This window comes from Perognathus longimembris, chromosome 16 (assembly GCF_023159225.1).
Source record: "Perognathus longimembris pacificus isolate PPM17 chromosome 16, ASM2315922v1, whole genome shotgun sequence".
Classification (NCBI taxonomy): domain Eukaryota; kingdom Metazoa; phylum Chordata; class Mammalia; order Rodentia; family Heteromyidae; genus Perognathus; species Perognathus longimembris.
This window is the reverse complement of record NC_063176.1, coordinates 45,496,410-45,612,001: the sequence shown is the minus strand read 5'-3', so window position 1 is coordinate 45,612,001 and position 115,592 is coordinate 45,496,410. Positions and strand designations below refer to the sequence as shown.

Sequence of the window (115,592 nt, the reverse complement as noted above, 5' to 3'; positions counted from 1 at the left end):
AACACTGTATATGTGCTTGATACATTGTATACTGCATATGGGTCTACCTGACCTAGACAAGGGATGGGAAAACAGGTTGTAAGATATCACAAGAAATGTACACAATGCCCTACTATGTAACTGCACCCTCTTTGCACAGCACCTTGTAAAAAAAAAATTTATGTTCAATTGATAATAAAAAAAAATTAAAAAAAAAATAAAAAATAAAATACAAAAAAAAAAAAAAAAAAAGAAAAGGAGAAGGTGCTGTGAAAGCCAGAGTCTAGCTAGAGTGATTCAGTCACAGGCCAAAGGATGCCCGAGGCTCCCCTGGAGTTTCAAGGGTGAAGTGCTGATGTGTTACAGTGGCTCTAAGAAACTGATCCAAGTAATTGAATTGGAAATTGAGTCGAAATCAAGGAAAATTGTTTAATAAGATCACAAAGTTTCAAATTCAACCTACTAGGCTTTATATTTTGTATGCATATACCATTTGATTTTGTTTATTTGTTTTGTTTTTGGCCAGTCCTGGGGCATGGACTCAGGGCCTGAGCACTGTCCCTGGCTTCTTTTTGCTCAAGGCTAGCACTCTACCTCCTGAGCCACAACACCACTTCCAGCTGTTTTCTATATATGTGGTGCTGAGAAATGGAACCCAGGGCTTCATGTATATGAGGTGAGCACTTTACCACTAGGCCATATTCCCGGCCCCCCTGCATATACCATTTGAATATGAATGTTCATATTATTTGTGAGAAAAAGTATTCCAAAGACTTAGACTTTGATTTCCTCAAAGACAATACACCTTGTCTATTTTCTGAGATCACACTACTCCCATACATCATTCAGGAACAATAAGGTATTCAATTGTCCATGACAATTTTTCTAAGTGCAGTATTAGTAGCAAAGCAGAGATTACATAGAGATAAATGCCCATTACAGTCTTCCCTGAACAAGCCATTCTTGTCTTATTTATTATGACCTTGTATAGGCTATTGTTCAAGTACAGTCAGCAGACACTTATTGTGCATCAAGCAGGTGCCAGGAACTCTATTAGGTGCTGAGTGTGCAAAGAAGAATAGATGTAGTTCTTGCAATTTAGTTGAAACAAAGTTGACTGAGAGATACAAATAAGAATCAGGGGGGCTGGGAATATGGCCTAGTGGCAAGAGTGCTTGCCTCGTATACATGAGGCCCTGGGTTCGATTCCTCAGCACCACATATACAGAAAATGGCCAGAAGTGGCGCTGTGGCTCAAGTGGCAGATTGCTAGCCTTGAGCAAAAAAGGAAGCCAGGGACAGTGCTCAGGCCCTGAGTCCAAGGCCCAGGACTGGCAAAAAAAAAAAAAAAAAAAAAAGAATCAGGTGATGGAGGAGAAAGAACAGGGGTGGTAGAAGGTAGATGGGACTGAACATCAGGTCCCAAGATATCAAAAAGACGCACTTCCATGTTTATCGCTGCACAATTCACAATAGCCAAAATATGGAAACAACCCAGATGCCCCTCCACAGATGAATGGATCCAAAAAATATGGTACCTATACACAATGGAATACTACATAGCGATTAGGAATGGTGAAATATTGTTATTTGCAGGGAAATGGTCAGAACTTGAACAAATAATGTTGAGCGAGACAAGCCTAGAACCCAGAAAACAAAGGGGCATTATCTCCCTAATATATGACTGTTAAGATGGGGTGACAGGGAGACAGTAGAGACCAGGTCTGTGAAACCAAAAACCTCTTGTCAAATGGTATTTCCCATAGGTTTGGGTCAGTGACCCTACATTATGTAACTAAAACCAAACAACTACTCAACATATAAAGGTCAAAAATTGACCTCTCAGAAGCTATGTATGTACGTTCATATAAGACTATTGTCGACATACTGTCTATTGTAGACATTACATTTAAAGACCTAGGCGAATTTCCTTTGGCGTAGGCCACGTGGCTACTGTATATGTTCTTGGTACATTGTGTATTGTATATATGTCTACCTGACCTAGGGAAGGGAAAGAAAAACACGGTGTAAGATAACACAAGAAATGTACATACTGCCCTACTATGTAACTGTAACCCCTTTTGCACAACACCTTGTCCAAAAAAAATTGTTTAATAAATAAATAAATTTTTTAAAAAAGAAGGTAGATGGGAAGTCCGGTTGTTCACCTGAGGTTCAGTAGGAGGGGATAAGAGTGGGATCATGAAATTTCAATTAGCCAGCTTAGGAGCTGGGTGCCCTATAAGGTATTCAAACGGTAGGAATATAGAGGTCTAGGGACCAGCAAGAGAGCAAAGATGCTTGAATATGAGAACTGAATTCTGGGAAGGCTAGAGAAGCAAACAGGGCTGGTACCATTAAGAGCCTTGCTAGGGGAGGTTCAGTTTTCATCCTTATAGCAAAAGACGTGTGTGTGTGTGTGTGTGTGTGTGTGTGTGTGTGTGTGTGTGTTTGTACTGGGGCTTGAACTCTGGGCTTGAGTGCTGTCCCTTCGCTATTTTTTTGTTCAAGGCTGATATACTACCATTTGAGCTACAGCTCTCCTCCGACTTTTTGGTGGTTAATTGGAGATGACTCCAGGTAGGCTTTGAACCGAGATCCTCAGATCTCAGTCTCCTGAATTGCTAGGTGTGAGTCACCAGGTCCTGGCACAGAGTATTTTAAAAGAGCTTCACCTCAATTCCTGGGTGATAGATTTCCTTTGCTTTTGGGAAAGTGAAGCTGCTGGTATGTGATTCTGAATCAGAATTGGGTAAGAATGATAAAGAGTATGGCTCTGTGATATAGGGCTTGTCAGGTAAGGCTCAGGGTTCCATCCCCAGCACAGGAGGAAGAAGGAGCATGGGATAGGAGTGCTCAGGGAAACCAGAGAAGAGGTTTTCACAGCCATCCATCCAGACACTCTGAAAGAGGCATTGGCAACTCAGTGAAGAGGAGAAGGTCTGGAGAGGGCATTAAGGGGATAGATAGTTCTTAGGATGGATCTAGGAAATCAGGGGGCAGAAAAATAGAGCTCAAGAATTATTCCCACTCATATTGAACTCCTGAAAGATTAGGGAGTCTCTTTATTCATCTCTGTACCAGCCCAGCTACTTGTATAAAATAAGTCTTCAATTTATTAGGGATTGAATCAAATTTCCCAGGTTTCTATCAGCAACTGAGGTTCCAGTGCTTTCCACATGCTCCTGGAGTACCCTTCACTCTCAAGTATATAAAGCTGCTAAGGGATAATTTACAGCTCTCAGAAGGGCTTCCTGTTTTTGTTCGTCTGCCCATTTATAGTGGCTTCTTACTGGATTAATGGCCTGATACATGAATCACGGGCACTATTGGCACAGAACTGAGTGCTTACAGGAGGTTTCAGCTCTCTCCTGTCTCCATTACTGCTTTGAGCTCCAGGCCACGGTCAGCCATGACTCCGGCCCCTATCCATCCCACCCGCCCCACCCCCAGCTCTCTCCCAGGCATCGCTAACACACATATTTATATCCAATCTACAGAAAGGTCACTGCTCATTTCTCTCTCACTACAACCCCTAAAGAAATCCCGACAGCTCTACTGATTGAGGCCTTTTTAAATCATTTTTTGACTGAGTGGCTCAGCAAATGAAGCATTGTGCTCATAGAGAGCTGGGTACCCATGAAGACCTGTTTCCCTGAAGCCCAGAAGTGTCCCCCTCCATGTGCCTTGACAGGCAGGCTTACACCATGAGAACACTGAGCAGGGGGCACAGGAGTTTTGTCTACCAAGCTACAGTCAGTCCAAAGACAGGGATGACTTGGAGACAGGGCAGAGAAAGCAGCGTGGGGAAGTAAATTGAACAGAGTCTAGATATAGAGTATAGCTGACAATTTGGGTGCTTTTGGCATTTGGGCTGGATGATTTCATTCATCCCATGGGTCATGCATGGCACAATGCTTAGTATCCCTGAACCCTGCCTATCAAATACCAGTATATCCAAACTGCCATGTGCATATGCCCCCTAGAGGACTGTACTTCCCTAGGTGTGAATGGCTGAAGGACAGACAAGCAAAAAGTGAAGAGAGGTATGCAAGTGAAGAAGGCTCATGGCAGATCATTGATAGACACCACATGGAGCTGGATACTTTAGGAAAGGACCTTTCCAACAGCTAAAACTGAAGCTCAGCCTTAAGTGCTTCTCACAGTTTCCAAGGGCTCCAAAAGATTGTGTTAAATTCGTGTCAGGTCCAGCTAAGAAGTCGGAGGATGGGATGGGATCCTTGAGAATAGGCCTAATTTGGAACATAAGATTCACCACATAACAGTCATTTCCTTGGACAATTTACTCTTGTTCTTTTGGCCAGCTTTACCTTCAGAATGAAGACCCTACTGCTGCTGAGAGCTGGTGGGATGTGTACAGCCAAGTTCATGGTGGCTTCCAATGAGTTGTTATGAGTATTGATATTAATGTTAGTGGAGGGTCTTACACTATAATGAGAACATGAGAAAAAATGGGCAGAGGACTATTTTTAGAGCAAGAACCCATACAAATCTAAGTGGATCTTGATTAAACTATACTATGTATTCGATGGTATTGTCTTATGTAATTTACAGTTACCCTCTGAGTGAAGCAGTATCCACTCTACAGATATGCAAGACTCAAAGACTCAGATTAAACTTGTTGCCTGATATAGATAAAGACTAACCACTCTTGCCAGCTATGTAGGAAGATTGCCATCAAAAGCTGGTCAGGGCCCAAACAAAGAGATCCAACTTGAAAAATAATCAAAAGCAAAGAGCACTGAGAACATGGCTCAACTACTAAAGTGCCTGCCTCATAAGCTAAAGGCCCTAAATTTTTTTAAAAAGAACAATAAAACAGTATAATCCTTACCTTACACTATTACCAAACAGTAATTTGAGATGGATCATACACTCTAATGTGAAAACAGGGAGGAAGGAAGGAAGGAACTGTAGGTAGAATGGGGAATGTAGTTCAAGCACATTTGCCTCCTATTATGTATAGGCTTGAGTTTGATCCTCAGCATCAGTATGGGGAGGAGAAGGGAGGGGAGGGGAGAGAAGGGAAGGGAAGATGAATGATCAAAATGTGCAGATATTTTTACATGTTCATGGAATAACTGAATAACAAAATCTGTAACAATGCTGATGCTAAATACAAACATGTATTTCAATGTGGCATCATGTGTTTCTTTCTTTGCTACCTGTCATCAATCTAATGTTTAAAAATGTTTGAGTTTCCTGGCCATAAAGGAAATGCAAATCAAAACAACTTTGAGATTCCATCTTATCCCAGTTAGATTGGCCAACATCAACAATTCAAACAATAACAATTGCTAGTGGAAATGTGGGAAAAAGGAGCCCTGTTGCAGTGCTGATATGAACTAGTGCAGCTGCTTTGGAGAGTGGTTTAGAGATTTCTCAACATAGGACTACCCTACAATCCAGCCATACCATTGTTGGGCATCTACTGAAGAACCTGAGCAGCTATTGCACCTCCATATTGTAGCTTGGGCCTGACCGGGCCCTGAAGCTTTCTGAAATAACTGCAGAACATGTCAATGTGAAGAGCCTGAACAAAATGCAGTCTAAAATAATCAAGGTAGCCAGAGAGACTTCATTTGACCAGAGGTCAGTTAAAGTTAGAATGCTTTAGCCATTGTGACACAAAGGAAATGTATTGAAGTGTGGCCAGTGTGTTTTGTGTTCCTGAAAGATGGTTAATGTGTTGTGTCCCTCATAAATGAGAGTCGCCACTTCTGAGAAATAAGGCCCACTCCCAGCAGGTGTGTGCTTAAGACCGTAAACCTGCCCCTGTGACCAAGTACAGAAGTGCAGAGATTCCAGGAGAAGGGTCATTAACCTCTTTGGGCAGTGAAACTCTCATAATGACCAAGTAATCAAGAAATAACAGGAAATACCTGAAGTTCCAGATGTCCCCTCGGGCGACACCCTTGTGACCCAGATCATTTGTCTAAACCAATCATTTTGAACCCCATAAGCTAGCCAATCACCTTCACCAGGCCCGTTTCTGCCATTGATTAGGCCAATCATTCTTAAGAATTCTTTCATAACTTTCCTGTGATATGAAATGATTTGCTGAGAGTTGCTATGCTGTTTTATGATTTTCCCAGGGTGCGACATGATTTGCTGTGTGATGATGTGATGCATGGAATGTTCCCCCAAACCCCATAATAACCCTGCTGAATGGAGGGTGGGGGCTCTCGATTCAGACCCGCTGCATTGGTGACGATTGTGAGCCCAGGCTCCAGCCTGCAATAAAGACTCTCGTGTGATTACATCGGCTTTCGGCTCCTTGGTGGTCTTTGGGGACCCCGAAATCTTGGCATAACACTACCTACCTAAATCATTACAAGTCAGGATATGCATCCATGTTCATTCTTGCACTATTCACAATAGCCAAGTTATAGAAACAGCCCAGATACCCTACAATAGATGAGTGAATCAAGAAAATGTAATACCTATACACAATGGAATTTTACTCATCCATTAGAAAAAATAATATTATGTCATTTGCAGGGAAATGGATGACCTAGAACAAATCATGTTAAGTGAGGTAAGCCAGGCTCAAAGAGACAAATGGCTCATGCTTTCTCTCATATGTGGAAGCTAGATCTGCAATATAATAGGACACGATACATTATAGGGGGCTCTGTGCTTTTATACATAAACTAACTAAAGGCAGGTATATGTAAGGGTGTAACTTCTCTGAACATCTAAAGTTTTATTTATCAAAACAAATACCAGGAAATGCAAACATGTTTTTAAGTGGGGGGGGGGGGTGGGCGGAGCAGAGGCACAGGAATGGAAGAAGGATAGGCAAATGAGGTCATTATATTCTATATACAGCAAATAAGAAAATAACTATTTAACTTGTGGGTAGGGATGAGAGGGGGAAAATGCCAAAGAAGCATTTTCCTCATATCTTGACTTATGGAATTATAACCCTTCTGAACACTCCTTCATAATAATAATAATAATAATAATAAATATTTGAGTGTCTGATAGTCTCTATTCTCTAAACCAATGTAAGTATTGTATCATTGTATTGAACTTTAAGCAAATTCAGTTACATGTTAAAAATCACTTGGGGAAAATATTTCTTCTTTTTCGTTTATCAATGTCATATTTGTACAAAATATATTTTATATTTTGGTGGTTGTATCCAATCATTTAACCATCAACATAATCAGGGAAGAAAGCCATTCTTCTCCTAAAAGATTCCCTTAGGTCTGTTATGTTTGCTGTGCTATGGATCTGAAATGTCTGCCAAAGGCCCTGTGGTAAGTGTTTGGTTCCCAGGCCAGGGCACTGGAAGATGGTGGAACCTCTAAGAGGTGAAGGCTAGTGAAATGTTGTAGATCCTCAGGGGTGTGCTCTGAAAGGATTGTGAACACTGGTTATTTCTTCGTTTTCTCTCTCTTTCACATCTCATACCCAAAGTATGCTCTATCTTGAGCCCTGCTGCATTACCACAGGTACAGAGCAACAGAGCTGGTTGATCATGGATGGAAGCTTCCAAAGTAACCTTTTTTTCTCCATAAGTTGATTTGCTTCAGTTATTGGTTACAGCAACAGAAAGCTGACTAAGACATTGGTAAACCAGATCCCCCTCCTCCAAACAACTATTAATCTGTCTTCTTTCACACACATTTTACACATTATGGAATTTATATAAATACACTCATACAGTATGAAGTATAGTACGAGCTGCATACATCTATGCTAATATTGCCTTTCTTTTTATTGCTGAGTGTTTTCAATGATATGAATACACTATATTTTGTTTATCTATTCATTAGTAACAGACATTTGGGTTATTTCCAGTTGAGACTACCTCAAATAATTCTACAAACATTTATGTCAATGTTCTGTTTGGGCAAATATTTGGAGGTTGAATTTCTACATTGGATGGTAATGAATCTCTTGTGGTTTGGATAGGAGCCAAGAGGTTTGTGTGTTGGGAAATTGTCCTTAGCTGGTGGTGCTGTTTTGGGGGACTTTGGGAACTTTAAGAGGGAATAGATCCTTGTTCCTGGCCACTCCTGGTTTCACTCTCCACTTCCTGTCTGCTATGAGATGAACAGCTCTCCACTACTGTGACCTTCTACTGCTCAAGTGCATGGGGTCAAGCAATTATGGACCGGACCTTCTAAAACTACAAGTCAAAAGAAGTGCTTCCTTAGGGTAGAGATAGTGATAGAGGGCCAGTCTGGCAAACAAAAGGCTGAGTTAAAACCTCAATACCACTCCCTAAGAAAGAAAAAAGCCACTAAAAAATTGTACCAGGTTACTGGTAGCTTATCTCTGTAATCCTAGCTATTCAGGAGGCTGAGACCTGAAGATCCTGGTTTGGAACCATCCCAGGCAGGAAAGTCAACATGACTCTTATCTCCAATAAATTAGCAAAGGGGAAAAAAAAAAGCCAGAAGTGGGGCTACTGGAAGAGTGCTAGCCTTGAGCAAAGGAAGTTCAGGGACAGAACCCAGGCCCTGAGTTCAGGCCCCAGGACCAGCAAAAAAAAACAAACAAATAAACACAAGTCCTTCCTAACTTGTTATTTATGTCAAGGGGAGGAGATTACAGTAAAAACAAAAAACTCAATGTATGCCCTATGAAATCAAGAAAAGTGAAAGAAGGCTAAGTTGGGAGGGATAAGTGAAAATGTTGAACGGAAAAACATTGATCAAGATATATTCATAAACTGCTTCACTGACTGGCAACTCCTTTGTACAACTACTTAAAGATAATAAAAACCTATTAAGCATAAAAAAATAACTCCCCTCACAAAGAAGTGTAACTAACACACTAGCTTAACAAGGTAGCATTGTATAGTTGTTTGATCTGTACCATATCTTTGTCAACACTTAGTAGTGTCCGTCTGTATGACTTAGACCATATTAGTGTGTTTTTACAGCTTATTGTGCATTTTAATGGATATTTTTGATGAATAATAAAATTGAGCTCTTTTTCATATACTTGGGAAATTTTCAATCAAGTACTTTATCAAATGAAGTTACAGTATGTGTTTAATAGAAATGTAATTTGTAAACAGGGCAAGAGTACCTATGATATTTATCCTTTCCTGGGTACATGAGTACCGAACAAATTAAACAATGAGCCCTCAAATGGCATACAATATTAATGTGGCAATTCTATAATTACATTCTAGGATATCTCAACTTGCAGGATACATCATTTGCTGAAGCACCTATTTTTAATTGGATAAATTTATGTTCTGAAATGGAATGAAATGAAATTGAGGAGGCCTGTAATTATGGGAAATCATAAACAGAGACAACTTATTTGATGAGTTTTTGCTTATGAAATGTTTCTTGAAGAAAGGTGCTTTAATGAAGGCCAAAAAAAAAAAAAAAAGACAGCATTAGTTAAAAAAAGAAAAGAAATGTTTAGGCTGAAATGTACCTAGTTCAGCCTAAAACATTTGGTTTCAACCTAAATATAGTCTAAATGTTTGGTTCCATCTGAGGCCTTTCTCCTTAGTTTTTCAGACTCTCTCCTTCCTTTCTTTGCTTGCCCCCACCCCCATGTCCTTGGTTCTGCATGAGAGCATTCCTAGAGTACCCCTTAGCACTAGTCCAAGCTGGGCACCAGTGGCTCATGCCTCTAATCCTAGCTCCTCAGGAAGCTAAGATCTGAGAAGTGTGATTTGAAGCCAGCCCAGGCAGGAAAGTTTGTGAGACTCTTATCTCCAGTTAACCAGCAAAAAGCCACAAGTGAAGGAGTGGCTCAAGTGGCAGTGAAAAGCTCAGGAACAGTCCCTAGTTCTTGAGTTCAAAGCCCTGTTCCTGGGCCCAAAAGAAGAGGAGGAGGAGGAGGAGGAGGAGGATCAGTTTAGAAGAGTGGCCATGAAAATGGTCTCATCTCAAGCTGCACACTTCTTGAAAGGCCCTATGTCCAACTCAAGTCACATTCTGACCCTGACAATAGAGCTTCACCATATGCATTTGGAGGGCTCTATCCAGTCCCTAATAACCTTTCCCTCAGCATATCAGTTTCTGCCATTCATGAGGTCAAGCAGGGCAGGCAGTAAATACTCTCTGCTCTAGAATTCACAATCTATCTGGTGCCCATACATGTTTCCATCACCGATTTATTAGACACCAAATCTACTTGCTGAGACCCATTAAAATCTTCCTGATTTTCTCAGTGCAGTATTTAAAAAGTAACTTTGTCTCTTTTATTTATAAAATTAATTTATGCTCACTGCAGAAAGAAATGAAACACTAATAATATCTATTTTTAAACACGTCCACTCCAAAAACATACCTCTCAGTGAGTACTTGCATTGTTACTGCTCTGAATGTACATCAATCCAAATGTTTGCTTTATGCAGATACTTGTATTCTTTTACTCTAAACAATACAAATCACACTATATACTGCTTGCAGTTTTTTTCTCTTCATATTTAAGGTGTACAACATGATGTTTTGTTATACGTATCTATAGTGAAATGATTGCTATAGTTGAGCAAATTCATGTATCCATCTCCTAACACAGCTGTGACTTTCCTACTTAACATATTGTGGAGGTCTTTCCCTTTCCATATATAGGTCGACTTAATGTGCTTGATGGTGCTGTTACAAACTACCTGAGGCTGGATAATTTACAATGATAAGAAGTTTATTTCTCTCATTCTAGTTTATTTCTCTCCAGCATTTTCTTGGCTCTGGTGAGGGTCTTAAGGCAAATGGCATTTCATAGTAGGGGCACATTCAAGAAGAAGGGTTCACAGGAAGTTCCAGGCTAGCTTGTACCAATTCACTCTCTTAGTAAATAAATCTAGATCTACAAATCCAGAGCTGACTATTCCCCTGAAACCGCATTCTTCCCTTCATGAAGATGGAGCTCCCTAACTTATTTACTTTCCACCAGAACCCAGGAAGTTAGGATTTTACTACACTGCCACCCTGGGAAAGAACCTCCAGCCCAAGAGCCTTTGGGGACTAGCTATGCCCAGGACATTGCCTAGGTATATTATCACACTTTATGATTCAGGCTGGCCACCTCCATGCTCACCCTATGACTACTTAGATGTGTTGCAATGTGGGGGGAGGGAATTAAACCCAAAATACATAACTACCACTCAGTTCGAAGCAGAATCCATTAGCTCAATGTAGTTTCTAAACCTTTGCTTCATACATAGATTGCCAACTGGTATTGAGCCCCATGTTAGGGGAGATTTCCAATGACTGGAGAATAAACAACAGGGGCTCTGTCCTGAAGATCCATTTCTGTGGACCTGGGAGGCTGGCCTTTTGCAGGCGAGAGCTGTCTTTCACTGTATTGTTGACTTTTGTCCAGACTAAAACGAAGAACTTTGGTCTTTCCGATCATGATTCACTTCTCTCACTTAGTGCTTAGGAACACCTCTCGTTTGCAAGTTCTCAAGCAGAAATAGGGAAACTATTCTGCATAGCCTCCAACAAAGATGGACTAGTAAGAATTTGGTGTATAAAAAAACATCACTTCATCTTCTGAGAATTAGGCCCAGAGGTTGGAAAGAGACAGATGTTTGTCTGGTCTGTTCACTGTATCATCAAAGAAAGGAAAAAAAAATCAGAGGGCAAAAAAGGAGCCATCAACCAGCAACATCCTTTTAAATTAAATCTGAGTGTTCCTAATGGTGATTGTGTCATCATTTTTTCCTATTATACATATTTTAGGTTGTTTCTAAGTTTACTATATGACATTTCAATGAACTCTGTGTGTGTGTGTGTGTGTGTATGTGTGTGTGTGTGTGTGTTGTACCGTTCTTTGCCTTATATTTCATTAGAGAATGTGAGCTTAAAGTTATGGTAAATATTTTAATTTGAGCTCCAGAAATATTGTACCACTTCAGCTATCTTGGGTGCGTAATACTCCTAGGAGCAAAATAGATGATGCATTTGATAATTGTATGCTTAACCTGTGAAATAACTTTCCAAAGCAGCTGTACCATTTTATATCCTAACAACAGTGCTTGAGAGTTCTGATTTCTTCACATGTTAATCAACACTTGTTTATTATCTGCCTTTTAAAAATCATAACCATGCTAGTAGGTGTGGTGTTTCCCCTAACATTTCTCTGATGCCTAATGCTACGGAATATTTTTCCATGTGTTCATTAGCCATCAGCTTATTTTTTGGGGGAAAGTTATTTTCCTGAAAAAGTCATGTTAGTCTAGTTGGAGGGGCAGCCCTAGTGCAGCTGTCTATAGTCTCTGCTGTTCTTCTCTCGCAAACTTCTCCAGGTTGTGAGAAGCTTTTTCAACCCCTGATAACCACCCTGCCCTGCATGTGGGCAACCTAAGCAAATTTCTTTCCCTCCACATACCCAGCAAATGTTCCATAAAAATTCTCTGATCCTGAATATTCTGGGTAAAAGTTTAGCAACTGAGAAAAATTAGCCCTGCCAGGTGAGAGGCAGGGGCAACAAAATCATTTTCCCAGAACCCAACTGTAGCTAAACTACATTTAACAACAGCCTCCAAAGTGATTCTGACTTGACCAGGAACCACAAGCTCAGCATTCCTCAAACTATCCTCATTTTCTAGAATGTGCTAGAAAGACTCACAGAGTTCTATGAAAGCTTTTATAGCCATTGTACCCAATGACAGGAAAGAGCATAGATCCAAACCAGCTAAAGGCAGAGAAGTCTGGGTCATGACAGGAAAGAGCATAGATCAAAACCAGCTAAAGGCAGAGAAGTCTGGGTAGATTCTGAGAAAGTCCCAAATATGAAGCTGTTTTATCCTCAGTGCATATCCCTGTACACATATCATGGTTTGCCCAGAGCCCTGCTAGCCAAGACAGCTTACCTGAGCTTACATGTCCAGAGTTGTTACTGGGACTTATTTGAGAGACCTGCTTAGTGCATGATTACCCACAGGGTAGAATTGGCTCTCCATCTGGCCAGCAGCCCCTCCCCTCCCCTAAACTGCAGATAGACTTTCAGATGTGGCTGAAAAGCCTTTGTTTACCTAAGGCCAGATTCTCTACCACACAGCACATGTGCCAATATTCACAGGCTTTTAAAGCTCCCATTTCATTGACTAATGCAAGTCCCAGGCCAAAGCCTCACTTCAAAGGGCATGGGAAGGCACGTTGTTGCCATAGCTGATTCGGAATCTAGTCTAGCATATCATTCTCTTATAATAATTACATGTATCAATCCATTTATTCTCTGAATTCTCTTTCATTGTGTCCATTTGTTTTACATAGACATCAGCCAAGCACTGGTTAAGGAACACATCCAAAGTCACACAGCTTGTACAGGCAGCACTGAGATGCCTAGATTTAAGCTTAGTAGCTGTATATAGCTCTATGCTTCACAATCTTTTCTTTCCCCCTCCCCACCCAAACCCCAGTACTGGGGCTTAAACTCAGGGCTTCATACTTTTTTTTTTTTTTTTTTTTGCCAGTCCTGGGGCTTGAAATCAGGGCCTGAGCACTGTCCCTGGCTTCTTTTTGCTCAAGGCTAGCACTCTGCCACTTGAGCCACAGCAGCACTTCTGGCCATTTTCTATATATGTGGTGCTGGGGAATAGAACCTAGGGCTTCATGTATATGAGGCAAGCACTCTTGCCACTAGGCCAATTTCCCAGCCAGGGCTTCATACTCTTACTTGGCTTTTTTTTTTTTCCTCAAGGCAGGTGCTCTACCACTTGAGCTATGCTTCCATTTCCACCTTCTTGCTAGTTATTTAGAGATGAGTCTTGTAAATTTGTCTGCCTGGGCTATGTATGAACCACAGTCCTTAGATCTGAGTCTCCTGAGTAGCTAGGATTACAGATGTGACACATCCGCACCTAGCTAGCCTATGCTCTAAGAAAAATAAAGAAGAAACCCTCCACAGCTTCTTCAAACATCTTCTTTTCTACATTTACACAGTGTTTGATGAATACTTATGAGGGCTGTGCTAGGAGTGAGTGGTGAGAAAGACACCAGGTACTCGCCCTAAGGAAGCTGAAGTTTTCCTACTTTGCTGGACAAGGGGATTTTTCCAAGATGGATTAACTAGACACCCCCCCCCCACGCACACCCCAACAGGGTCACAGCCCATGCATTTCTGTCACCCTCTGCAATCTTGTCACCTAAATTATCCTCAGCCAGGACCGAAGTGCATCCACCCACTTCTCAAGACTTTGCAGAGACAAAGAAGAAAACGAAGAGGAAGAGGAATAAATGAATGATTTAAGAGGAACCTGTAGGAGATGAACACTGGTGGCTCATGCCCCCAATCCTAGCTACTCAGGAGGCTGGGATCTGAGGATCAAGGTTTGAAGCCATCCTGGGCAGGAAAGTCTTTGAAACGCCTATCTACAATTAACTAGCAAAGAGCTGGAAATAGAGCTATGGTTCAAGTAGTAGAGTGTCAACCTTGAGAGGGAAAAGCTAAGGGATTGTGCTCCAGCCCCCGAGTTTAAGCCCCAGTGCCAGAACACACACACACACACACACACACACACACACACACACACACACACACAAATTTAAGAACCAGTAGGGTAAATCATTTCCCAACAACAACAACAAACCCCACATGTTGGTTGGTTTAATAAAAAGACAACACATTAACATATATCCTTCTCTACTAGGGAATGGCCTGGAAATGAATCCACTGTAGAGGAAAGAGGCAAGACAAACACATACCACCCAGTCCTGTGACAATATCTGAGCTTCTGGATACAGCCATGCCTGAAGTCAGTATGACCTACACCTTTCAGTGTTGTGAGCCAATCACTTATCTTTTTATGCTTAAAAAGTTATCCCAAATTTCTGCTATTTTCTCAGAGTCCTATTCACAAATTCTTCCACTTTTGAAAGTTCCAGGCCAAAAAAGCCATCATGCTCCCTACACAGGAAAGAAAAAGAGATTTGTATTTAAGAAATGAGACTCACTTCCCAGGGAAGACAAAGGAAGCTCATGAGGGATGAGATCAATTCCCCAGTCCCCAGCTCTGAAAATGATCACCTTTCCTACCCAGACTCACAACCTGCAGTTGTTAGAAAAGCATGCACAGCCTCAGGCGGAGAACTTGGCCACTGGAACGCATGGAGAGACGCCAGCACACTAAGTCTCTTATCTCTCCACTAAAAAGATTTAGCACTAGAAAGCTGCAATGAAGTCTCGTCTTCCTAAAATTCATTACAGCCATAAAAAGCACCACCATATTTTCATGAGCTATTAAAACAAACAGTTAAAAATAAAGCCCATTTGGTATCCAATATCCTTCCCATGATCGTATTTTTTCATGTATTTGTGAAGCAATACAATTTGGCTAACTGCAATCCATCGCCCAGTAACGGATTCCGATTTCCACATTCGCTTTTGCATCCTGAAATAATAAACTACAATTTCTCTCGCCATATAATTTATAAATTATGTAGACTTGTATCACCACGTGAAATGCATTCCCTGTTTCATCTTTTTGCTTTGCTCATTTGGTCTTTCATTTAAAGGATTCTTGGTGAAATCTTCACAAGAGCTGAGTGCCCTGGGCATTAAAAACAATGTAAAGGAGGGACATCAGCTTTGTTGACACCTTTTTGTGTCCACTGCTCATGTGCTATTTTAGGTCATTAATAGCGATGATAATTTTTAAAGTAAGTGTCATCATCCCATTTTTCTGATGGGAAGGGCTTCATGAGAGTTAGTGATTTACCCAAGCTGTGACAGGCACTGCTGGATGCTTGTTTACAGCTATTTTCCTTCTTCTTTGCTGCCTGAACATGTTTTTCATGGGGAAGTTTTCAAACCCTAGATACTCTTTTTGTTTCAGACTTTGCTACCAGGACCTGAGTCTATCACCCAACCTTACCAAGGAGCTGGGGGTGTGGGAGGGGAACCTAAAGGGATTTTCCTGAAAGTTCCCTCTCTGATTGAACAACAAAGTAAGCCATAGGCATGCCATCAGAACTCTTTCCAACACCCATGTTGTTTTTTGATGAGGTCTTGTATTGATTTCCATCTGGACATAAGCCTAAAGTTCAAACATAGGGCTCCAAAGTACTGCAGACAGTAGCACAAAAGAAGCTATTTGTGTGTGTGTGTGTGTGTGTGTGTGTGTGTGTGTGTGTGTGAGAGGGAGAGAGAGAGAGAGAGAGAGAGAGAGAGAGAGAGAGAGAGAGAGAGAGAGACCTACATTGCAAGACAGGAAGCCAGAGAGATTCAGAACCAAAGTTTTCTCTTTTTATGACTCACCTTCAGCAACTCAAAGCAGAAAACGACCTTAATCTCTTGCTAGGGGCCTGCCCCCAATAACCTAAATACCTTCTACTAGGCTCCCCCTCTTTAAAGGATCCACTAACTCCCAGCACTACCACATTGGGATCAAGCTTCCAGCACATGAACCACAGCAATAACCTTAACCTTTAAAAGGCTGCTCTTCGGGGCTGGGAATATGGCCTAGTGGTAGAGTGCTTGCCTCGTATACATGAAGCCCTGGGTTTGATTCCTCAGCATCACATATATAGAAAAAGCCAGAAGTCACGCTGTGGCGCAAGTGGTAGAGTGCAAGCCTTGAGCAAAAAGAAGCCAGGGACAGTGTTCAAGCCCAGAGTTCAAGCCCCAGGACTGGCAAAAAAAAAAGGGGGGGCGGGGGCTTGTCTTCCTGCAAGATAAGGGAAATATCTACCAAAACTAAATATTCACCTACCCCCATGAGCTAATAGTCCCACTTATAGATATACTGCAAAAGAAATAAATGCTTTGAGTCCACTGAAGACATGCACAAAAAAGGCCATAATACCTACAAGACAGAAACAACTCAAAAATCTATCAATGTGTGCTCCTAGAGTACAGATTTCTCTATAGGAAATGACCGAAATACAACTATAAAGCTGTGTATGCAAAGATAATCATTGCAAATATAGAAAATCATGCCAGAATATTCATACATTGGAATAGGACACACTATAAAGGAACAAATTACTGGTACTCATGATAACAGAGAGGAATCCTGGAAACATAATTACTGAGCAAAAGGCACCATAAATGCAAGTATGCACACTGTTCTCTTCCTGTAAATCATACTACTTGATTCTTTCCAACGAATTTAAAATAGAAAAACTGAATCCAGTGTTGATAGAAGTCCAGGGATGGGAGTGACTATTGATAAGGAAAGGACATTAGGGAATCTTCTAGAGTGATGGAAATGCTCTTTCTCTTGGCCTCAATTGGGGCCACATGGGTTTATACACAGGTAAAAAAAAAACAACCATCCACCAGCATGCTTAAAATACATTTGCTTTCTGGGGTTGGGAATAGGGCTTAGCGGTAGAGTGCTTGCCTTGCATGCATGAAGCCCTGGGTTCCATTCCTCAGCACCATATAAACAGAAAAGACTGGAAGTGATGCTGTGGCTCAAGTGGTAGAATGCTAGCCTTCAGCAAAAATAAGTCAGGGACAGTGCTCAGGCCCTGAGTCCAAGCCCCAGGACTGGCAAAAAACAAACAAATGAACAAACACATGCTTTCTACATAAAAGTCACCCCTCAATTTCTTTATCGCTAAAAGCCCCTGATGGCAAGCATAAGGTCGTGAGTTTGAACTTCAGTATCATTTCTCCTTAAAATAATTGGGAGGAAATTTATAAAACATTAACAATAATGGTCTTTGGGTAATGGGATTTGGGAGGTTTTATTATTGCTACTTTTTGGAAGTACTGCGGTTTAAACTCGGGGCCTTGTGTTTGTTAGGAAAGCTCTCTACCACCTGAGCCACACACCAAATCCTTTTTGTTTTTATTTTTATTTATTTATTTATTTTGGTACTGGGATTGAACCCTGGACCTTATTTATTCTTGCGGGGCAAGCACTTTACCACTGAACTACATCCCAGCCTCTTTTTGCTCTTTGAGTTTGTTTTTCAGGTAGGCTTTTGTGCTTTTGGGGCATGCCTTGCTTCTTGCTCCGGATTTATAAGTATACACTACCATGCCTGGCATCATTATATTATTTTTAGACATAGGAGTTTTGCTATCTATATCATCTATTCTAGCCTCAAACTCCTCGGTTCAAGTGATCACCTCTCTCCCTTTCTTAGTCTCCCCAGTAGCTGGGATTATAGACACATACCATTGTAGTTGGCTTGGGAGATAATTTTGTTACCTTTCAGGTTTTCTATATTTCTTAGTATTCCTATGATGACGTACATGTGGCTTTGAATCTAACTTTTTTTAAGTTGCTGTATAATGGAGTTGCCACTTAGCAATGCAGTTTATGAATACAATATATCTTGGTCAATTTTAAGACTTATTTCAAGAACATGAAGGCATTCTACCCTCTGTGAAGCTCACAAAAACAAAAGCAATTTCATTACAAGAGTAAAACCCCCAGAAGGCTGGCAATGTGGTTCTACAGAGGGCGGTTCCACTCTGCACCTGCCAGGGTCCTGCATTTGAAAGAAGCCCCACCTTTCAGAAAGTGAGAGGGAGCCCTGATAAATCCCAGTCACACCCACCCCGCCATCCTTTCCTAACAAAATTGTACTGCTACCCGCAGGCCTTCTGGTCTTAGAGTAGAAGAGCATGGGGGAACGGGGGGCTGTGTCTCTCAGGCCTAGCTGGACAGAATCACCTGGGGATTTTTTATGCCTCATTCCTAGAGGCCTCCCAAAAGGCCCAAACCTGGGTATTTTTTAAATACTTCCCAGTGAATACCATTAAGCATGAAGGAAAGGAAGGCCTTCAGGTGGTGCCTAAGTCATCTAGTCCAGGTGCTCAGAAGAGCTCCCTGTGACTCTGGGAGGGTTTAACTCTAGCCAGAAAAACACAGCATTTTCCCCATTGCTTTGCTGAATTTTAAAAATAAAGAATCGAGGGCCAGTTGCTCACTCCTATAATCCTACATATTCAGGAGGCTGAAATCTGTGGATCATGGTATGAAGCCAGCCTGGGCAGGAAAGTCCATTGAGACTTTTATTTCCAATTAATCACCAAAAAGCCACAAGTAGAGCTGTGGCTCAAATGATAGAGCTCCAATCTTGAGGAGAAAATAGCTAAGGAACAGTGCCCAGGCCCTGAATGCAACCCCTGGTACTGGCACACATGTATGCACACACTCGCGCATATGCACGCGAGCACTCACACACACACACACATACGACTATAAAAAGTAATTTAACTCTGTGTTTACAGCTTATAAAAAGCCCTCATGAGACAGTGTTGTTTGATGATTGCATTAATGAAGGTAATGAATGTAAACTGCCAACAGGTGTGACTGCCTGGACAGTTAATAACACAGGAGCCATTACTGTCATGCACAGCATAATGATATTTTGGTCATGGGGGGCTGTATGTATGACAATCATCTTGTAAGATTGCAGTAGAGCTTAAATAAGACACGAGCAGTGATTGTAAAGTCATATACGATGCGTTACTTACATTTGTGATATGCTCTGTACACCAACCTAGCTGCCAGACTTGTATAGTACATAATGCCAAATAATGAAAACTAATAACTATGTTGTTATTTCATGTCTGTAAGGTATACAATGATATATATGTATGCATGTGTGTATTTTGGTCATTGCTGGAGTTTAAACTCAGAGACTCCCATTTGCTATACAGGTGCTTTGCTATTTGAGTCATGACCCCAGTCCTACTTTTCTTCTGCTAGTATTGAAGCTTGAACTCAGGATCTTGCTTTTCCACTCACCTTCACTTGAGCCATGCCACTACTTCTGGCCTTTTGCTGCTTAAGTAGAGTTAAGAATCTGGTGGATATACCTGCCCAGGCTGATTTCAAACTACGTTTCTCAGATCTCAGCCTCCTGAGGAGCTAGTCTTACAGGCATGAGCCATCAGCACCCAGTGTATCCCCATCCTTAGTGGACATGAGACTGCGTTTATGTTTTCCTCAGGAGAGAATTAGAAGTTCCCAAGACCAGATGATTGCCAACTTAAATACAAATTCTCCTTCCTCCAACTGCAACATTCCAGAAGTGGCCTAGATCTTTTGAGCCACCAATGATGTTATGGTGGCAGAAGAGTCTCTCTGGAAAGCCTTCCCTGCCTCTTTGTACAAGAACCCCCTAAGTAACAAGAGCTGTCTGTGTATGCAGCTGTATGGTCCAATAGCACTGCTTAAAATAAGGGTTGACATGAAAGTGCATGTTGAATGAGACATGAGTCACCATCTACTGGAGGCTGACATTATCTCCATTTTACAGAGTAGTAGTACTAAGACCTCTCAGCAGGGAACAAGATGCATCTGACATCTCAGAACTTGTGAGGGACAGAACTAGAGACACAGAGGATTCATGATGGCTGCTCTGCATTCTGACCTTCCAGCCTACACCACCAGCTGTAGTTTTTAAAGACCAAACTATGAGGTCAACAGCCTTGGAGAGAATTTATGTGGCATCTCCTCTCTTGAATATATACACACATTATATCATAGGAATATTGAATGGGAGTTGGCAATGGTGATTTGCTATTATAGTGTTTTTATTGGAAACAATTTATTCTACTAAGATTTACTTCCAAAATCCTTTGTCTGACTAATGACAATCTTCTGAAATGATTTTTTAAAAAAACTATTTTGCTTCCTGAAAAATTCATATAATGTGTGACATATCACTGTCATCATATATTTAGATCCACAATTACTAGACATAAATAAAAGATAACTGGAAGAGAAGATATCATACATGCTTTTAATCAGGAAAGAGAAAGACTCTCTCTAATCAATGTCTTGCAAAACCATTAACTGACATCCTAACGTGAAACTCAAATAATTGAAAAATGAAAGTGATTCATCCACTTGTGACAGGGAGATTGTGGTTTGATAGAAGAGTTGAGTGCACAGAGGAGTGAAAAGAATCTGCACAACCACTTGGTTATTGGCTAAACAACAGTTGTTGACACATGGAAGGAAGAACCAAGTGAGAGCAGAAGTCAAAATTGTCTCTCTTATTGTCAGAACTTTGATATTTAAACTATAATTCATTCAGACAGTCAGCCAACTTGCTAGCCAGCCATTCACTCACCTTTCCCTCTACTAGTAACCTACCAGAAGCTGCAAAAAGGCACTTCCATTTTGGTTAACATCAAATGTTCAGTTAATTGACTTATAGGATTGAAACAATTAATAAAGATTAATGACCTTGTGATATGGCTCACACCTGTAATCCTAGTTATTCAGGAGGTTGAGATCTGAGGATCATGGTTGGAAGCCAGCCCAGGGAGACAAATTCTCAAGACTCTTATCTCCAATTAACCAGCAAAGAGCCAAAAGTGGAGGTGTGGCTCAAATGGTAGAGCATCAACCATGACCAAAAAAGTGAAGTGAGAGCTATAGACCCTGAGTTCAAGCCCCAGTTCAAGCCCCAGTTTCAACACACACACACACACACACACACACACACACACACAGAGATTAAACAAGCACCATGCACAACATACCATGTGAGACTTAGAGAGTAAAAATGTAAAAAAAAAAAAAAAAAAAAAAGCTTCTCATTTCTGCAAACTCTTGATGAAAAAATACCCTCCAGCAATTTCCTATAAGAGCGTTGAACACACAGAGTGCTATAAGATTATATTGACATGCATAGTAAAAAAAAAAAAAGAAGAAGTCAGAGCATTTGCTAGCAAGGACACAGTTGGTAGGAGTTTATAAAATTATTTTTCCTTTTGCTCACCTGCATTTTTTAAACTTTCTATTTAATGAATGTGTATTATTTTGTGGTTAAAGGAGATTTATTTGAAAATGTACTAAGAAAGTTGCTGAATTGATGATTCTTAGTAGTTATGTATAAGAAAGGATTAAAAATGAAAACAGATGAAGCAACTTAGGTAAGAAAAAGAAGCGAGAGACTAAAAATACAGACAATGGCCAGACCACATAAAAAAATAGAACTCTAACCCATAACCAAGAGCTACCAGTCCATTATCTCAAGCAAACAGCCTACAATGCCAAACAATAACCCTTGTAGCAAAATAGCCAAGACTTGATTAAAAACTGACAGCTTCCCTAATTTTTGTCCCTGCTTCCAACTCAGGACCAATCAGAGAAAGCCAATTATGTTCTCTAAACCAATCACACAGGATGTCTTGTTTCTAGTCTGCCTCTTCCTGCTGCATCCGCAGGCAACAGCCTCCAGTCAGGGTACAAGCGGCAGCTTCTCTACCTTCATCACAAGGCTTCTCCTCCTGGGCTGCCTTGGAGTCTCTGCCAACCCTGAGTGGCAAGTGGCCCAGCTGTTCTGAGTAGGCAGCCTTTGCTTATGCTTTGCTTGGTCTTGTGTCCATTGAAGAGAAATAAGCTCAGAGGTGAGCCTGCCATATAAGATAAAAGTGACAAGAGCATCTACATTTGTGGGAAATGAGAATGACAGCAACTCTCCATATCCTACTATCCACAGAAATTGGTTGGGTTCTGATTAGTCCGCAGAAAGCCAGAAGTGGAATCGAGTATTTATACTTGTAGCTACTTAGGAGGTTGAGATCTAAAGATCAAGGTTCAAAGCAAATCCAAGAGACTCTTATCTCTTTCCTCTTATTAACCAGTAAATAGCTGAAAGTGGAGGTGTGGCTCAAGGAGTAGAGTGCTAGACCTGAGAGGAAAAAAGCTAAGTGACAGGATTTGAGATTTGAAGACCCAGTACTGCTACAGAAGAAAGAAGAGAAAAGAAAGAAAAAAGAGAGAGGGGGAGGAGAGGGAAATGGAGAGAAGAGAAGGAGGAAGGAGGAAGGAAGGAAGGGAGGGAGGGAGGGAGGGAGGGAGGGAGGGAGGGAGGGAGACAAGGAAGAAGGGAGGGAGGGAGGGAGGAAGGGATAACTTATTTTGTCTCTTTTTAGTTCCTTCTTCATACTTTCTTCTAGCATGCTTTGCTCTTAACCCCTTAACCTAAAAATGAAAGATCTAGAGCCACTACCCACCTTTGTTTTGGATTAATCTTTGACTCTCACTCAGAATCAGGAATGTGTAAGAACCAGATAATAGCATAAACTCCAAGAGAGAAAAAAACACTGCTATTCAGCTCCTCACCCCGGGTTCACCCCGGGTCCGTGGAGTTAATTGAAATGAACACATGGCTGCACCTAACTCATGAGCAGGATACAGTACTTTCAAGAAGATAACTCATGATTGGGTCCTATTCAAAACCTGTCTTCCTTCCCCAAGTCTCCAAGCCAACACATAGGGAGAGACAACCTATAGCCCAACCCACCAAATATAGCCTGATGGACTCACCATGCAGAATTGAAACACCCGGTCATCACTCCCTAATTTGTCCTGTGGTGCTTAGTTAGATACAGCTGCATTTCTCAACTCCATCTTTCTCCCGTGCTCACTGGATAGTAAACACGAATTGCTATTAATAATAATTTTCCACTGCACATCCAGAACAATCCATCCAGAGAAAATTGGAACTTCTTCTTTACTGAGGTCCAGTCCCATCAATTTGATGCTCATTTTATAGAAAAGCCATTGAGCAAAATTAATGTACCTAAACAAATAGAGTTTGTCCTTGTAACTGATTCAGAGTATGACAGGAAACAAAAGGGCTGCCTTAATGGCCTCCTTGGGGAAATTTATTTTCAGAACATTGAGTTATTTGCTTCTACTCCACCAGATTAGATTAAAATCTTTTTTTAAAGAGAAAGAAAGAAAAATGAAACTTAGTTGTCTGTTTTTATATAAATCATTTTGGAGGATCTAGCTTCATTTACATTCGCTTAAATCCAAGTCCAATTGTGCTATCATCTCAGGGTTATTTGACTTCTTGCCATTTTCTCCTCTTTCTGTTTCCACACCCCACCCCCAGCATGGTTTATGCTCAGATCCTTCACACGAAGAGGAAAATCAAGTCACTGTATGTCAGAAATCAGACACCTTGATCGTTTAAAAAAATATTATCGTTTTATGCCATAGCTTACTCCTGGGCACTATGCAGTGATTTGAATGTGTCCTTCAAAAATACATGTGTTAGAAACTTAATTTTTAAGTTCAGATTTTGAGGTTGAGCCTTTGAGAGGTAATTAGGATTAGATCATTTCATAGTGAGGCCATGCAGTGGGACTCCCATATTGGTATTAGTGGCTTTATAAGTAGATTAAGAGCTGGGTGCCAGTGGCTCACTCCTGTAATCCTAGCTTCTCAAAAGGCTGAGAGCTGAGGATCTTGGTTTGAAGCCAGCCTGGGCAGGAGAGTCTGTGAGACTTTATGTCCAATTAACCACCCAAAAGCTGGAAGTAGAGGTGTGGCTCAAGTGGTAGAGTGCCAAAGGAACAACTAAGGCTTCTCAGGGAAGAAATTATGCCTTAAGATGCAATGTCTACTACTCCTGCCTGAGTTTCCTGGCCTACAAAGTTTGAACTTGACCCACCCACAATTGTGTGTGAGCTAATATCTTAAAATAAATTGTGCATATCTTGTTCTATTTTCTTGGAGAACCTTAAGTGACACAGGTTAAATGTAGGCATACATGTAAGTCCTAAGATGAAGAGAAAGCCAGGGGACTGGTTTAGGTTAATGAAAGCCAAGTGTCCAGAGCCCAGAGGGATGTTTAGTTTCTCTCTGAAAGTCTATAAATTGATTCTGCTAAAATAACTCAATAATGGCCAACTAAGAGGAGAAAAGGCACACAGATTAATGTACAAATATACATGGAGGCATATAAGATAGCAAACTCAAACAAAAGAGCAAGATTGGAAGTGGAACTGTGACTCAAGTGGTACAACATCATACTTAAGTAAAAATGCTAAGGAACAATAATCAAATACTGCCCCATTCAACAGAGAGAGGGAGGTGGAAGGGGAGAGTGAGACAGACAGAGACAGAGACACACGGTAGAGGCTTAAATGCCTCTTTTCATAGATGATAGGGAAGTGGAGGAGAGTCTGTAGGCACTTTTTTTTTTTTGAGACAGGGTCTTTCTCTGTAGCCCTGGCCAGCCTTAGGGGCTGGGATTAAAGGAAAGCACCCCATGCTCAGAACCTATAGGCATTTTTTTTTAGGAGTTCTGTGATTTTTTTAAAAAGGGAAATATGTCTGGACTTTGGTGGTAATATTGGAAAGGAAGAAAAGTGACTGACTCAAGAACAATTTCAGAGGCAGCATCAATAGGATGAAAGGTGATGGAACAGAAAGATGGATAGACCATATCATTAGGAACATTCTGTATACGTTGACAAGTACTTAATGGCTTACCATGCCATTTGAAAATTTCCCATCAAGCAGAAATGATTGTGACTATACTTCTGATGTTCTCTGATATCTAACTCATTGCCCAACAATACCAACTCTGAGATTAGAAGTTAAAAATAGTACCAGCAGAGTACAAAAGTACAAGAAACCACTGTGAAGTCATTGTCAAGAGTCTCCTCAGAGTCAAAAGTGACAATTTCCAAGAGACAGAGTTTACTAGGAATAATGCAGTTTTCCTTTATTCTGAGGACAGCTTGAGAAAGCCCAGCAGGAAGGCAACGTCCATATGAGAGATATAAAGGTCATTTCAGTGTAACCTGAGACTCTTTGTGGGTAGTCCATACAGGTCTGGAGATGTGGGTAAGTTTAAACATCCTGTTCTTTCTTCAGCCTTCTTGTGGACATGCTTGTCACACAGCCAGTGAGGAAGGGATTGGGTTGATGAAGTACAAAGCACTTTTAAGACATCTTGAATAGTTAATGAAAAAACCAGGCACTGGTGGTTCATGCCTGTAATCCTCGGTTCTCAGGAGGCAGAAGTCTTAACTGAGGTTCAATGGGCAAGAAAGACCACGAGACTCTTAATCTTCAATTAACCACTACAAAGGTGGTCTGTGGTTCAAGTTACATAGCACTAGTCCTGAGTCCAAGCCCCCACACTGGAGTTAATGGAACACATTCAGCATGAGATAGTTTACATTTTGAATATGATTTTCAACCAAGAGCTTTTGTTGTCAGAAATTTGGAATCATGGGCTGGGAATATAGCCTAGCGGCAAGAGTGCTTGCCTTGTATACATGAAGCCCTGGGTTCAATTCCCCAGCACCACATACATAGAAAACAGCCAGAAGTGGCGCTGTGACTCAAGTGGCAGAGTGCTAGCCTTGAGCAAAAAGAAGCCAGGGACAGTGCTCTGGCCCTGAGTCCAAGGCCCAGGACTGGCAAAAACAAACAAACAAAAAAAATTTGGAATCATGGTATTTTCCTGTGTGCAGTGACATAATCTGGTCACCTGCATGAAGCTGTTGTCTTTACGTCCTCTTTGTTGTAATTTTGCTCCCCAGTTAGAGAACCTCTGCTATCAGACACCCTGAGGCTTGGTGGGAGATGGCTCATCTGAAAATAAGATGCCATCTTCCTGCCTTTACCTCTTGAGTGCTGGAATTATAGGTGTGTGCTACCACAGCCAAATGGAATGGACTCTTAGGAGCTGGCTCTTCGATTCCTCCATTCTTTGCCTCAGTGACTTTTCCACTTGCTGAATTACTTTGAATCTTTGCACTCTAGCAATAAGTGATAGGTTTGAATAGACTATCTGCTGAGCATGGTGAGCCTTCCTGGTGACTCATCAATATTGTTAGTAGTTTTAGAACTTCCAACACAGTTTGTCTTGTTAATATTTGAGGGGAGGAATATCAGTATTACCAAAGAAAAATTGTAGGGTGATAGTTTCCCCTATCAAATTTTATTTATGACTCTTTTATGTATACTTTTAGTCATTGATTCATTTGTTTATAAAACTTTTGGCAAGCATACACTTACTTCAGAAAAATTGTAGGGTGATGGTTTCCCCTATAGAATTTATTTATGACTCTTTTAAATATAATTTGTCATTGATTCATTTGTTCATAAAACTTTTGCCAAGCATACACTTACTTCTCCAGCAGGTGTAAAGGGCCTGCTAGGGTGGCTCGCCTCTGGAGTGGGGACAATCTGGTGGGAGATTGAGCCTTTAACTTGTGAGCCTTTATTAACTCTGGATGACTAATGCCAGGAGCGAATGGCAGTACAGGAGAACACCCATCTTGAATCTACCAATGGTTCTTTCTTCAGAGATGTGTGCAAACAAATGTTGAATCAGAACCAGACACTGTCAGGAACAGGTGGCTCACGCCTATAATTCTTATTACTCAGAAGGCTAAAATCCAGAGTAGCAAGAGCCTGTCTGGGTAGAAAAGTCGTCCAAGTAACCAACAAAAGGCAAGGATGGAGGCATAGTTCAAATGGTACAGTACCAGTCATGAGCAAACAAGCAGAACAAGAAAACTGAGCAAATGTGCAGTTGAGTTCAAATCCTGCTATAGGAAAAAAAGAAAAACTAAAAGAAAGAAATACAAGGAAAGGAAAGGAGAAGAAAAAAGAAAACAAGTATGTATATTGGAGAAGCCTTCTAAAGTAACAACAGTATTTCTTGTTAAAAGAGAACTCTTTGAGGTGTAATGACATTGGATACACTACATTGAGGCCTGTGTTTGAGTGTTCAGAATTCATATGCAGTATGTATGTATGTATATATGAGGTATTTTAAATGTTTATGTGAACTATAAGTCTACTTGGATTGAGTGGTTTGATAATGAAGTCTGGCATTGCCCATTAACTTACAACTACACACATATTGAATGAAACAAATTTGCTACTCCAAGTTTTGACAGAAAAATACACTGGGAGCTCAGGATAGAAATATTTTAGCAAAAAAAATGATTATCAGCAAAAAGGCCTATAAATGTTAATATTTCTATTTCTTTAGCTGCGAGTTAAAAATAAAGTGCTTTGAAAAGGAAGAGTTATGGTATAATTCTTAATAATTTAGTAACTCTTTGCTGTTATTGTTTTTGATATGTCATTTTAAAGCCATTTTAGTAAACATCCTGGAAAACAAGAAAGCAAACGAGTCAAATAAGAGAAGGTCCCAAATGCCGTGTCTGAACATAAGAAATAATTTTCGATGGTAAAACACTGTAGAATGGTGTTTTTTTTTTTTTGGAAGAAGATAAAAGACTTGAGTCATTTTGCCATTGCCAAACATTTCCATTATCCATCTATTTATTTGGATCGATTTTCTCAGTGTTTGTCTATAAAAAACAAAGCTGTGAATAGAATTGATGTTGAATTCTGTCGCATCTTGATATGTGATATTTCTCTACTAACTCACAAACTGAGAAAAAGAAAGCACTATTCATTTTACTAAGAGATGCATTTGTAATAAAACATGTCTTAGGACATTATACCATACTAACCCCTTATGGATAAAAATCACAAATGTTGAACAAAATAGAAAAACAATTACTCGAAGACACTAGGAAACAATCAAACTCAGGCTGGCAGAAATGGAAGGGATGGTTACTCTGCAAAGGATGTAAAAACATGATATTTCTGTCTATACATTTTGCCTCTGGCACTTCCTAGTGTGTACTATGAAAGGTAGCTGGAGCCCAATCAGAAAGCCAGTCCAGACTTGGTTAAGGTGTTAGTGGATGGAGCCCATGTTTCTCATTGCAGCTGAAAAAGCAGAAGAGAAGTCCTGAAAAGGACAGATTCAGAGAGGTAAAGGGCCCTAGGATCTGCATTTACACTCTACTGAAATCCTTGCTTGGGCTGGGATGTAGCTCAGTGGCAAAGCGCTTGCCTAGCAAGTGCAACGTCCTGGGTTTGATCCCCAGTACCAAAAAAGAAAAGACAAAAAAAAAAAAAAATACTGAAATCCTTGCTTGACTTCTGAGCTGTGCTGCATGGAGGAGTGGCTGAGTCCAGGAAATGAGGCAGTTGGATTGTTGAAAGAAATTATCAGAAATCTGAGGTGTGATTTGACTCTACACAAACAAATTACCTTTTAGAACAAATCAAAGCTTAGGAGAGAAAGATAAGAGAATTTAGTGGCTCTAGAGTATGACATCCATGATATTCAGGATACAACAGAAAACTCAGAGATGTGTAAAGCCAACAAGAAAGTTTAATACATAGTTAAGAGAAAAAGCAACAGATTGAAACTGACTCAAATATAACTGAGATGTAAGACATTTACAGTCATTATACATATATTCAGGGAGTGAAGGGAATATATTAATATAACAAATTAATAGATGGGAAATCTAAGCACAGAAACAGCAAATTTTTAAATACAATTTTATTATTATTAAAGTATTGTACAAAGAGGTTACAATTTCATAAGTCAGGTAAAGAATATATTTCTTTTTTAGACAATGTCACCCCTTCTTTTACTTTCTCCCAGTATCTCCTTCCTATTGCTACCCCCAAGTTCTAGAACTAAAAAGTACAAGCTTTGAAATTAAAATGAAGGGACTAGGAATATGGCCTAGTGGTAAAGTACTCGCCTTGTATACATGAAGCCCTGGGTTCAATTCCTCAGCACCACATACATAGAAAAAGCCGGAAGTAGTGCTGTGGCTCAAGTGGTAGAGTGCTTGCCTTGAGCAAAAAGAAGCCAAGGACAGTGCTTGGGCCCTGAGGTCAAGCCCCAGGACTGGTAAAAAAAAAAAAAAAAAAAAAAAAGAAAGAAAGAAAGAAAAAAAAGAAAGAAATTAAAATGAAAAATTCACTGAGTGAGCTAAGAGCAGGTTGGAAGTAATCAAAAGATCAGTGAGGGCTGGGAATGTGGCTGAGTGGTAGAGTGCTGGCCTAGCATGCATGAAGCCCTGGATATGATTCCTTAGTACCACATAAACAGAAGAAGCTAGAAGTGGCGCTGTGGCTAAAGTGGTAGAGGCTAGCCTTGAACAAAAGAAGCTCAGGGACAGTGCCCAGGCCCTGAGTTCAAGCCCCAGGACTGGCAAAAAAAAAAGAAAGAAAAAAGAAAAAAGAAAAAGAAAGAGAGACAGAGACAGAGAGATCGATCAGTGACCATAAAGTAGATTTGGAGAAACTACAAAATCTGAAGAGGATAAACTAAAAACTATTGAGAAAGTTAATAGGTAGGTACAGACCTAATGACCATAGGAATAAAAGATGTAAGAATCTAGCAAGCCAGGCACCAGGGGTGGCTCACAGGCTCCTAACTACTCAAGAGGTTGAGACTTAAGGATCACACTTTGAAGCCAGTATCATCAAGACAAGTCTGTGAGACTCATCTCCAATTAACCATCAGAAAACTGGAAGTGGAGCTGTGGCTCAAAGTGGTAGGGTGCTAACCTTGTGTGAAAAAGCTCAGGGACATAAGGGGGAGGGGGAGAGGGGGTATGAGGGACAAGGTAACAAACAGTACAAGAAATGTATCCAATGCCTAACGTATGAAACTGTAACCTCTCTGTACATCAGTTTTATAATAAAAACTTTAAAAAAAGCTCAGGGACAGTGCTCAGGTCTTGGGTTCAAATCCTACAACCAACAACAACAAAAAGAGAATTGTACATACATATAATAGGAATCCTAAAAGGAAAGGAAAAAGAGAATGGGACAGAAAAATACTTGAGAGAAATATTAAGTATTCCCTCAGTTTTTGGGGAAAAAATTCATCTACAGCTACAAGAAGCTCAAGAAGAAAACCACAGAAGTAGAAACCAGAAATACAGGATTAACACTGAAGCAGAGGAGAAGCAGAGAAAAAAAGGATTAAATACATGGAAGAAATATTGCAAAATCTAATCACATAATTACATTAAATGTAAATGGACTAACAATTCCAGTTAAAGGCTAGACATTACCAGATTGGATTCCCTCCACCCCCCCCCACCTTTCTTTCCTCTTTCCACTCATCTGTCCCTCCCACCTACACCCTCTACATGTTTCAGCTTCCTGGTATTCATTTTGTTAAACTGTAAGTTTGTTATTCAATGAAATTATACCACTGTAATCTGTATATATCATACTTTAGAAACTGGATTTTATCAACTATTACATAAATACATAGAGATATGGATCGATAGACAAATATCATTATATCTATATATTATTAACTATAAAGACACAAGTTGGCTTAAAATGGTGAAAAACAACTTGTCTAAGGCAATCAGTAAGCCAAAGAAGAGAATTATTATGTTACATATCAGACAAAATAAACTTCAAGTCAAGAGTATTAGACGAGGGGCTGGGGATATGGCTTAGTGGCGAGAGAGCTTGCCTCATATACATGAGGCCCTGGGTTTGATTCCCCAGCACCACATATACAGAAAATGGCCAGAAGTGGCGCTGTGGCTCAAGTGGCAGAGTGCTAGCCTTGAGCAAAAAGGAAGCCAGGGACAGTGCTCAGGCTCTGAGTCCAAGGCCCAGGACTGGCCAAAAAAAAAAAAAAAAAAAAAAAAAAAAGAGTATTAGATGAGACAAGAACAGTTAATACATTTTAAGAAGGTAAATCATAAGGATGACACAGACCACTAAGGACATTAAAAACTCGGGGCATGCACCTATTAGCATAGCTTCAAAATGCATGAAGCAAAGATTCATTAAAGAACAGATAAATTTACTAATAAGTATAATTATAATAACTTTAGTAATAAAACTGCACAAAAATCCATAAGGATATAGATAATCCAAATAACATCATAATACTTATTTGAATTCATATCTATAGGATGAATTACTAGATAGCAACACACAACTGAAAATACACGTTCTTTTAAAGTGCACATGACATACCAAGTTATGTAACATGCTGGGCTAGCAAATACGTCAATACATTTTATAAGACAGATGTTTGAAAAAAGCAGTAGTAGAACTCTCTAGAAGCTTCTAAATATTTGGAAATTAAACAACACACTAAAAAATGTAGGTAACAAAGAAACATAAATCCTGTGGTGTCCCTCATAGGGAATAGCTAGTACATGACTAGGCTAGTCATAGCAAAAGATCAAAATAGCCCAATAGCTACACCCATATGATCACATAAGATGATGCTAAGTGAAATCAATTCCACGTTATGGAAACAAGTGTTTTGTCACTGCTGTAATTATTTGCAACATGCCGTGTGACACCGTACCTTTTGGTTTTTTTTTCCCGTTTGTTTTGTTTTGTTTCTCTTGTATTCCCTCCCTGTGTTTATACACCGCCCCCCCCCCCATCACTGTATCTCATCTGAATACCCTGGATACTGTTTATGTGGGTATTAGAACTAGGGAAGGGAAAGGGAATATCAAATTCAAGACACAAAGGATAAAAAGACAAACCATTCCAAAAGCAATACTTACAAAACCATTTGGTGTAAACAACTGTACAACTCATGGGTGGAGAGGGAAAGGGGGAGGGGAAAGGGGGAAATGAGGGAGGAGGTAACAAGTTGAACAAGAAATGTACTCACTGCCTTACATATGAATCTGTAACCCCTCTGTACTACGCTTTGACAGTAAAGAAAAAAATGCTCTTAAAAATAAATACAAATAAAAAATGTGGGTCAAAGAAATCATAGCAGAAATTAAATTTTTTTTTTCAGCTGAGTCAAAATGAAAGCACAATGTATCAAAAACAGAAGGCAGCTAAAGCAGTGCAGAGAGGGCAACTCATAGCTTTACATGTATTATTTTCTTTTAAAAATGGAAAAGCTCTCAGCCCATAATGCGATCTTCTTCAAGCTATCAAAAGGAAAGAAAGAAAAAAAGAACTCAAACTTCAAGTAATAAAGAGCAAAACAGCAGTGAACGAGGAAACAGAAAATGGATCCAAAGGGGGCTTTGTAAAAAGGTTTTAAACATTCATCAACCTTTAGGTACGTGAGTTACAAAAAAAAAAAGAAATATAAACTACCACTCTTAACAATGTCCGGAGGCAGGCATTGGTGGCTTACGTGTGTAACCCTTGCTACTCATGAGGCTGAGATTTGAGGACCGCGGTTCAAAGCCAGGCCAAGCGTGAGACCCATCTTCAATCAAACACCAAAAAACTGCAAATGTCACTATGGCTCCAAGTGTTGCAGCGCTAGCCTTGAGTATAAGAGCTCAGGGACAGTGCCCTGAGTTCAAATTAGAAGACAACTTAGGTTAGGGGGACATCTCCAAGGAACCCTGAGACTCAGGAAGGGGAAAACATCAACCCTTGCAGTGCATTTTACCTGTTCTAGAAGCAGAGGGCTACGTCCCCCTGCCCCGCCCCCTGTGACTCCGCCCCCGCCACGGAGCCACGCCCACCCGAATCCCCGCCCCCCGGCGGCAGGGCTCTTCTACGCACGCGCCAGCCCAGCATCAGGGCGAGCGAGGGGCGGGGCAGGCCGGCCGCGGGTGTGGCGAGCGCGCGGGCGGGGCGGGCGGCTGGCCGGCCTGTGAACGTGGTGAGGTGGCGTCGGGGCGCGGGGGCCGCTCCGCGGTGGCCCGCGATGAGGAGATCAGAACCGTCTACCTGGCCGCTCTGATCCGGCCTGAGCGCGGGCGGCGCAGGAGGATTCTCCATGGCGGAGTTCCGCGAGTCGGGCCGGCGGGCGTCGGCGGGCGGCCGGGAGGAGGACGACGACGAGGAGCGGGAGCCGCTGCTGCCGCGCATCGCCTGGGCCGGGCCGCGGAGAGGCGCGCCGGGGAGCGCCGTGCGGCTGCTGGAGGCCGCGGGAGACGAAGGCGTGGCTGTCCTCCGCGAGGCGGGCGACGGGGACTCGCCGGCCCCTCCCGGAGACGCGTCCCGCCGCCTGTCCCGGGACCTCGGGGCGTCGGGGAGCTCGACCGCCGACTGGGAGCGGAACCGCCTCGCGACCTCAGGTGCGACCGGCCGCCCGCCCCGCGCGCGTGCGCCTGCGCCTGCGCGTCCCGGCGGCGCGCTTGAACTCCGCGCCCGCCTGGCGGGAAAGGAGCCCCCCTTCCCCACCCCTCCCCGGACGGCCCCGTGGGGGACCCCCGACTCCGCCCGGGGCCCACGGGCGCCTTTCCAGCCGCTCTAGGCTGCTCCCCCTACGCCGGTGATTGTCACTGAACTCTGGTCTTAGTTTAGCTTGCCTGTCTCTCTCCCTCCCCCCCCCCCCATCCCTCATATGAGTCCAAACTTAATCAAACGCCGGTAGTTCGCTCAGGTTTGGACTTGAGTTCTGAACGAAGAACTCTGAAATGATACAGTTTTCCCACTAACAAATTTGTTAGGTGGATGACAGCAGGAAAAAACAACCCATACAGAACGAGCATCCATTGGCCACAGGGACAACGCTCTGAGCCCTTTAATACTAAACGTTATTGTGACGTTTGTCTCCGGGGACAGAGGCCGTTGCACCCTTTGCTGGTGACACTCTTGCGAAGTTTATTTCTTGAGTTGCTTCTGTATGCGGGTTTTTTTTTTTTTTAAAGAAACAAAACTCTCCCTCTAAAGTGGACCGATTGCCTTTGCAAGAGAAACTTACTGGAACGTCTTTGAAAGTTGGTGGAAAGTAGACATGCTAGTGGCAAGTTTGATAACAAGTGAGTTTTCGGCTTTGCGGAATGAAGTTAGGTTCATTTGGTGGAAACTGAGTAGACAGATTTCTGTGAGCCCCAGCTAGAGATGAGACGGGCTAGTTTGTAAAAAACAAAAAACAAAAAAAGCAAAAACACAAACCAAAACGTTGATGATCACTTACTTGTTGGTATTAGAATGGATTCAGAGATGTCATCCTTGGACTAGCTCATGTGATAAACATCTGTTAGCAAAGAGATGGTGTGGACAGCTGTTCTTGAAGTATTGCTACGTGTGATGGTTTAAGAAAAATAGCAGAAAAAGGTAGATTTTATTAGTTATCCTGAAGTGGTTGTTTTTCTCCTTTCCTTCCCCCCTCCCCACCGTAGGTTCTGATACTAGTATGCTGATGTCCCTTTATCAGTTTAAAGAATTGTGGACAGAATAGACCCTTGTAGTTCTAAGCAAACTTGTAGTCACAGTAAATATTCAAAAGCTGAGACCTTCCCCCTCTCCCTTAGTTTCCCCTTCCCCCCCCCAAGGGAGCAGTCTATAGAGAAGGTGTGTGTGTCTGTCTGCTCCCACTAGGTGAGCAAATGGCTGCCATTCACTACTACCCTTCAGAAAGCAAACCAAGTTGGAGCCAGGGCACCAATGGGCCAAGTTCACTAAACTGGCGATTCCAGCCTGTAGGTAACTAAGATGCATATGGCTGTCTTGCTGTTTTCTACCCCAAAGAGACTAGATTTTTTTTAAAAAAGAGTTAAAGTGCATTTGTTGTTTGAAAGTGAGATGATTTTATTTTTTTGGATAGGCAGTTAAAATGAGGATAGAGTATATATATGGTAGTTACAATGCAAATGGACTATTAGAGAGTTCTTACCTTTTTGATGATAATATGTATGTTAGCATTTATAATTTGCTAAGATTTTTTGTGTACATTAAAATTTTTTTCTCAACTGCAGGGCATGCTAGTTGCCATTGATCCTAATCTTTGTTGTAAGAATTGAAAATTAACAAAACTGTAATGAATGAATCTCACTGTAATGACTTCATAGAACTTAAGGGTAAGTGGTTTGCCCAGAGTCAAATACCCAGGAAGTGGTAAAGCCAGAACTAAGCCTTGTTCTTCTTTTTCCAGGTCCTGACCTTTTTCCGTTTTGTTATACATATTTGTTATAAAATGACTGTTAGGTCTTGGCTGTTCTGGAGGCTTTATTTTTAAAAGGATTTTAAAATCATTTTGAACTATAAAAACTGCTTAAAACATTTAAAATAACTACCTGAAAAGTTTACAAGTGAGTAAACGTTCAGTAGATTTTTTAAGTATAATTTTAAAAAATGTCCTTTTTGTCCTTTGTCATTAAGTTTCTGTGAAGTCACCTTTAATTCCAAGATATCATGGAGATTAGGTTAATAACATCATGTTTTGTTTATATAAACAGGAACTTTATGTGCTTTAGCCAGTGGAAGAATGTTCCCTGTATTTATTTTAGTGTAATTTCAATGTTACTAAGGTGTTACACAAAGGAGTTACTATTCCATAAGTCAGGTAGAGAGTACATTTCTTTCTTTGGTCAATGTTACTCTTTCCTTCACTTTCCCCATTTTCCCCTCCCATCCCTGCCTATAAGTTATATATGTAGGTCATTTTCCACAGTATTGAATAGCATGATTGTATTTGTTCACCCTTCCTCCTGTTATCCTTATTTTTAACAAGTCAGTTGGTAAATTCCAGAAAGAGCGTAAACCATAGCATTAGTTGTTAGGTCCACATCAAAGTTGAAAGGTTGAAGCTTTTCTTTCTCTAGTTATTTTCATCATTGAGTCAGATAGTAATGAGTCAGATGATAATAGCCAATGCTTAGGTAGCAGCTAGATGTCTGGGCATAGTTCTGTGCACATCACAAATATTCATAACTAACCTAATGAAGTGAGTACTGTTTTTCATTCTCATTTAAGAAAGCAAGGAGGATAAAGGGATTTCTCCAAGGTTCCAGTTAATAAACCCTTGAACAAATAGGAGTGCCAAACAGAGAAGAGTAGGAATTCACAAAGATCAACCGAAGTAGAAGAGAAAGTGTATTTCTAAGTCACAATCATGATAGATGTACAAACAAGATTAAACTATTTAAAAATAAGGAACAAAGGTGAACAGGAGAAATAATGAACTGAGTAAGATGGAGACTGGAATATTAGTAGAAAGTGTACATCAGATTTGATATGGACACCTACCTGTAATCCCAGTACTCAGAAGGCTGAGAGGCAGAGCCAGGCACTGTGATAGGTATGTGTTATCTCAGCACTCAGGAAGCTGAAAGGCTGAAGAATTGTGAGTTCCAGGCTAGCCTGAACAGTACTTAGCAAGAACCAAGCCAGCTTGGACAACATATTGAGATTTAATCTAAAAAAACCAAAACAGCAACAACAAAAGATTATTGAATAGCTAACACGAAAGAAAACAATTACTGTGTTCATGAAATTAAAACAAATTAATTATTTGAACCAAAATAGAACTAAGAAAAGATAACCTGTCATACATTCTTTTGGAGAAGTGACTGTGTGCTGAACATTAACTTTGTATTAAAAGTGATTTATTCCCTAGGGCTAGTGCTTATGACTTCCCTGAAGCATTTTTCAGTAGAGGATATTCTAATAGCTGATGTTAACAGTGTTGCTTAATGTAGGTTCAAGACCTTGCCAATCTGATTTAATTTAGAGGAAGGTTTAGAAGAATAGATAGATGTTCCTTACGTCTTGGGTAATCTACTATAACTGAGCTTCTGAATGTAAGCAATGAGGAGTTGGAGGTCATTCCCGAAAGAGTGCTTATAATACAGCTTTGTTTTCCATTTATTACAGAGACCCATCATCAAATAATTGAGTACCTGCTGGGTGCCAGTAGAAATTAAGACCTGGAGGAAGCAGTGGAAGGCAGCCTGTGGTTGCCAGCCCTATCTCCACATAGCTTAAAACAAACAGTTTTCATATCTAGGTAGAAAAGAGACATGTTAGAGGAGCACTGGGATTGAGGCTTGCCTCAGGTTTAAGGGCAAGAGATGCTCTGATAAATAACTAGTACTAAAAAAGGACTTCAAGTGTAGCTCATATGGGGCCTGAATTCAAATTTTCATTCCTCCTTTAAAAAGTAAACAGTTCCAGCAGACTGTTGTCTGTGTTCTCTGAAGGCAAAGCTGAGGCCAAAGACTTGTGGAGCTGTGCCCTAAATGTAGGGAGCTGGGGAGGTTTAGCAAAGTGGCCTGCAGACCACCTAATGGCTGACTAGCATCAACACCCCCTGAGTCAAGGATCAGTTCACTGCACTTGTCCACATAAACTTTTCTTCTAGAAAATATTCTGGTTAGTAGGTGAAATGCAGTTTTAATTCTTAAGGAGGAAGAGTTCATTTGTTTTTGTTTTTGTTTTTGCCAGTCCTGGGTCTTGGGCTCAGGGCCTGAGCACTGTCCCTGGCTTCCTTTTTGTTCAAGGCTAGCACTCTACCATTTGAGCCACAGCACCACTTCCGGGCTTTTCTGTGTATGTGGTGCTGAGGAATCGAACCCAGAGCTTCAAGCATGCAAGGCGAGCACTCTGCTGCTAAGCCACATTCCCAGCCCAGGAAGAGTTCATTTGATTTCTTTCTTTGAAATGAAAACTTGGTAAGCTACCATGAGTACTTGCACTCATCTAAATAGAAAAGGGTTACACAATGGCTCCTAACCTGTGCTTTCCAAAGAACTAGGAGTAACACAGAGAATAGTTTGTTCATTCTTTTCATTCCCTTTCCCCTTCCCCCCCCCCCCCCCCAGAATGCTGGTATGTAGCTTAGGCTGGCCTTGCACTTGAGATCTTCCTGCCTCTGCCTCCCAAGAGCTGGGATCACAGGCATGGCCCCCACTCCTGGCAGTTTACAAATGAATTCTAGGCACATGGGTTACATCGGAAACAAAACAAAGAACTCTGCCCTCCTGGAACTTAGATCATTTGGTTGTAGAATTGTAACTGTGAACGAATGAGTAAGAATTAGCCATGGGAAGGAAGCTTGAAATGTTAAGGAAAGATTCAGAGGGTGAGCTTGCCAGCTTGTGAAAAGTAGGGAACCTGAATATGCTGGAACTTGGCTAGAACACCATCATCTCTTGTTCAACGTGACCCAAAGGAAATGTACAGAGGTAAAATTGAGATTCTCCTTAGAAAATAATTTTGAGTATTTTCTGACACAGTCCAAACACTATAATTTATTCCTTAAAAGTGGGACCATAAGACTAATAGGAAAAAAAATATCCAAACCAGGCTAGAGTAGAGTAGCTTAGAAGTGCCGTGCTTGCTTAATCTGTGTAAGTCTCTGCATTTGACTCTCGGGACTGCAGAAACAAAATGTAGCTCACTGTATCCTCATCTGTTAAAAACCAGATGACAACAAGTCATCAGACCATCCATAGTACATCTTGTCCAAAGCAGTGTAATATCTGGGCTCCCCCCACCCCCAAGTTAAACTCATCACCCAAGTACATTCTCGTAAGCACAATGCAGAAATATAGTATGTAATTGTCAGTAAATGGGTCATCTAAGGAAAAACAGCCTACCCATTGCTTTGATTTTAGAATAGTTAACACGTAAGTCATTTTTCTTTTCTTTCTTGTGTGCCACTACTGGGGCTTGAACTACTCAGCCTCATCATCTGGTTCTTTTTTTTTTTTTCACTCAAGGTAGGCATTCTACCACTTATTTGTTTTTGTTGCCAGTCCTGGGGCGTGGACTCAGGGCCTGAGCACTGTCCCTTGGCTTCTTATTGCTCAAGGCTAGCACTCTACTTGAGCCATAGCACCACTTCTGGCTTTTATCTATATATGTGGTGCTAAGGAATTGAACCCAGGGATTCATGTATACGAGGCGAGCACTTTACCACTAAGCCATATTCCCAGCCCCGCATTCTACCACTTGAATCATACCTTCACTTCCTAGCCTTTTTTTTCTGACAGTAATGAGATAATTGGACCTGTTTTTTCTTTTCTTTTTTGGCCATTCCTGGGGCTTGGACTAGGCAAGCACTCTACCTCTAAGTCACACTGTCAGCCCTGAGCTCAGTATTTTTAGGTGCCTTTGTAGACTGATAAGTAAACTAGACCATCTTTAAGTAGAAGAATACCAATTTTCCTGTAGGGAGGATACTGTGTCACCACAGGGCTGAGGACATCCAATGTTATTTGACAGAAATGCTAAGGATGAGGATACTGTGTCACCACAGGGCTGAGGACATCCAGTGTTATTTGACAGAAATGCTAAGGATCATGGTCCCAAACCAGCCCGGGCAGTAAAGTTGGCAAGACTCTTATCTCTAATAAATTACTTAGAAAAAACTGGAATAGGCTGAGCGCTAGCCTTGAATAAAAGAAGCTCAGGGACAGCACCTGGAATTCAGCGGCCAGGCCTTGAATTCAAGCCCCACAGCTACCAGAAACAAAAATGAAAACAAAACAAAACAAAAACTTCAAATTTGTTCTGGTGAGCCTAGTGTTCATACAGCCCTATAATCCCAGGAGGATGGTAAGTTTGGGGCCAGCGTGGGCAATTAGTGAGACTGCCTGTAATCCCTGATTTGGCATAATCATTGGACTAGACCAATGACAATAGTTACTGATTCCTACATTTATATGCCCACTCTTCCAAGTCAACAGGAAGACGTTACATCCTTCTTGAGCGTTTTTGAGGGATAGATATGATTTTCACTGAGCATATCAATTGAAGTAATACTCTTCTAAGGTAAATATACCTTTTGGCTTTTTTTTTTCCAGCACCAACTTTCAAAACTAAGTATATAAGAGTTTTATTTCTAGCCAGCCACCGTTAACCTAGTTATTCAGGAATCTGAGATCCCAGGATCGAGGTTTGAAGCCAGCCATTGGACAGACAAATCCAAGAGACTTATTCCCAATGAGCCAGCAATATCCAGGAAGTGGAGGGGTGACAAGGGGTAGAGTACCACCTTCAAGTGAAAAAGCTAAACAAGAATGTGAGACCCTCAGTTCAAGCCCCAGCACCCCTTCCAAAAAATGTTTTATTTCAGTCTAAATTGATTATGTTTGGAATTTTCATAGTTATGCACCTTAAGTCTTGAAATACCTCCCAAATGCAAATGTAAATAGGTTTTGGTTGGCTTACCTACCTTTTTAATGCTTAATTATACTTCACTCAGCAAGTACTTATTGAGTGCTTATTTTGTTCCAGGAATTGTGTAAGTTCCAAGAAGACAGCAGTGAAAAAAATCCTTGACTGCGTATCCTTCACAAAATATCTAAATTACACAGTACTTTAGGAGATAAGGGCTAAGTAGAAAAATCAAATGGAGGCAAGCTAGTAGCAATTGGGTAAGATTGTTAGTGGTTATTAGGACTTGGACTTTTTCTTTGAGTGATGATATGGGAAAGCCTTGGGCTGTTTGTACAAAGGCATATGATTGTAAAGGATTGCCACAGCTTCCTTGTTGAGTTTAGAAAGAAAGGGGTGAAAGGGAGACCCATAAGGAGACCAGAGTCTCTAAGTACTTTTAGAGAGATCAGAGTTTAAGACCTGAATATTGGTTAAGGTAGAACCCACACTACCTGCTGGTGGTTTGGAAGGTTAATGCCTAGTGTGAAACCACTGGTGATTCTTAGATTTGGAATTTAAGCAACTGTAAGATTTTGAAGTTCCAGCAGCAGGGCTAAGGCCTTCAGGTGGGTGGGTGGTAAGGATGAGGAATTGGGCTTAGGGCAGTAATGTTTGGGCATTTACTAACATCCAAATGCAGATGTTGAATGCAGTAGCTGGAGCTCAGGGTAGAATTGAGGCTTGAGAAAAAGTCTCAGTGAAATGAAGGAGGAGGAGGAGTATGAATTGGACCTGGGGCATTCCACAGTCAAGTAAAGGGTCAGTATTATGGTCCTAGCACTGATAGTCATTTTTTCTTACTGTTTTTCAAAGTGAAATAGATAGCTCATCTGCCGAGAGAATAAGAGAGGAAATGTGGAGAATTTGGAGAGAGAAAGTGGTTTATGTTTGTTTCCCTGTGGAGTTCAGCTGCCCCAACAAAGGCATAGAATGGATGGTTGGTTTAGCCAGATTGGGTTTTCCCAAGTGACTCTGGTGAGCAGGGGGATGTCACCATGATAGGCTGGTTCATTGGGAATAAGTCCCTTGGATTTGTTTGTCCAATGGCTGGCTTCAAACCTCGATCCTGGGATCTCAGCTTACTTAATAACTAGGGTAACAGATGTGAGCCACTGGTGGTCGTCAAGAAGGGATGACATGAAAATGTGAAGCTCAGGGCACCGTGGTCTATCAGCACCTGATAGGTGCTTGTGGGATGAAGAGGCTTGGGTCTTGAGTACCAGAGGTGTTCCTCTGGTCATAGGAGGTGCTTTACATTGCAAATCTGGACAGTCTATAGGTACTAGTAGTCAGAGGCAAGACTGGAGTTAGAGCTGAAGTAGAATGGAAGTCATTATTTGGGACTTGAAAAGTAGGATTGGGTTCAGTCAAGAAAATCAAAGCATTCCATACAATGCTTGATTACCTTTTCTCATACATTAGTGCTCTAAAGCCACTAATCTAATCCAGACATACTTGTCCTTATTATGTATCATGAGCTGGTCTTAATGCAGTTACTTCTGCTATTTCAGAGATGAATTCATTCTTGGATGATCCAGAATTTGCTGATATTGTACTGAGAGCAGAGCAAGCAATCGAAATTGGAGTTTTTCCACAAAGAATCACTCAAGGGTCAAGTGGAAGTTACTTTGTGAAGGATCCTAAGAGGGTGAGAATTTCCTACACCTACTATACATTGCAAAATTTTGGAAAACACCATTATAAATGTGAAATCATTCTGAATGGCCCACGATATCTTCCTATTAAATCTACACTTTCTCTTCCAAAATAAAGAGCAGGAGGTTTTTTGTTTTGTTTTTCTTTTTTTCTAAAGCATGCTACATTAGAGAAATAGAGCCGACCATTTTAATTTGTACTTTTGCTGTTCTGATATAATTATACTTGGTTTTAAACACTTAGGTAATACCTATGTTTACTTCTATACTTATTAAGCATAAATGCAAAATCCTCACCACATAGGAGCCCGCATAGGAGCCTGCTGCCGTATTAGCCAGGCACAGTGGAAATTTGATGAACATTAAAAGGCCTAATGTCATTTCCAAATGCTTAATGTTTTTTCAAAGGTATATTTTTTTCCTAGGAATATTCTCCCTGCCATTATACCAAGGGTAGGAGGCTGGGCAGCCTGAAGTGTGAAGACATTAGAATGTAACAAAAGAATAAAGGAAAATAAAATTCTGGACAAGAAGAGAGAAGCTGATAAGGCTCTTTCTTCCTTAGCCTAGAAGTTTTCAAATCTTGATGCTTTCTTTTCTAAAAGTGTTTTTTCACCAAGTTTTTTGGGGCAAAGATTCAAAGTTTATTTTAAAAGTGATTTGGAAGCCTAGTACTTGTTTGAAGTGTATATATTTGCAGATGTCTGCGTGCAAGGTATGTGCCTATAGTCCCAGCTACTCAGCAGGCTGAGACTGGAAGATCACCTGAGCTCACAAGTTGGGGATCCACCGGGGCAACATAGTGAGCCACCCTCTCAACAAAAACGAAGGGAGGGAGGGCCAGTGAAATGCTTTATTTTGAACACAATAATCTAAAACCTAACTAAGACTTAACTTTGGTGTAAGTTAAAAGGTAGCTGGGCGCCTTTGGCTTATTCCTGTAATCCTAGCTACTCAGGAGGCAGATCTGAGGATCCATGGTTCATAGCCAGGCCAGGCAGAAAAGTCTGTGAGACTCTTATATCCATTTAACCACCAGAAAACCAGAAGTGGCACTTTGTCTTAACTGGTAGAGCGCTAGCCTTGAGCTGAAGAGCTCAGGGACAGAACCCAGTCCCAGAGTTGAAGCCCCAGAACTGGTATTACAACAACAACAAAAAAAGGATCTTTGATTTTTTATTCCTACTTGATAGTTATGAGACTGTGTTTTGTGGCTTATTGTCCACACATACATAAGAGCCTAATAAGATCTCTACTCTTCTTTAAGATTTTTTAACTTTCATTATCTTTAAATAGTTGTACAAAGGTGTTGGTTTCAGTTGAACTTGTCAATGTGTATATAATGCATCTTGATTTCTTTTTAAATTTTGGAGTTACTATTTAAAAAATTACTTTATAAATATAATGCAGCTTGATCTATGTCACCCTGTTTAAGACTTTTATTAGCACAAATTAGTTGTGCAAGGGAGGTTTTATATGTTTCACTTTTTACCTGCCTTCTCCATACTGACACTTGAACTCAGGTTCTCACTTGGATTTTTTTGCTCGCAGCTGGCACTCTACCATTTGAGCCATGGCTTTTGCTGATTAGTTAGAAATAAGAATCTCTACTGTGTTAACCCAGGCTGGCCCTGAATTGAGATCTGATTCTCAGATCTCAACCTCCTGATGTTCTGTTTCTGCACATGCATATGAACTACTAAAACCACACTCACACTCACACTCCCAACTGACACCCATCCTCAGCAGAGCCTGTTTTACTTTCCTGTCATTCATTAAGACTTCCACTCTTCTCTATAGAAAATTATTGGTGTGTTTAAGCCCAAATCAGAAGAACCTTATGGTCAACTGAATCCAAAATGGACCAAATATGTTCATAAGATCTGCTGCCCTTGCTGCTTCGGCAGAGGCTGCCTGCTTCCTAACCAGGGATACCTTTCTGAAGCTGGTGCCTCCCTGGTGGATGAGAAGCTTCACCTGGGCATTGTCCCTAAAACAAAGGTAAAGCACCTCTGACCTATAGCCGCTACTCTATGAGTACTTGAATAACACCGACTTTGTTAGAGCTTGAAGTTGTCTTTTTGGTTACCCAACTTGTCATGATAAACTAGTTCCTTGTTCCTGTCTCCTATGCTTGTGATGTTATATGTGGCTAACTAAAAGAGGGGCAAGGACTAGTATTTAGACATCAGAAAAGTAGCGAGGCAGGGTGATGCACACCTGTAACCATCCCAACAGAAGGTGGAGGTGGGAGGATCAGGAATTTGAGACAAGTCTAGACTACATAGCAAGACCCTGTCAAAAACAAATAAAATTAAGAAAGAATAAAAAATAGCAGGGGCTAGGAAAGTGGCTCCAGGGCTGGGAATGTAGCCGTGTAAGTACTTGCCTAGTATGAATGAAGCCCTGGGTTTGGTTCCTCAGCACCACATAAACAAAGCCAGAAGTGATGCTGTGTCTCAAGTGGTAGAGTGCTAGCCTTGAGCAAAAAGAAGCCAGGGACAGTGCTCAGGCCCTGAGTCCCAAGCCACGGACTGGCAAAAAAAAAAAAAAAAACCACCAAAACCCAAAAAACAGCAGAGAAGGATTTGGGATCTCTGTGTAGAGATAATGTGCCTACAGTAGTGCTATTGTTTTCCTGTATATATTTTTACCTGAAGCCTTCCTCAAAAGGTTCAGTCTGAATTCTACATGGCAAGGCTCTTATTTGTTTTGTTGTTCACTATTGAAAAATTTTAGGCTGCTTTTATACCTCCTTCAAAAAGAAATAAGAGCTTTATGAAATCCCCTCACCTTTCTCTTTTAAATTCTCTGGGACCTTTACCAGAGGGTTAATAAGCTTTGCTCATTTATAACATGAGCAGAATTTGGTGGTATGTGTGAATGGAAGTACTATATATAATGCAAGCTGTAATCACTTTTTTCTAAACTGTTTCTAGGTGGTCTGGCTTGTCAGTGAGACCTTTAACTACAGTGCAATTGACCGTGCAAAATCAAAAGGCAAAAAGTATGCCTTAGAGAAAGTGCCAAAAGTAGGTAGAAAGTTCCATCGGATAGGACTCCCTCCTAAGGTAAGTGACTTTGATAAGCTTCACTCAGAGGTAGCCAATGAGTCCTTAGTTCTGTGGAACAGGCCTTATATCATGCTGTTTGCTGTGAATAGGATGGAAAAGGGTTACCTTTTCGAAGTTGACGCCTCTCTGATCATCTTATAGGAAACAAACAGTTTCTGAGAGCGCTGTAAATTCAGGAAGCTCTCAGAGGTTACAAGAGGGATGCCTGGGCAAAGCTCAGTGGTACAGTGCTGGTCTAACATGTCCAGGTCCTTGGGTTCAATATTAGGCGCTGCAGGAAGGGGCAGGAAAAAGAAGGTGGGTGGAGGCTGAGTTTGTAGAAGTTGGCAAGATATCATTTGTTCTAAAGGGTTTATGAAATAATGACTAAAAGCCTTTCTAGAATCAAACCTAGGTTCCAGTTCCAGCCTCTTAGTTCTAAGACCTTGAGCAGTGCATGGCTGTGCAACCCACCACATGGTAGATCTTGTTTATTCTTACCACTTTCTAGTAAACCTGAAGGATGACTAGGAGCTACCTAAGCAAGGGTGGACAGGGCTAATGAATGGGAAAAACATGGCTTATGGTGGTGGTGTTGCTACAGAGGGTAACTATAGAAGAAAATTTGAGCCTGACTTTGTTTTTTTGTATTGTTTTTGTTTTTTTTAATTGTATTCCAAGAAGGCAGAAAGGTTTGCTATTCCTTGTTTTCTTGACACTGTTGGGAGGTTTGGGGACTATTGGTAGGGTTTGAACTCAGGGCTTTGTGCTTGCTCAGTAGACATTCTCCACTTGTCCACGTCCTCATCCCATTTTTCTTCAGGTTATTTTTCAGATCATCTTGAGGCCTTTTTTTCCCATAGCTGAGATTTTAGAAGTGCTACCACATCTGGCTTGCTTTGTTGAAATGAAATCACAATCTTTTTTTTTTCTTTTTGCCCCAGTTAGCCTCCATTCAATATCCTTACTTTCAGAGCATCTGAGATTACACTCATAAACCACTGTACCTGACCTAGGGAGGAAGTTTTAGAAAATTTTATAAGGCCTTTTTTTCCTTGGATGATGTGTTGAAATAATTGTGGCTGGAGGAAGTTATTCTGTATTTGTTAGTACTTAACTATAAATGCTTTAAGGGATAGTTATAGTTGTTAAAAATCTCATGGGAATAATAACATAAAATGTTAGCATATCCTAGCAAATATAAGGTTCTGAGTTTGAATCCCAGGACCACACACACACACAAAAAAAAATTAGGTCTTATAAGGAATAGATTTTCTTTTTGATAATTTGTTTGTTGCATTTGTGGAACACAGTAGATTACTTATTACCTATGTGTCATCTTCTCTTGAGATTCATATTTCATCCTTAATAACTTAATGTTAACTTGTAATTTTAATTGTAAAATGCCTTTAAAATGGACATATATTCAAGGAAAGGACTTTTCTTGAGGTCTCTATAAAAGTTATGATCAACTGATTAGTTCTTAAAAAAAAAACCTTATGATAATTTTTTTAAAATTTACCGTGTGTGTGTGTGTGTGTGTGTGTGTGTGTGTGTGTGTCGGGACTGGGGCTTGAATTCATGGCCTGGGTGCTGTCCCTTAGCTTTGTTGCTAAAGGTTGGCTCTTTACCACTTGAGCTACAGCTCCACTTCTCACTCTGTTTTTTAAAGAAAATTGATGCTGCAAAAGAAGCCTGAAATGTTGCTTCAGGAAGATAAAGTAACCAGGACAGCTATCCAATTTGGCCTTCACAATTCATTTCAACCAATATTTTTAGAAAGCAGCATTCTTGCTGAGTGTGTCACCTTGAGGTCACATGCTTCTCTTCTTTAATTATGCAAAAATACCACCATGCTCCTTCAGAATCTGGAGAGCACTTTGTATTTGCTGTGTGTTCTTGTGATTATTTTAAAATTAGTGTATAAAAATAGTTTTGTTGATAAGTGGGCTTACCTATATTAGTGTTAAGCTACTGTGTTGATAGAACATTTTATGTCAGTACTGCTGAGAAACTTTGCAACATTTTAACCCCTTTGTTCTTGTACTTTCTTTTCTAACTGTAGTTCTTAAAATTATAGATTGGTTCCTTTCAGTTATTTGTTGAAGGTTACAAGGAGGCTGAATATTGGCTTAGGAAATTTGAAGCTGATCCTTTGCCTGAGAATATTAGAAAACAATTTCAGTCACAATTTGAAAGATTAGTTATTTTGGATTACATCATCAGAAATACAGGTATTGAAGTTCTCTCATTTGTTCATCCGCTCTTGTTAGTTTTCAAACTGAATTTTTGTTATTGAAATCAAAGTCATACAATTTTGATACACACGTTTCCTTCCTCTTCCTGTCTTGGAAAACACCTGTGGTACTGATTCTCCAGGGGCTGAGGTAATCCTGTACTGGGAGCTTGTCTAGTTGCAGGCCCTGCCTAGGCCAGGAGATAAGTTCTATCCCCTGGGGGGGAAGAGGACCCTAGAAGCAGATACTGGAAATAAAATGTTGAAGCTAGGTACTGGTATCTCATGCCTGTAATCCTAGCTACTTTGGAGGCTGAGATCTGAGGGTCACAGTTCAAACCAGCCCTGGTAGAGATGTAAGACTCTCTTATCTCCAATCAACTAGCAAAAAGGCAGACATGAAGGCATAGTGATAGAGCTCCAGCCTTAAGCAAAAACCCAAGTGAAAATATGAGACCCTAAGTTCAAGCCTCACAATTGACACAAAAGAAAAAAGAAATGAAATGAAATGTTGAAACATGATTGGGTAAATTGTGTTTGATCCTTCTTTGGGCATCGTGTATCAGATAGTATGATTTATAATACATCAGACTTTCTGTTTGCTCTGTGCCATAAGTGAACAGTGATAAGACAGTCCAGAGCTTTTCATTGGACTCTCCAGACAGCATTGCACAGGAACTTGTAAAACCTGCATCTTCTCAGACCTGGGACCAGACTTACGTTCAAGAGCCTCCTCCTAGTTCCAGTGTACTCTAAAGCTTGAGAAGTTCTCAATTAAAGTTTCCTTACCATTTATATTAGCTTTGGAAAAAGCATCATCATTTTCTGGATTGACCTTTGTTAATTTGGTTAATGTTAGGTTAATATTAAAAATTAAAACTTAGGTTACTCTTATGGTTAGTGTATAGTTTGGAGTGCTCTGTGCTGACTTTGGGTGAGCCTGCTTGGCAATTGGCCTGGCAAGATAAGCAGTTGGCATTGATTTTGGTAACCTGCTCTCACAATTACACCCTTATAGGGAGTCAATGAGGATTAAATGAATTAACACATATGAAGCACTTATAATACATGACCAGAGAGAGCAATAAATGCTAGCTAAAATTTACACTTTTAAAATTTGTCATAAATCAAAACTAGTGTAACAAACCCAGATACAGAAAATAGTGACTCAAAAATAAGGAGGTGAGGCACTGATAGCTCACACCTGTAATCCTAGCTACTCAGGACACTGAGATCTGAGGATTCTGGCTCAAAAGCCAGCCCAGGCTGGAAAGTTCAATTAACCACCAAAACTATAAGTAGACCTTAAGTGGTGGTGCTCTCCAGCCTTTAGCAAAAAAAGCTCAGGGACAGTGCTCATCACCCTAGTTCAAGTCCCAGGACTGGCACCAAAAACAAAATAATAATAATAAAGGTGACTGGATCTTTCTTCTTGACAGTATACTATGATACCCAGACCTATTAATTCATATTTTTTTTGTCTTTTTTAAAAGACAGGGGAAATGACAACTGGTTAGTCAGATATGAAAAGGAGAAATGTGGAAAGGAAATGGACGGTCAGGTAAGGAAAGTTTCATTAACTAAGTGAAACTGAGTAGTGAATTTGTATAAAAGATCTCTGCAGGTGAAGTTTTTCTTCATCATGTCCTCCTCCATGTAGATGTGGGTCTCTCAGCCTTGTTGCTTCCCACAGTGTCCTTGCTGTTACCCGTTCACACAGCACTCTGCCTTCTATTTTACCGTCTCTGGCAGCTTTCTTCTTGGTTTGTATTAGGCAATTCTCCCAGAGTTTAGCAAACTGAGGAACTACCAACTTTATCTTGCTTTTATATGAAGAAGGCTTCTGGCATTTTGGGTGACATATTTGTATTTTATAAACGCAGTTCCTTCTGAATATTTTTTTTTTTTTTTTTTTTTTGGCCAGTCCTGGGCCTTGGACTCAGGGCCTGAGCACTGTCCCTGGCTTCTTCCCGCTCAAGGCTAGCACTCTGCCACGTGAGCCACAGCGCCGCTTCTGGCTGTTTTTTCTGTATATGTGGTGCTGGGGAATCGAACCTAGGGCCTCGTGTATCCGAGGCAGGCACTCTTGCCACTAGGCTATATCCCCAGCCCCAATTATTGTAGCATAAGAACTTTGTTTTTTTTTTTTTTTTTTTTTTTTTTTTTTTTTTTTTTTTGGCCAGTCCTGGGCCTTGGACTCAGGGCCCGAGCACCGTCCCTGGCTTCTTCCCGCTCAAGGCTAGCACTCTGCCACCTGAGCCACAGCGCCGCCTCTGGCCGTTTTCTGTATATGTGGTGCTGGGGAATCGAACCTAGGGCCTCGTGTATCCGAGGCAGGCACTCTTGCCACTAGGCTATATCCCCAGTCCCCCTTCTGAATATTTTTAGTATTAGGTAAACCAGGATTAACTTTAACACTTTTTAAAAAGTATTAATATTTTCAAGCTCTCTACAGAGGAGGAAAAATAAAACCATTACTGAGCAAAAGTCGATTTTCTTTTCTTTTTTTTTTTTTTTGGTCATGGGGCTTGAACTCAGGGCCTTTGTGCTGTCCCTGAGCTCTTTTGCTCAAAGCTCATGCTCTACCATTTTGAGCCACAGTGCCACTTCCAGTTTGGGGGTGGGTAATTGGGGATAAGAGTCTTAGAAACTTTCCTACTTGTGCTGGCTTTGAACTATGATCCTCAGGTCTCAGCCTCCTGAGTAGCTAGGATTACAGGCATGAGCCGCCAGCACTCAGCCATAATTCAAATTTTTCTTTGAAAAGAATTCATGAAGTTCTGTTTGTTAAGATAGCCTTTTCCCTTCCTGGGTAAAAACTTAAATTTTTATGGGCTTTGGAGAGAGAAGGTGTCCTTAAAACTCACTAATTATAAAAAATAATTTGTCCTTGAAGGTATTTATATACGTTCTTTTACCAACAGATATTTTTCTTCTCTTTAGGAAGCAAACTGGATTGATGATAAAGAACTGCTTATTAAAATAGCTGCAATTGATAATGGCCTTGCATTTCCTTTTAAACATCCTGATGAATGGAGGGCATGTGAGTATTTAGAACATTCTGTAATTCTGTAATTACCTCTATTCTCAATGGAAAGGAAACAAGTTACAGAGGAGAGTTAATTGAGCATCATCTATCATTCAATATTTCTCAGTGCTAGGCACATGGAAATAAAGAATAACTGTGTATTATTTGCTTAATTTTGAATGATTGTGTGTGGTTTGATTTTTGTTCTTTTATCAGCCTTGACCAATGCATTTGGTAACTTAGGGATTTGGGTCTTTGTTTGTTTTTTGATGCTGGTACTGGGAAATGAAATTTACCTAGGCACTGTCCCATAGCTTGTTTGTTCAAGGCCAGCTCTCTTGAACCACACTTTCACTTCTAGCTTTTGGGTGGAGGAAGGTGTGGTTAATTGAAGATAAGAGTCTAATAGACTTTCAGGCCTAGACTGGCTTCTAACTGCAGCCTTCAGATCTCAGGCTCCTGAGTAATTAGGATTACAGGCATAAGCCACCAGAGTCTGCCTGTAACTTTGTAATTTTACTTTTTTTTTTTGCCAGTCCTGGGGCTTGAACTCAGGGCCTGAGCACTGTCCCTGGCTTCTTTTTGCTCAAGGCGAGCACTCTACCACTTGAGCCACAGCATCACTTCTGGCCCTTTTCTATATAGGTGGTGCTGAGGAATTGAACCCAGGGCTTCATGTATATGAAGCGAGCACTTTAGCACTAGGCCATAACTTTGTAATTTTAAAAGTATATGTAACATAAGAATTTTCTATGGTAGAGCTGAATGCTCATGTTTAGGGTTATATTCACTTACAAATTTAGTGAGCAGTATTTTGTAGTGGCTAATAATAGGTGTGAAATTGGCTCAAGATGTAGCAAATACACAGCAAGCCCTAAGCAATCCACTTAATGAGGGAAAAGGTTTCTTTTGGCTTACGTGTTGGAGAGTTCCATCCATGTTACCTGACCCCGTTGTTTTGGACCCATGGCAGCACAGTATAGCATGGTAGGGGTGCATGGGAAGCTGTTCAGCTATTATAACTAGGAAGTGAAAGAAAACGACAGTAAAGTAGCCAGGCCCAGTGCCTCTCCCCTTCAGGTACAGGCCCCAGTGACATAACTTCCTTCCACTAGGCCCCACCTTCTAAAAGTTCCACACACTTAGCCCTGGAGGCTCAGTCTTTAATACTTACCTTTGGGGACTGACCTCGAACCTCATGTTTGAAAGTTGGGCATTCTACCCCTTGAGCATGCCCCAAGCTTCTTTCTGGTTTTTATTTCTGATAGGGGTAATTTAGAAGTGTTTTATTTGATTTTTAAATTTCTAAGTTAAGCGCAGGTGAATCATGCCTATAATCCTAGATGCTCAGGAGGTTGAGATCTGAGAATTATGATTGGAAGCCAGCCTAGACAGGAAAGTCCATGAGACTCTTTATTTCCTATTAACCCCCTCCGCCCCCCCCCCCAAAAAAAAGGAAGTGTGGCTTAGGTAATAGAGGGCCAACCTTCATTGAAAAGGTTAAAGGATAGTGCCTAGGCCTTGAATTCAAACCCCACTATTGCTTTCTGTACACCCCAAAATTAAAGTAGTTTGATTTTTTTTAACTGTGCTTGTTGGCATTAAGTGTCTATTATTCCTATTTTCTAGCATTATGCACTATAATCTGTGAATATGGCCTGTGTACATTGTTTTATGTAGTTTGTTAGAAATTTTTTTGTGATCTTATACACAGCCAATTTGTAGACCTATTTGAAAAAAAATGTACTGGGCACAAGGATTACTGTGTTGACAATTAAGTTTGTTCTTTGATAATCTCATCTCCAACTTGTTTTCTGACCACTTAATCTACTCTTTTTCTTTTTTTTGAAAGGGAATTAAAGATCACTGGCTGATTTTGTTTTGTTTTTATAGTATTGGTGGGCTTGAACTCTGAGCCTTGCCAGGCTGGCACTGAGCCATCTTTAGCCCTATTTTTTTACTGGTTATTTTTAAGACAGGGTGTTCCATCCCACCCTACACTTTAATCCACCTACTGTAGAACTTTAGTTGTTGCTGAGATCACAGGTACACTCCGCCACATCCAGTACCCTCTGTGGAGATGGAGTTCCATGGGCTTTTCTGCGTGGGTTGCACTATGATCCTTCCAATCGCAACCTTTTATGTAGCGGAGGATGACTGTTTGCCTCTGTTCCCACTTACCAGTTGAGAATGGGTCTTGAGAACTTTTCTACCAAGACTGGCCTTGAACTATGATCCTCTCTGATATGCTCATTCACAGTCTCCTTAATGGAGAATGATTTTATCAGTTGCTTCCTGGTGTGTGTGTGTGTGTGTGTGTGTGTGTGTGTTGGTGAATGATTTTATCAGTTGCTTCCTGGTGTGTGTGTGTGTGTGTGTGTGTGTGTGTGTTGGTGAATGATTTTATCAGTTGCTTCCTGGTGTGTGTGTGTGTGTGTGTGTGTGTGTGTTGGTGAATGATTTTATCAGTTGCTTCCTGGTTGTGTGTGTGTGTGTGTGTGTGTGTGTGTGTTATCTTCATGTGTATAGAGATCCAGTACTTTACCTGCCCGGTAGTTTTTATTTTTCATCAGTACATCTTATCTCTGGATATTTCATGCTTTTCTTGTTTTATCTGTTGTACTATTGCAACACTTTTTTGCTTTTTTTCCCCTGATATTATTTTATACTTTTATTTTTAACCTCCATCATTTTCTTTTAAACAACACTGGATGATTTTTTCAAGCCCAATATGAGTCTTTTAATAGGTGTCTCTATAATTTAAAGTCTCAATAAGGTACAGAAATGTTTGAACTTTTTCTATTTTACTTTGCCCTACTTACTGTGAATTCCAATTTGTTCTCTTTTGCTCTTTCTCTCTTTGTGGAAGCAGTGAAACATCTTACTTCCACTTTACATTTCCTTAAAATCATTTGGTACTTGTGTACAAGTTGCATTTTAAAAAATGTTAAATCCAAGGTGCCTATAAGATACCTGGGAAATTTCCCAAACATACAGTTGGAGATTAAGGATCTGGTGCTTAAGGGGAATGTTATTTACATGGTTGTCTTGGAAGCAGAAGCCATGGATGGTGCTGTTTGCTATCACCCAGGAAACTCAAGGAGAATAAAAACGGTAGCCTAATACAATGCCAGGAACACAAGTACTCAATAAACATGCCATGAATGCTTAATGAAAGAAAGAAAGAATGCGGGGAACAGTGACATTGAAAGAGGGAAGGAAAAGGCAGCAAAGAGGGGTGGCTTACGGGGCAGAAGGTGAACTTTGGAGAGAGTTGTTGCCAAGCCACGGTGGAGGGAATTTCATACAGGAAATAAAAGACACAGTGCTCACTTGGGGGAGGTTGGAGAGTGTGGGGAGTATAAATGGACAGTGGGAGGCTCTGAGGAGCTCAGAGAAAGAAGGGTTAGGGACTCAAAGTGGAGATGAGCAAAGAATAACAGCTTTCCTCTATGAAATTGTCCAGGAAAAGGCAGAAAGGAACAGGTGCCGACTTATGTATGACCCTCAAAATCATTTGGTCCATGACAGAACTGACACACATGCTTCTGGTCCACTCCCCACAGCTCATGTGCCTGTGTTGATCATTTGGGATGACCTATAATGCTCTTCTAAATATCTAGTGGTCCTGGGCAGAAATAAGGCTTCTCAACTCTTCAAAGAGCTATGGGCCAGAAGAAAGGCTTTGTTTAGGATGTGCCACTGCATGCAAAGGGGCAAATAGAAGAGAAATGATAAGAGATTACTCCAAGGGTGCATTTCTTCCTCAAGGCTTTTTGAGTGATAGAATACACTGAACTGGGATTCTTGATCTACCTATGTACAGTCTGTAGAAGATTTCACTATTGTACAAATCATTCACATCTTAGCACTGTGTGAATTTTATGGTGTCTCTGTGGGGAGAACAAGAATTAGCTCAGCCATGAAGTTTTCTTTCTTTTTCATTGGTTTTAAGATTTGAACCTAGGGCCTCATACAGGCTAGATAAGTGGTTAATATCTAAACTACATCCTTAGCCCACAGTCATGATCTTTTTTTTTTGGGGGGGGGGAAGGGTTGGTTGTGGGGATGGAATTCAGGGTCTAGGTGCTGCCCCTGAGCTCTTTTGCTTGGGCTAGTGTTCTACCAGTTTGAGCCACAGATCCACTTCCAGTTTTTGAGTGGTTAATTAGAGATAAGAGTTGAGGACTTTTCTGACCAGGCTGGCTTCAAACTGTGATCCTTACTTAGATCTCAGCCTCCTGAGTAGCTAGGACTACAGGCATGTGCCCCAAGTACCAGGTAGCCATAATCTTTTATATCTTACAGCCACCTATTTTGTTTGTAATAATTAAAAGTTCTAGAACAGGACTGGGAATGTGGCTTAGCAGTAGAGTGCTTGCCTAGCATGCATGAAGCCCTGGGTTCGATTCCTCAGCACCCCATAAGCAGAAAAAGCCAGAAGTGGCGCTGTGGCTCAAGTAGTAGGGTGCTAGCCTTGAGCAAAAAGAAGCCAGGGACAGTGCTCAGGCCCTGAGTCCAAGGCCCAGGACTGCCCCACCCCTCCCCAAAAAAAGAAACCAGGGACAGTGCTGAGGCTCTGAGTCCAAGCCCTGGGGGAAAAAAACAAAACAAAACAAAAAACACATTCTAGAACATCTTTAGTTCCTGAGGAGACGTGTTCTGGGGCTAAAGAAGTGACAGGTACTCACCAACCTCTAAGCTCAAAACCAAAGAGACTAGAATATGGTTTTCAAGGAAGGACTGTTTGACATAGATTTATTGTTAAATTCTTACTCTTTACCAGATAAAGCTCAGAAACAACCATTTTTTCCTATGCTTCACCAGTCTGAATTGGGCATCTGAACTTGGGGTATGAGTTGAGTAATTTGAGTTACAAAAGATAGTTGTCTTCTGATAACTTCTCTCTCCCTTTTGGGGGACAGCCCAAGGACTTGTAGAAGAAAAACAACAGGATAAATGTGTATCTGAATATACCATTTTCTTTCCTTGATTGACAGAATGTGTTTTGGTTTGTTTGTTCTTTTCTATTAGATCCATTTTACTGGGCTTGGCTTCCTCAAGCCAAAGTTCCTTTTTCTGAAGAAATAAGAAACTTGATTCTACCCTATATTTCTGACATGAACTTTGTGCAAGATTTGTGTGAAGATCTTTATGAACTTTTTAAGGTAAATAAATTCTCGCTTAGGGGGGTCATTTGCTTCTTTATTTTTGTTTTGTAGTAGAGGATTAAACTGAGGGCCTTGTATGTGCTAGGCAAGTGGTTGGCCCTGAGCTACATCAGCCCCAATTAAATTTGAATGAGCCTGAGGTACTGTAGAGTAAACTGCCACTTGCTTACCTGTACGCAATTGGGTTGTTTAAACAATAAGCATTTCTCACACTTCTGAAGGCTAGCAGTCCAAGATCTCTGGCCTCTTTGTATAAAGGCATTGCTCCCATTATGAGCGGTCTACCTTCATGACATTACCTCCTAAAGACCTCATTGAATACCATAACATTGGGAATGAGATTTCAATACATGGATTTCAGGTGCTCAAGCATTCAATTCCTAAAAAGCACCAAACCATCCTAAAACTTAAACCCCACAGCACTATTTTTATCTTTTGGGGGGAAGAGAGGCATGGGGGTTGCTTATAGGTCTTGAATTCAGGGCCTGCGTGCTATTCCTGCGCTCATTTGTTCAAGGTTAGCAGTCTACCATTTGAGCCACAGCACCATTTCTAGTTTTCTGGAGGTTAATTGGAGATAAGAGTCTCATGAGGACTTTCCTGATAGGGCTGCTTTGAACTTCCATTCTCAGATCTCAGCCTCCCGAATAGCTAGGATTACAGGCATGAGCCACCAGCACCTGGCTTTTTTTTTTTTTTTTATCATTTTAGTTTGATGATATTAATGCTAAAAAAGGTTAAGTTCATTGCCCAAATTTAGAATGTACTTGTCTGTCTTATAACAACATTATTTTTATTTTTCTGATAGACTACTCTCCTGGGTAGCCCAGATGCATTCATAGTTTTATTAGGAATAAAGCAAAATAAATAAAAATGTAGCATTTTGTACTGTCTGGATACTGCTTTTTAAAATGTTAAGTTTTGATTGTCAGAAAAAAATGAAAGCTTTAAGAGCAGCTTTTCGGGTTGTTTTTTTTTTAAATAAAATTACCCTTTATAGTATGTGTTTGGTGACCTGACATGAATTAATTCTTGTAAAAAGCCAAAACTCATTGACTAGAAAGTCATCAGTCCTTCCTGGTGCTATAGGAATGGCTCAGTAGTAGAGCACCTACCTAGCTAGTACAAGACCCTGAGTTCAAACCCCATTACAACTAGTACCCCGCCCCCACCCCCCCAAAATACTTTCTGAACTAAATTAGGTGTTTACCAAAATTACATCAGGGAAAAGTCCTTTCTCTTTTTTTAATTATTAAGAACACTTTCTAATGGTCTTACTGGCTATGTGAAAATTAACTTTATTTTAAATTCTGTATTTGTTTCAAAGATTTTTATTAGGGGAACTAAATTAACCTTTCTTCTCCTTTCCATAACAGACTGATAGAGGATTTGACAAAGCCACATTTGAAAGTCAGATGTCTGTGATGCGGGGCCAGGTAGGTTGGTTTTTGATGATCTTGTTCGTGAAGGAAAGTCTCACGAGACAGCATCAACTTTTCCTTCCACTGTGACAGGTGGAAGATGTGACACTGCCTATTGTGCTGTTCTGGAATAGTTCTGATGATTAGAAATGAAGTTGACTTAAATACTATCTTGCCTCCTCTTTTGGACCTTGCTATGTAGCTAGTTGTTTCCCACCTCAATATACTGGAGGTGGAACCTGTGCTAGGTGAGCACTGTACCACCGAGCCACACACCCAGTGCCTTCAGCCCCACTGTGATGACTATTTCACTACCTTTTTCCTCCTCAAATCTACTTACTTGGATACATCAAAACCAAGTTTTGCTGCCAGTAGATTATTTTCCTCACAGAACATGTTTGGTTTTGCTAGAGCACTCAGTAACTAACCATGTCACCAGAGCTGAGCACCAATTGAGCATGGTAGAGCTATATAATTATACTTCAGACCTCTTACCCATCCTCCTCCTTCCTCACCTCCTCTAATTAAAGATTCAGGGAATTAGGTATAGTGCTGTGGACTGTCAGGCCAAGCCGACTCATGGATGACATCTGCTTTCTCAACACTATTCCCAAAGGAAAGCTTGAAACAAAAATGTATACTTCTAAATTAATGGGGCTGTTTGCTGCAGGTATTAAGTAGCAAACAGCTACCTAATAATGAGGCAGCTATTAGGTAGATGTTTGCTACAATACTTGTGGCAAGATGATATTGATTTGTTGTATTTTATAACTTCAACAAGCAAATGTAATTAAATCAGATATTCATTATTCTCTTATATGTTTACAGACTACTAGTAGGATAGAGCTATAGAGTCCACATGGAATGGACTAGAGGAGATAAGTATTAAAAAAAAAGGGGGGGGGTGGGATTGTAACTAGAGAAGTGGTTCAAGTGGTAGAATACAGACCCTGAGTTTGAATTCCAGGACTTCCAGAAATAAAAGAAGGGTTACAAACAAATATTTAGAAAGGAAAACCATGTCCTGGCTTTTTTTTTCATTTTTTTATTCATTTTGATTATGAGGGAGATAAAATCTATCTCAACAAAGAGATCCCTAATTTAAGAGGTACAGAACTTGTGCAGAAAGGGAGGCTGGACCGTGGTGCAGATTTGCTTCTCAGGTGAGGAGACCCAAGCAGGGATCCTAGCTAGGAGCCTGTCTGGAGAGTAAAAGTGGTTAGATGGCCAGCAGTTATCATTATACTGCAGTGTTGCCTTCCCAGGATGAGCTGAGCCAAGTCCCAATTTGACCTTTTTGCTTGTCTGACGTGATTCAGCTTCAGGACTTTGCTTTCCCCTAAAGGCCCATCCTGGCTTGGCTGTTCTTTGTGGGTATGAGTGGATTCCTGGAACTTCCTATAGCCCAAACTCTGCATGCGCTATGCTTTTCCCTAAAAAGACATACCTATGATAAAAATTTGATTATCAGTAATAAACCACATTTAGCAATAAACATACAAAAAAGATCTGAAACCTATAAATGTTTACACCTGGGTTTTTCCATTTATACTATTTTCAGACCAAGGTTTACTGTAGGTAACTGGAACAGTGAGTAGGGGCATAATTGTCTGTGGAATCTTATTTTTTTTAATCTGTTTTTTACCAGTCCTGGGACTTGGACTTAGCACCTGAGCACTGTCCCTGGCTTTCTTTTTGCTCAAGGCTAGCACCCTACAGCTCCATTTCCGGCCTTTTCTGTTTATGTGGTACTGAGGAATTGAACCCAGGGCTTCATGCATGCAAAGCAAGCACTCTACTGCTAAGCCATATTCCCAGCCCTGGAATATTATTTTAAACAAGTGAATGCTATAAACATTTTGTGGGTTAAAGTTAGTGCATGAGGAATTTAAAACCACCTGTGTGTGACGGTGTTGGGCCGTCCACTCTGAGGTAAGATGCAGAGGTGCAGGTGGGTATCTACTGCCTTTTGTGCATTTATTCATAACTGTCTCATTTACAGAGGAGTTTAGGTATTGTGGAAATGCATACAATACAATAACAAATGACAAAGTCAAGATCTGGGGAGACGGCTGGGAATATGGCCTAGTGGCAAGAGTGCTTGACTCATATACATGAAGCCCTGGGTTCGATTCCCCAGTACCACATATATAGAAAATGGCCAGAAGTGGCGCTGTGGCTCAAGTGGCAGAGTGCTAGCCTTGAGCAAAGAGAAGCCAGGGACAGTGCTCAGGCCCTGAGTCCAAAGCCTAGGACTGGCCAAAAAAAAAAAAAAAAAAAAAAAGATCTGGGGAGAAAGGAAACTATGGTATCTTAGTTACATCTTTTAAGTTCACTTTGTTTTATTTTGTTTTCTATTTTTAATTTGATTTTGAGCATCCTGATAACCAAAAAGAATAATGTGCTCTGACTGTACATACCTGATTATATAATTCCCTGGTTTCAGCTGGGCTTTTTTTTTTTTTTTAAGCGTGCCTTAAAAGAGAGGATATCATTATTTATTCTCAAGTAAATTAGCAGTTAGGAAACAAAGGTTTAACAAGAGAAGTGTATCATTTGTATACATCCAAATAACAGAGTCATTTCAGCCAGTTTCTTTTTATGTGTGTATGTGCCAGGGCTTGAACTTAGTGTCTTGGTACTGTCCTGGAGCTTTTTTGCTCAAGGCTATTGCTCTATCACTTGAACCATAGCTGCTCCACTTCCACCTTTTGCGTGTGTGTGTGTGTGTGTGTGTGTGTGTGTGTGTGTTTAATTGGAGATAAAAGTTTCACAGACTTTTCTCCCTAAGGTTAACTTTGAACCGTGATCCTCAGATCTCAGCCTCCTGAGTAGCCGGGATTATAGGATGAGCTACCAGTACCAGGCCAGCTAGTTTCTTAGTTGACTCAAAGTGCCTGTCATTTCTTTTATGAGTGTCTTTTAACTTCCCCTCCCTCAAGCTCTGTCACCTTGGTGATTGGTGCTACGTGTGGGCCAAGCTTTGCCACTAGCTTGTGGTGAGTTTTACACACATGATCAGTGACTGCCATTAATTCTCCACATCGAAATGTGGACTGGTAATGTTCGTGATAAAAATAAACCATGTTCCAGTTTCATTTTAAGTTGCAGTAGCTTATAAGCAGGTTGAATAAAATTCATGTTTTGTTCTACCTGTTCCTATTTGTAACACTGGGCCTGAAAATATGTCCAGTATACTTTCCACATACTGCAAGTCAGAAGTGTGTTTCCCGCAAAATCTGACAAAAGCAGGAATAACGAAATTAGTTTGTGCAAACACAGTGATTAAGTCCCAAAGCTCCTTTTCAGATCCCGTAATCGATGTGAAAGAAAATGAAGTGCCCACTTGAGTACCTCCCGAGGGCTTGGCCTATACTGGCTATATTTATCCTCCCAACAGCTACAGAGGGGTCTCTGCATTTTGGACAGAAGCAGCAGTGTGCAGAGGTCTTGAGTAACAGGCTGCATATGTGAGTAAGAGGCCTGTCTTAGCTGGACATATGTGCAGCATTTAGGCACTACCTCTGCCTGGAGCCCTTACCATCTCCTTACTGGGTTGAATTTTAACTGATATCCCTACCTGTCCTCCTTGCCACAGGGTTGGGGGTCAGGTGCAGTGGAAGAGCATAAAGCCCTAAGTTCTGTCTCGTGCAGGACAGATAAAAAAACAAACCAAAAATGAAAGTCTCCTAAAAACAAATCCCTTCATATCTTTTGTATCAGAAAATCCCAAGATTTGTCCCTGTGCATGGGCTAAGCTACAGGCTTCCAGCCCAGCTGACAGGGCCCTGGGCAAACTGCCTTCACACAGCGCACCTGTCTTTTGCTCTTGTCATTTGCCACTTGCCCTGAGCTTAGCAACTTCCTGTTTTCCAGTGGTGCCTGGTCCCTGCTCTCTCTGTGGGTGCCTTACTTCTTCCTCTGGTGAGCAGCTCAGTCATCCTGGGCCCCTCCTGTCACCTAGATAGTTCTTCTGACTCCCACTGCACTCCTGGGAACGTACCCTGGACACAGTTTACTCAGAACTTTGGTTTTTTATTTGGGGTCTGTGTGTGTGCGTGTGCGTGTGTGTGTGATTGTGTGCATGTGTGTCGGTCCTAGGGTTTGAAATCAGGGCCTGGGTACTGTTCCTGAGCTTTTATGCTCAAAGCTAGTGTGCTACCTCTTAAGCCACAGCTCCACTTCTGGTTTTTTAATGGTTAATTGGAGATGAATCTCACAGACTTTCCTGCTGTTGCTGGCTTTGAATCATGATTCTCAGGTCTCAGCCTCCCAAGAAGCTAGGATTTACAGACATGAGCCACTGGCGTCCTGCACAACTTTGTTTTTTCAGATCAATATATTGAGTAGATTTCCACCAAGAAGCAGCATAAACTGACAATAAAGGAGAATATGTGGTTTTGCATATTCAGTACAATAATTCAGCCAACTGAAAGCTGAGGCTCAGTACACTTTTCTTTTTTCTTTTTTGCCAGTCTTGGGTCTTTGACTCAGGGCCTGAACACTGTCCCTGGCTTCTTTTTGCTCAAGGCTAGCACTCTGCCACTTGAGCCACAGCATCACTTCTGGCCATTTTCTATATATGTGGTGCTGGGGAATCGAACCCAGGGCTTCATGTATACGAGGCAAGCACTCTTGCCACTAGGCCATATTCCCAGTCCCCTCAGTAAACTTTTGAAACACACTTTCTATGCAGAAGTCCACGGTTTTAAGCCGTCTATCTGCCTTTGCTATAACAGAGGCATTCCTGTCAAGCTATCAGGTGTGGCATCCATGGAGAATTCTATTTCATCTTGCCTGCAGTGTTTGCCTTATCCTGTTTTTTTAAAAGTAATACTTGTCTAGAGTTAAACATAAACTAAGAAATTCTGTTAAGCAGTAATCAATATGGAGGTTGTTGGGGAAGGGATTGAATTATTGCATTGTGGGTACTTGTTCCTGTGGCTCTTGTTTCCAGGCTGTTTTTTTCAGAACTCACATGGGTTTTCAGGTTTTTTTTCTCACCAGTACAGTGCATGCTCACTCCACAAATGTCTCTAGATTATCAGGTATCTTCCAAAGTCCAAAGAAATGTTTACAATCAGGATAGGTTAGAGCTGTTTCTTGTTATTACATAATTACTTGAAATTTGATAACCTCAGACTGATTCACTTTTTAATTTTTTTTTTTTTTTTTTGCCAGTCCTGGGGCTTGAACCTCAGGGCACTGTCCCTGAGTTTCTTTGGCTCAAGGCTAGAACTCTACCACTTGAGCCACAGTGCAGCTTCTGGTTTTTTCTGTTTATGTGGTACTGAGGAATCAAATTAAGGGCTTCATGCATGTTAGGCAAGCACTCAACCACTAAGCCACATTCTCAGCCTGACTGATTCACTTTCTTTTACTTTTCTGTCTTTGAGATTCTGTGCAACAACCATGTATTGTTTTTAGAGTCATGAAAATATTAGCCGTTACTCAGGCATATTTAGACTATCAACTTCAGAGTCGAATTTTTTTAACTGAAAAAGGCAACTAACCAGAACATTTCATTCCTTAGCCATGCTATTCCACGTTTTATGCTCATCGTATAAAAAAACTTAAATGACTTTTTTTTTTCTTGTTATTGTGGTATAGTCACCCCAAGGAATTTTTTGACAAACCTAAAGAGAATCCTAAATCATAAATAACAATTTAATTACTGTTGGTTATAATGATTTATTTCCTTGATAATGTTGAGGGCTTGGCTCATCTACTTTATACTACTCAGAGGATTACAAGGTTTACCTGTTGCTCTGGCTTTATGTGGAAACTTCCTGCTTAGCACTATTAGTCTGTCAGAGCCAATGAAATCGATAGCATGCATATATTAGATGATTTTCAGATACCTACTGGAGGTAGTCATATGCCTAAAATACATAATAAAGAGAATGTTTCCCACTATACCGGAAAAAAGATAAATGAATTATAAATTTCATCTGAACAAAGTAGAATGTGTTTCATAACCTTACTTGTATGTTCAAAAGCGGAAAGTCAAAGTGTCTTTGAATGTGGAATATGATGTATTTTACTATCTTTTGGTTTTATAATTTAAAAATAAGCTCTAGCTGGGTGTCAGTGGCTTGTGCCCATGTAGTCCTAGCTACTCAAGAGGCTGAGATCTGGGCTGGGAATATGGCCTAGTGGCAAGAGTGCTTGCCTTATATACATGAAGCCCTGGGTTCGATTCCTCAGCACCACATATATACAAATAGGCCAAAAGTGGTGCTGTGGCTCAAGTGGTGCGTGCTAGCCTTGAGCAAAAAGAAGCAAAAAGAAGCCAGGGACAGTGCTCAGGCCCTGAGTTCAAGCCCCAGGACTGGCAAAAAACAACAACAATAAAATAAATAAATAAGAATAAAATGAAAAATAAAAAAGAGGCTGAGATCTGACAGTCTGATTCAAAGTCATCCTGAGGGATGAATCTGAGAGACATTTGTCTTCAACTAGCCAGCAAAGTGTTGGCCTGGCTCAAGAGACAAGGGAATAGAGTGTGAGGCCCTGAGTTAAAGCACTGGTTCTGCCACACAAAGAAGTATTGAATTTGTTTTTCAGTGGTCATATCTCCAATACTTAGAACTAAGCCAAGGCTGTAGTAGATCTGTAATACATTTAATTGTTAATTGTGGAGATCACACAAATGTTTCAGTTCTATATCAAATGAAATGTATAGAACCTTTTACTTTATTTAGTCTCTAAATTCATTGCTCCTGGACATAGATGCATCCTAGAATATTTTATAGTTACCAACTAGAGCAATTTTATTCTAATGTTATGCATTTATGCATGTACATAAACATACATATCGTACATATTTATACTATTTTCTCCCTATCACACTCTCTGAGATATGTAAATGAATAACAAAATTTATTAATCAATGGTTAAAATATTATTTCAGTGAGGGGTTTTGTTTGTTGTCTTGTCTTTAAATTGAGGAAGGTCTCTCTTCTCTCCTCAGATCTTAAATCTTACCCAGGCCCTGAGAGATGGGAAGAGCCCTGTCCAGCTGGTCCAGATGCCTTGTGTGATCGTGGAGCGCAGCCAAGGTGGCGGTCAAGGGCGGATTGTCCACCTGAGCAGCTCCTTCACCCAGACCGTCCATTGCAGGAAGCCATTTTTTTCCACCTGGTAGTGGATGTGAGAGGACAAGTGTAGGCATCATTGTGATATGAAAGCATCACAGTAATGTAAACCTGCTGGTAAGAACACACCAGTTGCCAAAAACCTCGAAAAAGTCAAGTCTTTCAAAAGTCATATTTTTTTAATGTAATCAAGTTTACAGTTTTTTTGTCCAAATATTAAATTTCTATTTCAGGGAAGAAGTGACATATATTGTATTTTTATAGAAAATTTGTATCTTACATTGTTGTTTGTTTAAAAAGGTAATTTCATGGTTTATACATGTGAGCATGACTGTAATTATTCTAGAACTCCAAGGAGAAAAACATATCTGTTGACCTTTGAATACTTTTTAGACATGGAGAAGAACATTCATGTGAGCTAGTTGTATTTCATTCCTGCAGGACTGTGAGAAGAGCCAAGCCCCGGAGCCTGCTAGGAAGACATAGAAGTCAGTAGATACACAGAACAAAGGAATGTTGCCTTTATCCTAATGCTGCTATTTTAGAACTGGAATTAGTGTCCTTGACATAATTATTAGGGACCTCAAAGTCTTATTTTGGCTAAGTGATAGATGACCATTTTCTTCTTTTGCATTTTATTTAGTAAGAAAAAAAAAGATATTCCCCTTCTTAAAAAAACAAAAAAAGAAACAGAACATTCTACTGAGACTTGAGGGAAGTAATATAAAATTAAGGTTGCTGATCTCCAGTATTTTGAAATTCTAAAATATCTTTTAACATTTCCTTTTTGTGTCACCGTATCTTCAATAGGATCAAGTAATTGATCAATTCATATTTCAGAGTGTTGTTCAGTTTAATACTTTAGTTAGTATACACTTCACTGAAAAGTAAATCATACCCCAAAGTATATGTTGGGTTTCATTCTGGGGTTAATAGGTCATGAATTTCTTCAAAATAATACTACTTGAAATTATTGGTGATACTATAATTAGATTACTCTGTTTTAGATTATTATTTCCAATTAAAGAAGAACCTGACAGCAGTAGCCATCGAATCATTTGCATTTAATATTGAAACTTTGTGCTATAATTTGAATATGAGTTTGCCTCACATTCTGGGAATTGGGACTAACACTGTTTAATACCACGTGATTGAAATGGATCGGAGCTTGGAAAGAAGAAAAACGTCGATCTCTTCTTCAGACTTAGAACCACCTAACTGGGCCATGAATAGTCTTGGCCTTTTGTGTCTTAAGCTTAGTGTCAGATAATTCACTATTTCAATGAGTTACTTTTGTATGAAAGTATAGGCAGGGTGGTTAAGTTAGGTGGGAATGAGCTGGGGTCTCTTCCTCTTCCTCTTGGGCATGGTGACCCAGGACACTGCCACCTACAGGGAGTTAGGAGTAATTGCTGCTAGCTCCTCTCGCCCTTCATTAGCTCTATTTTGAGATAATGGAAAATGGACTGGAAAATCAAAACTCAAACTACTATCCTTAGGTAACTACTAGTAATTAAAATGTGCCTTTTTGGAGATCTAAAAAGAGATGAGTTGCTGTGGTGTGGGTGTGGCTTTCAGTTTTTAAAATTTCAGTATTTTGAGAAATATTATACTACTTTTTATAATAGAAAACCTAGTAAATTGCCATTTTCTATGCTAAAATTAAAATTGTGTGAAAATATTTTTAAATGTCTGACCATACTAGAATGGTACTATTGACATTTTTTAAAGATAAGATTGGAAGTCAGTACAGTAGCTATGTTTTGTAAATTTCTATGAGTTTAATTCTTATTTAAATATTGTGGCTTCTTCAATGAGCATATTTATATTGTCAAACATGGTAGACAAAAGGTAATAAAAATCATTGTTTTGAGGCTAGATTTCTCCTGCATGTGTATACTTAAAATTAGAATGTTTGTGATAATGCTTGAGTTTATAAATGATGACAGACCACATTTTCCCATGTTAGTAGTATAGTTTAACTCTTTCTAATTCCAAATGGTATATTTAACTAGAACTTTTTCAATTGGAGACATTTTAATTTTATTTTGTTACGTGTTGCCTTATTACATCCCAAATTTGCCAGCAGTTGACATCTTTGGAGAAATGGATTTTTAGACTTGAAAAAGATTGATTCATAGTGTCTGTGTGTGTGTGTGTGTGTGTGTGTGTGTGTGTGTGTGTTTGTTGCTAGAGATTGAAGGTGGAGCCTTGTAAATGCTAGATAAGTGCTCTATCACTAAGCCACATACACCCTGGTCCCAATTTAAAAATATTTAAAACAACTGTATTCATAGTTAAAACCTTATTAAAAACCAATGGTGACATGTTACTTGGTTGAGTTATGTTGTAAATCCCTGCACAGCTATGTAAAGACAAAGGCAGCTCAGAGGTGTTTCTATCTATCTGCCTGCGGTCACCAGGTTGTTTGGGCAGCTGTGCAGTCTTGAGGCAGATATTCACAGCACTCTCCTACCCTTCAGAGCCCTACCTGCAGTTAGCATGGGGCCACGTGGAGCAAAACATATCTAGAGACAAGTGATACATGATATTCCCAAAGCTGGCAGTAAAATTCCTAGCCATGATTGACCTTACTCTTGTCCTCCTGTAGCTATAAACAAAGACATTTGTCAGGTGGAAGCAGCCGGGGCCCAGGAGTCGCTGCTGGAGGAAGCCACCAGAAGAACCTCCTGACCCATACAGTGATGTGACCTCAGCAAGAAAGAAATGCTAGACAGGTACTAGTGGCTCACACCTGTCACCCCAGCTACTCAGGAGGCTGAGATCTGAGGATCCATGGTTCAAGGCCAGTTCAGGCAGGAAAGGCCATAAGACTCCTATCTCCAGCGAGCCATCAGAAAACTGGAAGTGGCACTGTGGCTCAAAATGTTAGCATGCTAGCCTTGAACAAAAGAGCTCAGGGACAGTGCCCAGGTCCTGAGTTCAAACCCCACAACCAACAACAGAAAGAAATGTGTATGGGCCAGGAGGCCAGGCTCACATGGTAGAACACCTGCATAGCAGCAGTGTAGCCCCAAGCCTGGCACCAGCCTGTAATCCTAGCTACTCTGGAGGCTGAGATCTGAGGATCATGGTTTCAAGCCATCCTGAGGAGGAAAGTCCATGAGACTCTTATCCAGTTAATCATAGAAAAAGCCAGAAGTAGAGCTATGTCAGAAGTGGTAGACAGTAGCCGGGGCCCCGGCTGCTGTTCACATTGTGTTTTGCAAAATGGCCAATGAGAGGACCCAGATCTGTAATGAGCAAGCTGGAAACAGTACCTGGGCAAGGGAAGGCCAAAATATAAGGAGGCACCAAAGAGGTGCAAGGTAGTGACATTCAAGTAGCCTAATACTAGTGACTTGGAAGGAGGGAGCTGTAGAACGTAGAAGTTAGGAAACTTCTGGCCCACCCTTAAGGAAACCTGGAGCCGGTACGAGTGACAGATGCCAGTAATCCTAGCTGCTTGGGAGGCTGAGACCTGGATTGCAGCCAGCCTGGGCAGAAAAAGTCCACGAGACTTATCTCCAGTTAGCCAGCAAAATGCCAAAGTGGAGGTATGACTCAAGTGGGAGAGTGCTAGTCATGAGCAAGATAACTGAGAGCATAAGGCCCTGAGTTTGAGCCGTGGTACTTCTGTAATCTCCCTCCCTCTCTCTCTCTCTCTCTCTCTCTTTCTCTCTCTCTCTCACACACACACACACACACCTCTATCTCTTACCAGAGGGCAGTTTGCTCTCTACCAGCCCTTTCCTCCTTCCACCTTCCTGAACCACTTTTAAAGGCCTAGTGATTACTTTGGGCCCACATATAAAATCTAGGATAATGTCCCTCCTCCTCCCTGTATCCCCTCCCTGCCCCCAGCTCCTTAGTAGTTAATTGGAGATGGGAGTCTAAAGGAGTTCCCTGACCTAGCTGCTGCTTGGGAATCCCAGATGTCTCCTGGGAAAGGAGCAGGGAGAATGGAGGGGTGATAAAGAGGGATTTACTAAACCAGAGTTACAAGTATGGCTTAGACGTGAGGTGAGTAAGCTGGATAAAGGATACTGTTTGCTGCCACTTCAGAAGTTTGCACAGAGGAGGAGTGAGGTTGGTTTTGTGCGAAAGGTGATACCATTGTTTTTGGTGATATATTCACTTTGCACCAAAGCATCTGTCTCTGTAATCATGGAACTTTCCGAGTTTGTGAGTGTAGATTCTTTTTACACAAATATGTTCACATGCAAATTCTTATACTTGGTGTCATCCTTCTTGGAGCACGATAACACATTTGGAATCATGATATATATACTTTTCCATGATACATGGGGTTAATCTGGAAGAGGGAGAAGGCACTTGAGGTCTCTGGGAAGAAATTTACCTGCAGTGGCATTTCAAAAGGTATTGTCCTGGCTCCTGTATCCAGGGTGAAATGCTAGACGAGAAGGGAAGGGCCTGAGCCCCAGGGTAAGACCTGTGCAAACATCCTGGCTGATTGCTGGCTCCAAAACCGGTCTAACCAGGGGTGGGACCTGGATAGCATCCCTATGAACAACAGGCCCTTTATCTCTGTGTGGTTTGGGGAATTTTCTGGAACTCTATTCTGCCCTTCAAGTGTTAGTTTAAATTGCAGTAAAGGGGATTGGGAATTGCCGTTCAACTACAGCTCTGGTTTGGGCCTGGGGTGGCTACTGCCCTAAACTTAACGTCACTGTCCTCAATCTGGAGGAGGAACAAGGGAAAAGCCTCGGAGTCTGCGCAGAGAGATCCAGTGGACTCCAGAGGCCCTTGCAGTATGGGACAGGCAGGGTTGCTGTGATCTTTCAAGTCTGTGCATTGAGTGTGCACCTGTGCACACTCCCGCCCATGAACATCCATTGTGTGCTTGGAAGTGGTGGTGTTTCTTTTGCCAGGTGCTGGATTCAAGAGTTTCCCATAACTGGTGGTTCACACCTGCAATCCCAGCTACTCACAGGCTGAGCTCTGGAGGATTGAAGCTAGCCTGGGCGAAAATGTCCTAAAGACTCCATCTCCAAAAGAACCAGCACAAAGCTAGACGTGGAGGTATGGTTCGAGTGATGTGATAGATCAGCAGCCAAACAAGCACAAGACCCTGAGTTCCAGTACCAGAAAAAAGCTTTCCATGCTGTTTAGACATGGTTCCCTTGTATCCCAAGCCAGTGTGCCATCACTTTCCAAAGTCCTGAGTATCACATTAGTGAACCCCAAAAAGTGTCATTACCTCCACAGTACACAGGAGGAGGCTCAGAGATGTATCCTGCTGTACCTGAGAAGGAGGGGAGGGAGAGGAGGGCGCTGACCCAGTTCCCCTGTTCCTGCTGGTGCCAAATGACATCTGGTTACCCCCAGGTTCCTGGTCAGGATGTAATTGGGGCACAGGATTTATTTTAAAAAAGTACTTTGCAGCTAGGCACTGGTGGCTCATGCCTGTCTGTAATCCTACCTACTTAGGAGGCTGAGACTAGATGTCTTTTGAAGCCAGCTTGGGTAGGAAAGTCTGTGAAATTCGTATCTCCAATTAGCCAGCAAAAAAGCCAGAAGTGGAGCAATGCCTCAAGTGGTAGAGCACTGGCCTGGAGGGAAAAATGTTCAGGGAAAGTACTATGCAAATCTCTGTTGAAATGAAGTTAATAGTTTACAAGCTCTATCTAAACACCTTTGTGAATACTAAAAAAAAAAAAAAAAGCATAGTTGCTTGCAATGAAATGCCTATTTCATGTGTAAATAACCAAGCATGACCATGTGATTAAGGTACAGTGACATCTTTAGAAGCAGGGGCACGTGTGCGCAAGTGCTAGTACTGGGGCTTGAACTCAGGGCCTCATACCCCTGCTTGGCTTTTTCATTCATAGTTGGCACTCTACAACTTGAGCTGCATTACCAGTTCTAGCTTTTTGCTGGTTAACTGGAGATGAGTCAGGGATTTGGGCTGGGATGTAGGTAGCTCGGTGAAAAAGCGCTTGCCTAGCAAGTGCAATGTCCTGGGTTCGATCCCCACTACCAAAAAAGAAAAGAGAAAAAAAGAGTCAGGGATTTGTCTGCCCTGGATGGTTTTCACCCTGGATGCTCAGATCTCACGCCTTCTGAATAGCTAGGATTACAGGCATGAGCCACTAGTCCCCAACTAGGAACATTCATATAATGAGCACTTGGAGTTAGGTTTATTCATGAATGGAAACCAGGCCTCCTAGGCTAGAGGGTTTCAGGAAAGAGCACCACTGTGGAAAAAGTTGCTCCTTTCCCCCCATCTCTAGCTCCCACAGCCTGGGGTATAGCTCTCCGGGCAGAAAGGAAGTTGGAGATGTACTCAGCAGAAGGACTGCTCTCTTGTGCCTCTGCTGTTATCACAGATAATGATCTAGGCTCCTGCTGCCCCCTCAGCTTGGGCCCCTGCAGTGACACGGTTGGCCCAACTATGTGAGCGATTCAGAAAGGAGAGATTGCTCTGCATGTATCACCTTTGTGTGGATTTTCCCCCCCATTTTTGTCAGCATGAGGGCTTGAACTCAAAAGCCTCATACTCACTTGGTTTTTGTGCTTATGGTTGGTGTGCTACCAATTGAACCATGCATCTAGCCTTGCTTTTTGCTAATTATTTTGAGATGGAGTCTTACAGACTTTTCTGCCTGGACTGATCCTGAAACCACTATCCTCCAGGGTTCAGCCTCCTGCGTAGCGAAGATCACAGGCTTAAGCCACTCATGCCTGGCACTCTAAATATGTAATTGTATGTGTGTGGGGGGTGTGTGTGCGCACACACGCATGCACAGTGGCCAATGCCAGTGTCCTCAGCCTCAGAGTGCAGAGTTGGGGAGCAGAGAACACCAAGGGAAGGTTCTCTGTCTCTCTCCTCCCTCTCCTCTCTCCTGTATGGAGGGCCTCTTGATCTCTATCTCGTGGATGGCATTCTTCCACTTGCATTACAGCTATGCTTCCAGTTCTTTGCTGGTTAACTAGAGATAAGAATCTCATTGATTTTTCTACCCAGCTCGTTGGGAACTGCAATCCTCAAATCTTGTTGCTTGTCTTGCCTGACAATATTCCCCTTAAAAAAAAAAGTAGCCTGTGTGCTCATGTCCAAAATCCACTTGGATTATGGCAGAGAACAGAGGTCAAGGCTGCTAGTCGGGGTTGAAAAAAGGCATCAAGCCACGTTGATGGATATAGCCTCCTCCCCCACATTGTGACGCGGCTGTACATCATTAGTCAGCATTTCTGGCTGCGACAGGACCAACCCCATCTCAAACTGGTTTAAGGAGAGGAAGGAATTTGTGACTCATGTAGCAAAAACTTGAGGCATAACTGGATCTAGGCACTCTGGTATTTCTGTTTTCCTACTTCTGGCTATACGCAGTAGCGTGCTCAAGTGGCAGGAAATAGTGCCACCGGCCCCTCGGTTACCCCAGGGAAGAATGTCTTTATGGTACATTGTGTTGTATACCCCATACCCTTTGCTGTGGAACTTTTCAGTGTTTGGCCATATGACTTTGCCCAAAAGCGTATGGTGGGAGCAGCTCCAAGCCTAAGCCTTAAGTTTGTTCTGGGGCTGAGTGTATGGCTTATTGGTAGAGTGCTTGCCCAACATGCATGAGGCCTTTAGTTCAATTCTGGTGCCACATAGACAGAAAAAGCCAGAAATTGTACTGTGGTTTAAGTGGTAGAGTGCTAGCCTTGAGCAAGAGAAGCTCAGGGACAGTGCCTATGCCTCGAGTTCAAGCCCCAGGACCGGTGCCAAAAAAAAAAAAAGTTTGTCCTGGCTAGATACTAGTGATTCACATCTGTAATCCTAGCTACTCCTAGCTACTTAGCAGGCTGAGAACTGAGGATCATAGTTCAAAGACAGGGCTGGGAATATGGCCTAGTGGTAAAGTGCTCGCCTCGTGTAAATGAAGCCCTGGGTTCGATTCCTTAGTGCCGGAAGTGGCGCTGTGGCTCAAGTGGTAGAGTGCTAGCCTTGAGCAAAAAAAAGCCAGGGACAGTGCTCAGGCCCTGAGTTCAAGCCCCATGACTGGTAAAAACCAAAAACCAAAACAAAACATAGTTCAAAGAGAGCCCAGGCAGAAAAGTCCATGAAACTCTCATCTCCACATAACCATCTAAAAGCTAGAAATGGTGTTGCTCAAGTGACAGTACCAGCCTTGAGCAAAAAAAGCAACATATAAGGTACAGTCCTCTTCCTTTCCTTCCTTCCATCTCCCCCCGCCACGACACAAAAAAATCCAAGACACTAAAGTAATGATGGAAACCCTCATAACTTAGTATCTGTACTCTCTCTGCAGATACCAAGTAGTCTTTTTTTTTTTTTTTGCCATCAACTCACATATATCATAATGACATCTAGGTCACTGATGGGTTAGATACACAATAGTAGTCCCATGAAATTTTGTCCTCTGCTGTCATTATAGCCTTAATTTGTGTAATTCCACTCTATAATGCTTACCAACAATATCATCCAGTGATATGTTGCTTAGAACACATCCATGGTGGGTGACACATGATAGTGTAAATATAAGGCAATGATTCTTCTCCACAGTTTTCCTTCAGAAAAAGAGGGAATCTTTTTGAGACCTTCATAGTTCCCTCATTCTGAGGTACTTTCTCATTTGTGTTATCTGGATCAACCTTTGTTGTGCTTTTGGTGTGTGTGTGTGTGGTATGTGTGTAAGAGATGACTGCAGGTATGTCTTGATCTTGGTTAGATTGACCTCTTATGTTTCAAAATTATTTTAAGTGTTTCTTGATTTCCATATACATTTTCAGAATAATATCTCTGCCATGAGTCTGTATGCACTAAAGCTGGGAATATTCAGCCGCATTCTCATGTTGAGGCTTCCAAAAAATGAACACAATGTATTTCTTCATTTATTAGATCTTCCTTGACTGCCCCCCATCCCCACCAACATTAAGTAGTTTTCTAGGCATGAGTCCTCTACATGTTCTGCTAGATTTATATATACTTCATTTCTTTGACCACTTGTAAATGGTATTCTACTTTTAATTTTGTTCTTGTCATCATCGGTAGCATCTGATAATAAAATGGATTTTTGTACAAACTGTTTAAACTGGAACCTTGTCTCCTTCACTCCCTCCTTTTCTCCTTCTCTTTAGGACCTACAATCTGGCCATGTTCAAACTCCCCCCCCCCCAAAAAAAAAACCCAAAGATTGACTCCATTCTTGGACACACACACACACACACACACACACACACACACACATATAAATATACTTTTTAATGTCACCCATGGGGCTTGAACTCAGGGCCTGGGCACTGTCTCTGAGCTTTTTTGCTCAAGGCTAGCACTCTAACACTTTGAGCCACAGCCCTACTTTTTTTCTAGTAGTTAATTGGAGATGAGTGTCTCTCAGACTTTCCTGCCCTTGGCTGGCTTTGAACTGAGATCCTTAGATCTCAGGCTCTAGAGTAGCTAGGATTACAGGCCTAGGCCATCACCTTGGGGCTTTGGCTCTATTTTTATAAAAAGAGAGGGCTGTTTACAGGTGCCGAAGGTAAAGTGGATACCGGTGAGCCCTTGGCACAGGGCCTACAAGCCACCTGTCCATAGAGATTACATAGGAAAAAAACTCCAGGTGGGCGGGGACTAGTCGTCGGGGCGTGGCCTCCACCGCGGCAGCCTTTGGTAGATCCTCCCAGTCGCGCGGGGGCGCTGTAGGACACGGCGGGATCGCAGCGGCGCTCTTTCTCCGCCGCCTCTGTTCGGGCAGAGGCTTTCGGGACGGCGGCGGGAAGATGGCTGCCTCCAGCGACGGCCTCGAAGCTGGGGCGGCTGACGGGAGGCCGGGGTGCTCGGGCAGCTCAGGAGTGGAGGTGGTGTTTCCTTCGGGTCCTGCCGCCCCAGCCCCGCTGTGCCCTCACGGTGGGTCGGAGTCAGGGCCCGGCCTGACTGCTGGTTGCCAGGGCCTGGGTTGGCCCGGATGTGCGGGTGGCTCTTAGGAGTTTTCTGTCTGCTGCCCGTCCCCCTGCCCTCGAGTGGGAAGCCCAGGAAACGCCTCCCCCCCCACCCCCCTTTTCTGGAAGCTGGGTTCCCAGCTTGAGAAACCCTCATGAGGAGTCCTTGCTGCTGAGCTTTGACTCGGGGGCTGTTCCAGCCGTGTGGGGGAGGGAGCTCCGCGTTGGCCTAAGGGATGGCGGGTATGGAGTAATTCCCACCGAAGACCGAAGCATTCTTGCCTGGAAACCAAGCTTAAGTTTTTCTCTAACTTGCAGCTAAGGCCCAGGTTTGCACTGACCTTGTAACCGCTCCAGAGAGATGGCAGAGCTCCCTGTTCTCTGGCCTGCCTGGACATTCTTGCCATGTAGACAGCAGCCGACAATGGCGCTTTCTTCTTGGGGAGATAAGTTTTAGAAAATTATTGCTAACTAGTCGATGCCTGAGGGTTGTGACTAAGAAGAAGAAGAAACCACAGGCGTGGCTCAGTTGGTAGAATGCCAGCCAAAGAGCTAAGTGTTAGGTAGAGGAAGATTTCATTATGATCAGTTGTGCACAAAACCTAAACAGGTTTTAGTTGAGGCAGTGAAAGTTAAGAACTTGATATAGATCGCTTGTGTTTGACATTCCACCCCCCCTTTTTTTTCTGCAACTAGGACCAACTCTTCTGTTTGTAAAGGTGAACCAAGGGAAGGAAGAAACACGGAGGTTTTATGCCTGCTCAGCCTGTAGAGATAGGAAAGACTGTAGTTTTTTCCAATGGGAAGATGAAAAGGTATGACAATTAAAAAAAAAGACTTTAAAAACTTTTCAATGAATGCCAGCTTTATGGACACTTTCTAAGACAATTCAGAAGCATGCAATTTGAACATTCTATGAAGAAAAATGAAGCTACCATGTGCTTTGATTTGGGAGACTAGAGTTAATACTTAGAACTTACTTGGATACTTTATTGTCTCAAAGACTTAGTTCCTCTGAGATGTTAGCATTGCATAGTGGGTGCTCTGTGTCTTAGCTATAGCTTCTGTCATAGGAGTACAATATATAGGTGGGTAGTACAAACAGCACATCTTTATTTGTCACAGTTCTGGAGTCCAAGTAAATCCATTATCTGGTTTGTGGATTGCTTACTGCTTTGCAGATGACTATCTTCTCACTGTATCATGGGGGGTGGAGGTGAGAGAAAGAGAGAAGAGGAGAGGAGAGAGATTGATTGGACAGAGAGAAAAGAGGAAGGAAGGGGATTATTCTTACAAGGGTAGCAATTCTATTTACAAGGGCTCCACCCTTCTAATTTGCTTTGGCTTCAAAAATAGGAATTTGGGGGCTGGGGATATGGCCTAGTGGCAAGAGTGCTTGCCACGTATACATGAGGCCCTGGGTTCAATTCCCCAGCACCACATATACAGAAAACGGCCAGAAGCGGCGCTGTGGCTCAAGTGGCAGAGTGCTAGCCTTGAGCAAAAAGAAGCCAGGGACAGTGCTCAGGCCCTGAGTCCAAGGCCCAGGACTGGCCAAAAAAAAAAAAAAAAAGGAATTTGGGGGTGATAATTTCTTTGTTAAATTTTTTTTTTTTTTTTTTGCCAGTCCTGGGGCTTGGACTCAGGGCCTGAGCACTGTCCCTGGCTTCTTCCCGCTCAAGGCTAGCACTCTGCCACTTGAGCCACAGCGCCCCTTCTGGCCGTTTTCTGTATATGTGGTGCTAGGGAATCGAACCCAGGGCCTCATGTATACGAGGCGAGCACTCTTGCCACTAGGCCATATCCCTAGCCTTTGTTAAATTTTTTTAAGTCATTGCAACAAATGCAGCTTTTTATTATGGCAGATAGGAAGCAGAGAAAGATGTGATGGTGGAAATCAGAACTTTTAAAGGTTTTCCCATGACCTACTTTCTTCAGCTATGCCTTACTTCCTGAAGTGTCTACCATCTACTAAAATGAGTGAGATACTACTTGGAGATCAGTGGCAAATATGATAGTTCATCAAATGAATTTTGATTGTGTAGAATGTTTGAGGCCTTAAGTTTGGTCCTCAACACCACAAGAAGAAAGAGAAAAAAAGAAAAGAGAAAGAAGAGGATAGAAAAGGAAAAAGGGAAGGAAAGGAAATGGGAATGGGAGGGAAGGGGAGAGAAGAAAGAAGGGTTGTAGCCAAGTGTAATATACATCTATAATCCCAGTACTTGGAATCAAGACAGAACAATTTTGAGTTTGAGGCCAGCCTGAGCTTCATAGTGAAATCCTTTCTCACAAGAAGCTGATAACAAAATAAAACTGTGTTTTCTACTTTCTTCCAGTTGTCAGAAGCTAGACTTGCTGCCCGAGAAGCTTTTAACCAAAGCTGTCAGCCGCCACTCTCCCGGATGCAGTGTGTGGAAAGGTACTGATGTGGTGCCTGATGATGATGATAATGATGATGATGATGTTAGGTATTTTTTTTCTTGTTCTTCTGAATTCTTATTACAAAAACATACATTATATCATAAAACTTGTCATTTATGTATTTGCTATTTTCTAAGAGGGTCTCTTTATGCATGGGCCGTGTTCCATCTTACATGTTTCCCTTGCCACTGGAGATGACAGGTGCATGCTGCTCTGCCTAACCATTGCTTGCCTTGTAGTTTGCGTATGGGGTATGAACTTTAATGCCTAGGCTGGTCGCAAATCGATCTCTTGATCTCTGCCTTTCAAGTAGCTAGGATTATAGGCTTAAGCCACTATACCCAGACATTTAATTATGATGAAGTTATCAAATTCCTTTTTTTGTTGCTTTTGGTAACATAGCTAGGAATCCATTGCCAAATCCAATATCATTAAGATTTACTATAGTGTTTCTTTTTTGAAATAAAACAAAAAAAAAGGTAAAGCTATAAAAAGCTTTAAACATCTGTTCTTGAAATTGACATTCTAATGTTTTAACCTGGTGGGTTGGAATGGCTTTATAGATTCAATTCTTTAGCAAGCCCCACCGTGTCTCTCTGTGTCACAGGCATGGTGGGCTGCTGGATTCAGGATCCTGAGTGCCAAGGAATGCTTTGTTCTGTGTCAAGAATTTTTTCTGAGTTGCTTAGATTTTAGAGCCCTTTGATGGGTGAGGCTTTCCTTAAGGTAATGCAATTGCTCCTTAACTCCCTTCACCAGGGATGTCTATTTACTTCCTGTCTGGGAATGCATTCAACAAGGAAAGTGTAAAACTGAGCCCTACCGCGAGGTGGGCACTACATTGTATGAGTCTCAAGATGGTCTATAATCCCACCAGGGTATGATATATTTAAATGAAAAAATGTGAGGCTTGCTGAAGTTAGGCACCTTCCAGTTCATACTGCAAGGGTAACTGAGCTATAAGTCAAACTTTTGCCTGACTGATTCTTTTTTTTTAATTAATTAATTTATTTTATTAATTGAACATAATTTTTTTTACAAGGTGTTGTGCAAAGAGGGTGCAGTTACATAGTAGGGCAGTGTGTACATTTCTTGTGATATCTTACGACCTGTTTTTCTATCCCTTGTCTAGGTCAGGTAGACATATATGCAATATACAATGTATCAAGAACATATACAGTATTCACAGACTTGGTCTCTACTGTCTCTCCGTCTCCCTTTGTTAACAGTCATATATCAGAGAGATCATGCCCCTTTGTTTTCTGTGTTCTAGGCTTGTCTCACTCAACATTATTTGTTCGAGTTCTGACCATTACCCTGCGAATAACAATATTTCACCATTCCTAATCGCTATGTAGTATTCCATTGTGTATAAGTACCATATTTTTTGGATCCACTCGGCCTGACTGATTCTTTTTTTTTTTTTTTTTTTTTGGCCAGTCCTGGGCCTTGGACTCAGGGCCTGAGCACTGTCCCTGGCTTCTTCCCGCTCAAGGCTAGCACTCTGCCACTTGAGCCACAGCGCCGCTTCTGGCCGTTTTCTGTATATGTGGTGCTGGGGAATCGAACCTAGGGCCTCGTGTATCCGAGGCAGGCACTCTTGCCACTAGGCTATATCTCCAGCCCCCTGACTGATTCTTAACACATCATTTTTAGACACCAAAGCAGATAGTAAGTAGTACATGATGTCTAATGTTTTAATGTGAGGAGATGAGAGGTAAGGAGGTACATAGACATATATCATGATGATGTTATAATGATTAAGAAAAGAGAAATAGAATGTTGAAGATGCAGGAAGTAGAAGAACATTGCCTGTGATTTCTCCTTCGTGATCTACCCTCTTGGTCTTAATATTTTAGTGCCAGCCCTGGGGTTTGAACTCAAAAACCTAGGCACTGTTTCTGAGCTAATTTTTTTTTTATCAAGGCTAGATAGAGCTCTACCATTTGGCTCATAACTTTATTTACAGCTTGTTGGTGGTTAATTGGAGATAAGAGACTACTGGGCTTTCCTGGACTTTCTTGCTCGGGCTGGTTTTGAACCGTGATCCTAGATCTGAGCCTTCTCAGTAGCTAGGATTACAGCACGCTTAAGTAACTAGGATTACAGCACTGTACTTTTTGTCTTTTTTTTTTTTTAATGCTTCCTGCTGGCTTTTTTCTCCCCTGTGTTACGGTTTGTTTTAGAATTCCAGTTGTATTGTGTAATGGCATTTTTGCTTACTTTATTAAACTATGAAACTACCTAAGGATATTGATGATTCAGTTAAACACTCTGAAAAAGTGCAGGTGACTTTATTTCTCTGCATAATTAGTCTGGCACTAACCACTATTCGCTATTCTTATCTTTGTACTGCTAGAATACAATTAAACATTTTCCCCACAATGCTAAGGATAGAACCTAGAGCCTCATGCATGTGAGGCAAGCACTGTACAAACTGAGCTGTGTTTCCAACTCTAATGAAGAATATTTGAGATACATAGTTCATACTCAAACAAAACATTGGCTGAAATATAAATCAGTAATGGATTTCCAAAAAAGTTATTTTGGGGGAGCTATAAATTCAACTTTCTAGTGCTGATCCTTGGGAGCATGTTTTAATTAAATTGTTTCCAACATCTTAAACCATTTGTATCCTGTAACCTTGGGTTTTGTTGCCCAAAGCCTTCAGCTAGCATCCATCAGGTATTTGCTGAGGGTTTAGAAAGAACTTAAAATCCTAGAGGTGGAGTTGAGGTGATAGAAAGATTACTCAGCATGAAGAAGAATGTGTTAGATGTGAACAGTATTCATAGGAAAGGTAAGTACTAACTTGTGCCTTAGCTGATCCATACAGTTTGAGACCATAGTGCTCAGATTTTGGAAGATAGATAGGTAGAAGATGGAGTTTTTGCAGTGTAATGTCATTGATTTCACTACATCATTTTCTAATCACTGCTCCTGTGCTTTTTTACATCCTTTGTTTTGTATTAAGGTTTCAAACTTGTCCTCTAAAACTTTTCAGTGCCTTAATTCCTATTGAAATTTTGGCTTAAAAAAATATGATTTGGGGGGACAGGAAGGAAAAACATGGAAAAAGCAAGGGAAGGGGTGATATTGCCCAAAGAGAAATGTGTTCATTATCGGACTTATGTAAGTATAACCCTTCTGTATATCACCTTTACAATAGCAATAATTTTTTTTTTTTTTTTTTTTTTTTTTTTTTTTTTTTTTGCCAGTCCTGGGGCTTGGACTCAGGGCCTGAGTACTGTCCCTGGCTTCCTTTTGCTCAAGGCTAACACTGCCACTTGAGCCACAGCGCCACTTCTGGCCGTTTTCTGTATATGTGGTGCTGGGGAATCGAACCCAGGGCCTCATGTATACGAGGCAAGCTCTCTTGCCACTAGGCCATATCCCCAGCCCTACAATAAAAATTTTTGAAAAGGAAATATATAATTTTATTTATTTGTTCATTCATTCACTCATTTATTTATTTTGTCGGTCATGGGGCTTGAACTCTGGGCCTGGGCACTGTCCCTGAGCTCTTCAGCTCAAGGCTAGCACTCTACCACTTAGAGCCACAGGTCCACTTCCTTATTGTTCTTATTAAGGTGTTGTACAGAGGGGTTACCATTTCCTAAGTCAGGTAATGAGTATGTTTATTGTGTTGGGACAGTGTCACCCCTTCCTTCACTCCTTGTCTTGTTTCCCCCCCTCCTGTCTCTGCCCACAAGTTACATTTATTAATATATATAAGTTATATATTATATAACTTATATAATATATATAATACATAATATATATAATTTATATATAATATATAATCATATAATTATAAGTTATATAATATATAACTTATATATTATATAAAATATATATAAGTTACATATAATTTTCCATATAGTGCATACTATATAGCATGATTACATTCGTTAATCAAAGCTAAATAAATGATTCCCATACTGTGCCTCCACCTTGAGACTAGTGACTTATTCCTGTGTGTGGATGGGTCTCGAGTTGATGTACTTAGAGATGTAGATATTTTGATTACATAAACTCATTTATAAGCTACTTTAAAAAACTGTATTTTAACTAAATGTGGAGTGTTTGCCTGCAATTCCAGCAAGAATGTGGTCAGATTGTGCTGTATAGTGTGATTCCTTCTGCCTTAAAGAGAAGGTTGGCATGGTGACTCACTTCTGTAATCCCAGCTACTTGAGGAGCATAGATGGGAAGGTTGTGGTTTGAGATGGCACCAAGAGAAAAGTTAGCAGGACCCCACTCAATAGACTAGAGGTGGTAGGGCACATTTGTGGTTCCAGCTACACAGGTGGCCATAGACATGAGGAAGAGTCCAAGACTGCCCATAATGTAAGACTCAACCTGAGACAACTAAAGCCAATAAAAAATAAATAAAAGCTAGAGGCATGACTCAAACAACAGAGTATCTGCTTCAGTATTGAGGCTTAACTGAGGATATGTCTCATAGACTTTCCAACCTGTGCTGATTTGGAACCTTGGTCCTCAGATCTCAGCCTCATGGGTAGCTAGAATTACTGGAGAATAGAGACTCATAGTCACTTAACTAGCACAAAGCTAGAAGTGAAGATCAGTTTCAAGTGAGAGGGTTTTGACCTTAAGCAGAAAAGCCAAGCAAGAGCACGAGGCACACACATACAGAGCAGTGTTCTTTTCCTTTGGAAAATCTCACTGTAGGTCCTTATGGTGGGTGAATGGTCTCCCGGACCCATCTGGTTGCTTTGCTGGAATTTACAGCTTCTACCATCTGCTGGCGCTTTGCTGTGTGCTAGGCACTTCTTCCGACTGTATCTGACTATGGCCATCTGATGATATACCGCCGTCTGCTAGTGGAAAACTTTCTTCCTTTCTCTTAACAGCTATAAAGCCTATGCCTGTGCTCATTCCTTCTTTGATACCAAAGTTGTGAGCAGCTGCTCTGGGTTGCTACCTCACAGGCTGCATGAAGATGTGTTTCCGTGCTGAGCCGTGGGCATAGCCACAGAACTCTGGGCATTTCACCGGGCTTTTGCTGTTCTGGCCTGGTGCTCTATCCCATGAGCCATGCCTCTACTATGGCTTTTTGTGGTTGGTGGAAGGTGGAGTCTCAGGGATTTGTCTGCCTGGGCAGCTTCTGACCACATCTCAGCTTCCGGAGTAGCTAGGATTATAGGCGTTAGCCACCATTACCCAGCTTAGCATTCATTACCGTACTAAACCATGGTTTAATCCTTTCTTTGTCTTCATCTGTCCGTAAAATGAGAAATGATGGACTTAGTCTATTTCTTCCTGTCTTTGCTTCTCATACCCAGGTTTTAGTGGACGAATTCTTTCCTGAGTTAACCTTTGTGCCTTGGCATATTGTTTATTGCTCTTCCACTTGGCTGTTCAGTGTTTGGCTCTCTGTGGCTCATGGCTCTTCAGTATGAGAGACCATTGTGCTCCCACTGGCTCCTACCATCTCCTCCCTTCCTTTAACCTAAAATTCACCAAAAATTTGGGTCTGTCTTACAGTGTTAAGTCACACTGTGACAGCAATCTCCTGTACCTGTCTCTGGGCCCTTTCCTGTGTGACTTGACTTTGAGTTGCTAGGCAATTTCTTCTCGTCTCCATCTCGCTTTTCTTCTTCCTCTGTGTCACGGTTGAAGCTGTCAGAGCACTTATCCCAGGTGGAGGAACACTGACGTAATTGGCACACTGGCTGATTCCTCACTGTTGCCTTGTAGCATGCCTGTCCCTGCTGTGGGTGCTAAGCTTAGGTGAAACATGCCTTAGTACTCCATTCCTTGGTAAGGTTACAGTCTTACAATGCATGCACAGTCAGTTCCACTGAAAGGCAGCCATCTCTGTCAAGCCTGGAGCCCTTTAACCACTTGTAGCATGCTTGGTTTAGACATTTCTCATCCTCTGTGGTCCTCAGTGGCCTTACTGCTTTCTTTGTGTGCTCCTTCTATGATTTCATAGCTGGTATCACGACTACACAATCAGCTTTCAAGACCTACTGACCACAGGAAGTGGTGCTGTGGCTCAAGTGGTAGAGTGCTTGAGCACAAAAGAGGCTCAGGGACAGCACCCAGGTCCTGAATTTAAGCCCCAGGACTGGAAAAAAGAAGAAAAAAAAAGTGACATACTGACCACAATAATTTTCTCTCCATTTATCTCTAGTCAAATGAAAAAAAAAAGATGTCACTTAGAAATCAGATATCAGGCTGATTTGAAAAATAATAAGTGGAGTTTCCAATATAATATGTTTTTCTTTTTTCACTTATGTATTTATTTATACATTTATTTTTGTGCTGGTTCTGAGGCCTGTACTTAGGGCCTGGGTGCTATCCCTTAGCTTTTTTGCTCAAGACTGGTATTCTACTACTTCTGTGTGTGTGTGTGTGTGTGTGTGTGTGTGTGTGTGTGTGTGTTATATGTATGTATTCAGCTGGAAATAAAATTCTTAAAAACCTTCCTGCCTGGGGCTGGGAATATGGCCTAGTGGCAACAGTGCTTGCCTCCTACACATGAAGTTCTTGGTTCGATTACCCAGCACCACATATATGGAAAATGGCAAGAAGGGGCGCTGTGGCACAGGTGGCAGAGTGCTAGCCTTGAGCGGGAAGAAGCCAGGGACAGTGCTCAGGCCCTGAGTCTAAGCCCCAGGACTGGCCAAAAAACAAAACAAAACAAAAAAAAGACACCTTCCTGCCTGGCCTGGCTTTGAATCCCAATCCTTAGGTCTCAGCCTTCTGAGTAGCTGGTATTACAGGTGGGAGCCTCCATCTTTCTTTTATTTATTATTTTTGGCCAGTGCTGGGGCTTGGACTTAGGGCCTGAGCACTGTCCCTGGCTTCTTTTTGCTCAAGGCTAGCACACTACCACTTGAGCCACAGCACCACTTCTGGCCTTTTCTATATATGTGGTGCTGAGCAATCGAACCCAGGGTTTCATGTATGCGAGGCAAGCACTCTACCACAAGGCCATATTCCCAGCCCCTCTTTTATTTTTTGACATAGAATCTTACAATGAAGCCCAGTCTGGATTTGAGTTGCCAATCCTTTTGGCTCACCCCAGTGCTGAGATTACAGGCATGCACTACCACACCTTTGTTAAAGCTTTGAATACTGTCTGTCTGTATTGGAGTAAGCTTCTGTCATCCCGCATCAGTATTGCTAAGAGCAGAGGAGCTCTGTGGGAACACCTTTCCTTTGAGGATATATTTTTTCTTGCTAAATATGCCATAAGACCTTGAAGAATGATCTTAATTTCCCATTTTAAAATGACTGTCAACTGAGTCAGATTGTTTAACACATCAGAGTTACAGCGCATGCATTTGTCCATAAATTCATTCTAGCAGTTGCCAGTACTACTAAGTTGCTTGGGTAATACATTACATTCCCATTTTTAAGTAGATATTGATCTTCATTCACGACTGAGCTGGAGCATCTCAGTTCTTAGGAAATTGCTGATTCTTTCCCACTTCGTAGACACACAGCCAGACATCAGTTCTAGCCCATGTTCTGCAAATTGCCCTTCCTTTTGCTTCTTTGTGCAATACTCTCCTGGAAGTCAGAATACTTTGTGGATGCTAAAAATAGAAAAATACATTGTCTCTAAAGCAACCAATTTACAGCCTGTGTTTTGTGTTTCTACAGGCTGCTGAGGTTTGTTCAGCTGCCCTGGTCTCAGAGGAAGTTCTGCAGAAGATGTCAGCAGCTGCTGCTCCCCGAGGACTGGGGGGAGCATGGCGGACACGAGCTGCGGGCCCAAGTCTCCGAAGCCCAGCTCCAAAGGCCCAGTCAGCTCCTTCACCCTCTGGAAAACAAGAAGACCCATGCCCAGTATCTGTTTGCGGACAGGACCTGTGGCTTCCTGGTACGCCTCCTTTCCACCCTCGGGTTCAGAAGAGTGCTGTGTGTTGGAACACCAAGGTATTTTCTTAAGTTTCTCTATGACCACAGTTTCACCGCGAGGAAAATGTTAGGAAGTCGTTGCTTACTTGTGCGGGCCAGGTACAGTGCTGAACCCTTTGGAGTCTTCAGAGCAGGTGGAAGCAGGGTACAGTGCTGAACCCTTTGGAGTCTTCAGAGAAAGTGGGAAGCAGGGCTTCTCTCCAAAGCTTGCTTTCTATCGTAGGAGACACCTTGTGATTTGATACTTCCTTTCTTTTCTTTTCTTTTTTCCTGTTTTTGACAGTAGTGGGATTTGAACTCAGGGCCTTATACATTTTAAGTAAGTCATCTATCAGTTGAGCAATGCCCTTAGCACTTTGCTTTAGTTATTTTATTTTATTTTATTTTTTATTTGTTCTGTTTTTGTTGCCAGTGCTGGGGCATGGACTCAGGGCCTGAGCACTGTCCCTGGCTTCTTTTTGCTCAAGGCTAGCATTCTACCACTTGAGCCACAGCCACAGCGCCACTTCTGGCCATTTTCTATATATGTGGTGCTGAGGAATCGAACCCAGGGCTTCATGTATATGAGGCGGGCACTTTTCCACTAGGCCATATCCTCAGCCCGCTTTAGTTATTTTTTCAGATAGAGTCTTAACAGTTTTTTTGTGTGTGTGTGTACCCACACATGTGCACACACTAGTACTAGGTCTTGAACTTAGGCTTTGAGCTTTTTTGCTCAAGGATGGTACTCTACCACATTTCTACTTCAGCTTTTCCCTGATTAATTGGAGATAAAAGTCTCACAGGCTGGCTTAGAGTTGTGATCCACAGATCTCAGCATCCTGAATAACTGCGAATATAGGCATATCGGAGTACCAGTAATCCAGTAACTAGAAATACAGTCCCGGCACCCAGCTCAGTCTCACATTTTTGCTTAGTCTTGTCTAGACTGAAATCTCCCAACCTGTGCTTTACAATTGGCTGCAATTACAGGCTTGTACAACCATGTCTGGCTTTTCTATTGACATGGGATCTTACTAACTTGTGCAGACTGGTAAGTCTCCTGTGTTAGGAGACTGTCCCTAGTCCTCATCTCTTATTTCCCCAGTAGTTGGGATTACAAACATGAGTGACTACACCCACCTAAGACAAATGATGTGTAGAGACACACACACACACACACACGAAAACACACACACACACACACACACACACACACACACACACACACACACACGAATGAAACTCCCAAATGCTGAAAACCGGGGAGGAGGAGGGAAGCAATGGGGGATCTGGTGGAGAAATGAATTTGTTTAAAATACACTGTGCCCATGTATGGAAATATCACGATGAAACCTCCCCTCCTACTACAAATTATGCCAACTCAAAACAAAAAGTAAAAGGTTTAGAGATGTGGCTCAGTTGGTAGAGCACCAGCAATGAGTAAAAGCATCTGATGCTTTTACTTGATATCTGATATCAAGTTCAAGTCCCAGTCTTGTACCTAGGAAAAAAAAAAGAAAAAAGCCAGCTGGGTAGCAGTGGTGACGCTAGTCCAGGAGGCTGAGATCTGAGAATTTTGGTTCTAAGCCAGTCTGAGCAGACACATCCAATTAACCAGGGAAAAGACAGAAGTGGAGCTATACCTCAAGTGGTAGAGTGCCAGCCTTGAGTTAAAAAGCCAAATGAGAGCTCAAGGACCTGTGTTCAGACTCAATTACTGGCACCAAAAAAGAAAAGGAAAGAAAAAGAAAACCAGAAAACTGAAAGAAAGCCTGGTTATATATGCTAGTTCTTTTCAACACTTGGTTGAGGTACCAGAAGCGTCAGAAGAAATGGATGGCTTTTGTTGCTATGACATTTGTGATTTCTTACTACGTTTGTTTCGCTAATTGCATAGGTTGCATGAGTTGATCAGGCTGACAGCAGCAGGTGACAAGAAGTCTGACATCAAAAGCCTTTTATTGGATATTGACTCTCGGTAGGTTTATAAAATATTTTATTGACTTCATCATCTACTGTTTCTTTTATGTGTTTTTTCTTACTAATTACTTACAGTGTTTTTCACAAGTCTGGGGTTGACATTTAGAAGTAGTCATTGGCAGTGAGCACTTTTTCAGTTGTATACACTCAGCATACAATCTGTATTTCAGTTGCTGAGGAAGTTGATTTGCACGTTGCTTAGATGCTTGCCAATGACCACATCTTAGAATGCTGAGGCATGTTCCCACTGAATCAAGGTTTTCTCATGTACTTACATTGAAAGGTAAACAGAATTGCCTCATGCTAAATCTGATTTCTGGAACCTTGTTTCCTCCTCTGATACCACACTTGAGAAGACAGTTTAAAAATGTTCTAAGCAGGGCACCGGTGGCCCCTGACTATAATCCTAGCAACTCAGGAGTCTGAGATCTGAGTATCATGGTTTGAAGCTAGCCCAAGGAAATTCTGAGATTCTTATCTCCAATTAACTACTAAAAAGCTATTAGTGGAGCTGTGGCTCAGAGTGGCAGGGGGCTAACCTTGAGAGAAAAAAGCTCTCAGATTTTAAGCCCTAGGTCTGGCGTGCACACACACACATACACGTAAATAAATAAATAAAAGTAAACTTTAGCAGGTGATGAGTGTACTGCCTCCCTGGACCCACCAGGAGTGAAGAGAATGCTAAATAGGGATGGACAGGGCCCAGAAGGAGGGTGGGGGTGAGCAGACACATGAGCTTGTATTAACTGTGTTTTAGCTGGCACCTGAGTGGCTGGCAGACAGATGGGGCAGTGACAAGCACAGCTTCTGTCTCCCTCAGGTGGTACTGTAGGAGGTGCACACCTTCGATTTGTAGCACAGGTGGCATATCTGCTCCTCCACTCTGCAAGTCTAGAGAGTGGAAATATTCTTCCTAATTTCTATAATTGCTTCAATTCCAGGAGCTCATGGTGACTGTATAAGACAGTGTATTGTTCATAGGTTCTTTTTGCATGTTCTTAAGTGTACTAAACAAATTGGGCTTTGTGTCTCCTTTTATTTAAATCTGATAGACTTTAGGTCAGTTCCAGCATTTGTTGGAGTCTATGAAATTACATATATGTTCTTAGACTTCAAACAAGGCAGACAGAGTTTAAAGGTACAAAGTATCACAATAAGAAGTATAGCTAGGGCTGGGAATGTGGCTTAGTGGTAGAATGCTTGTCTCACATGCATGAAGTCCTGGGTTTGATTACTCAGCACCACATAAATAGAAAAAGGCGTAAGTGGCACTGTGGTGCAAGAGGTAGGGTGCTTGCGAGCCTTGAGCAAAAAGAAGCCAGGTAGAGTGATCAGGCCCTGAGTCCCAAGCCCCAGGACTGGCAAAAAAAAAAATAAATAAATAAATAAATAAATTCCAAAACAAAAGAGGTATAGGTAGCCAGGCACCGGTGGCTCAAACATGTAATCCTAGCTCCTCAGGAATTCTGAGACCTGGAAGTTTGTGGTTTCAAAAGAAAGCTGGGCTGGAAGCCTAACTTGCATGGGAGAGTACCAGCTGTGAGCAAGTAAGCTGAATAAGAGCTGGAGATCCTGAGTTCAAGGCCCAGTGTTGGCACAAAGAAAAAAGAAAGGAAGTATAGCTTTTGTGGTTTATGTTCCTTTAGATTTTTCAAGTCAACTTTATATAATTATGACTAAACAACTATCTTTCGCAAAGGGCATTTCCGTTCTCTTTTTCTTTGTTAATGGAGCTAGTCTGTGAACTACTCAGTTTTGGATTTCTCACAGATACCATAGTTAAATCAGGGAAACATCTGGATAAAAAGGGGCTTTTGCTCTGGTTTCTTGTTACCCTGTAAAAAAGTCTCCATGGTTCAGAGCTTCCTCGCTTCTACGGCTCCCTGTGGAGATGTACAGTACATATACAGGGGTAGGATGTGTAGCCTACATTTGCTAAGATGGGTTTCTGTGGGCTTTCATTTTAGCACAAAAGATGGGAAATTCTATTTGGTAAACTAACATCCAAATAAAGTGATATCAAAAACTGAATTTCTTAGGTTTCTTTTATGAACTAATTTTATTCAGCGCTTGATTACATTTCCTGTGGAGAGAGAGTGTTTCACACTTGGTAACTGACTCTCATCTAAAGAGAATGAATGGCCAAATTAAATGACTGTCCTTGTGAGCAGTTTTCGAGTGCATGCTTTTCTGATTGGTTTTGTTTGCCTTATTCAATGGAGAGAATAATTCCTTATGGCCAGTTTTATTTTAACAGGCAATGTTGAATGATTTTTGTTTATAATTTAAAATATGAATAATTATGCTTCCTTGTTTGTATTTGGTGGAAACTTAGCACTGAAAACTTGCCTCCCCCCCACCATTTTTGTTTTCCTGTTTCTAGCTCTGCACACTGCTTCCAGAATGTCTTGGACAGGTGTGCTTTGCTAAACTTTTGTGTAAATAAAATTTTCTTTTTTTCATTTTCAAAGATCACTCTTGTGTGTTTTTATGAAGCAAGGTAACAGTGGAGATTCAGTGAAAAGGGTATTGTTTTCCTTTGCCCCTTTTCATCAAGCAATGTCAAAGAGAATACCCTCAAATGTTAGCACATACAAGCCGTACTAGGGTAGATAGTCTTTTTAAAAATAAGTTATTCAGCTGTTTCAAAGGCTCATGCTCATGTCTCCAATCTTAGCTGCTTGGGAAGCTGAGAGTTGAAGACTTATGGTTTGAAGCTTGCTCAGGCAGAAAAGTTTGTGAGATCCTATGTCCAGAATAATCAGCAAAAAGCTGGGCTGGCAACAAGTGCCAGCTTAGTACTGAACTCAAACCCAGTACTCTCCATTCCCCTCCAAATCAGTTATTTAAAAGTTAATTAAGACTATCTAAAAAAAGTTCAAAAGATATATTTGTTTTCTAATGGTAATTGACATTTCTCCATAGTTTTTAGAAAATTCAGTAAGCTAAAATGTATGCTTTATTTATCCATTTATTTATTTTGGCCGGTCCTGGGGCTTGAACTCAAGGCCTGAGCACTGTCCCTGGTTTCTTTTTGCTTAAGGAAAGTACTCTACTACTTGAGCCACAGCACCACTTCTGCCTTTTTCTGTTTATGTGGTGCTGAGGAATCTAACTGAAGGCTTCATGCATGCTAGGCAAGCACTCTATCATTAAGCCACATTCCCAGCCCTGCTTTAAACATTTTTAAGCTCTCCACGCCTTTTATTTCTTCAGTGTCAATGAGTCTTTTATGAAATGAACATATAAACTTAATAGTATATAAAATGATTAAAGGATAAGGTACTGAGAATAGTAAGCCCCTGTGCTTCTATCTCCATAGAACAGGAAGAATCTGAGATTATGTTTAGGTGAAGAGAAACAATTCTCTAAGGGCTTTTAAGACATTATATTTATGGCTGATATTAAAATAATGGCACTTAATATCTGAGTGTATTCTGTGTGGCTGGTGTTGTGAGACACACTTTCCATGCACCACTCCTTTATTCTGTGAATAGGTAGAAATTGTTTTCCCCTCTTTGTAGATGAAGACATGGAGATTAGAAGTGCTAAGTAATTTCCTTATTAAGGCAGCACAGTGCCTAAGTGAACAGCTGCAGTTTGAAAGCTGACCCTGTGGCTCTTGAGCTCGTGCTCCTCAGCTCTGTGATGGAGCAGGGCTGTGGTGGGCCAGTCTCTTCCAGACAGCCGGGGACAGCTGAGAACATTAGAACAAGCAAAGGGGAGCCACCAGTACAACTCACTCCGTGAAGCCATAGAGGAGGGACATGGCCCTGGGTTCTTCCATCTTTCCAACCAGGATGGTATAGCTCAGTGCGAATAATTTATAATAAAGTAGACAACGTTCAAATCGTGTTGGGGTAATATAAGTTTCTGTTCAGAATAAAAAAGTCAGAAGTCAGCCACAGACCAATCTACGTAATTGGGACAGTCAAACAGTACAGACATAACTGAGAAACGGAAAGCATATGAGCAATCACCTAAGTGTAAGTTTAAGCCATAATGTAGCAGTTTTGCCTAGTAAATTAGTAGAAATTTATAAAATGTTGATATCCAAAGCTGGTCTCATATTCATTTTGATGGTATTTTCTAATAGTCTATTAAAAGAGTAAGGTAGTTCATTCTGTAAACAAATACCCTTCTTTTCCTGGCACAAATTTAGGGAGTATGAAATGCCCTTATTCATTCCTCTTAGATCGACGGGCATATTTTGTTCAACTAATACATAAAATATCTTTTAAGCTGGGAACTGGTGGCTCATGTGTGTAATCCTAGCTACACAAGACAGTGAGACCTGAGAATTGTGGTTTGAAGGCATCCAGGGCAGGAAAGTCCCCGTGAGTCATATCTCCAATTAACCACTCAAAAACCAGGAGTGAAGCTGTGGCTAAAAGTGGTAGAGTGGTTGCCTTGATCAAAATTGCTCAGAGGCAGTGCCTAGGCCCTAAATTCAAGCCCATTACCATCAGCACCAACAAAAAAATTTTTTTTGTTAACCAGGGAACAAAATACTTGACAGCCATTAAGCCATTAAGAAATGTTGATTTTTGTACTGAAATATGAATATTCTGTGGGCTTGCCAGTGCTTTACTTAAACTAAGGAAAATAATTGAAGTTCATTGTTAGAAATTCCTTGAAACTTTTGAAAAGTATTTCTTATTTCAGAAGCATGAAGAGTCCTGAAATATATTTTATCAAAGTGCTTTTACAATTTATATTTTAGTGTATAATTGTTTACAGTACGGCTATGACAGGCAAGTAACTCCAGAAATGAATTATTTTACAGGTATTCGCAGTTTTATATGGAAGATAGCTTTTGCCATTATAACATGTTTAACCATCATTTCTTTGATGGAAAGGTAAGAATTATGACTATTCATTCTTCTTATTGTAGATTTACAAATTCAAGAGTGCCTCCTTTGTTCTTTTTCTACCATTTGTACAAGGCATTTATTTTTGTTCATTTCCGGGAGGCTTACCGAGCAGCCAGAAGTGATTCTGTCATTCTCTTTTCATTGCATTTCGAATAGAGCTCACTTTGTTAGCAAGCTCCATGGACTTGGTTTGACTTCTGCTATTATTCCTGCTGCTCTTCTCCCTGTTCTCTGCTTTGCTGTTTGTGCTCAGGATCTGTGGCCTCCTGCTGGAAGCTCCTGGTAGAAAGGCTTCAGGGCCCTGAGAACTGAGTAGAGGAGCGTGATGGAAAGTAGGAGATGAAAACAGTGGCACTGCTCAATGATTCGAAGCCAGGATGGTGGCTGTGAGAAAAGAGAGGCTAGAACTCGATTCTGGACCACTGCCTTTGGAAGCAGGAGGACTGTGACAAGTATAATGGGAGAGAAACCCAGGCTGACTTGGTCCGAGGGTGTGGCTTGTATTTTGTCCTTCAAAATGGGAGGCAGGGAGGTTTGGAAGTCAAGTGTGGAAGTGGTGAGTTGTGAGCTGGTGAGACATGGATGTTGTGGAGCCAGGTGTAGCTTCTTGGAACTTTGGGGCTTCATCTTTCTTTTGCCACTGCTGGCTGCTGCAGTCGGGAATTAGGGTTTGCTGTTTGCTTGTTTTTGTTTGTTCTTTGTGTTGGTCCTGGGGCTTCAACACAGGGCCTGAATTTGCTCAAGACTAGTGCTCTACCATTTGAACCACAGCTTCACTTCTGGCTTTTTGGTGGTTAATTGGAGATGAGTCTTAGGACTTTCCTCAAACTGCAATCCTCAGATCTCAGCCTCCTAAGGAGCTAGGATTCTAGATGTGAGTCACCAATGCACCCATGTCTGGTGTTTGTTTTTAATATACTATGATTTCACTTTTTATTTTATCAGTAAAGACAAAGGAAAGGTAACATTACATTTAAATACCTATTAGCTAACAATTTTATATATTTTTAAAAAGCAATGTGCAGCCTTTTCTAGGAAATTCAATGTGACTTCCTCTTGAGAGTTAATAGGATACCTGATAATAAAGTTTCTGACATAAGGGTGAGTTAGCTGCCAAGACTGGACACCCCCCCACCCCCGAGTTTCTGCCTGAAGACAACAGCATTCCAGACACACTTCCCTGACTTTTACCCATGCTCCCACTATCCTAGCTGCAGAAAGTTGTAATGGTCCTGCCACCCTTCTGTGCTTTCCTGGTCCATTGCTGGAATGAGGTGCTCCAGTGGGGATTTACTTCTCTAAGTCCCTCTCTCAGCATCTCCTGCCCATTTGGTATCCAAGTTGTTGTACAGGTGCTTTGGAGAATTGCAGCTTCTGCCTCTGGAGCTCAGCTCTGGGGCAGGGATTACAAATTCCTGGATTACAAATAGGAGTTCCCCACGCAAGTTTCTCATAGCCTCTCCTGCAGCCTTGAAGGGAATAAAAATGTCATGTGCCTGGTGATAAAGGGGTTCAAGTATGTGCAAAGGGTAGCTAACTTGGATGGCAAGCACTGTTTGAGTGAGAAGTAAGATGTCGACAGCTCCTGGTGGCTTGTGTTTCCCACGGGTGACAATGCTAGGGCCCTGGGTAGCTTGTGACACTGCCATGCCAGTGAGTCCTAGTTGGAAAAGTAGACTTAGTGTGTTCTGTTTGCATCTAGGCATTGTTAGCTGGCCTATTATTATTTTCTCTTCCACCTTTAAACTCTGAGGAATCCAAAGTCTTTCCAAACCACCATATGCACTCATCGTCATTGTCCTGGGAAGCAGGGTGAGGAGGGCGAGGTAGGTGAGCAGTGAGTAGCCTCTGCCCTCACGCCCTGTCACACCAGTCCAGTGCAAGTTAGTGAGGACTGTCCAGGGGAATTGATGGGGCTCCTAAACTAATTCAGTACCTAGATTAGTATATATTTTACTGTAAAGTACACATAAGCTTATTAAAGTTTAAAGTTCTATTCAATTTAAAATCTGGTACCTTTTCCATGCTGTAGATTTGCTTTTGTAGTTGGTAACTTAAGACTGCTTCCCAATCAGTGAGTGGGAGATACTGTGCAAGGTATCTCCTATGACCCCTGCTCAAAAGGAAAAGCAACATACAGTTCACGCTAACCTACCAATAACAAAAACTGCAATTTGCTAAAAAAATGTATCAGCCTATAGGCAAAGTGTACAAGTAGCATGATTTCATTGTCTGGATAAGCTTTACTATTTGTGAACTTTTATTTTCTTACTATGCATGATCAATGATGCCAGACATTTACCTCCTACTTCAAAATGTGTATACTGAGATATGGTGGCCCATATCTGTAATCCAGCCCTCAGGAGGGTCATGAGTTTGATTACGTAGAAAGACCTCCATCTTAAAAACAAAACAAAGCATGAGCATTCTTGTCTAGTGACTTGTGGTTCTTATGAAACTGAACTAATGGTGTTTGGGCAAGCCAGATAGGAAAAAATATATCTTATTCTCCTTGTGTCCCCAGAATTTAGAACTGTCCTTGTTCCAGGTCATGGAGTTGAATAGCAGTTTAGGTTGTTTGCATGAGTAAGGAGTGTCTTTCTTTTAGATGACTAAATTTGCTTTTAACTTACCATGTGAAATGTGTAGTTTTCTGATGGTGATGGTGTTTGCATTTGCAGTTTGAAAAAGCTGCTGTCACAAACCTCAAAGATAAAATCTCTGACTGGAGCGACTAAGAGGTTATGGAATGTCAGCACCGCACTGTAGTGACAGGACAACTTGGGGAAGAGTGAGAAAGAACCCGATGTGGTTTCCCCCAGCTAGTACAAGGTGCCTGTCTTGTCCCAATTTAGAGTTTTTGTTTGTTCCAGGCCGCCCTTGATGTATGCAGAGCATTCTTACAGGAAGATGCAGGTGATGGAGTCATTATGGTCACAGACCCTCCTTTTGGTGGCTTGGTTGAGCCTCTGGCTATCACATTCAAGAAGTTAATTGCTATATGGAAGGAAGGTCAAAACCAAGGTGTGTAGTGTAATGTTTTTACTTTATTACAAGATAAGTGTGAATGTAGTAACCTGCCTGTCTACTCCTTGTCACACGGTAGCCAGGCTCAGGAACTCTGCACTGGAGAATATACATGTATCAGGTTCTTCTCTTTAAAAACAGGCTTGTTGGAGGATGGGCAAACTTCACTGTCATTGAACACTCATTGCATTGTCATAGGGTTGTAAAATGGCATGTAGGTGACACACGTTTTTGGTGGGAATTATGGAGCAATATGAAGAACAACAGAAAACTACTATTTGTTCGATAAATCTTGACTGAGTGGGTACCATGTGTCAGGTACTGCCTAGGTACTAGGAACAGATAGATGAAAGAATAAGACAGTCACCTCTCTCTGCCCTCTGGGCCTTATATCCTCTGCTCCTAAAGTCTTACCCAGAATTCCAAGAGGTTACCCAGTCCCAGGTCCAGAGTTTGAAACTCTGCCAAGGTTTGAGTGGAGGTCTGACATCCACAAGGCTCCTAGTGGTTAAGCCACACGGATTCCCAGCCCAAAAAGTGGGCTCATTCAGCTTTGCTTTATGTAATTATCTAATTATCCATAGATTGTCTCTATACAGCTTCCAGCTTGTGAGTTGATAAATTCTAAGAGTGTCCAGAGTTAATGTGAGTAAGCTTCTCTATTAATTGTGCCATCTAGGTTGTATGCTTTGAGGACGGTGCAGACAAATCCTAAAAATATTATTTAGATAGATATATGACTCGTGTGAGGTATGCCACTTATTTGCTGTTCTCAAGAAGACTAATCAGAGCAGATTAAGTCAGTGTTTTGTTTTACCTATACAATATTTCCATTGACCTTTGGAAAGGGCAGGTTGAAGTGGCACTGTGATAAACCTCCTCATTTTATATGAGAGATAGATATATGAACAGCTAGAAATGTCTACAAAATTTTTTCAATTAATTTCAATCATGTTTTTAGTATCAATTTCTTGATTTTCCTTTCCTTTTTTTGTATCCATTAGATAACAGCTACAAAGAATTGCCTATTTTCTGGATATTCCCTTATTTTTTTGAGTCTCGGATATGTCAGTTTTTCCCTAGCTTCTCCATGCTGGATTATCAGGTATAGTAATTTTCTGTTTTCTGACATTGTTGAAGAATGGATATTAAATGAGCAGTAAATTATTCTGATAAGACTGTCCTTTGATTTTAGTAAATTAAAATACTTTGAGTTATTATTATTATTATTATTATTATTTTTTTTTTGCCAATCCTGGGCTTGGACTCAGGGCCTGAGCACTGTCCCTGGCTTCTTTTTGCTCAAGGCTAGCACTCTGCCACTTGAGCCACAGCGCCACTTCTGGCCATTTTCTATATATGTGGTGCTGGGGAATCGAACTGAAGGCTTCATGTATAGGAGGCTAGCACTGTTGCCACTAGGCCATATTCCCAGCCTCTTTGAGTTATATCAGACACTAAAACTATCCTATACATAGTTTTGTTCCATGGTGTTTAACTGTAATCTTTAAAAATTTTTTATTATTATAAAGTTGATGAACAGAGGGGTTACAGCTACATAAGTCTGATAAAGGGTACATTTCTTTTTGGACAGTGCCACTCTTTCCCTCTCAGTTTTTCCCTCCCATCCCCACCCACAAGTTGTATAGTTCATTTTCAACATAGTGTCTGGTGAGTACCACTACTGCATTTGTTCATCCTTCGTCCCTCTATTTCTGTCCTCTACCACCTTTACTCTCCCAAAGACAGATAAACAAGACAAAAAGAAATGAAATCAGAAAAAAACAAACAAAAAATCTCTTGTTTCATTTCCTGGAGTTCATCTTTTTTTTTTTTTTTTTTGGCCAGTCCTGGGCCTTGGACTCCGGGCCTGAGCACTGTCCCTGGCTTCTTCCCGCTCAAGGCTAGCACTCTGCCACTTGAGCCACAGCGCCACTTCTGGCCGTTTTCTGTATATGTGGTGCTGGGGAATCGAACCTAGGGCCTCGTGTATCCGAGGCAGGCACTCTTGCCACTAGGCTATATCCCCAGCCCCCCTGGAGTTCATCTTGATAAATATTATTTTATATGACCAGAGGCACATAGGCATTGTACCTTTGTGATTGTCCCCTAAGAATATCCTCCTTTGGTCTCACTGTGTTGAGAGTTTAGAGTCCTGTACAATTTATCATGCCCCAGGGTATTTTAGATCTGATAGAGGACATGGACCTTAACTGTATGATCTTTAGAGCAATTGTAGAAGTTACAGAATGGTACCAAGAGAAACCTTAAAACAAAACTGGAGGTAGAGAAAGTATTTCCCCAAGTTTCCCATTCTGAACCTTGCATTGCTACCAGAAGGTCTTGCAGTCCTCCAGAGCGTTGTTAGAAGATGAGTTTCCTTGTTCAGAGGATGTAGGAAAGTCCGTTGCCTTTTCTGGTTGGCCCCATGCCCTGTGTGCTACCTAGTCTCAGCTTGTGGGTGTCAGTGGAGGCAGGAGAAGGCTCTGGGTGTGGCTGTGAGTGTGAGTGTGTGCTGGCCCAGGGCAGAAGCCGCTTGAGTGAGCCCGCACTGCCTGTGATGGAGCACTAGCCACAGATGAGAGGAGAGGCTAGCATCCATAAGCCTCTCCCACACTCCTCTTGAAGTTTTCTGATGGTTAATGAAGAGTGTCATGAACTTCCCTGCCCAGGCTGGCTTCAAACTGTGATTGTCAGATCTTGGGAATCTAGGATTACAAGCATGAGCCAGCAGTACCTGGCTCTATCGGAGTTTCCTGTGGAATTGACAGCTCCTGGTTAAGAGTTTTCAGCCCTAGAATTGTTAAATGTCTTCAGTAGTTGTTGCCAGGTAGCACTTGGTTCTCCTTTGTTTCCTCTTAAAAACATATGCCATTGTGAAAATTATTTTCAAGTTCTGAAAGCAACAGTGCTGCCAGAACTGAGGGGAGACTCCACCTGTGATTCCACACTGAAAAGCAAATAGTACAGTTCCAAACTCTTTACTTCCACACATTTCTTTCCTCCTCTTGTCTATATCTAAGTACATTTTTAAGGGAGCTACATAATCCTTATGTGTTAATACCTTCACATTTTTTCATTAACAAGCTACATTATTAATTCCCCTTTTGACTTTAGAATGCTTTTACTTTAAAGTACTATAAACGATATTGCCATAAACATGTTTTATGCATATATTTTCCCATATTTCACATTATTAGATTGTCAAAGCTGAGATTACTTCTCAAATTTAAAGGACATTCTTGTAGTTATTGAGCCATATTAACAGGTTTCTTTCCAAAAGTATATATCATAAATCATTTTAACTTTGTGTGTGTGTGTGTGTGTGTGTGTGTGTGTGTGTGTGTGTGTGTATTTTACTGGGGATTAATCTCCTTGCTAGCTTTTTTTGCTCAAGGCTGGTGCTTTAACACTTGAGCCACTCCTCTACTTCTGACTTTTAAAGAAAAAAATTAATTGGAGATGAGAGTCTGCAGATGCATTTCCCTGAATAGCTAGCATTACAGGCATGATTCACGACCTCCTGCTTCAACCTTGTTTTCTTGAGCCCCCCTTCCGCAAAATGTACATCATAACTCCCTTCATACTCTCCTTTCTAGGGCTTCCAGAGTTTTGTGTCTTGTCTGAGGGAAACTTCTAGAATTGCTATTTGCAATGCAATTATAGCTGACATGGCCTAGAAGTTTTAACTAAGCATCCAGCTGCACTTCAGCCGCACTTGTGGCCTTTGGCAGTGAGTGAGTTTCTAGTCTAATGTCTAGCAGATAGCCAGTTTCCCATTTATGTCAAAGCACTGAAATGAAGGAGAATGTGAGCTGTAGAGTTGAAAGAATCTTGTCCAACTGTCAGTCCTCTCTGATGCTCATCTTGCCAGTTTAACAACAACAATGATAAGTTGTGTGTCTCATGAGATAATGCATGAGAAGACTTCCTCAGTCCTTCACACTCAACAAGTGCAGAGTGAAGGCTATTGATACCAGCATTGACATCAGCATGAGTCTTGTGATGCCCACAGAACTTGTTCTTGGGTGCACTTTTTGTGCAATATCTGGGAGAAAGAATATCTCTCTTTTTTTCTTTTTTTGAAAGATGAAGGAAGATTTTAGTACAGTACATGGAAGAGGAAATCACCTCCATACCACCTTGCAGCCCATGATATTAAAAAGCTTTGGAAATATCGGCATTCTAGTTTTAGGGACTAGTTCCCAACTCAACCCTATTGAGAGTAATTGTAAATCAGTATATTGACGAAAAAAGGGTCCAAGTAACTGTGCGCTGGTGGAGCCCTCGCCTTGAGCAAAAGCAGTTCAGGGACAATGCTCTGGCCCAGAGTTCAAGCCCTAGGACTGAAAAAAGGCGGGGTGGGGTGAGAGGAGAGGGAGAGATCTGTGTAGGTCATGGATGTCCAACAGGGTGAAAAAGTAGTCTTTTGAGTAGAGAAAAAGCCAACCTTTGAAAGAAAGTGAGGTCAGCCATAGTGACACATTCCTTCCTATAATCCCAGCACGTGGAAGTTGGAGGCAGGAGGAATTGTGAGTTTGAGATTACTCATAGCTAGCACCCATAGTGAGTCCTGGGCCAGTCTAGACTACAGAGCAAGGCTTTGTCCAAACAAAAACAGCGAGAAAGCCAAAACAAAACAAAAATTAGAAAAGAGAAATGAGAATAAAATATATAAAACCCAAGCTAGGTTTTCCAGGATTCCTACTGAAGGTAAGAGTGGGTATGCTGCCTGTTAAGTGGTTATGTTAGAGAAGCCGATTTCCCCATGTCTCTCTCATTTAACTTTATTTGTTGTACTCCCCCTTGATGATTTTTCTGGCCTAAATTTTTTTTTCTCTATTAAAAAAAAGTCTCTGGATCTGTTACTCTTATGCTTCTTTAGAGCCTTTTGTTTTCTTTTGTTAATTTGACTTCATTTTCTAGTACTTTTTTTTTTTTAACCTTTTTTTAAGTGAAACGTTGCAAGTCTCCCCTCCTCCTTCACAGACCTTGATTAGTTCCCCCAGCCCGATTCCTGGAGGTGATTATAAGCCTCTAAGCTAGAATGCAGGGATAAAGTCTCCAAGTCACTAAATTTGTTTCTTAGAAATACTTTTTCAGGAGGAGGAAAGCAGAGATACTGCAAATCTTTATGAGATATAAATGATGTAGGCTCTTCATCAGTTGATAAAACACTTGATAAGCAGAGAATAAAGTAGTTATTAAAGACCTAGAGAACCATGAGTTTTACCGAGGGCAGATTAGAAAGGAAAGATTCGATAATGCAAAGAAATTCTGATTTGGAGTAGAAGTTTGAGTTCTCACTGCCTTTTAGAAGCTAGTTAGTCTTGAGGAAAGGCACTTAATCTTTTCAGGTCTCTATTTCATTACCTATAAAATAAGATGCTTGAAGCTACACTTGGTGATGTACACCTATAATCCCAGCACTGAGCAGGTCGAGAGCAGCCTGGGCTACAAATTCTCAGTTAGCAGGGCTATACAAGAAGGGCTACACAAAAAAATTAAAACAATTGGAATGCTGGTGGCTCATGCCTCTCTAATCCAGCTACTCAGGAGACTGACGTCTAAGGACCATAGTTCAAAGCCAGCCCTGGCTGAAAAGTTCTCATGAGACTCTTATCTCCAATTAACCACCCAAAAAACTAGGAGTGGCGTTGTAGCTTAAAGTGGTAGAGCACTAGCCTTGAACAAAAGAGCTCAAGGACAGTGCCCAGGACCCTGAGTTCAAGCCCCACCACCACCAACAACAAAAAAGCATAAAACAGCACAACAACAATAAGATTGAGCCAGATAAGGTATGGCACAGGGAAACCTAAGTAGGAACATCTCAGCACAGGTTGGCCAGAGACCCTACCTTGAAAATAGCCCATAGAAAAAGGGGCTGGAGGCATGGCTCAAGTGGTAGAGCAACTGCCTAGTAAGTGCAAGGCCCTGAGTTCAAACCCCAGTAACACCAAAAAATAAAAGTGTCTACATCTTGTGTATTAAACCTTTATTGTGTGTGGAGAGATAGGGAGAATGAGATGTAGCTGAGAATTTCAGATCAGAGGTTACGGGTGGGGGGGCGGGCGGTGGCGGGTACATGTGTAGAAGATTGAGGGTTGGTTGGTAAAGCTGGAGAAGTATACTGGGAACCTTTGTTAAATTAAGCTGAAGTTAAATCGGACCCCCTCCTGCAGGGGCTGTACTCATCTTACTTTAGCTTTGCATCCTGGCCTGATGCCTGGGACATAGGAGGTACAAAACAAATGCTGTTGTCTTGAAAGTCTTGGTTCTCCATATAACCAGCTTCAGTCTCATGGCACAGAAGACATTTGCGTATGGATCAAATTAAAAGTTAGGAATTGCAGAGATTTTGTGCTTTCCCTCATTTCTATACAGTACTTCATCACATTAATCAGTTCTGTGGGAGAAATTTTCTATTTGAGAATGCCTCTCATCATCATTGTGAGCGAAATGTCAGGGATAATGATGGGAAAATGGTGTATCAGCTCTACCACTAGTGATAGGCAATTTGCAAAATTGTGTTTGCTTTACCGCACTTCCACAGGAGGTTTATTTGTGTGGATGAAGCTATGAAATATGGATGTATGTTAGAGGTACATTAATTTACTCTAGCAGCATGCATTTTACATACCATATGTTTATAGTTAATTAGCACAACAAACCCGCGTTTAAAAATAATAATAATCCCAATTAGGTTATGCAAAATCAAGCAATCAGCCACCTTTCTGACACATACATCCTCTGACTCCTTGGGTAGCCATAAAGAAATTGTTCTCCCCCCTCCATCTGCTATCTGTTATATTGCATAGAATATTCCATGTACTTGATGTCTTTTTACAATATTATTTTACAACATTTGAAAAGCTCGCTGAGATTCTCTCGGGGAAGAGCTTTTGCTTATGATCCTTGTCAGTTTCTGTTGAAAATATCTTTGTTGAACTTAATAAGGTACCATATATTTACTCACCCACACAGAGGAGTGCATTAGGGAGAAATTATGAATTTAAATCATTTTAGAAGAAAACTCTTTGAGGAACTATTTTAAGGCGATTTTGAAGTAAAATCTATTTTTGTCTCTTAGCTTCTAATAGGTAACATATATTCATAGGACTTTGAGAGTTGGAAAGAAACCTAGACGTAACCTGGGCTGACTTCCCAATGCAATAATCCTCCCACTAAATTCATGACAAGCAGTCATCCAGCTTCACTCAAGCGCTTTCACTGAGCAGAGTCCTACAGCCTTACAAGGCAACTCAATTTATTTAATAGCTCTAATCGTTAGAAATTTTTCTCATATTGAGATAAAATATGCTCCCCATTAACTTCTAACCACTGGTCCTAGTTCTGTTCTCTGAGGCAATAAAGGGCAAGTCTAATTTCTATTCCATGTGACACCCCTTTCGTTATAAAATAGCTGTCCATTCCTCCCTGCCTTCTCTTTTCTGAATAAACACCCCCAATTTGCTAAACTATAAATCCTACTCACTGCCATTATTTTCAGTAGAAATGAGCTAGTTTTATCAATGTCTGTCCAAAGACTCAGTACCTGGATACAGGGCTGCAATTGAGATCTAACCTGGGACTTCCTTGGTAGATAATGCCTATCTTAGAGGCAACCTGGGGCTGTGCTAGCTTCAGCATAGTCAGCTAAACGAGATGAAGCTTGCTGGCACCCAGCCAGAAACTTGTGTTGGGAGGTTCAACCGATTTGGGTATCATCCTTCTGTACTTACTTTTTTCCTGCTGTTGAAGCTTATCAGTGAAGCTTCCTGTAGGTGTAAGCATTAAGGTAGACAGGGCCTCAGAAGGACTGAGGAATCTGCCATCAGAGGCCTCTCTTCCTTTCTATTGGTTTTACATTTTTGCTGATTGGATACATAGCTTGCAAAGCAGTTTGCTTTTAAGTTCCTAATTCAGTTCCTTGTTCAGAATTGGAACAATTCATTATACCTTGCTTGAAAATTGGGATCCACTTGTGGTTGAGCTCATAAAACTCTCATGGTGTTCTTGAGGATAGTCTCAGGCAGAGCTTCTCGAACCTGAGTATTCCAGAAGGCTTGTTAACACAGACTGCTGGTCCTCACTCCCCAGGTTTCTGACTTACTAGGTCCTGGTGGGGACACAAATTTGCACTTCTAACAAGATCCTCAGTGACACTGATGTCGTTGATCCACTTTCAGAATTCCTGGTCTATAGAAAGATAGATTTAGTGACCTGGTAAATACATAGCAGACCTAAAACCACATTGAGGATGTGTATGGATAAATAGGTTGGAGGAAAAGATAGAATCAAGGTAATTTGCTTGTGGCCTAGTGTGATAGTACATGACTGTAATTGTGAGTTTGAGGCCTAACTCTCAGAAACAGAAAGAAATCATACTTGTTCGCTTCAGTTGCCCTTCAAGATAATCTGATGAGACGAGAAGCTGACTTAGGTATATTGAGGAAAGAGGTCAATGGTTTGGATAGCTGTGGGGGAGCAAGCATGGTTATGGGCCCCTGTATCCCTCTCCATCTTTCTGCCTTTGACAGGCCCCGGACTAAGTGTTTTATTTCGCTAAGCTATTTAACCTTCACAGCCACTTTAAGGTCAGAATTAGTAACCTCCTTTAACAAAAAAGACTATATAAAAAATAAACTTGGCTATGGTCAGGTAACAAGCAAGTGGCAAAGCCAGTGTCAGACCCAGAAGCCTGTCCTTTGTCCAAGTGTGAGGGCAGCGAGTGAGTGAAGGGTAGAGCTGAGGCTGCGCCTGCGCCTGGTGAACTGAACGCTGGCATGCGGCATCCTCACACCCCAAAGTGGAAGGCCTCAACCATGCTAACACGTGTCTCCAAAGACATGAGTTCTTAATTGCCTGAGTCTTTCTTATAAAGCCCATTGTACTAGATGAAGGACTGGAATTGTTTCCTTAACATATAACATCTGAAATGGTCCATAAATAAACTCTTACATTTAAGAATTTGTTACTTAATATATATACATATATATTCTATCTATCTATCTATCTATCTATCTATCTATCTATCTATCTATCTAGTGCTGGAGGCTCACACCTGTAATCCTAGCTACTCAAGAAACAGATTTGGGGATCACTATTCAAAGCCAGGAAAGTCTGTGAAACTCTTATCTCCAGTTAACTAGCAAAAAGCCAAAAGTGGAACTGTGGCTCAAGTGGTAGAGTGCTAGCCTTGAGCAAAGAAAGCCCAGGGACAGTGTTCAGGCCCTGGCTTCAAGCCCCAGGATGGGCACCAAAAAAAAAAAAAAAAAAAAAAAGAAAGGAATTTGTTACTTTAGTCTATCTTGTCATCAGCTTATTTATTTATTGGTTCAAGAAGCTTAGTGAATGTTGACCCATTTGAGTATATTTTGTCTTTACTTTCTAGGTAGATTATGATAATCATGCACTTTATAAACATGGAAAGACAGGGCGGAAACAGTCGCCTGTGCGTATTTTCACCAACATTCCACCCCATAAGATAATCCTTCCCACCGAAGAAGGGTACAGGTAAGATCACTGGAGAACTTTGAACGTCCCAGGCTGCTGCAAAGGCAGTTACAGATATCTAACTGCAAAGTGCTTTCACTAGTGAACCCTTTATTTCTTCTCCTGCTTTTAAATGTGATTCACAGTGTCATATTATTTCTGATTGCCTCCAGTTTTGAGAACAAGTGCTATGTACACTTGTGTGTATTCTGCGAGTCTTAGTGAACATATGCAGTGATTTTCCTCTTTTGTTCTTTATCAGATTTTGCCCTCTGTGTCAGCGGTACGTTTCCTTTGAGAATCGACACTGTGAGCACTGCAATTCTTGCACATCCAAGGTACAGTTTTCTTCTGCAGTGCATTCTTAATTAAATATGGTTACTGGCTCTATGCTTTCCTAAATATAATTTGGTTAATATTCTAGTTTGTATGAATAGGTGTTATCTAGTAGGTGTACTTTAATACAATAGTACTTTATTTCTAACTATAGAGGATACTCTTTAAAGCTCTTCATTGCCCTCTTGCTTACTTGAGTTTACTTTCATATGGCACTGAACGACTGCTAACAAAAGGAGGGTTTTATGTGAACCCTTAAGGGATGCTACATGAATGTGTCTGTTGAGGGCAAATGTATGACATTTCAAAAAAGGCACTGAACTAGTAGATACTTTTACTGTCCTCATGCCTGGGCCCTTTTTTAAGGCAGGTGAACTCTGTTAATTTCACAACAGCCTCAGGAAGTAGGTAGTCACTCCCCCCTGTTTTACAGGGAAGAAAGGACTCTAAGAGACATACTTTGTATTTATGTATTTAGCTATTATATTTTTCTAAATAGCCCCAAAACAAAACCACAACCAGCTTTAGATTCACAGCAAGATTAAGCTGGGAGGTTAATTGTCCCCAAATCCCTACCTCCGCCCCTGCCAGCCTCCCCCACTGTCAACACCACCCATTAGAGTCAACATTTGTCACAGCTGATGTACTTACCTGGGCATGGCAACAACACCGAGCACAAGTTTCAGGTGCACTCTTGGGGCTGTGTCCCAGCCCCCTAAGTGTGTTTGGGTTTGGATGAATGGGTAATGACCTGAATTTGACACTGTAGTGTCACACTGAGTGATTTCATGTTCTCCCTAAAGCCTTGTTTCCTGCCTCTCTAATGGCTGGCACTGCGGCTATATTCACAGCCTTTCCCACGCTGTCACAGTTTGCAGTCCTGCAGGATGTATGACTCCTCTGTAGAGGACTTTCTTCCAGTTATTGTGTGTGTGTGTACACGTGTACGTGTACGTACATGCTCATGTGCCTGTCCTAGGGCTTGAACTCAGTGCCTGAGCTTTTTTTGTTGCTCCAGGATAGTGCTCTACTACTTGAGCCACTTTGGTCTTTTGGAGATAAGGGTCTCATGGACTTTCCTGCCCAGGATGGCTTTAAACTGAGATCCTCAGGTCTTAGCCTGAGTAGCTAGGATTACAGGTCTAAGCCAGGCTTGAATAATCAGGTTTTTTTTTTTTTTAACATTTCTTTAACTTTCCATGGCTTCATGGCTCCTTGTGAAAGAATCGTATTGTCTAGATGAGTCAGTTTATTTAACTCTTTATTTACTGAAGGACATTTTTGGTTGCTTCCAAGTTTTGCCACTTAGGAATAAATCTATTTTTAAAAGGAAGGTAGGATGACTCTAAGGTTTGCTTGTTTTAACCAACTCCAGTCAGAAAGACCAGGTGAGTTTCTTTTAGATAGTAAGCACAAGCTCTTCTCCAAAGAAATGCTGTTTATGTAAGTATCAGTAAGTATATTTTTCATAATAACCATTTTGCTTCTGACTATACTGGTTTTTATGGTAGCACATTTAAGTGTAGATTCTCAATTAGTTTAGAAATCATCTGCATTTTGCACAGATCATAGAGAGTTTAAAATTGAAGAATGAGATGCATACATAGGTAACACACACACCCTACCCGGGGAGGGAGCAGGAATGATGGTGGGGGTCTCCCCTGCCCTGAGACTCAGCAGTATTTTCTAACAGTCCTTATCAAGTTGGACATATGTGATTTATGCATTAGTAGGTATGTTTCATCAGAGTTTTAAAATCCTCAAATAGCAACCTGAAACCTATTTTTCTAAATTACATAAAGCTATCAAATAGGAATTTCATTAAGGATTGTGTAGTATAGACCCATAAAATTACTAATCATTAATTCTCTTGAAATTTTCATGTGAGTCCTTCTTTGTGGAGATTGGTTGCTTGAACTGGAGTGGATTTTGAAGATCATTTGGATAAATCTCCTAGTTACATAGTTAAGGAAATTGAGGCCCATCAAGGAGGCATTTGAGTTAAGTAGAGAAATGCATAAATTAAAATCAAAGTATTTAATTGTGAAGCCCAGAAAAGGGAGAAATAGAGATGAATAATTTACACCAATTTCAGTAAGACATTTTAATTTTTAATTGTGGAACTTGGTTGTTAATAACAAATTACATGGCGTTTGAAATTGTTTTTGCAGGATGGCAGGAAGTGGAAGCATTGCTTCCTCTGCAGGAAGTGTGTAAAGCCTTGTAAGTATGGAGCGTGGGTTGTGAGGGCCTGGGGAAGCATGTTTGAATTTTTGCTCTCCCTCCAAAAGATTTCTATAGAAGGGAAATAACGACAAAACCTTGTGTTAACTTACTTGCTTAGTCATAGCCAGTGGCTCACACCTGTAAGCCTAGCTTCTCAGGTAGGATAGCCTGGGCAGACAGACTTGAGTGGCTCAAGTAGTAGAGCACAAGCCTTGAGTGGAAAAACTAATAGGCAAGAGTGAAGGGCCCCAAGTTCAAGCCTTAGGACTAGGAGTTAAGAAAGAAAAGAAAGGAAAAGAAAATGCAGAGAAGTGCTTCATTTTGGGTCTCTTTAGCCAAATTAAAACTAGCTCTGCAAATCAGCTACAATAATGGAAGTAAACATTACCTGTACATCTTCCTTAGAAGTTAATGAAGTGAAGAAGTGTATTCATGGAAGTTCCTCTAAGGCTTACTTTTTATTTTACAGCCTGGATCCACTGTAGCGTTTGCGGTCACTGTGCTGTCGCAGATCATTCCTGTGTGGGGCCAAGAGCTGGCTGCTTTATTTGTGGCAAGTCAGATCACAAACGCAGCACTTGTCCTAATGTCTGCCTCTCTCGGGGAGCTAACAGGTCAGTTGGATTCTTTTTTTTTTTTTTGTCCTTGTGTACTTTGTACAGACCAGTCTGCAGAAGTCTGCAGCATTCAGAGGAGGCAGAGGCCTCCAGTCCTTGTTGCTTTCTCTGCCTGGATTGGGGAGGGGGGGAGGGAGAAGGGGGGCTGAGATGAGTGGAAGAGCTTGCTTCACAGCCTTATGGGTAGACAACAAAATAACCGAGGCATAAGGCTGACGTGATTAACTGTACGTGTTCTGTGGTTCGTGTGACATTATAGCGTTGGGATGAGAGGTCAGGCTTTCCTGAGGAGCATGACACTTAAGTAATTGACTCAGATTACCTGAAACTCGATGGCAGGAAGGTTGGAGAAGGCCTTTCAGATTGAGTACAGTGTGGAGTTACACAGCAGACAAGTGGCATTATTTCTTTAAAAATTTCCCAGATTTCTAGAAAATATTTAGAATATATTTAGACATGCTTAATACTTAAATATTAAAACAAAAAAAAAAACCCTTTCACTCCCTCTTGCTGACCTAAAGGTTTTTTGTTTGGTTTTGTTTTTGTTGCCAGTCCTGGGGCTTGAACTCAGGGCCTGAGCACTGTCCCTGGCTTCTTTTTGCTCAAGGCTAGCACTCTGCCACTTGAGCCACGGCGCCACTTCCGGCTTTTTCTATATATGTGGTGTTGAGGAATCGAACCCAGGGCTTCATGTGTACGAGGCGAGCACTTTACCACTAGGCCATATTCCCAGCCCCGACCTAAAGGTTTTGTAGCTTTTTATTTCTCATGATTATTCTAACTTCTTCCACCAATTGTTTGGTATTGATTATAAGTCACAGCAAAGTTCCAACAATGATAATGTCATATTTAGAAAAACTATTGCTGTTTCAACTAGGGTCATTTGAACAATTATACTATTCTTTGAACATGGCCTGTGCACAGTGGCACACACCTGTAATCCCAGCCAAGCAAGAGGCATAGGTAGGAGGCTTGTGTCTGAAGCTAGAAGGAAAACAAGACTCTTGCCTGAAAAATAACTAGGGCAAAAAAGGACTGGGTATGGTTCAAATCATAGAGGACCTTCCCAACAAGCTTGTGAGCATGAGTTCAAACCCTAGTACTGCTAGCATAAAACTACCTTAAACATCACATAGTTACATCAGATACCAGATTTAACATTAGATGAAAATTGACATTATGAATAACATTTTGAGCTATCATATGACTTGTGATGAAAAATATTAGTAAAGGAGTTATTTCATGATTTAATAACTTTATGATTATAATTCTTTTAAAAATTAAATAAAATTGGGGGAGCAATGAATTTTTTTTTCTACAAAAGTCCAGACACTTATTCTGCCTACTATTTAAGCTAACGCTCATGTATTTACTTTTTTTTTCTTTTCGGTTGGGTGTAGGGCTTGACCTCAGAGCCTGAGCACTGATCCTGAGCTCTGTTGCTCAAGGCTAGTGCTTTACTACTTTGAGCCACAGCTCTACTTCCAGTTTCCTAGTGGTTAATTTGAGATAATAGTCTCATGGACTTTCCTGCCCGGGCTGGCTTTGAACCGTGCTCCTCAGATCTCAGCCTCCTGAGTAGCTAGGATTATAGGCGTGAGGCACCAGCCCTTTACTTTGTTTTGTACATTTTCAAGAGTAGTCCAAGGTATAAGTAGAATTATTAAAAATTTAAAAAAAGCACACAGAATCCATCAAACTTGTTACCCTGGAAATCTTCAGGACTTGACTGCACCTGTTGCATGTAATAGCCTGGGAACGTTGTGTCACTTAGGGTATAATTTTGGGTGAAAACAGAAGTAGGCACCATACTCTCAGCCTTGAATTTGGAATTCACACTTTGGTAATATATTGTAGGCTCCTCATTGCTTCTTAAACAGCTATGATAGTAACATTGTTTTCATGGGGGAGATTATCTATCATCCCTCAATATTAAATTTGATCAATTGTCATTCCAAGAACAAATCCCTTGAGATGTGTTCTACCTCATAACTCTTACATGGTATTCCTTTCTTCTCAGAGAAGACTTCTAAACTCTGTTTATGGTTGCTATTCTCAAAACATTTTCATAATGAAATTGATAAGGCAGAATTTCCTTCTTTATGATAATAAAAAGAATTTAAACTTAATAGCCTTTGTAACATACATGGCATGAAGGGTCCTTTAAGTTTATGCTTTGCACAGCCATCTGCTATTTTTGCTTAGTGTTAATTTTCCTTCATCTGTGAACTAGAATGCTGGCTCCATCTTGTGGTGAATGCTCATTCTATCAGTTATATAAATCCTGTAATTTAGAGGACAAAGACTAGGTCAATGTAATTTTAAGACTAAATGAAACAATTGATTTATACTCAATCACAGTTCAAAAACTATCTCTGGAAGGTTTTGTTTATTCACATTATAAAAGAATAGTTTAAAATATTTTCCTTCTGCATTTACTGTATCCCCAAGTGAATCAGTTTTATTTTTAGCAGTGCTTATGAGTGGAAGAACTGAATTGGAATTTAAAGTTTGTATACTGGGACACATGGCTTCGTTGACTTTGCTATTACAGATTGTATTTCATTGAATTTGCTAAAGCATTACCTATAAGGGATTATCCTACTTTAAACTAATAGCTGGGGAGAGAAGAGATTTGTATCACATGCACAAAGCAGTAGAAAGATGACCATTTTATTTTGTTCAAGTCTAAACCTAATCTCACTTAACAAAAACTGAAGAATGTCTTGTAATCATCAGAAAAAAACATGAACACTGTTGACATTATGTCAAATAATGCCTTAATACCATGTTAAGATCTCTTAATTGTATTTTTATAATGTGTTAGTTCTATTTTTTAATTAAAAAATTTAAAAATTATTATAAAGGTGATATACAGAGGGGATACAGTTATGTAAGTCAGGTGCATTTCTTTTTAGACACTGTCATCCCTTCTCTCACCCTCTGTTGGTTCCAATTTTATTTTGACAGTTGAACCACAGCTCTACTTCTGTCTTTTTAGTGTTTAATTGGAGAAAAGAGTCTCATGGACTTTCCTCTGTTTGGGCTGGCTTTGAACTGCAATCTTCAGATCTCAGCCTTCTGAATAGCTAGGATTATAGGCTTTAGTCATTGGCGTCCAGCTAAAAATTATACTTTAAAATTAGTATGCATTATAGTATGAGGGTGTTTCACTGTAATATTTCCATACATGCTCACTGTGCATACTGAATAAATTCACTCCTTCTATTATATTCCTATTCCATCCTTCCTCCTCTCCATGGTATCCCGGTTCATGATGCCATGCTGCAAAAAACTAGGTATAGTAAAATGGAAAGTCAAGTGAAGATTCTGCCCAGTGGTCATGTGAAACTCCCACTGATAGCAACTACTTACTGATCGATTCCTGCCTGCCTAGCTTCTTCCATACCTGATTAATGTGTGGTGGAGTAATCATTGTGAAGATGATTAAGAGCACAGGTCCTAGAAGCAGGCAGTTCCTGCCACTTCCTCCCTAGGTGCTCATAGGACACCAGAGCTTCTGTCTCCTATATAAACAAAATGGGGATGGGCTGTCTTGCTCAGTTTCCCAGCTCCCTGGAGTCGAAGCTTCGTTGCACATTCACTTTTGTATCTCTGATACCTAACACATACAGTGTTGAATGAATAAATAGTGGGGCCCAAGTTCCATACACTCAGGGACTCCATACTATCAATGAAGCCCCTTTTTGAGGTTTTGTCCTGGGAATTTAGCCCATGGTTACTTATAAGAGGGGCCACATTTCCATGCTAGCAAGAACCAAAGAATGGGCAGGAGCTGATGCTGCTAGCATAATGACAGGATTTTGCTAGCATGGAAAAGTGAACAAATGGCCAGTAATCTTTCCCAGCCACAGACTCTGAGAACATGAGAAGCAGAGAATGTGTTCTGATATGGTGTTTTAAAAATTCCAGCCTTTTCTGTTCGAATCTACTCTTCAAGAAGTTGAGGACATCAGAGGTGGCCAGCAAGGCCCTTGTTAGGACTTTTAGACCTCTGGAGAGAAGAAACTAGTGCCAGGTGTAAAAAAAAAAAAGGGTCCTTGAACTTGGTCAGATTTTTCTATTATGTTGATCATTTTGTATCCCTGTAAACTGCTCCATATGTTAATTCCTGATGGAGGGGTTTGGAGATAAAGTAATAGGTTGAGCAGTGTAATGGGGTACCCTGAGCCCCCAAACTGCAAGCAGCCTCACTGGCATGCTCGCCTCCCCCTGTGGTGCAATTGTCCTCAATAGCTTGCCTAACTCTGTAGTAACCATCTTTTAAAGAAATGTGTTTTCCCAAACATTTTGCTTGATCAGGCCTCTGGCTATTGTTACGCTTTAGGATACTGGAGATTTATGCTTACAATACAGTAAATTCTTTCCCTTCTATTTTCTTATGTGGCTAGCTGGTTAATTGAACTTCCACATAATTACATAATTCACTGTGTTCATTTTACAAAATAATTTAGCACCTTGTTTTTCAGGGCTGTCAGAAAGCAGAAGCAAAGAAAAAGTAATAAGATGAAAATGGAGGCCACTAAAGGACAGTCCATGAATCAAACATCTGTTATCAGGAGAAAGAAGAGAAGGGAGAGAGTCCATCAATATCTTTGCTCTTAAATGTCCAGTGACTTGAGAATAAGAAAGATTTATAGTCCAACCTTTGATGCCATTTTCTACAAGTGCCACAGTGGAGTTAAATTCAGTCGCTTTCAAAGGTATGCACCTTCCTGAGCTCCATAACGGGCAGGTGGCATTTGCTGTTCATAGTCCCCTTCTCTGCCTCCTGGGAGACCTGGGGAAATTGCCGTCCTTGGCTGCTTTCCTGGCCCTCTCTTCATGCTTTCTCTCTCTTTAAGTCTCTCCCAGTTTTAATTATTTTGGCCCCTTTGTCTAAAAAAATGGGCATTCAAAGTTCTTTGCAGACCGTGTCAGAAGAAAATGGAAGTGAAAACCTGTGATCTTTTATGTTAAGATGTGAATTTTTTGTTGTTCTTAAATATTTGGAAATGGTTTAAACTCCTTTCAAATAAAAGTGGATATACATATTTTTTAGGTTGTATCTGAAGATGATGGGCAAAATTTTTACAAAGCACTGTAAGCTATAAAGATTATGACTGTAACTACATTATTATTAAATATTTATTTTCTTGTACTTTCTGCCCTTGCCCTTTGATGAATCACTTCAATGTTGGGTGAATGAGATACTCAGAGTCAAGATTGGCTCTGTCACTGCAGTGTTTTCATATGTGCCATAAGTTTTATCTTATTATTATTATTTTTTAGACAGGGGGCTGGACTCAAACTCATGATCTTCTTGCTGCAGACTCCTGAGTGCTGGGATTACCAGTGTATGCCACCATGCCTGGCTCAGTTCATCTCTTTGTGGAAGTGGTTGGTAGCAGGAGGCAGAGAGTGATCAAACTTCTCATTCCTGTTCTGACAAACATTTCCTAGTCTTGGCCAAGTCACTCTTACATGTAAGTCCCAGTGTCTTCATTTATGACAATGGATCATAATGTCCATTATGATCAGGTTATAACTGTTAGGTTTGTTTTGTGATTACATGAGCCATGTGCCTAGCTGATAATTCTCTCCTGTTCGAGGTGATTTCTGTTAAGAAATGACACTCGCTACTGGGGCCTATGGCAATCACCACGTGTTCCAGTGGTGCAGCTCTGGAGGGTGTTTTTTGAACCCCCAGAGCTCCTTTTCTCTGCCAAGTATCTGAACATTATCCCCTTAAAATGGAATCATTTTGAATGACTTTAAATTTGCAAAGTGACTTTTCTCTTGTTCTCAAACAACTGCTGTTGTGGAGCTGATTTGGGGGCCTCCGTGTGGGGGTAGCTTGAGCTCTGAGAGTACAAGACCCACCTGGCACTTAGATTTCTGGGAACCATGGCTCTTAGCATGGCCCACATCAACAGGGTAGTGGTGTGCACCGGCTATATCAAAGATGAGTTAAGCTCTGGGATTTAATAAGCATTAGAAAACACTTCCCCTGTCTCTTTGGTTTATTTTGTGTTGCCGTTGTTTTTCCTTTTTTTTGCCTGCTGAGTGAACCCAGAGTCTTGTGCCTGCTGGGTAAATGTTCTACCAGTGATGTACACCTCCAGCTCTATCTTTCCCATTTGTCCTGTGGACTGCTGTAATGATAGGAAAGACAGAGTGGAGATGACAGGATGAAATATGAACTCTAAATCATTTTGAGTTTCCTTCTCTGATGCCAGCCTGGGTAGGGACATTGCCTGATTTTATGGAGTCCACTATATCATAGTAAAATCTGTTGTGTTCTCCACTGATACTCAGACACCTAAAAGACCATGACTACCAGAGAATTGGGTCCTGATGGCCAGTGGTTATTCTCATCTTCATATTCCTTAATTTTAAGGTAGCATCAGTTGTAAAATATACCATTGAAGCCTTGTGAAATGGCATGCACCTACCATCCTTGTTACTCTGGAAGCTGAGATGAGAAGTTAAAGCAGGAGGATTTCTTGAGCCCAGTTATTGAGGACCACCTCAACCAATATAAATGAGACCCAGTCTTTTAAAAAGAAGAAAAAAAGCACTACTGATTTTTTTCATAGCATACCATCAAGAAACAGAAATATGTTTTATTAATTATAACATAATTTTTAGATTTTTCTGATTTGGGAAATATTGAAATATAGGAAAGGTAAAACTTAGAATTGAGGAAATCAGAATCTTAATTAGGGCTGGGATGTAGCTCAATGGCAAAACACTTGCCTCGCAAGTGCAACATCCTGGGTTTGATCCCCAATACCAAAAAAGAAAAGACAAAAATCACAAATAAGACAATTACAACATCCCCCTACACCAAAAAAAAAAAAAAAAAAAAAAAGAATCTTAGTTATAGTAAAAATTAATGTACTGGGTTGGGAATGTAGCCTAGTGGTAGAGTGCTTGCCTAGCATGTGTGAAGCCTTGGGTTTGATTCCTCAGCACCACATATACAGAAAAAGCCAGAAGTAGTGCTGTGGCTTAAGTGGTAGAGTGCTAGCCTTGAGCACAAAGAAGCCAGGGACTGTGCTTAGGCCCTGAGTTCAAGCCCTATGACTGGCAAAATAAAATAAAATTAATGTACTAGGCTGGATGTCAGTGACTCATGCCTGTAATCCTAGCTACTTAGGAGGCTAAGATGTGAGGACCTTAGTTTGAAGCCAGCCTGGGGAAGGAAAGTTCATGAGACAATTACTTCCAATAAACTTCGAACAAGCTACAAGTGGACCTGTGGCTCAAGTGGTAGAGCACTAGCTTTGAGCAGAAAAGCTCAGGAACAGGGCTGGGAATGTGGCTTAGCCTAGCATGCATGAAGCCCTGGGTTTGATTCTTCAGCACCACATAAACAAGTAGCTGGAAATGGTGTTGTGGCTCAAGTGGTAGAGTGCTAGCCTTTAGTAAAAAGAAGCCAGGGACAGTGCTCAGGCCCTGAGTTCAAGCCCCAGGACTGGCAAAAAACAAAACAAAACTCCGGAATAGTGCCTAAGCTTTGAGTTCAAGAGCCAGGACTGGCACAAGAAAAGGGGACAGGGTGGTGGTGGTGGTGGAAATTAATATACCTTAAACCTCTTAGCTCGGCATGGTGTAATCCTAAAGAGGATCACATGTTGAGGCCAGCATAAGTAATTTATGGAGGCCCTGTCAAAATAAAAAGAATATTAAAAAGGGCTGACCTAGTCACTGACTGAATGCTTGCCTCGTGTGTGCAAGGCTCTGGGTTTCAGTCAACAGTTTGGTAAAAGAAAACCTCAAATCTTGTAACCATTTTAGAAATTAAAAATAGAGTTCTATGCCTTACTGGAAATCAGAGTGTTAAACATTAAGGTACTTACTCAAAGAAGCAAGTGGGAAGTGTTGGGAGGAGATAGTGGCCTTATCTAAAAATGCCTTTCAACTTGTAGTAAATCCGCTTTTGAAGCAACTTGAAGAAAAATCGTTTGAGTTTGTATCTATTCTCTTCAAAGTAATCCAGAATATACTTAGCTTGGGAGGAGGCCGAACAAGTTTTGAAAAGGTGGAGGTGTGCCGCCATCTCCTGCATTGTGTCCACGGTGCTCTCTGCAGCACAGCATTGCATTTTCGGTCATCTCAGATGCTCTGGACATATAAGTTCTGCCCTGTTAGAACGACTATGCACTTGGTTAGTTCTGTACAGGATAGAAACTCATGGCTGGCAGAGGTCAGTTGCCGTCATTGAGTTTCTCACTGGAGTCTTGAGAGCTCTGCCTGGTGTACAGTGATACCTGAGATTCCTCTATTGAGGCTTTGGTCAATGGGGAACAGTGGCCAGGATAACGTTTTTCTGGTACCCCATGCTCATAAATACCCACTCAGTGAATGGAAGCAGACCACTTTTTGCCTCAGAGCTCTGATTATATAGAAGAAGCTAACACACTCAGAGCCACTTGGGTAAGGAACGCTTCCATCAAATGCAAAGGAAAATTCCAATTTCACTTACTTGATGTGATTTTAATTGGAACATTACAACATGGACTAAATTACTGGAGGGTTAACTAAAAAGGTCATACAATAAAGTGACGATAAGATCACTATGGTTTGATTTGGGGCGTTGTAGTATAAATGTTAACTCAGCAAGATTGAGGAAAATAACACCAGAAGTCAGCAAGAAGATGTCAGAGCTCTAAGAGGTAAGTTTTATCCCATGAACAATCTCTAGGTTCTGAAAGTGTTTAGATAGTCTACACTAGCAGAGGGATAATAGTTCTAAGAACCTCAGCCTGTAATGTAGGTCTGTAATCCCTGCTGTTTAGGAGG

At 41.1% G+C, this 115,592-nt stretch overlaps 2 protein-coding genes across 4 annotated transcripts; both read left to right on the top strand.

Moving 5' to 3' along the window:
• The first annotated feature begins 33,106 nt into the window (after positions 1-33,106).
• Positions 33,107-66,824, top strand: Pi4k2b (phosphatidylinositol 4-kinase type 2 beta). 2 transcript variants are annotated; one of them, XM_048364198.1, is made up of 10 exons: positions 33,107-33,546; positions 41,869-42,005; positions 43,813-44,013; positions 44,952-45,083; positions 47,146-47,299; positions 48,795-48,862; positions 50,245-50,344; positions 55,364-55,497; positions 56,877-56,936; positions 63,895-66,820. In XM_048364198.1, exons 1-10 carry the CDS (start codon positions 33,246-33,248, stop codon positions 64,066-64,068), a joined length of 1,461 nt encoding a protein of 486 aa, XP_048220155.1. In that variant the 5' UTR covers positions 33,107-33,245; the 3' UTR covers positions 64,069-66,820. The 2 variants fall into 2 exon arrangements, with proteins under 2 accessions (XP_048220155.1, XP_048220156.1); XM_048364199.1 differs by lacking the exons at positions 47,146-47,299; positions 48,795-48,862 and having other exon boundaries at positions 63,895-66,824.
• A 6,934-nt stretch (positions 66,825-73,758) lies between these two features.
• Positions 73,759-111,838, top strand: Zcchc4 (zinc finger CCHC-type containing 4). Of its 2 annotated transcripts, none has more exons than XM_048364815.1 (13): positions 73,759-73,895; positions 74,624-74,742; positions 76,264-76,346; positions 83,990-84,265; positions 86,127-86,207; positions 90,996-91,068; positions 93,957-94,107; positions 95,115-95,215; positions 103,505-103,626; positions 103,868-103,943; positions 106,113-106,164; positions 106,637-106,781; positions 111,275-111,838. In XM_048364815.1, exons 1-13 carry the CDS (start codon positions 73,769-73,771, stop codon positions 111,408-111,410), a joined length of 1,542 nt encoding a protein of 513 aa, XP_048220772.1. In that variant the 5' UTR covers positions 73,759-73,768; the 3' UTR covers positions 111,411-111,838. The 2 variants fall into 2 exon arrangements, with proteins under 2 accessions (XP_048220772.1, XP_048220771.1); XM_048364814.1 differs by lacking the exon at positions 111,275-111,838 and adding an exon at positions 106,918-107,264 and having other exon boundaries at positions 106,637-106,882.
• Positions 111,839-115,592: the final 3,754 nt, after the last annotated feature.

Bases quoted from the DNA above. Each gene is read 5' to 3' on its own strand.
- Pi4k2b (XM_048364198.1), top strand. From the start codon at position 33,246: ATGGCGGAGTTCCGCGAGTCGGGCCGGCGGGCGTCGGCGGGCGGCCGG. The intron at 33,547-41,868 runs GTGCGACCGGCC...CTGCTATTTCAG, and splicing joins GAACCGCCTCGCGACCTCAG to AGATGAATTCATTCTTGGAT. The intron at 50,345-55,363 runs GTGAGTATTTAG...CTTTTCTATTAG, and splicing joins TCCTGATGAATGGAGGGCAT to ATCCATTTTACTGGGCTTGG.
- Zcchc4 (XM_048364814.1), top strand. From the start codon at position 73,769: ATGGCTGCCTCCAGCGACGGCCTCGAAGCTGGGGCGGCTGACGGGAGG. The intron at 76,347-83,989 runs GTACTGATGTGG...GTGTTTCTACAG, and splicing joins CGGATGCAGTGTGTGGAAAG to GCTGCTGAGGTTTGTTCAGC. The intron at 84,266-86,126 runs GTATTTTCTTAA...CTAATTGCATAG, and splicing joins CTGTGTGTTGGAACACCAAG to GTTGCATGAGTTGATCAGGC.